Source organism: Silene latifolia, chromosome 5 (genome assembly GCF_048544455.1).
Source record: "Silene latifolia isolate original U9 population chromosome 5, ASM4854445v1, whole genome shotgun sequence".
NCBI lineage: Eukaryota > Viridiplantae > Streptophyta > Magnoliopsida > Caryophyllales > Caryophyllaceae > Silene > Silene latifolia.
Window position 1 is genome coordinate 6,670,751 of NC_133530.1, and position 141,644 is coordinate 6,812,394.

A 141,644-nucleotide genomic window follows, 5' to 3' on the forward strand; every position below is an offset into this window, starting at 1 on the left:
TTAAGTATATTATTCATTCGTTATCTATTTTCATATCGGGTAAATAACTTTTTACAAAAGGACAAATATTCCCCTTACACAAATTATAGAATAGTATGACATCATACTGTAAAACGGTCTATTTTTATTAGAAAACTTTTTATTTAATGCTAATAAATAATTTGTATTTTTAGACAATAAAATCGTCTTGTCGGCAAAACCGCTTCACAAAAACTACCATATCCCATATTATTCACTACTATCGTACGCTCTATTATTCACTACTATCGTACGCTCTATTATTCACTACTACGTACTCCGTAAGTCCGTATTATAAATTCTGATTTTGACATATAAACGGATAAACCTACCAAAACTTAAAAGCTAAACAAATGATACATAACCAAAAATATGTTTTAAGTAATTAACCATACCCAGCCAGTCAGCCACCTCCTCACTCATTTTACCCCCTCGTCCCATTTCATGTGGCTCTCTACCCCTATCTTAAAGCAGGGACGTCTCGAATAATTCGGAGGCCCCGTGCAAAATGAAAACGGAGGCCCTCAAAATTTGAGAAAATAAATAAAAATGGTTATGGCAAGGCTCGGACTCGGGTGGTTTGGGCAATTGAAACATGTTTTCACCAATGTGCTATCACACTTTTGTTAATATACATGGAGATTATTATGTATATATGACTAAAGTTTTCATACTTTATACGAACACAAGGCCCAAAAATTTGGAGGCCCAGTTCGCGCGCTCAGCCCGCACTTGGTCATAGCCGCCCCTGTCTTAAAGTTCCGTCGCACTCCTCATCAGTCACCTCTTATATTTTTAAGCTCATTTAAACCAATCTTTGTCATCATCATCTTTCTCCTTTTGTGTAGCTACCCATTCTCAAGTATCACCTTCACACTTTTCACCTCTTATTCCGATCTCTATCGGGTCTCCACCCTAACAGAAAAAATAAAGATAAATTTTCCTCTAATTTTTCGCCTATCGACAATTTACATCAATATATATATTCTTTAATCTTTAATGCCTTTTAGATTCGAATTTAATAAATTTAATGTCAATATTGGAGTTAATTGAAGAGTATAAGTAGAAGAAATTCATGTAAGTATGATCCAAAAATTATACTCTGGGTTCTTTTATTCGCTTGGTCCATTTCAATGTACATGTTTTTTTTTTTTCGATTTTTAAAATTTTGTAAATATGTTTTTTCCAAGATTTTTTCAGATCTAATATGCTTCTTATTTGACTATTTCTTATTTATTATATTTTAGTATATTCATTAAAGTGTTTTTTTATGTTTCTTTTAGAGAATTATTAGTAAATATTTTTTTTTTGCTTTTTTTCTCCAAATATCTCCACTTCTACATTCATTGTTACTCGTATTTTTTTCATTTTAAAAGATTTATCAATATTTTTTTTCGAAAACCTTCAAATCTACAATTTTTAAAAGATTCAGTAGTATAATTATAATTATAATTATTATGGTGATTTAATTTTTTAAATAGGTCGATGTATTCCGAATGATTAGATTTATTTCCGCAAAACAATTATACACATAATATTTTTAGATACCTGATATTTTTTTTATTAAGATATTATTTTTTAAGGAATTTATAATTATTTACTATTCTCCGTACTTCTTTTTTAAACATCATTTTTTTTAACATGAAACTATTTTTTTTTTATGTAACAGTTGACTTGTTGAAATTAAAAGCCAAGAAGATTATTTAAAATGGGTTGGAGAGTGATAACTGGTTTACAATTATTATCACTAATTATTGAATTGAGTAATTAAGAATTGACAATTGAATAATCAGAATAAAGTAGAAATTTATTAGAGAGGAGAGAGGGTAATTAAATAAGAGGTAAAACATGGGGGGACCCATACAAAGTTGAATTTTATCGGCCAATTAAAAGTCTTTAAAGAACCTAGCTTTTATACTAGGTAGATTGGATTGCTTTGTCAAAAATGCGCATGACTATGTAGAGTAAAAACCAAAGCAAATCAAAGCACAAGTTACATATCCTCTCAAAGATATACCTAAGTAACTGTTTTAAATCTTAAAACCGGTCAAACTAATATATGTTAGTAGTAAAGATAAAAATTTTAGCATTTTTAATATATGTTAGTAGTAAAGATAAAAATTTTAGCATTTTTTGGGTAACTTGTCATGTGATTTGATATATATTTAACCCGTCTTAAGATTTAAAACGGATATTTCGTCTTAAACAAGAATTTGTAAGTGCAAAGATATATGATTGATGACAAGTGAGTGAGTGACACCTTATACTCTCTCCGTCCCCAGTGCTTTACTGCTTTGTTTACCTATATCTTTGGTTTTAGTACAAAGATCAAAAAAGACAGGGGCCATTTGTGGTCATTATTACTGGGATGCACAAATCTCATTATTTAAGACGGACATTATTCATCTTAAACTTAAAACGAGTCAAATACATACCAAAAAGATGCTTTTTGGAGGAAAAAATGTGATAATTTTTATTCATTTAGTAAATAGGGGATTGCTAAGGATATACATATGCGATGTGCCACTTTTTAACATGTTATAAACGATTTTATTTTATGAATAACTAAGTTAATTAATTTGTGTAAAGTACGTGCTTTAACCAATTTACCCCAATATAGTAAAGTACGTGCTTTAACCAATTTACCCCAATATAGTAGTGGTGTTCATTGGTCTGAGACCGGACCAGACCGGATCAAACTCTCTGGATCGAAGACCAAATAAGGGTTAAAAGGTGAACCAAGGACCGGACCATATTAATATTGGTCCAGTCCGGCCTGGGCTAGAAAAATAGATGGATCAGATCGGACCGGATCAAATGGACCAAAGTGGACCAAAATGATGGTCACTGTCATGTTTTAGCCTATAAAATTAAACTCAAGAAGTTAATGACTATCAAAATAAGTAACAACATTATATTCTTATTAGATTCAAGTACATAATTACACATCTTATAATACGTGTTAGCAAAGTAGAAAATAAAACCAATAATATTATAATTTTACTCGCTCTTAGTCGCTCATTTCTTTCCCCTACCATTTTGCACAAGAAATAAGGAAATGATTTTGGACCACACAAAACACTCTAACCCACATGCAATTGAATTTGGACCACACAAACCTTTCCAAAAAAGGAAAGAGGGGAGAAAATCCGACTACCATAAAAAAGGAAAGAGAGAAGAAATGAGCGACTAGGAGGGAGTATATTCTTTTCTTATAAGTTCGGTCCATGGTCCATTTGTTTTGATCCAGGACCGGACGGAAGAACAAAGTAGAGTAAATAAGTGAATCACGCACCGGTCGAAATAAAATTCGGTCTAGCCTGTTTCGGACCAAATGGTCCAGTCCGATCTGGTCTTTAATCCGGACCACTGAGTGAACACCCAGCCCAAACCCGTCCGATCCGGCCATGATCAGCACAGAAACTCAGATGGATAGATAGGTACTCGGCACGAATTAAATTTTCCGAATCGCAACGAAATTGGGGATAATTTCCGCGCGCTTGATCGTTTTTTCAATGGCTCAAATCCCTAATTTAGACAATGCTACCATTGATCTTGCTTCTCTTAGGTAATTTCCTCCATTACTCAATCATACACTCTTGTTTCTGTATTCTTGCTCAATTTGTTTACTGAATTTTGACTTTATTGTGATCGTATTTTCGTTTTGTGTGTTCTTTAAATTGATGATGATTTTAGGGAACAATCGAAGAAGGAGCTCTTAAACATCTTGAAAAATGTGAGTTATTGCTTTAATTATGTTGTTTGTATGATTAATTTGTGTTTGACAATCGATTTATATTGATTTTATGGTTTTTGCGATTATTCAATTGCTGTAGATTCGTGGTAAAAAATGTCTGGTTATCGAGCCGAAGCTTAGTGGCTCGCTTTCACTGATTGTAGAGACTGCACTTCTTAAGGTAATCGTTTATTAAGAGTTTCGATTTAGTTTTAATTTAATTATGTTTGTTGTCTTGTTAATTTTCTATTGTACTTTTTCTGTGTGTGCCGATGCTTTTAATTCTTACTCGCGTTATTATTAATTGTTCGACTGTTTCTAGAAATAAGAGTATCTACGTATCTGTGCCATTATGTGGATGCTACTGGTTGGAGACGATTTCAGAGGATGATTCTAGTGAGCTAACCCCAATTCATTCTGGGATTAGGGTTCTGTTGTTATTGTAGTAGTAGTAGTAGTCGTAGTCGTTTGTGAGCTATATCGTAGAAAGTAGAAATTGAAATTAGCGGAGATGCATATATTTTAGTCGACATTCAGCAAATGGCAACTTATAAGGGGAAGGATTTTGGACTCGGAATCATACTTGGTCAATGCCTATGGTTTAACCATTACACAATGACTCAATATGTTTAAGAGTATCTGGTAATACTGAGTTTCGATTTTGCTGATAAAAATCAGCCAACTGGTTTGTTACTTGGTCTATATGTCATTTTATGTTTGGCTCTTTTACTTCCGCTGTTGATGAAATATACTGGCTCCTTGGACAGGAGCATGGAGCTGAATTGCGTCTTTTATCATCAGAACCTCTTGAAACTGAATGTACGAAGATTGTGTACCTTGTTTCTAGTAAGCTTGAGTTAATGAAGCATATATCCTTGCATCTTCATGACAATGCTTCAAAGGGATTACAAAGGGAATGTTTTCTTTACTTCATTCCGCGGCGTTCGGTCGCTTGTGAGCAGGTTATCTCTTGTTGTTTTGTTTGACTAGTTCTCAAATGCATCGGCCTCTTTGAATTTCGGATAGTTCCAAGCTATTATAAATAGGGGCAGGTTTGATGCAAGATAGAAAGGATATATTTTTTAGAAAATTCACAAAGCTGTAATAACGTCCAGTATTTTCTACTGATGGTTTGAATGCACAGACGATGTGGTGTTAGCCCACGGTATCTTTTAGTACATGGGTGTTAGTTTTCCATCAAGTCTAATTCTATTGCATTTCACGCAGTTCTGTTTAACGGTAATTCATTTTTTTTTTTTTTTGCGTTTTTAATTGTTATGATTGTCATGTCTTTATGTGCAGTTACTGAAAGAGAAAAAAGTACATGAATTTTTAACAATAGGGGAGTACCCATTATACATGATTCCACTTGACGAGGATGTAATATCGTTTGAACTTGACTTTGCATACAAGGTACTGGACTTAATTCGGTCAGTTAACTTTTGGTGTAAAATGGGTAATTTCTTAGTATTGTTATTGGTGACCTGGTCTAGGAATGCCTAGTTGATGCTGATACAAGTTCTCTCTGGCATGTTGCAAAAGCCATTCATAAGCTTGAGGTTTGTTTTCTATCAAATTAATTCCGTTTTGCATCTAATTATGTTATTCAAATTAGGAAAATGATTCTCCATGCATTGCTTATGATGATTCATGTTAGCGAAACATGCAGCTAGATATAGTTTAGGGTGCCAACTGAAATATTTTTGGCCTTTAAGACCATCCCCAAGCAAGGTCACCGACTGGGTCGTGATCGTGTTGGGTCACCTTAATTACCCCTTAAATTAGGATTAAGGGGATGATTTTGGTGACCTTGAGTAAGTGAAGGTCACCAGGTGACCTTGAGTTGAGAAGGTGGTGAATGTTGGTGACCCGGTAGGTGGCACTCCCTTATTGGTTGGAAACAAAAAAAGACAACCATCAAAACAAAGGACGAAAATCCTTGAAAGCTTTGCTGCTGCTGCACATCTCCATGTGTCCCAAAAAGATAAGAAAATAATAAAGATATAAAACAACAATTATATAGTAAAACACAATAAAAATAAAATATGAGCATATCCAAAATGATTTTATTTTTTAATTAGCTACAAAATGAACTTAGTTTTGACATAATTTGAGCAATTTTTTTTTTTCTAGATCTGGCGAAAATAAACCCAAATCGATCAACCTTCATAAAAAAAATGATCAACCTTCATCAATCTGGCGAAAATAATCACCTTCATTTGCAGAAATTGCCTTCATCAATAACTCAGAAAATAAACCCTAAATCTGCCGAAAATGATCGAAAAAATTAATCCCAAATCGAAAAAAATGATCTTTATTTGTAAATCGAAAATAAATCAAGGCGATTAAGGTTTATTTGTAAATCGAAAGTCGAAAATAGGTTTATATAAATTGAAAATCGAAAATAATCCCAAATCGAAAGTCGAAAAAAAAAAATGAAGGCGATTAATGTTTATTTGGTTGAACTTTGATTAATCGGAATGGTGATTTAAAGTTGATTTATGATGAATGGTGTGGTTTTGATTGATGAAATGAAGGAAGTTTGGATGAATGATTAAGAAAGAAATGAAGAATGAGGAACTATGGGAATGAACACAATGGAAAGTGATGAAATGAGTGGTTGGGAAAGGGATAAGACGATACCTTTATTTTGTTAGTTTTGTGACTTTTTTTTTTTTTTTTTTTTTTTTTTTTTATTAAGTTTTGGTTAAATTATTGTATGAGACGGTTTTATAATGTAAGACGATATATTTGTTTAGATCATAATAAAATAATTTTTTTGAAGTAACTAACGATTGCAAGATTATATGTCAATGTAGTTAAACTTTGAATGTTCGATTGGATATAACCGTCTATCAAAGTAATTGTTTTTTTACGTTTTTTTTATATTTAATACTGATTTAAAATTTATTTTTTATTTATTATCCGGATCATTTTTTTAATATTAAGATATTAACAAAATTAAATATAAAAAAATAATTTATTTATAATTTGTTAGTAATAATTGAAAAAGTAAGAGAGAGGTTTTGGTGGGTAGTGAATGTATTAAATGATTGGAAATGTTGGAGGGTGGAAAATGATTGGGTTGGTGACCTAGGTCGTGACCTTCTGCTTGGGAGGGTAAAAGCGGGTCAAGATTAATAAGGTGTGATTAAGAGAAAAATTTTTGGTGACCCGATTAACGCGACCTTCTGCTTGGGGATGGTCTAAGGCCAACACTCCGAAAATTGTTCAGTTATGTACTCTTTGCTTGCCCTTGATTTACATTTAAACTATTTTTGATGAAATTTGGACGCTTCAAATAAGGCTCAAACACATACTCCCTCCCATTCACAATAAACCTCCCATTTCATTTTGGCACAAATATTAAGGAAACACACTACCCCACCATATAATTAAATTTGAACCACACAAATACACTACCCCACCATACAATTAAATTTGGACCACACAAACACCTACCAAAAAAGGAAATAGGGAGGTTATTGTGAATAGACGGAAAAGGAAATAGGGAAGTTTATTTTGACTGGGAGGGAGTATATTAGATTCGTTTAGTGTCCTGAACCATTGTCAAGTACACCGACAACATATCACATTGCCTCAGGCCCTCAAAAGCTTTTTTCTATGACGAGGCAAGGGGGTTGGAACGTTGGAACAAGGATGTACATAACTCTTGCCTCTAAGTTTGAGTCATTATTAAAAATATGGGTGAGAAAACACAGAGAGGCTGCGAGAAACATAAATACGGAGTATATTTTTTTGAGCTATGTTACTTTAGGGATCTAATCAACAACTATAACATTAGTCTAATGTTTCAAAGGCTTCCTGGGTATAGTGTTCTATAGAGGGGTCAAAAGAGGACCTGATGTATCTAATGTATTCTTATGTTTAGTGAGACATTTTGCTACTTCCACATGGCCCCAATGAATATTTCACCAAATTGCGGTAATTATTCGTCATTTTACTGAAGAAGCCACCTGAGCCGACCTCCAGTTTTGTTGAGTATTACCACTTAGCCACTTACCAACGAAGCTAGTTGACATTAGTGCTTCAGTGCTTCACTATCTAAGAAAAGTAGACATTCTAGTTTTCCATTTTGCTTTATTTCATTTTATTTAAAAGCCAAAGTTTTATGTCATTGGTTCCATCGGAGACGAAAAAATTCATGTTCAATGACCTAGTTCTTTTTTACATTAGTTCAGTCATTGATATCTTGTGATTATAATGTTCTTACTCCTTTTTCTTAATTTTTTAATTTTTTTGGTGTTCATAGTCGTCGTTTGGTGTAATTCCAAATGTGCGGGCAAAGGGCAAGGCTTCACTTTGCGTAGCGGAGATTCTGGACAGGATGCAGCTTGAAGATCCTGTCAACACATCTGATGTAACTGATATTTAGTTTTTACTATATTGAGAGCAAGTTTTGGGTAAGACCATTCTACAGTTAAACATGGTAAGCAAGGTGACGTTTCAAGGATTTAGGGTGAATTTTCAATATGAAACTTTTCAAGTTCACCCAGACCTTTGTATCCTCACCACTTCTTACCGTAACATACCGTAGGATGTTAGTACTTAAAACTGTTCACTGTATCAAACTTATGCAACTGTTTTTGTGAAGTTATTTATGCATATTTTGCTGGTTGTCAATTTGCATGTTTCAGGCTGTGCCAGAGATAAGTACTCTGATCTTGCTAGATAGAGAGGTAAGCGTGTAAGTTTGTCAACCGCTTTTTTACTATTCTGACAAATCTCCACGAGTTGTATTTGTAGGTTAATACAAAGGTGGGTCTGCCCCCCATCCTACCAGTACATTCGGCTAACCTTAGGAGTATACCATTAGTAAAGGGCAAATGAAATTTAAGCCTTGTTTTTTCTGTTTTTTTGGATTTGAGCTGATATTCTTAGTTTAGGTTGTCCGGTCTGTTAACATGCAACATAGTGGTGGGCCACCAGTCTGGCTCACCACTACATTTGGCTAAGCTGAGGAGTATCTCATTGGTAAAGGGCAAATGAAATTCACGTGATGCTCTGTATCTTCTTATTTTTTGTGCTGTTGCTGTCTGTAAAATGCAAGACAGTTGATAGATAACGCTTTTGATGCAGGTGGACATGGTCACTCCTATGTGCTCTCAGTTAACATATGAAGGCTTGGTGGATGAGGTGAGAGGGCTATGAAGCAGGATTAGAAAACTGCAACCTTGATTTTTTTTTCATTTTTCAGTTTTGCATTTGAAAGACCACATATCAGAGGCTACAAGTATTTCACTGTTACAAATCATTATTGTTATAGCATGCGCTGTTGAAATGTATATGTATTGAAGTCTAAACCGGGTTGTGGTGTGGCTCATTTGGCTAGCTTGTTCTACCAAAATTTGGGATTTGATCTAAGGGCATTATTCTTCTGGGGTTGATAATGTCCTACCTAACCAGTTTGGAGAATCTTATCTAATAAAAAACCATAAAAGCTGAAAGTAAAAACATTCCCATGCAAATCAAAGATAAAAAGTTCCTTTTCTCTCCCCCAACGTCTTTTGTTTATTTGTTCCGTTTTTCCAATGGAGCCAAAGACACGATAACTCGTTGGTTTTGTATTATGATGGAATAAATCAAAATGGCGCACTAAAGTGGCCGCGTTTCTTGCCCTTGTGAAGTAGCGGTCCTTTGATGCGATTCTACGTACATCCGACCCCCTTACCCCGCAATTTGCGGGAGCCATTGAGGCACTGGGATAATGTTATTGTTATTGAAAGTCTTTAATTTATGTGAAATATTAAAGAAATGGTTGTGTTGATTGTGATATGTGATTATTCTCCATGATATTCTAACAATTTTGTTCTCTCTATCCTTTTACACCTGCAGTTTTTTCATGTGAATAGTGGGGCTGTGGAGCTTGATGCATCTATTATGGATGCCAAGGCGGAGGGGAAAAAGGTCAAAGTTCCACTGAATTCCAGGTAAAGCATAAAAAGTTGTTTAGAAGTTCTAGTTTCTGTTCCAGGAGACTGCTATTTGATCTGTCTCTGAACTTGGTAACCTCAAGATTCTAATCCACAAGTAGTTCCCATTTTCCGCTATTTTTGTACTGTTTGGTTAGTGCCTAAACCTAACTTGTCCCGGCTGTCAGTATTGTTTATAATTTTATGTAAGGGTTTTTGTTTATTACTATACATGTAGTTTTTTGTTAGGTTGTACTTAGCTTACACTATGGGTACTTGTTTGTTTGTTGCTGTCCATAGGCGTAGTTTGAAGTTCAGGGAAGGAAATCTTTAAAAATTAGTATTTCATCCCCTTTGGAGCTTGTCATTATTGTAGTGCCAAACTTGTTTAGTTTCTGCAATTTCTACGAAAGAAGTGAATGTTGTACCGTCCCTTTTGGTTTTAGCTACTGTTATATGTGGAGTTGTTGTGAAGGTTGGAATGTCAATCAATTACTTCATGTGTAAATTTTTCTTATTTATACAATCCACCCTCTTAGAAAATGCCCTTCTTTTATTTCCTTCTTGGTGAAAAGAGGAGAACAAAGCGAAAGGGTAAGTGAAAAAATTATGCTTTCATGGTGTGCATTTTAAAGTTGATTGCTGTAGATATCTATCTGGTGTTACTCTCTCAGAAATGACGACACTCCTTCGTCAAAGGAGTGTCTCCGACATGTAACCAGTGAGGCGTGACAAAAGATAGCTGTTGAGCTTACTGTTCATTTTTTCAAAGCCATTTGAAGAGCAATTGATTTAGGAAATTCCTTGGGTTCTAAGTGTTCTAACAAAACTGACTACTGATTGGATTCTAATTTACAGTTGTTGTGAATGTCATGATGGAAAAAATGCTATATAGCTATTAGCTAGTGTTATCAAGCGAGCAGTCCTTTTTTCTCTTTCCTTTGTCTATCTGCCTATTAAATGCTTGTTGCAATTGGTCATGCATCTAAGACAAATTTTATACTCCCTCCATCCCAGAATAATCTTCGTATTCTTCTTTTTGAGGTGTCCCAAAATAATTGTTTTTACATTCCTTTTTGAGCTTTATTTTTTCTCCTCTCTACTTCCCAATATAAATATCACCTTTTTTGTGTAAAACATAACTAAAAGATATTTTGGACAAAAAGAGTGGATTGTTCTGCTCAATGTCAGAATCTCTTGTATGTTAAAAACATAGAAGTGAGACAGATGAGTGCCCTATTCATTGCTAATCTTACCATGTATTTCCATATTGATTTTCCAGTGACAAGCTTTTTAAGGAGACTCGAGATCTAAATTTTGAAGTTGTTGTCCAGGTTGGCGTACTGTAGTACTCTCATTTGTTTTGTGGTCCTTTGGGAATGTTACTGATATAACTGTAACCCTTTTTTGTGCATGTGCAGGTCCTACGTCAAAAAGCTATGTCCATAAAACAAGATTATGCTGACATATCGGCAACTGTGAGTTGTCTATTTTTGAGATAGTCACGGATGTATTTGAAATAAATCTAATTAGTAGTATCAAATACTCCCCCCTTTCAAGTTATTTTCATACGTTTGTTCAAAATTTCTCTTATGGAAGGGACTTAAAAGGAGGGAGTATGTTATATCCATTGTATCAAATCAAGGCCACAACCGCTTTGTAAATGTTTTGAGGTTACCAAGACTGCATGTATGACGCAAAAACCACGATTTGCGGCCAATACTGTCTCGGGAGTAGCACTTGTATCATCACCATTGTTATATTATAATCTCTTGTCGCGAAATGACACTGAAAATCGTATCCTTGTTGTTGGAGTTTCACATCATTAATCGTGACTGTTATTTTTTACTTAGTTGTATTCTACTCTCTAACATAGCCGAACCTACTTTTTGATCAAGCCTTTAATTAATGCTTCAATGTTTTTAGTTTCTTGTTGGATTACATTGTAACTTGTAGCAATGACTTATTGTCCTTTCACGGCTTATTTCTCTTTCAAAAATCTGTATTTTCTATTGACGGGAAAAAAAAAATACTTGCAATTTGTGTAAAATAATATAATTATGTCTTAGAATATTCTAGAACGGTATAGTGTCAATTTTGGTAGTTATTTTATAGATGAAAGGTTTACTATCTGTTTTCATTCACTTCCTAAAATTTATTTTATGGGAAAGTCCGAGAAAACTATGGACCTTCCACCTTTCTGTTAACATCTTTTTCATTTAAATGGAAAAATTGAATATGTGATTGATGTTCCCAGTTGTATACTTGTATTTTGTCGCTTGGGGAATAGTTAGGTTGTGATAGCCTTGACACAAATAAGAGTTGCCAGAGGAGTTCTGATGTCTTCTTCTGTCTGTATCGATGCAGAATCAAAGTGTATCTGAACTGAAAGACTTTGTCAAAAAGCTTAATACACTGCCAGAGATGAATGTGAGTATTTTTTTTAATGTCCCAATTATTGAAAGAATGTATGTGTAGTATGCTTCAATGGTTCAGAGTTTTGACCTTTCTTTTGCTTGTCTAGAGGCACATAAGTCTTGCTCAACATCTGTCAACATATACATCAAAACCATCATTTCTCAGTCGTCTTGATATGGAACAAACCATTGTGGAGTCCGAAAGCTATGACATGTAAGTAGCACACATGATTTTTATTGATAGAGCTGGACATACTGTGCAATCATTTAAAAATTGCTTCTTTATGGTTAATAAATTAGCATTGGGAGATCTAGGAGTGTTGAGTTCGCAGACTATGGATTATATAGTGAGAGAAAGAATTAGGGTACAAAGGATGAGGGAAAAGTTGACTGGGTTGGTACTGATGAGTAACGATTGACAATGCTTGCACATTTAATAGTGAAGACTGTGGGGAATATGCCATTACCCCTGTAATGAGACTCGAGGCTGATGTTAAACTCTTTTCTTGTTTTCCCTTAGGTTTATTATCCATTTTCGAGTATATATGGTACAGTATTTTCCTAGGCACCTGACCACCTTTGCCACTAGTGTATCCTCCATGGGCTCCACTATAATTTCCTTTTCAATTTAGTTTTCTTTCATTTACCATGCGTCTCTGTTGCGTACTTGCTGTTTTTGGTACTCTCTTTGGATGGTGTAAAATCTATGGTGAATTATGGATTCAAGCGGCATCACTAAATGTCTATGCCTCACTCTACAGTATAGAGTGGAAGGCAGGAATTTGTGTTACCATGAATTTGATAGCTATGCTGCCTGCTTGTGCCACCTCTGTTTTGTTGGTTAGGTTGAGTCTACATTGATGTTTGTCTCTGCCAATTAGCTGCCTGAGTATGTCATTTACGAGTTGCAACTGTTGCTTGTTTTGACGCAGATGCTTTGAATATATTGAAGAAATGATCCACAAACAGGAATCTCTTTTTAATGTCCTTCGGCTTCTCATCTTATTTTCTGTTACAAATTCAGGATTGCCCAAGAAGCAATATGATTATTTGAGGTGGTTTTACACACTCATCTGATTTCTGTGTGCCTTCTTAGTTCACAGTTGTGGCTATGCCTTCCACTGTTTTTTTTCTTTGGTCCCTTTGTTCACGGAGTATCATTGATTTCTTGCTCGATGAAGGAGAGAGCTACTGCACAGCTATGGATTTGAGCACGTGGCAACACTTAATAATTTGGAAAAGGCTGGATTGTTTAGGAAACAGGTCATACTTAATTGCTAATCTGTTTCATTATTTTGTTAAGCTTTAATTTTTGCATTAAATCAATGGTAGCTTACTAATTACTATACACTGTTTGACTGTTTAGGAATTAAGAAGCAATTGGTTGACAGTTAAACGAGCTCTGAATCTTGTAGTTGAAAACGTTGATACAGCTGAGTATGTATGCTAATCTCTTCTGCTATTCTTTATGTCACTTGTCATCAATATGAATTTGCAATTAAATCTCCAGCATATAGTTAAGATTAGGTTATTAGCATTCTGCCACGAGCTTACCTTTTTTCCCTTGTAAACAGGCTTGTATATAAATAATTGTAATTGGGTAATATACTATACTCCTGTCATCACTTGAGAATTCCTGTCAAACCAAAGGCACCTAAATGTAGCCATAGAAGCACACTTCCTCATTATCTACTTTTGCTTTGGTCTCCTTACTTCTTCTGTTCTGCATATCAACCCTGTAAATGCTCCACAGGAGCACAACCCTGTTCAGTATGTCCACTTAGTAACCTCACAACCAATTGGGATCTATCATTTTGGTTTTTCGTCCATTTCTATGCAGATCCTGATAACTAGTGTGAAATCTGGGTTTAGTGTCAGTACATATGAACATTAGGTCTCTTGTTGTGTTCTTTTTGAACCCACTTGAATGTTTGATTTTCTGGCGCCTTTAAGATTCTAGCGGTTGTATGACCTGGATTAACAGAATCGTAAATCATGGAGTAGTCTCATTGATGTTCGCTGGTGTCTTTCATATGCATTGATATTACGTTTTTTTTGCGGTGCTTCTCTTGTGTTTTATCAGTATTTAATGCATTAATGTCGATCTGATCAATGCTTTTTATCTCTCGGTTTTTACAGTCCCAAAGATATTTCGTATGTCTTCTCAGGATATGCACCACTTAGTGTACGCCTTATTCAGCAAGCCATCAGATCAGGATGGTAAGGATATTCTTATTAAGTGCCCTGGAAGTTGTTTTTTCCCTTCTTCTACGACATTTTTTAAGGTGGTGTTCGCCACATTTATGGCGCAATGACATTTATGCATCGCAACGAACTATTGTGAGATGAAGTTTCAAACCGAGATTGCATACTATGGTGAAGGGCATTGAGCTCATAAAAAGTCTTTGACTAGGCAGTCATGGAATGATATGAATGAGTGCAATGACTCATTTCATTCGAGTGTTCTGTAAGCGGATGTCCTTCACATATATTTGAAGGGTTTATATGAATTCTATGAATGTTTGACTTGTTGTATGATTGATTTTGCAGGCGTCCCATCGAAGAAATCCTAAAATTACTACCTGGACCACACTTAGAAACAAAAAGAGTGAGCATCTGTCATGGCTTTGTGATACTTTTTGTGTTAATAATTACTCCATACTGTTCTTGTTCTTCAACATTTTATTCCTAGATATGATTTACTTCCTTTTTGATGTGCAGGGAGCATTATCACGGATTTCATCATACGAGTCATTATCGGGAGGATCAACTACTGTTGGCAGGCATGTGCTGATCGACTTGATTGAGAAACTTAAAATACCATGTTAAAAATTCTCGTGATGTTCACAACTTCACATGCAAACAAAACATATGGAAATGTTCCCTATTAGAGCCTTGTTGGATTTGTGGTAGATTTGGGCTATTTAGTAGCAGTGTACTTTGCACTTTGCAGCTAATGCTATAGTGGCCATAGCTTAACTATCACCACTCATAAGTTGGCAATTTTGTGTTGTTTGGTTTTAAATGTTTCAGAGCGGTTGTCGAAAGACGTTCTCTGGTATTGGTGGTGTTCATTGGTGGAGTGACATTTGCCGAGATATCTGCACTTCGCTTCCTCACTTCTCAGGTATTTATTGCAGTTACTGTCAATAGTACAATAACCTTACCCCAGTTCCCCAGTGGATTAGTAGGGAGTTGGGAATTTGTTTCCAGATGGCCCATTATGAATATTGCTTTGATAATTGCATTGAATGATTGTCATTTCACAATAAACAAAGCAACAAATTTAGTGAGTCATTTTTGTTTATTCCATCATAATCTAGAACCAAAATATAGCGAGTCTATAGCCCCCCAGCTGCGCATGTCTTTTGAGCGTCTTTGACCAAGTTACTGATGCTCTATTATATAATCTTATGAATGACGTGCGGCATTCCACTCAAAATGAAGCATGTTTCTGTAAGAAACACTGTTTGGAAAATTTTTAGTTTGCTTCACTATCATTGAAGCTTAAATAGTTTTCCATTTGACCTTTTTTCCTGGTAATATAGTTATACCATGTATGAAAGGGTTGATGCATGCATATAGGTCCTCTATTTCCAGTATCAACCACACGAATAATTGTTTTTATTATCTATTGTATAGCTTTTCTTCCAGCTAAGGGATAGCAATGGATCGGGTTTTGGAAAATCCAAACCCGATTCACTTACATGTTGGATCACCGATCCATATCCAAAAGTTTAAAATCCATACCTGATCCACTACATAATTTATATTCGAAAATTAATTATAGAAAAATTCATCTTATAAGACAAAAATTGAAATTTCAAGTTTAATACAGTACAACCTAAATTTTCAAAAAATAATTGGGTGGATCTGTAATGAATTTGGTTCAGGTTTTCCAATAGTTTGCATTATGGTTTTTTTAAATATAGTGGATCGGGTCTGGATTTTTTAATGTTCGGTTTGGATCAGATTTTTTTCCTTTGGGTTTCGGCCTCAATTGCCAGTCCTACTTCCAGCACCTTCATCTCTGGATCTTAAAAATGACAGCATCATTGTCTTAGTGTCTCAAACATGGTTGTTTCTAGTCTTCTAGATTTTCAGTTTCTAAATTCTCAATTTATAGATCTTTGATGCTCTTTAAATGCTACTCTTGTAGGATCTGGCGCATGATGTAATTATTGCGACCACAAAAGTAATTAACGGACAGACCTTGCTGGAACCATTCGTGGAATCACAAGTATGAGTCGTCCACAATACTGCAGTCACCGGCTAGAAGGATTCCTGTCGTAGCTGGATTTCAATGACGTTTTGTCCACGTTAATCCTACAAGTACAAGTTTACATGAAAGTGATTTTTCCTTATTTATTCGGGGTTTTCATTGCAAATGCCATGGTACAGCTACCGGCTTGTTCATTTGTCTTTTGAGGTTTTCGAGAATTTCTGAATGCTGTGATTTTGCCAATGGTCTTCCTGATTCTATAAAGTTATCAGAATAAGAAAAACTAAGCCTTGTAAATTATTTCATCTGTGGTTAACTTTGTAATTTTTTTTTTGTGAGCATTATCGTTTTTCATTCACTCTTCACCATCCGAAAAGTTATATAGCATGGAGCAACTCCCCATTCCTGAATTGCAGCCAGGCATCACAATTAAGAGATGATGGAATTTGGTTCGCTTCGGGTCAGTTGAAGCATTGTCTTTGTCTGCATTGCTTCCCCGGATATTTACTTGGAGATTTTGTGACCAAAGACCAAAGTGGGTTATGTTTCAATGAAAGAGAGAGAGAGTACTAATATTCATGAAAAATAATTGAGATGTTGATCCAATTTGTTCGTATTCGACTTTTAAATTCAAATTTCTTCTAAAGTAATTCTTGTATAAAATCGTTTTACATAAGTTTTATTATCAAACCAAGTGATATATTCTAAATAATCCCACTAAAATAAATTTCGCAACCCCACTTTTCAATGATGAGGGCACAATGCATGGGGATATGATTTTAAATGCTTAATTGTAAAATCATTTTACGGGAGATTAACCCGTGTACTAAATGGAGACCCAGACCCAAAATAAGGTGCTATCTTAATCATTTTGGGTCCCTGTTAATCAAACCAATTGAAGAACTTAAAAATAAAACTTTTGTATTTCAAAAAAAAAATAAAAAAAAATTGATTTTTATTTTTCGTTCTAAATCATCCTATTAAAATTACAATTTCCTTCATCCTTATGAACTATGATAATCTTATACTACCCATCCCGATATTTGGACACCTAGAAAAGAAAAGTTTTGACTTTTAAATCAAGTGAGTAATATTTTAACGAAACCCGGTAATGGTGTAGTTTAGTTGTTAAAACCAAGGTGGAGACCCTAATTCAAGCTTTTTCAGGAGCAATTTTGTGAAGTATTTATGGCATGAGTCCATGCCCTATAGACTTTGAGCTTGTCACTCTGCGGGGTTTGCAGGCTATCTCGTATACCCGAGGTTACGAGGGTTCACACAGCGCACCCAAGGTAATGGCTACGAGTTCCCACGTCACCCAAAAAAAAATAACGAAAAAACTTGTTTATAAATCTCTTAATTTGGCTCTTTTGGCCGAGGATAGGAAATCGGGGTCCATAACTTTCCAAACACCTTTGGAGGAAGACTTGACTAACCTTAGTAATGGAGTTCTCTTTCCTTTGATTCAGGGTTCTCTGAACTGCTCTCAGTCTCTTATTTATGTGGATGTTGCGTGGTCCAAAGAGCTTACTGCTGGTTTGGGTGGGTGTATCATGTTTGATAACGAGGTTGTGTCTGAATTCTGTATCAAAGGAAGTGCTAAGAATGCTGAGCAAGCAGAAGATTTGGCAATTAGAGAGGCCTTGAAATGGGCGCTCTCTCGCAATATCTTTCATGTTACCATTTTCTCTAATTGTCTACAGGTTCTTGCTCAAGTCCTGAAGTATTCTCAACTCAAACATTGGACTAGGAATGCAGTTGAAGACATCACTGAACTAACGACAAACTTTCATTGTGTTTCTTTTGCTTATGTTCCTAGAATTTGTAATAAGGCCGCTCATAGGTTAGCTAAGCGTGCTATTAAATTATAGAACCCGTTAACCCGATTGTCAACAAAAAAAAAAAATCTCGAAAAATCGAGCCAAAATCTTAAAAAGTGAAATAAAAAAAGTGTTTCGAAATTCTCTTGGACTTTTAGCCCCCCAAAGTCGGACATATGTGCATCGAATAAAAGTGCAGATTTGTAAGAAAAAAACAAGTACAAACGACTTTGACTTGAAAACTTAAACTCTGTCTCCCCTCAATCTGCAAAAAGTTCATGTAACTTTTCTTGATCTCTTCTCTCAATTTTGTTTATATTTTTGTGGGTTTCAATAATTTGAGCTAACATTTATGAACAGGTAGATAATATAAATATATAAAAATGATGGATGAAGAAACTCAAACATCTGGATATGTAAAGTTGACTAGAGCTCAAGTCTCTGCTGATGATCAAGATATTAAACCTGGTGAACTTAATCAAGCTATACCCACTTCTCAGGTTTCTTATTTTTTCATAATATTTCATCGTGTTATTCTCATTTTAATCAATCACTTAGAAGACGGTTTTACACAAACATAATGTAAAACGGATTCAAACATAACCATATATATTGGTGGATAAAAGTAGTTATTAAAATAACCTATTTTACAATAAAGTTGTCTGAGGTTGCCTTATACAAGTATTTGTGCTGTAATTATCAATTGACCGATAGAGCCCATGTCGCGATTTTGCTGATTTTATTTGAATTTGATGGGAATGTGTGATCTTTTGTGAATTTGGGAGTGTCATTTGTTTTTTTTTTTTTTTGGTGTAAAGGGAGCCACAAGGGCGATTTTGATGCGACAGGGTTCAAACTAAGTCGCGCATACCACCTCTCATGAGGTTACTAACTAAGCTAGTTGACATCTGCGTTTGGGAGTGTCATTTGTAATTGTTGTTTGATATGTTGTGCATTGTGTTAGCATTTAGGGGTTTGACTTAGATCATGTAGGTATATAACAAGGGCAAAAAATTTGATCATTTGTTTACCTTTTAGATATTTTAATCAAAGGTAGAAAGAAATGATTGGAACGGAGGGAGTATTCTATAAAGCTCGCGACTTTTTTCTTTAAACATTGAATGATCTCCTTATAAGGACCGTGCACACCCAAAAGTCGATCTACGACAATTTGATTGTAGACGAATTGGTAAAGAATATGCCAGTGTGGTAGGATTAAAGCTTTCCAGTATTTATGGCAGAAAGAATGATTACCTGGCTGTTGGCCATTGCTTTATACACGGTCTCCTAGACGGTACTTTGACCATTGTTTTTTCCTATCCATTTAGGGTTGGGACTTTTAGTGTCCTTAAACCAAAAATAATCCTGTGTGGATTCGATAGTATTTGGTCACATGAATGCGGTTATAATTGATTGACCCCTCAAATGAGTAGAATGGTTTGTTTGGAGTTGCATTCTGATTTGCTTTACAAATAGCAAAAATAATTACACCTGTTAAGATTTTGGTGCCACCATGATTGTTGATATCTCTAGTTCTATTGTTTTACAGATAGCAATAATGATTCTTTGATTGTTCTGCTTGCTCTTGATTGTGCAGTTGCATGTTCAGAAGTGTAATGAATGCGGACAGGTTTTACCTGAAAGCTATGAAGCTCCTGCTAACGAGCCTTGGTCCAGTGGAATCTTTGGTTGTACTGAAGATACCGAAAGTTGTGAGTTCTCATCACTGCTTCTCTTTTCCGATTTGTTGCTTACAGTCAGAACCGTTTAACGCTCCAAGATTACTTTTGATGCCGGTATTAGATTTTTGTTGAATTAGCAAACCCGCTCTTATTTTCCTATCAGGTTGGACTGGACTTTTTTGCCCTTGTGTCTTATTTGGACGGAATATTGAAAGATTGAGAGACGAAACCTCTTGGACTACACCATGTATTTGTCATGCAGTATGTGTGGAAGGTGGGATGGTACTTGCCGCTGCTACAGCTTTCACTTATGGCATCGACCCTAGAGCAACAGGTCTAATATGGGAAGGCCTATTTTTTGCTTGGTGGATGTGCGGGATCTATACTGGTCTTGCTCGACAAACGCTGCAAGGAAAATATCACCTAAAGGTTTAGTTATGACCTTTTATTGTTTTATATTGAGTCGTCTTTCTTTATATCCCGGTGAAATCCAGCCAGCAGTATTCCAGTTAAATTGTCTCGTAACTGTGCAGAACTCCCCCTGTGACCCGTGCCTAGTGCATTGCTTCATGCATTGGTGTGCCTTGTGCCAGGAGCATCGCGAGATGAAATCCCGTCTATCTGATGAGACTGACATGCCCATGACTGTCATCAATCCACCACCCGTTCAAGAAATGACTGGCAAGGATAATCCTTTAGAAGTGCAGGCGCTGTAGTTTCCATCGTGGCATCGTATCAGACTGTAGAAATTAACCCGAGGAATATATATTTGCGGAAAAAACTTCTTTAACTCGTTTTAGGTTAAAGAAGAAGGTTGTTTTACTTGTAAAATTGTAATGTTAATGCTGTAATATCAAATACTCCTCCGTCTCAATCATTTATTTACCTTTATATTTCTTTATCAGGGTATTTTAATCAAAGTTCAGTTCAACAAATGATTGGGACGGAGGGAGTATGTACAGTCGTGTACAGACGTACAATGTGAAAAGCCCCTTTTTTCTGACTGATGAAAATACTCTATGTTTGACACCTTTGTGCCTTTGTTGTAGTAGCTAATGTGAAATTAATTAGTCTTATTTTAAACGGGTATATCCGTCGAAAGTGTAGATGGGTCAAATATGTCACCAATCACCACTTACATATAAGACAAAGTGGTGACATTCTACTTGTTGTTTGTCTTATTATGAAAATGGTGTGATATTTGACTCATCTATACATTTTATTGTTTTCTCTATTGATTATTCTTTGCTTCAGGGCCTGGAAGTATACTCCGTATATACTACAGTATATGAGACGGTTTCATTAACCATATACTCCGTATTTCTAAATAAGCGATACAACAATCTTCGGGTTGATTGTCATGGTTTAGTTATCGTATATCTTTTTTAAAAGTTCAAATTTCGAACATAAGATGATCACCTTCATTTAAATGTCAAGTTTGACTATAAACTCAAAATTTTTATGTTGTCAAGATGATTAATATCCATATATATGATTTGTTTACATATAAAATCCCTTGTTTATTAACCAAATCATTCTAGTGAATATGAGAGTGTGTAGGAAATAATGCTATTTATGGCATCACTAGTTCAAATGTAAACCTTCTATTCAAAGCAATTGGAGTTTGAAACAAATGAAATAAGAAAACCAACAATGAGATCTTATAATAAAAGTGTAATTAACCTACCTTACATTTAAATTTCGAATATTCGAATTCAACTATTCTTGTCATCGACCTTGTTTAATAAACGATATATTAATGCATATACAACATATTTAATCCGTTTTAGTAGAATTGACTTGTTAAACTAATAGAAACATATACTCCGTAATTGGTAATAACAGATTTAAAACAGCTTATTTATTTGTCTTTAATCTACTATATTATCATAAGCGATTTAGATTCCTAAATTTTTTTCTTGACCCATTTATATTTTGTTTAATAATTCACGTATGCCATAATAATATCCTGATTATCAAACAGAGCCATAATTTTAAATCACTCTTATTTTTCTTTTATTTATAAAGAGCTTATGAATGCACAAAGTATAGTATCTTTGTCAAGTAGTATAATTAAAGTTAATTTTTCCGTTTTGATTCTTATATTATTAGCATATAAAAAAAACAATATGCTCCATATATGGTTTAGCTCATTTCAATGTAAAAGTAATCTTCATAGTTAAACTTGAGATATTATTTGAATGAAGTAAATAAAACATTAAAACGTCAATTTTATCTTATTTTTGGTAATATTATTACATAATTCCATGAGATTTACAAAGTTGTCTTCCCATACATGAAAGATCTTTTGCATTTAAAGTCTTCTCCCTATAAAATGACTAGTACTTAGCAATTCAAAACTTCATTCATATATTCATCAATTCATGTTAAGTAAATAAGATCAAATAAACTAATTACCAATTAATAAACACAATCATCGTCGATAATAATATAACCATGGTTTCGAAATTATCATCTTCATTAAGCAAAAATGGAGATCATAAGGGTATGAACAAGAAAATGAAAGGGGTGGCTATAGATGATAATGACTACACCAACCCTAAGGCTAAGTCACATTGTGCTTCAACTGATAAAAGCACAATTCTTGATCTTAAGCTTTCGAGTTTTACTCCAGAAGGATCATCTCAACCAAAAACCTCGACAGATGAACAAGCCTTAGATGAGAAGTCGTCTCCTAGAGTCTTCACATGCAACTATTGTAAAGGGGAGTTTTCGACTTCTCAGGCTTTAGGTGGTCATCAAAATGCTCATAAACAAGAGAGGGCACGAGATAAAATGACTCGTGCAATGGGTCTCGTCCCACCTAATTTTATGTATAATCGTTATTCTAGTAAGTACAATAATGTCTCACCTTATGGTAGTGTACCTTATTACAAGGGACCACCACTCGGGGTGGTCAAGACGAATTCCATGATCCACAAACCTACCTATTCTTGGCCGTTGGCTCATGGATATGGATATAGATATGGACCTGGTAATATTAAACTATATGAGTCGTTATTAAATTCTCAAGCATCTAATAATAAATCGGGATTGTCGAGTCATAATAATGTGGCTTCTTCGGCCTTCAACAACTCGAATAATCTTTCAAGATCTTTGCCTACAATTGGAGAAGAAGAGCAAGTTCAAAAAATTGGCAAACTTACTCTTAAGGATACTTCAATTAATGAGATAGATGCTCATAACTCAAGCAACATAGACCAAGTGAAGGTTGAGAACACCCAATGTCTTGATTTGTCCTTGAGGCTTTGACATGTCTTCCTTTACAGTAATCACAAAGACTTTGAAGAGACAGTTTCTCAATAAGTTATTATTCGTACCCTTTTAATTTAGCCTGTTTAATTGTTTGCATTATGTTATTATGTTCTTTTGTTATTTCACTTATTGAGAATTGGCTTCTTTTGTACATCAATCAATTTTAATTTGATTATTGTAATTTTCTATTTTTGATTTTAATGATTTAGTATGCAGGGCAAAATTTGAAGCTTAACCATTCTTACATGAGCATTTTTGTAACATTATTCAATTTAGTTCAGATTCGAGTATGAAAAAGTTATTCCGCTTAATTTGAACATGATTGCATCCTAAGAAAGTTATCAAACATTCAAAGAATACCATATAAAAATATCACAAATTCTTTTAAAAGTTGGTATAATCTGTAAAATCACAAGATAATTTTTGCAAATACCCTTTTGAAAAATCTTTTAAGAAATACCATAATTTTTTTGTGGTGTACAAATCAAACTCTCACATTGAAAAAATTAGAAGAGTATTGTTTTATTTACGAGGCACCTACCAATTCATTAGTACGATGTTTTTTGAAAAGAAGGTCAAACATAACACAAAGTCAGATACGAGTTTGGACCAAAGCAGACAATATCATACCAATAATGTTGGATGACGATGGTAGCTAGTGACTAGTGACAATCAGTGGCGTAACCACATACAAGCTAGTGGGGTCTTGAGACCTCACAGGCCACAACTTTCCAACAATTGATGTTTTTTATTTTCAAAATTAGTTTAATTTGAAAATTTTATGTCTTTACGACCCTGTAATAAAAGAAATAAACAACAATTACATTAAAATTGACCTTACACATAAACGCTTATGTATACGCCACTGGTGATAATCATAACATATATACGACAAAAATATACACCTTTTATATAACGTGTAAATTTATTATTTCAGCTGTCGGTACGATATACTCGTTGTCAACCCTAAAAAACAAGATAAAATACTGGCTAGCAGTTTGTACGTTAACTGCAAGAATTAAACTGTCAATCGGCAGTTTTTACTCAATTCAAAAACATGCAACCGCTCAATAAAAACACAAATTCTCGTCACATTTTTACAGTTTCTAACATTTGATCAACCACAAATATAATCTCTTGTTAAATTTAATAGTAATTATTTCACATCATAAAAAGAAAACAAATTAAAAACAAGAAGAAATGGCACCAAGAACAACATTCATTGTTGCATTCCAACAATCCGTCACCTCCAAGGCTTTGAGATCGTACCTTGCTGAGTTTATCTCCACTTTCATCTACGTCTTCGTCGCTGCTGGTTCTGCAATGTCCTCTAGTCAGTCTCTTTATTTTGCCATTCTTTTCTTTTTAATTTATCGTATGCACTTATAGTTAATACTTAATAACGGAGTCAGAAAAGACAATTTCATACTTGTTCACAATTCGAGTTAGTACGAATGTAGTGTAACGTGAAATTAACACCCTTAGAAATTAAAGCACCAACTTATTCATGTATTTCACATTTTCTTCGTTTCACGAGGGTTTACAAAAACTCGATTAATGGTTAACTAGTATAAATCCCGCGCTATTATCTTTTAAATGGGTTAAATAATTTGACAATGGACGAGTTTACATATTGTGTTACATAGTACGGTTGGTGTGATTTTATATGACTGACAAATTATAAAAACACCTGAGAATGTTACCTGATGACGCGCTATTATTTTTAAATGGTATTAGTCACTATTAACTCGTTTTATCAATCTATAGATCGCGAAGAGATAATCAATTTGAAAAAAATTAGTCAGTTCTGATTTCTGGTCTATGATTTATGCTCAATTGAAAATTTTAAAAACAATAAAAAGGTCAAAATCAAATCTCAAGGATAACATGTGAACAAACTTAAAAAGTTGGGTACCACGTGCAAAATGACAAAGTTTAAGGATACCACGTGAATTTTCCGTATTATAATTTGACATAATTCACGTGGGAATATCAAAATGCAGGGAAAATTCTACCGGACGCAAGATCCGACCCGTCTAGCCTAGTGGTTATAGCCTTGGCAAATGGATTTGGCTTGAGCTCTGCCGTGTATATTTCCGGCAACATTTCGGGTGGTCACGTTAACCCGGCTGTGACGTTCGCGAAGGTGGTCGGATGCCACATTCCTATTCCTACTGCCCTGTTCTATTGGATTTCCCAAATTATGGGTTCTGTAATGGCCTGTTTAGTACTCAAGATCACCACCGTTGACCATGTAAGTACTAATCCCCTATTTACTAAAACAATAGGTAGATCTCCAAATTTTTCCGCTTAAAATTTTAGCATTTACAATTGGGCTTATTATTATAGTTTATTTTATAGGTATATCTTGAACTATAAATGGATATAATCTTTTAATTGGATATATTCATAAAATTGAAATGCTTAGAATCTGGACAAATTTGATATGCAAAAGATTTTCCTATATACTAAAACATTAATAGATCTCTAAATCCTCATGTTTAAATTTCCCGCCTAGGTAATATTCTACTGATTTCCTAATTAATTAGTGTTCACTATCAATATTTACTAAACAATATTTATCTCTTAATTTATTTTCATAACATCAATCATTTTTAACTTTTACATAAATAAGGCTAATAAAATATCGTCTTGAAATTACATATGCAATTTTCTACTATTTTTAAAATGGAGGTAAACTGCATTAGTTTAATTAGTTGTCAAATAATATCTGTATCTAAAATAATGTGCATTTGCACGAGAGCTACACTAGTTCTAAACAATTATTTTTTATGGTGATGTATTTTGTGCTTTTACGATTCAATTTAGTCCAAATTCGAGACGGATTTGTATAAAAGTACTAATAAAACCGAACATGTATTTTGCTAAACGGTTTTCTTAAAATTGTATGAAGTGCGTTTTTTTAGGCTACTTTAATAGTTTATGTGTCATTAGTCACATGTTAGAAAAATCTTCTGTGGTTAGTTGTTGTGCCTTTTTAATATTGCCGAATGATGTTTTTTTGTAAATGTCACAGAATGTTGTGACCCATAAGATAGCAGCGGAAATGACCGGGTTCGGAGCAGCCATTTTGGAAGGTGTGGTGACATTCGGACTAGTTTACACAGTCTATGCTGCAAGTGACCCAAGATATGGTCAATTGGGCTCAATTGGGCCCATAGTAATTGGGCTTATTTCAGGAGCAAATGTGTTAGCAGTTGGACCATTTTCGGGTGGGTCAATGAATCCGGCATACTCATTTGGAGCGGCTGTAGTTGGTGGGAGTTTCAGGAATCAAGCGGTCTATTGGATTGGACCTCTATTCGGGGCAGCAACCGCGGGCCTTTTGTATGATAATGTGGTGTACCCTCCATTGGAGTCGGATCCTCCTTGCGAAGGAGGTCGAGTCTAGCTTGAATGTTTATTGTTAGTATGTACTAAATGATGGAATTGAATCATTGATCACTTTGTTTGTCTAATATTGTTAAGACTTACTTGCGGTTGTAAAATTCTAGGTCATTATATTGTTGAATGCTTATTGTAGGATAGTAGTTATTGTGTTAAGTATGTATAATTTGATTTGATGAATGTAACTTCTCAATCAATGTTAAATGGTGTGTGATATTAGTGATCATTGTGAAGTCTTGTATGGAGATATGGTATACCGTGTGATAAAAATCATTTAAGTCGAGTGTAATTTTAAGTTGCTAAAATAATAAATATATCAAATCAGGAAAATTTGACATCAATCAACTTCTAATTAAACGTATTTCTCTCATGTAATGCTTTAACGTATCTATAATCTAGATTAACTTAAACTACTACGGAGTATAATAATAATCTTATACTAGAATATTCTCATGAGTTGAAAGGTTATAATAGGGTCACTCGGATTGATTATGTGTAACTGTGTAAGGCTAAAGCGGATCGGATTATCTTTGGTTTCTGTTTTGGCATATCAGTATCATCCTTTGTCTTGACTTAGAATCATGTAAAGTCATCATTAAATATGCCAGCATTGGATAATAGGTCGAACCAGGTTTTGTACAAATCATTATCGAGATAGGTTATTGATATTAAACCTGGGTTGAATGAAATGACATGTATTGGTGAACCATATTAAAATCGTTTTGGTGTTTCTAAAGTTTAATTTGAAGCAGAAAGTGTAAGGTAAATGGACATAAATGAACTCAAGAAACCTTGCGGTGCTACTAAATAGAAGTTCTTTTTCACCAACACGTTTAATGTTCCTACATCGGAGTATATTTTTTATACTTTCAACTTCAAATTGAATTTAATCATTTCATATTTAAGTGCATTTTCTCTATTTAAAATAAACCATTACGAAATATTTATTTCAACTTCATATATCGTGCCGATCATATTTAAATTTAGCTAAAATTCAAAATGATAAATGCCATCGCTAAAAGCTAATCATCAATATAACACCAATTGATTTCAAATCTATTATGGTTCAACAAAATTTTCAAATTCGACCGAATTAACTGATCTTAAATCTACTACAGTTCAACAACGTTTTCAAATTCGACCGAATCAACTAATCTCAAATCTATTACGGTTCAACAAAATTTTCAGATTCGGCCGAATCGGATTTCAAGCCACATGAATTGTGACGTTGTGACTTGCCAAAAAGGCATGTAATAAAATCCGATCGACATAGTCGATACCGTATTAGGGCCAAGCATAAATCCTCTTTATCGTTCACCCCCAAATATTTTTCCATCCTCTCCTCAACCCCAAACCCTAATTTATCAAATCGCTTAATTTCTCCTGCTCAATTCTCCCCTAATTCCGCCATGGATGCTCAGCGAGCTCTCCTCGACGAACTCATGGGTGCAGGTACTTCTCAATTAATCTCATCATCTATTATTTTTTGTCTAATTTAATCGCTTAATTAGTTAATTAATTGAATCAATTCTCGAAGTTTATGTATAACTCGTGTCAATTATTCGATTTCAGCTCGAAATTTGACCGATGAAGAGAAGAAAGGGTATAGAGAGTTAAAGTGGGATGATAGAGAGGCTTGCGCGTGTTTTATGGTTCGATTTTGTCCTCATGATCTCTTCGTTAATACTCGCAGTGATCTTGGTGCGTTTTCTTTTTCTCGATTACGTCGTATTAGTTAATTTTCATATGTTTTGTTTTAATTGAATGGATTTTGTGTGATTGTAGTTGTATGAGCGAATGTAGTTTGATTTTAATGTTGTTGTTTTTTAGCTTGTTTTAGCTGAATGCTGGCTTTTTATTTGTAATATGTATATTCCGAAATTTATGGCGCTGTTTGTTGGGTGATCTTAGTCACTGTGGTGTGTAAGGGGGTCAGATGTACGCGGCCTTTCTCCTGTGCTATCAACACAGAGAGACTTTTTTCTGATGACCCAAATTGACAAACTGCGTTATTGCGTCCAGTGACTGCTATTTCACTTTCAAAAGAAGCGCAGCCAATTTGGCGAGCCATTTTTGCTTTATTCTATTATAATCTAGAACCAAATAATGACAAGGCTTTGGCTCCACTGGAAATGGAAAACTATCAATGAGTTCAGTGTGATAGTGTACTGAATTTAATTTGCAAGTCTATAGGACCGAATTTTAGTAGATTGTTTGGTCACTTCATTAATTGTGTCTTCGAATATTCCTGAGCATAGATATGAGGGAAAACCATGTGTTATAGGATCTTTTATTGTCTTATCAAGAGGACATTAGAGTTGAACATGAATTTGATAGTTTTGCTCGGGCGTATTAAATATCGAAAAATAAAATGTGGATATTTAAGGAAGGGCGGCACTGTAGAGTGCCTCAACTTAATCGGCGTAGACTGCTGAATCCCGATGGTAATTGGCGATTTTGAGCCATATGTGTTCTCTATACCGTCACTCTAGGTACATTTCTGGATATATTGATCATTGACATACATTGAATGTCTAATATCTGCTTGAATTGAAGCTAACATCTTGCGATCATTATAAGGGAATATATGTGATTAAAAATTAAGACTATCGGGTTAAATCGATTGTTGTTGATGTAGAGGTTTGATTTATTGGAGATAATTATTAGTTGACTAATGGTATTTGTAGTGGAATTACGGTTTATAGTCTTTTTTTTTTTAACTTCATCGAGGGTTGTTAGAACTGAATCTTGATGTTATATTTTAGATCCTGATCGATTTTTGCATTATTTTGACATATGCATCCTGTATCAGGTCCATGCCCAAGAGTTCATGACCAAAAGCTGAAAGAAAGGTGAGTTATCCAATTTTTTTCTATTGTTACTCTTTTTGAGAGAAATGTGAGTTAGATTGCTGTGGATGTGTATCCAACATAGTGTACCACTGGTCTTCAGTCAATTGGTATTTTGTCTCTAAATGTGCGACTCTTTTCCACATTTTGGATCTTTGTTTGTCACGTTTTTTGTTGTCTTTATATTAGCTACCTTCTTTATATGTGTGGTGTAGGATGAAATTGAATTAGGTAGTTACTTGGGTTCTTTGCTAATATGACATGGAGGTAACTGATGCTCATTGAGGTAACTGATTCAATGTTGATGACTGTTGACAAAAATCCTTAAGAGGAAGGGATTCTTCTTCAGTTTTAGATACCATGGTTTACTACATAGCCGTCTGGGAATGCGTACTGGTATTAAGGAATAATTTGTTTGACATGCCACATTCAGTTTTTGAATGTCTTTCTATAGTCATGAAGTCTTCTTGGAGCAAGTATTAGCCATACATTTTGTGCTAATCAGATATTTGATTTTTTAAAACCGCGTATCATTTACCAAGGCATCTAATTATATTGGTTAGGGAAGGATTGTCGTAGAATTTTGGGCTTTCTTGTGTTTGTTCGGTCAAAGTCAGGCATCTAGTTCTTTGTGAAAGAACCTTTATCTGAGCAGTTAATTTGTTTCATCCTACGCCCCATGGACTGGGTTGTTGGGTAGTTTAATTGTCACCCAAAGTTGCCTTTATGGCAGTAATTGCATCAGTTTGGCAACCATTTAGTCATTTCAGGGTCTAAATATAGTTCTGCTTCAGAAACAATTAATTGAGTGAAAGAAAATGTCTGAGGAGTTTTAGTGTGATGGATGTGTATGTTATATCCAGGAGTTTTAATATGATGGATGTTGTATGATACAAAATGTCTAGTTTGTTCAGTTGAAGATGTTTTTGCTTGTTTGTTCTGTCTCACAGCTGGCAAGTTTCAAGGAGAGTTTTTCTCTTGGAAGGGGGAGGGTTAGCTACAATTATTGTTAATTGCTTACTTTATGTAAAGTATCTCTAGTTCGCTACGGCTAATGCTGTCTAGTAGATTATCTTTCTTGAGTATTACATTATCTTTGAAGACCAGTTTTAATGTTTTCTTTGATTTGAATGTGCAGCTTTGAAAATTCTCCGAGGCATGATACTTTTGTTCCACGCTTTGAAGCTGAGCTTGCCCAGTTCTGTGAGAAATTGGTAAGCTATACCCTGTACAACACCTTCTTTATTCTTTTTCTTATGTAGTAATACTGCCTGTTGCTTTCCTACTCAGGTATCAGACCTGGACCGAAAAGTTAGGCGTGGGAGAGAGCGCCTTGATCAGGAGGTTGAACTTCCTCCACCTCCTCCAATCACGCCTGAAAAGGCTGAGCAACTCTCTGTGTTGGAGGAGAAGATAAAGATTTTGCTGGAACAAGTTGAATCACTGGGTGAAGTTGGAAAAGTTGATGAAGCAGAAGCATTAATGAGAAAGGTGCGGCTGTTTGTTCAGCTCATTTGTTTTGAGTAGTTTCTGGCATGTTCCCCTGATATCAGAAGCGACTGTAGCTCTTTTACTTGTAGCATAGGATGGCCATATTTTGCTGAGGAAATCTTTTATTTTGTTCGCCCCGTGTATTTTTGTAAACTACACTTTGTCAATTGACATGATAAAAAGCATCGGAGTAATTTTGCAGGTTGAGAGTCTTAATGCAGAGAAGACTGCTTTAATTCAACCACCACAGACTGCCTTATCAATGTTGACCCAGGAGAAAAAGATGGCACTGTGCGAAATTTGTGGCTCTTTTCTTATAGCCAATGATGCTTTGGAGAGGGCTCAATCCCATATTACAGGAAAGCAGCACATTGGATATGGCATGGTTCGTGATTTCCTTTCCGAATACAAGGTTAGACAGTGTGTTCCTCATTCGATAATCCTCTTACTACCAACAAATTGTTTTTAGTTGATTTGTAACTCTAGTGCACTTTCACTTCAACAGACAACTATGGAGAAAGCAAAGGAAGAGGAAAGATTAGCAAGGGAGAAAGAAGCAGAAGAACGTCGAAAGCAGAGAGAGAAAGAAAATGAGAGCAGAAGTAGAAGAAGTAGCTCTAATGATAGGGAGCGACATCGTGATCGGGAAAATAGCCGTGATCGAGAATGGAATGGTAAATATCGAGATGAGGGAAGGGGGGCAGACAGGAGATGGCATGGTGATAATCGTAATGGAAGGGATGGGGGGAGGAGTAGGTACTATGATCGTGATTCCCGAAGGAGTAGGTCACGTTCGCCTATTAGGCATGGCCGTCGAAGGTGATTAAGAGGTCCAGCAATGTAGTTTCCAGCACTAAATGGTTATGTAGATAACCATATCTTTAACCTAATGAGGTAGACACTTTAATATATCAGATGTTTATGTGTGTCTCATTGGGATGTTGCATTGGTGTCTTATTGGGAGTTGAACTTTTGTTTATTGTCCGACAGCTTTGCTTGAGACTGAAACTGTCTGTTATCATCTTATTAGAGGTCAGAAGGATTGAGGTAGGTAAAACTTCATTGTTGTAATCTGCAGTTTAGCTCAAATTTTGTTCTATTATATGCTTTTGGGTATGGCCACCAGTAACTTTCCTTAGGCTTGTGTTCTGTGGTCGTGACTCGTGAGGGTTAACTTCATGATGTTGTGGAACTTCTGAGCTGTGGCTTTCTTGTGACTGTTAGGTACTTTTAACTCATGGTTCTGGGTAATTGTCCGTTCCTATTTTTGCTCTCTCTGATATATTGGAGTTGCTGGTGATTGTCAATGCACCTGCATTAATATTACTCTCCCATTCATTTGGATTCACAACATTTTATGTTTTGGATTGTCCAAGTCAATCACTGTCATTCCCCTCTTTGTTCAATTTTGATTCTTAAAGACGAATCGTTTTATAACAACGTGGGATCCCCAGTACTTGCACTCTCCATCCACTTACATACCTTTACTTTTTCCCATTTCTGGAGTCTTCTGCCGTTTAAAAATGTAATGAAATCCAAATGAATGGAGGATGTATCTCTTTATGACATACTAGTAGTTAATAATTGACTTTGGATGATGGTGTCCTTTTTATTGATTTCGCTGAAGGAAACAAAAAAACTCCGTTGCTTATTTCCATGTTATAACTTTCTGCAAGTAGAAGAACGCGTACCAGGAACTGAATGTGAATTCTGCCCGGGTTTTAGCCTAGGTAATTTCCCTCCGTTATTTTTTCTTTGAGAAGCTGGTTTGTGTTTCCAAGTTATTCAACGAGGGTTGTTGCAGAGCATGAATGTTCACTTGCTTTTTAGTTGATAGAAGTTTGCAAAATTACAAATTGCAACTCATGGGGGAATGGAGCGAGCATCTGCAGAAGTCCTAAGGTAAAATATGCTCCATACCTGGGCTACAAATTGTTTAGGGTACTTCTTTGCAGGGTAAAAACAAGGTGGATAGCTGAAAATGTGTTTTCTAAATGGTATCCATTATCCGGAGAGTGATTTGCGGAGTTGCGCGTCTTTATTGTGTGCCTCGGCAGGTACATTCTTTAGAAATTGATTTTAGATAGCTCTAAGGTATTTCTACGTGGAAAAGTTCGTAGTTACTATCTAGTAATCTAGTATTCTAGTGTACCACGTCACTATGCACCCCAACTAACGTGAACTATCATTTTCAATCTCTCTTTGATTGTACTTTGTTATTTTATTTTTTTTGTCGATTCAGTTTGGCTGGGGTATATGAGGACATGGTATACTGGTTGTACCTAAAAATTTCACGAGTAAGTGACCCATTAGGGTAATTTCTATTGGATTGTGCATCATCGTAAAACCTGGACGGAGCATTGAGTAGTAGCCAAATAACATTTCTATGTTTCATGTTGATTGTAATGTGTAATAACCAAATACTGTGATGTGCCCATTAGGGTAACTTTTAATCATCATTCCGCTGGCTTTATAATTGGGGAAGCTGCACGGGGTGGAACTAGCGATTGGATCGTGTTAATTAGGTTCTTTTCTTTTAAATTAGTCAATTTGGGTGTTTGGAGATAAGGTCAGTTTGGGTTCGATCATTTTATGTTGGTTCAATTTGGGTTTGGTACTTTCGGAGTAGAATCAGGTTTGGACTGAGTTCATTTTAGTCAATCGTTGCAGTCGATTTGGGCCTAATAAAGACACAACTTGGTGCAACTAAGACTTGGCTATCTAGACACAACCTTGTGCTCCCTACCCTAAAGCTGCACTTTATTCATGGAGGAGTAGCCCACTTAGCAATCTCATTTGATCGTCAGACCCGTAAACCATAGCCCCACAGATATCCATTTGTAATCCCCGTACATCCTCGGCCTGTGGGCTATGGACCTCTTTTTTGTTTTCAGATTGTCAAATGTCAATAAACTATTAGGGTCAGACTTTTTTTTCATGGAATTTTGGTTTTACTGATAGTATAGTCTGTACATGCAATTTTATTCAGGTTAAACAGTGTGGATACAAGAGCTTGGAGTAATCCAATGTGTTGTTTGATTGCGTACTGAAAAAAAATTTGGAAATCTAATTTTTGTGAAGCGGTAAAAATGGCTGGTCGGTTTGTTTACCCCTTTAGAGTTTAGATATACAAAAGTTTTCATGTAAACCTACGTCCTAACTCCTACACGCAATCAAACAACTTTTCGTATATAGAATTCATTCCCTGCAATTAAACGGGCCCAAATAAAAGACTTTCCCAAATGTAATCAAAAGAAAAAAAAAAATCCAATCAAAAACGAAATCTATATTTTTCTTATTAGTTTCGTAATCTAAATATTAATTGTGGGATTGAACATGATTCCTAAAATCCCAATTCATACAATCATACAAACCTTTCTTGGGTATAAACCTTAATTTAAAATAATATACTCCTTACCTTATATAGATATAATTAAATACTACTCCCTCCTATTTTAAATAACTTTCCTTATTTTCTTTTTCGTCTATTCACAATATTCTCCCTATTTCCTTATTTGGCAAATTTATATACTTATTTTAATCATCTCAACCCCACAACAATACCCCACAATACTCATACTTTATCTTATTTTAATCAACTTACGCCACAACAATACTTATTTTAATCACTTTACCCCACAACAATACTTATTTTAATCACACAATACCTTCCCTCTCTCCAATCTCCTACTCCACTACAATATTTTACCATATTGTTCCGAGTGTACTTCCAGAGCAGATGTTTGTTACCACTCGTAGCTAGTAGAATGATGTCCTTGCTTGAATCCTCCTTGCGGTCTCCTGAAACGATGAACAAACTGAGGGCTCGGCTTTGGCCGAGCGTACTCACTCCGACGCTCAAGTCAGTGAACTTAGAGAGAAGTTGTTGTAACTTGGCTAAGAGTATATTGTAGAGAGATAAGGAAGATAATACCAGATGAATAGTGGTTATTAGGTCAATTTGTGGATCCTTTCCTCAATGAAGGTTGATGAGTATTTATAGGCATTCACCTTTTGTCACGTAGTGGCCAAGTGGCCAAGTGGCTATCGGTGAAAAAGGCAGTCGTACCCTCGGTAGATGGACTGTGGCGGGCTCGCCGAGGGTCTTGGATATGAGTACGCGGTTGTGTCCGGTTGGCTAGTTGTCGACCAGAGACCTAGGTGACAGTAGATGGGCCACGGCTAGGCCGTCTAAGTTGTTGACTTTCTTTGTGGATACCCTTGACCTTGCTCGATATGTTGACTTGGTCGGCGGTGCGAATATGCCCATCAATTTGCCCCAGGCGTAGTCTATGCATAGTGGTATGGGCTCAGATGTATGTTGAGCGTATATTCTGCGCAAGTATTTTTGCAAAATTTACGGTATCGGCTTCTTCGAAGCATCGGCGTGGTTCTTGTTAGGCCGTACCATATATCCCCCTTCCACATGGATGCGTAAAGGGTATCCGATGTGGGAAATAATATGATTTGGCCGAGACCAGTGAGAGTCTTGCGGTTATTTTTGATTGCCCCGTGCCGTGCTTCCGGCTTGGTCGATCATGTGGCGCGGAGAGAGCGGTGCCTAGGAATTTGTTGAGGGAGATGAACAGGCGAAGAGATGTGAATGGGCGTGTTGAATACGCTTGGTAACTGTAGCATTGATTTGACATTTAACTGTTGCGTCGATTGACATTCCGTGGTTGCATGTCTGACACGTGACACACCGTTTGATTGGTTGACGCGCTTCATGGTTGTGCCCTGATTGGTCCCTCTTCATGGGCTTTTCCTATAAATAGGCGATTATTAAAGTGATTTTGGCCATTACTTTCATTTCCTCAAATTTTCGAAAATTTTCTCCCAAAATCTTCATCTCTCTAAACTTTCAAGGGCTTTCTTTTCTTCCAATCTTCGGTCTTCGATCCGGCGAGTGTTTTTCTTTGAGGTAAACAAACATTCTTTTTATCTTGCTAATAATTTGTTGTGAACATGTCTTCTCGATCTTTGGACCTAGTGAACTGCGTCGGGGGCCCTAGGCCTCCTTCTCCCGAAGTTGACCCTCGATTTTGGAGGAATGGGAGGATGACGATTCCTATGGTGATTTTGGTGATGATTTTGGTGATGAAGTGGAAAGGCCTCGTCCTAACGAAGGGAGCGTATGTTATGGATCACGGCGACGCGCTGTAAGGTCCGTTCGACCGTGCTTGGACTCATAAGCTCGCCTTGATTGTTCGGGCGAGAAATTTTTCGAGGGCCATTTTTTCTTCGGTAGGGGATACAAAATTGTTATCCCCGAGGAGGGTCAGGCCGTCTGTTGCCCTCCACCGGGCCCACCAGGCGTGTATATGCGGCATTTGGAGTATGGGCTCGGTTTAGTTGAATGAGCACGTTATGGCCATTATTAGAGGCCATGAACGTTGCCGTTGCACAACCGCACCCGTTGGCTATGAGGACCATAATCGGCTTTGTCTAGCTCTGTCTCTTCAAGGGAGAGGCCCCTGACGGTGAATTTATTCCACGGCTTCACCATCTCAAACCATTTTACGCCGCGTCGGATGGTACAGTGTGGAGATGGAGCGGGTTATGTCTCTGTCAACAAACTTTCTTCTTGCAAGGATCGGCAAGGCGGTGGGTGTACGTTAAGGTCTTGGGATGACTATCCGCCGCCACCTTTTTCCAAAGACAAGAGTTAACTTGCGGTGTGAGACTCGGGCGGAGCACGATAGATGGGTTTCCGGAAGAAGCTCAAAATGGATGCCAGCGGTGTACATCTCCGGGAGGATGAGAGGTCGGCAATGAGGCTCTTTGAGGTGGACAAGAGTGGGGTGCCGAAAAGATGGATTCCCCGACGCGAGATCATCCTTCGGGATGAGCCACTCTGCATGTGTCGGCCTCATACCGGCCCTAGCACGGGGTGAGTGGGGTCGGTGTGAGGCCCATCGCCGTTCTTAATGCTCTTGCTCCTCGAATTTCGGTTTATTTCCTCTACTTAACTCTTGCTTTGTTTCTTTCGCAGACCACTTTGGATCGGGCTTGTCCGAGGATATTCTCAGGAGAATGGGGCCGCACAAAGATGGAACAGTTGCCAACTTGCATCCCAAGGCTCAAACCCACGACCGTAGGAAGTCGCCGAGTGATCTTATGGAGCGGTGAAGGGCTTGAGCGTGGAGGAGGCTCGGCGAAGGTTGTTAGCGGCGTTGTGCGTCGGACGCGGAAAACAATGTCTTCGGCGGCGAGGGCGTCGACGCTGGTTCCAACTCCCACCCCCCCTCCTAAAAAGGAGACGGCGGAGGTTGTTGATATTCCTTCTGAGGGGGACTCCGATGCGGAGGAATCTCCCCTTATCCAAAAGAGGAAGGAGGCGACCTCTACCGTTGTTGCGAGGAAGTGCCTCCTCCGCCAAGAAGGCGAAGCACGGTACCTATTCATTCCGTGGCTTAAATTTAGCCGAGTCATTGGGTGCTCCCGATGACGAGCTTCCCGACATGTCGATATACGTTGATACCGACGTCTTTATTAAATTTTTGTAGACCATGGCCGGCTTCGCTCTCGTTGGGCGGACGGGTGGAGGGTCCTGCGCGAGTTGGTGATCAAGGCGCCACCGTCAACCCTTCATCCCGGAGGGCATCCTTCTCCCACCCGCAGTGGTGGTCAAATTATTCCGCCGTCCCTTCATCTCGGAAGGCTTCCGTCTCCCAACTCATGAGGAAGGCACGAAGCTAATTAGGGAGCTTCGCAAGGTGGAACGTGGTTCCGCCGCTCGTCTCGTGGAGCGGGGAGAAGGCCGTGGCTCGAGCTATCCATGAGCGTAATGCCACTAAGCGGTGGGCTGCGTCGGCGAAGCCGGATCTCCTCAATGAGCGGAAGCTTAGGGGAGATCGAGAAGGCGCTCTTGGGTCGAGAGAAAACTCGGGGAGGACGCCGAAAAGGAGGTCCTTCTCGAGAGAGCCAAGGCCGAGGCTGCAGCCGAGGCCGCGAAGCCGCTTGGAGAAGTGTAACCATGTTCGGGCGTGCCGACCTCATCTCCCAGAGGAACGAATCCGAGGGCTGTTTAAGGCCCGGGCGGAGGTGATTCGGGGCAAAAAGGCCATCATCAAGCGAAGGAGGCGGACATTGAGATGCTCCAAATGTCATGCTCCCAATCACGTGCGTCGAATTAGGGACTTGGCCGAAGGAGCTGCTAGGGAAGTGATCGAGGAGCTTTTCCCTCTTGATGGTTCCTTTCAAGTGGGGCGGATATGACAAGTCGCTTGATGACAAGCTCGAGGCTAAGGAGAACGCCATGGTGGAGAAGGCCAAGGAGGCGGTGAGGGCGAAGATTGAGAAGGAGGCGGCCGCGGAGAAAGCGACTCTTCTTTGAGAGGGCTAAGGCGCCAAGGAGGAAGCCGAGAGAATGAGGGCGGCCGATGACGCCGAGGCCAAAGCCGAGGCCGCTAGGAAAATTTCTTTGGGTTGCCTATTGAAGAAGATGCGCTACCGCCATCGATGGTAAGCGCACCAGGCATAGGTTGCTTGATGAGAACAAGTTTACAAAGCAGAGACCGCTTGACTCCTCACACACCATCATGTCTTTGCTTGATGAGAACATGTTTCTGACAGATCTGTTTAAATTTGTTCGGGGCCGATCATTAATCCCTTCTTCCCGCCATCTTTTTGGTGCTTTAAATGACATAATTGTAGCTTTTGCTTTTCTCCTTGTACTCTGTACCGCTTTGGTAGGTTGTGTTTTGGTTTATCCCAATGGGGACTTTTGTCATCTCCGTTCTCTTTGCTCGTAAACCGTTATTATTAATAAGAGTTCGTTTCTTTTGCCTTCGGCATGGCCGAGGTCTTTACCTTATTTCTTTTGAGCGTCTCAACGGTATTTAGTGTTTCCACTTTGCCTCCGGCTTCGCCGAGGTCTTTTCTCGTTTTGTCCGAGTTGCCCTCTTACGTTATTAATTGAGCGTCCCTTTTTGTTTGAGCCTTGGTTTGGCCGAGCGAGTTTAGAGTGTGCATCTCATTTGTTTTTAACGCTTTTAAGGCATTTTGATTTGTTTATCAATCGCGGCGCGCCGCGATCGTCGATGTCGCTTTCGATGGAGATCGCCGCTCTTGTCGCACGACGATGAAGAGTCGGCGTCCGGATAGCGTGTTACGCGGCGTCTACCACTTTAAGTGATCGCCAAGCGTCTACTATTTGGGGTGATCGCCACAAAGACTACATTTCTTCATGGGGACCACCGCTCTTGTCATGATGTGTGAGTGGCGCCGGATAGCGTGTTACGCGGCGTCTACCACTTTAAGTGATCGCCAAGCGTCTACTATTTGGGGTGATCGCACACGCTACATTTCTTCATAACGATTGCCGCTCTTGTCGAATCGACAAGTATGAGACGGCGTCGGCCTCTTATAACGATCGCCGCTCTTGTCGAATCGACAGTATGAGACGGCGTCGGCTTATAACGACGCCCTGGCTCTTGTAATCGACAGATGAGACGGCGTCGGCTTCTTATAACGATCGCCGCTCTTGTCGAATCGACAGATGAGGCAGGCGTCGGCTTATAACGATCGCCGCTCTTGTCGAATCGACAAAGATGAGACAGCGTCGGCTTCTTATAACGACGCCGCTCTTGTCGAATCGACGTATGATGAGACGACGTCGGCCTCTTATAACGCTGCCGCTCTTGTCGAATCGACAGATGAGACGGCGTCGGCCTCTTATAACGATGCCGCTCTTGTCGAATCGACAGTATGAGACGGCGTCGGCTTCTTTCTTCCTGCCAGTGATTTATGGGGAAAATGGACATCTTCATGGGAGACTTGGTTGATTTTACATTTGATATTAACATGCGTCGGGGTGCCCACAGCCGTTTTGGGCACCTCCGGCGCTATACAAGGTCTATCAGTTTCCTAATGCCTCATTAGAGGCGCTGTTCCCCGTCGTAGTCGGTTGCATCCATAAGGTCGCCCTTCGGTTGTGAGGATGAGCTTTTCCCCTTCTCCGACTGCTTCGCCACTTTGAGGGATTGCATGTTGCATCCTCTGGCAGATATCTGGATGTTGACCACCTCGTCCTTCTCGTCTTTGGAGACGAGCTTATGCGCTTCCCCCGGTCCGAGACATACATTAGTGTCGGGGCCGGATGGACATCACTTTGCGTCGGCATCGCTTAGAGTAACTCGGCCCGTTAGGGCGTTGTAGGCGGATGAGCCGTTGATGACGACGAACTCGGCTAGGACATTCTTGGCCGCATTCCCCTCGTAGAACATCACCGAGGTGAGTCCGATTGAACCCGGGGTACCGGGCGGCCGGAGAAGTGTATAGTGGATGGGTGCGGGGGCTCAAGTCCTTGATTCTCGCCGAGGTGTGGAAGCACTCCTGAACATGATGTTCGTGTAGGCGCTGTGTCTACACGGACATCTCTTCACTAGGTGGTTGGATATGTCCAAGTTGACTACGAGTGGGTCATTTGTGAGGGGCGATGACTCCTCGTAGTCCTTCCCTCCAATAGTCATATCGGGAATCTTTGGAGGCGGTGGTCGTTGCGTTGGGCACAAAGTTGATGGCACGATACGGCTCGTTCGTGTGCCGTTTGTGCCCGTGAGCCGACCCACCGTTCTCGTTACCTCCGATGACTACATGGATAACTCCTATCCGTTGAAAAACGGATTTCTTATCTGGCCGTGGCGTCGGTCTTACGCCTTTGGCCACATACTTGTCGAGGCTCCCCTTAGGATTAGCTCTTCAATGGCATTCTTCGGATGCGTATAGATTGTCGATGAGGTGGCGCGCAGCCCGTGGTACTCGCAGATCGGTTCGAGTCACCGTCTCCTTTTGGCTTGGGAGGCCGTTCCACTCTCGGCCTCGCCGCAGGGCGAAGACCTTGGCGGCCGTGCGACGAGAGGGTTTTGTCATGGTAATGCCTTTGGTAAAACATTCCCGAACCGTCGCCGGCACGGCCGCTACTCTGTTCTGGGCAGATCTATCGATCGCCGTGACTGTTATTGTCACGGCGTTTATCATCGGATCGTGACTATTATTGTCACGGCGCCTCTCATCCGGCTATCATCCCGGCTTTTCCTCTCGAGGGCTCGGCCTCGTTGGGGCCTACCAGTCTTGTGGTAATCTTCCACCTTGATGGCACTGGTCGGCCATCTTCCTCGCGCGTCTAGGCCGGGCCCCGTGCTTGATGAGCTCGTCTTTTAAGTTTCCCTTTGGGAGGCCCTTCATCGGTCGGAAGCCGCTAGTTCGGGATTGATTTCCGAATCTGCTGGACCTTGCCGTCGAACCTCTTCATATAGCTTCGTAGAGACTCGCCCTCCTCCCGCTTGATAGTTAGGAGGTCCGATGTCTCCACGACCGTCCTTTTGTTACAAGAGTCTTGGGCTAAGAAGGCGTCCTTTAGGTCGGCAAAACAAGATACCGAACCGTCGGGAAGCCCCTTGTACCGTTTTGAGCCATCCCGTGCGAGTTGTTGGGAAAACTCGGCACCGGACCTCATCATTTTGCTCCCATACCGACATGTAAGACTCGAAAGCCTCGGCGTGGTCGGTTGGTCACTATCTCCTTTGTATGTGAACGCCGCAACTTCGGCTTGGTTGGCACGGCGGTGTCAGGACATAATCACCGAGGGGTGTTTGACCACGTGTCGGATGACACGCGGCGACCGACTCCTCGCATTCCTAGTAAACCTCTCTCCTCGTAGCGGGAAGGACTTCTTCTCGGCTCGGGCTTCTTCTCCGACTCTCCGAGTCGGGCCACTAGTTCTCCGGGGTGTGCCTCGTCGGTGGTGCGGCGGCGATGTCCTCTCCCGAGTGCGAGAAGGACTTACGTTTACCACGACCACTTTGGGCTCCTCCGGCGTCTTGGTAGGGTCTGCTTCTCCCAGTGCTCCGTTCAAGTTTCTTGGAGTCACGTTCTGGGCCCTGGTCTCCTGGATGGCTTCCGCCGCTCGTGTCGGCGTGCCTATGCGAGTTGTTGTACTCCCAATGAGGTCCGGGAGTGTCTTCGGTTTTGCTACGTCAACCACTGTCCCATGATGGTGACTGGTTGGCGGACGGTGTGTCCGGTATTATCGGCATTCGAATTCCGGTTGGACTACTCACGGTGGAGGGTTCACTACTCGAGAATGGTGAAATGTATCATCTTGGTGTAGCTCGGTTTCGTCGGTCACGACTACCTGTTGTTTCGACATCTTAGCTTTTTTGGGTGGGTTTTTTTTTGTGTTTTTGTTGTTTGGGAATGAATGTGACTAGCTTCTAGTTTGCCTTCCCCACAGACGGCGCCAATTGTTCCGAGTGTACTTCCAGAGCAGATGTTTGTTACCACTCGTAGCTAGTAGAATGATGTCCTTGCTTGAATCCTCCTTGCGGTCTCCTGAAACGATGAACAAGGCGAGGGCTCGGCTTTGGCCGAGCGTACTCACTCCGACGCAAGTCAGTGAACTTAGAGAGAAGTTGTTGTAACTTGGCTAAGAGTATATTGTAGAGAGATAAGGAAGATAATACCAGATGAATAGTGGTTATTAGGTCAATTTGTGGATCCTTTCCTCAATGAAGGTTGAGGAGTATTTATAGGCATTCACCTTTTGTCACGTAGTGGCCAAGTGGCTATCGGTGAAAAAGAGTCGTACCCTCGTAGATGGACTGTGGCGGGCTCGCCGAGGGTCTTGGATATGAGTACGCGATTTGTGTCCCGGTGGCTAGTTGTCCAGCCGAGACCTAGGTGAAGCCGATGGGCTTCATCGGCTAGACCGTCTAAGTTGTTGACTTTGCTGTGGATACCCTTGACCTTGCTCAATATGTTGACTTGGTCAGCGGTGCAGAATATGCCCCATCACATATAATACTCCCCTCCCTTAATTCCCGTGACCTCCATAAATGGGGAGGGTTATTAAGAATAGGAGGGAGTAGTATCATATCCATAATTTGTTTAATCACAAATCTTGTGCATCAGTCCGTCTCATTATAGACGGACACTATCCGTCTATAGCTATAGACGGATAGTGTCTCTTTCACAAATTAAAGTGGGCAGTGCAAGTGGGGTATCCATTTTTCACCCACTTGCACTACCCATTTTAATTTGTGAGATGACACTATCCGTCTATAGCGTCGTTATAGAATTTGTGCTTGTGCATATACCAAACACTCTTATCATGACATTATTATGGACAAATCTGGTTGGTTTAAAATGGAATATGCAGCGGTAGAATAATGGAATCATCACCAACTTCGATTTTGCTTTACTAGCAATGTACTACGAACAAATTACACAGATCAACACCACATGCAATTATATCCCCCAATTATAGTTTAATTTACCTTACAAAAGAAAGGACGTTACATCTGATGTATTACATTCGAGTACTTTTTACTCTAATATTTTTCCAATTACCAACATTTTTTTTTTTTTTTTTTTTTTTTTTTTTTTTTTTTTTTGACAGCAAATTACCAACATTTATACACAGCAATTAACCTTATTCTGGTGAGCGGATATCATTGAACAACCCAAATTAACCATCTCTGATAACTAGCCGTTGTGATGACCACCACACATACTCATTTAACCTCTGCAACTGGGAAAAGGGTTTAAGGTATGATTTTTTTGGGAATTTTAAGACTAAATGTATATTGCCTAAATGTCATTTGATTTGATATGTCATACGTACAGTCTATGTACGGCAAAAGAAGGTCATGTTATGTTACTAGGACGATTAACGACTTATGAATTTACTGACTGTGATCTTTTGGCTCGATTATTGTTTTCATTTAATGGCGTTCTGATATGATCTATATAATTGACCTTTTTTAGAATCTTAAATACAACTTTTAGGGTCGTATATATCATTTTTCTAAATTAAAAGATACATAGATGAATAGAGCGTAGGAAATAATACACGTGAGATAATCCATAATCATTGGAACATAAAATTGAACTCCCTTCATTCCCGTAATTTGTTGTCCTATTTTATTTTGAGGTGTCTAAGTTAATTTTTGTCCTTTCTATTTTAGAATTGCATTTGATAAGTAATTTGATCATTAACAGTCAATTAGTCCACTTGTCATCTAATAATTTGTTCATTACTCTTTACTTGTTATTTGTACTAAAATAAAAGGACGATAATTAACCGGAACGGAGAGACTACTCCGTAAAAGAGTTGGAAATAGCTAGTGGAAGGTAGTATGGTGGATTGGTGGTATCTTGGATTCTTGGTAGCTAGGATATGAGTAGTTTCAATATGAGTTTTAAATAAAATGGGCTTTTGACAAATTATCACAAATTATTGTGGTAGCCTGCTATGCCCATGAATTTGTAGGATATTGTAATGTTGTCCGGTTTAGAAATTCTCGACACTATATTATTGTAAACGGTCATAAGACTACGAGAGACTAACTAAACACTTATATACGAGTATCTCTTATACTCCGTATTTGATAACTTTTGTCTGATTCTATATTGAGTGCAAAATTGCGAGTTTACCCTTTATTATGATTTTCTTATTTGACGTTTTGAAGTTTTTAAAATAACACTTGCATTGTTTATTCTACATTTTGTAAATTTTGTAAATTACTTATGTAAAATATAGTATCGTATCATGATTTTTTAACTCGGTAAAAACCGTTAAAATAAATGAAAAAAATAAACAACAATTAATCAGGTATCGGACATGTAAAATTCCAAACTAACCGTAGATGCATTTGGTAACAAATGGGATATGCAACTGGAGAAAGGACAAATCATCATCAAACTCCAACCTATACACATGCTGTAATTGTATCTTTTCCCCTAAAAGAAGAGACAGTGTATCCATTTGATACTGTTTTTAATTAGGTTGCACAAGTAACTATATTCCTAAGAATTATGCCATAAGGTTCTTTTAAACCATAATTATTGGTTATTTCATTAACATTTAAGGGAATTTTAAGAGATAAAACTCGGTTCGTAGATAATGTGGTAATTGAGCGGATCTTACCTGAATTGAAATAAGCTGAATTACAAATGAAGAGTTATTGTTCATTTTTTTTACTTTGATGATTGACTGTGATGATTAATATCTCCAAAAATTTATAAAATATATTGTCAAATTTATCAATTTGATGTTTAAGCAATTATTTTCGTATCATCCAAAAGTTACAGCTATTTTAAAAAAATAGTTGGTTAGTTATTCATTGCTTCTCTAATCCGAATTCCGGTCATATATTTACATATTTGTATCGATATCTCAATCATTTATTTAAGTCATCTGTTTGCAAAAAAATACAACTCAATTCCATTGATATCCAAAAACACTAACAAAAAACCGGTCATTTACTTTTCAATTAGTCTTGCTGAAGACGGGTCGGAGCAAGTGACGGGTAATGCCACTCACAAAACGGATAGGGGGACAAGGTGGGGGCACCCCCATGTGCTTCCCTCTCTCCTCTATTTGGGTCATTTGTGAGAGGAAATGGTATCCGTCACTCCAAAGTGACGGATACGTGCCGTCTTCAATGAGATTTTGTGTTTACTTTTTTTTTTTCTTTGTGTCAAAATAAATGTCAACAAGTCGGAGCAAAAAATTATTGCTAAGGGTAATATAGTAATTTCAAAAATATGTCATAAAAGAAGTCACACTTTTACGGCCTTTATTTATAAGAAGCTCATACTACCAATTTCGAACATTCATTGTTTAGAAAACAACCTTCTAACAAAAAACAGAGGAAATATCATATAAACTTGTAAACACACTGAAGACTAGAAGAAAGTTTCAAGTAAAGCTCAAGTCTTTGCTTTGGTAATTCTTTTACTTTCTTACCATTTACTCTTCATATTCTCTTTTACATTCTTTTACGTTCATATCTTTATGTTCCCGCTGCATTATACATATTATACAAGCACATATTAGCGTTTATTTTGGAAAAGTCATTAGAGGTGGTATTCATAACTTGAGTGGTTGAGTGCAAATCCCGTCAGTATCAAATTTACGTTCATGGCTCCCTTTACACTAAAAAAAAATATTATAGAACGATATACTATGGATATAACTATTTAGATCATTTAGTTATTTGTTTCTGTTTCTTATGTGAATTTATTGCATGAAGAATGAACAGGTCGAATCTATGCAGCCTTACCCAGCGTTAAAATACAAAAAATTTGAGAATTAGAGTATAAAAGCGTTTTTGGGACTCCATTCATCAGCTTAAGCTCAATCAATTTAGTCTGTCATTTTGTTTTATTCCATCGTAATTCACTGTTTGGAAAAATGAAATGTGATCATATACTCCACTACATAATATTCATTGTTAGTTTCATGTAGTGTGGTGAAAATTGTACTCAATCATGGCTTCTTGTCTCTATGTTTACAGCTTGGCTACATTTGTTTCAATTCATCAATGTCTTTAATCCATGAAATACATCCTCTTGAAGTAAAGGATGAAAGGCCATTAGGAATTCGATATCTCGAAAACTCTTACAAAAAATCCCTCTCATTTCATACCTACCAAGCAATTGTCTTGATAGTAACATTCTTGTCTTACACAACTTACCATCTAACCCGAAAAACGACAAGCATAGTTAAAACTGCTCTTGACCCTCAATCACCCTCATCACCATCCCTATACTATCCTAATACTAGTAATGTTGGATGGGTACCCTTCAATGGGAGGAATGGGACGGAATTGCTCGGTTACTTAGATGTCGCTTTCCTAGCATTCTATGCACTAGGAATGTTCTTTTCAGGCCACATTGGTGATAGAATGAACTTAAGAGTATTTCTAACAATCGGAATGATGGGGTCTGGTTTATTTACCGCGTTATTTGGATTTGGTTACTGGTTCAATATCCATAATTTCTACTACTATTTGATCATCCAAATGTTTGCCGGGTTTATCCAATCCACCGGGTGGCCATCAGTAGTTGCTGTAATAGGCAACTGGTTCGGAAAAAGTGGCCGAGGTTTGATCATGGGGATTTGGAATGCTCATACTTCAGTTGGAAATATATCAGGTTCTTTGATTGCATCATCATTGTTGAAGTATGGTTGGGGATGGTCTATGTTTGTTCCGGGTCTTGCAATCGGGTTTGCAGGGTTGGTTGTGTTCTTTTTCTTGCCTGTTAGTCCTTTTTTGCCTTGTGAGACGCGTATTGGTGAAGATGACCCGAGTTCACCTAAGAAAGAAGTGTTGGAAGAATCATTTATGTACTCGGGTTTGGATGACGAATTAGATGAGGCGGAGGAGGCGGAGGCGTGTGCAGTCGGGTTTATAGAAGCTTGGAAGATTCCGGGTGTTGCTAATTATGCTCTTTGTTTGTTCTTTGCTAAGTTGGTTGCATATACCTTTCTATACTGGCTTCCCTTCTACATCAGTTATACAGGTACATTTTCGTACTAGAAACTGTACTCATCAGTGGCGGAGTCAGGATTTCCCGTTAGGGGGCGAAAAATTTCAGTGGGGGCGAACGAGTAATTTCATAAGGGAAATTTGAAAAATGTTTGAAAATCTAACTAGAAATTTTGAAATTTTCCATTTTCAGTTGGGGCGAGCGCCCCTGCTAGCCCCCCGCCCCCCCTCGCTCCACCACTAGTACTCATATATGACTGTCTCACATCTCGCTGTAAGGTTTTAATCAGACGGGTCAAACTTAGGAGGGGCAATCTCTTAAACAAGTGGTCAGGGGTTCGATTCCTGATTCTTGCGAATGAAAAAGTCAAACTTAGGAGGGGTCAACCCATTAAATTGCCTTCAGTACCCCGAAGAAGATTGTCCCAGCTGTCGGTAGGGGATACTCCTGGTCAACACCAAAAAAAAAAAAAAAACAGTCGTGTCTCGCTGTAACGTTTTGATCAGACAGGTCAATTTTTTAAGTTGGGTTCGAATTTGAACTTTCTAGTCGTAGCTATTAATGTGGTTAGTGTATTTTCAAACTAGTCATTTTTTAGTCGTGTGGTTTTGGATCGAGTCAAATTTTGTTAAAGTCGTAGATATCAGTTAAGAAAATCGTCAGTATCAGAACAGCCCGAAAATGTGTTCAGGTTTGGTTACGATTGTTTGGTCAGTTCAGCTTTACCATGTCTTTGCGGAAACTAATCATTCTTTTTTCCATGTGTACCTCAGAAATCGGAGGTAAATACTTAAATAGTGAGACAGCAGGGAATCTGTCAACATTCTTCGACATTGGAGGGGTTATCGGAGGAATCCTAGCAGGATTCTTCTCTGATAAACTTGATGCAAGGGCAATTACAGCAGCATCCTTCACATACTTCACAATCCCAGCATTATACTTGTACAGAAACTACGGATTCATTAATCTTTACTTAAATATCGCGCTAATGTTTATAGCAGGAATGTTCGTAAATGGACCATATGCCCTTATAACAACAGCAGTCTCAGCTGATCTAGGGACACATGAGTCCTTGAAGGGTAACTCTAGGGCACTTGCTACTGTAACTGCGATTATAGACGGGACGGGCTCAATTGGGGCCGCTGTTGGGCCTTTGCTTACAGGTTACATTTCAGGTATCAGTTGGGATGCTGTTTTTACTATGCTGATGACTGCAGCTTTGATTGCTGGTTTGCTTCTTACTAAGCTTGTGATTGAAGAGGTTCGTGCAAAGATTGATCGAACACGGAATTCAAGCGTACTGAGGGAGTATCTTGTTTGAAAAATGAAAAAACCAGGAAAATTTTAACCGATAAAGTTATTCGAAATTTTTTCGTTTTTTTTGGTAAAATGTAAGTATATTAATAACCAATAGAACCGTCCAATTACATCAACAACACAATAAGCAAACAGTGCTAGCTTAACCACTGCCTAACACGTACTCTATCAGTTGGCTTACATATGAATTCAACCCTGCTAAGTACCTCCTTTCTTACCTGTGATAATTATTCGAAATTTTAACTGTGTGGAGGATTCAACAAATGTATTCTTCTGACATTGGAGGTGTTTTATGTCCTGAACTCCTTGAATGTCAGACAATTAGGAAAAACATTGGTTAATTTTCAATCTCCATTAATTGTACACAAATTCTCATTTAAAACGGATATATCAATCAACAAACTGTTAATTGTATTAGGAAATGTGGTGGGAGAAGCTTGATGCTGTAAACTTGGGATGAAATATAATGTACAAAGTTAGTCCATGTTGTATTCCATATTTATCCCTATCAACAATCAAATATAGTTACAACTTACAAGAGACATTTAAGAATGGTTTGAATTATCCGATGACCAGATATACTAATCCAAATATCATATTACAAGTCGACAAATAATTACCATTTCATTTAACCAAGTCAGGCATTTTTTAAATCTTATTTGTATAATTATCAAATAATTTAATTAAAGATTGAACAAACAAATTAATTTCACAAACTTAAAACAATCTCTACATACAAGTTTACTTAGCGATTGCGGATCCACTCGTCATTAAAAAAAATTAAATTTTTTTTTTGGGGTAAAGTTTTGTTACTTAGCGATTGCGGTTCCACTCGTCATTAAAAAAAACAATGATAAACTACTATTACTACCTTTTTTTTTTTTTTTTTTTTTTTTTTTTTTTTTTTTTTTTTTTTGGTAACGAGGGAACCCGCAGCCGCTACCTTCTACAAGGGTAAGCCAGGTGTCGTGATAGCGCAAACCACGATACTGCGTGAAACCACCCGGGGTGATGGCTCAAGTCTACTAAAGCTAATATTCATAACACGGGGTCAAATACGGTCAACACAAAAATGATTATCTATTGAGATCCTGTTGGCATTAGGTAAACCTCGAGCATACGTGATTCGGACATTCAGAATCAAAATGTAACACACCGTTCATACTTGATTCCTAATAACAAATCCTCGAACGTCTCTCTCTTCTTCGTCAGCAATCTCATTCCTCTTTCCATACTTTATTACAGCAGAAACCTCGTCGAATTTAGGGTTCATCTCATAATTCAATCCATTCATAGGTAATTTATCTGATTATTTGTCCATTTATGATCGTTGTTGAATTTTCGACGATTGCTTGCTTTTTTATTTCATCTTGTAGTTGTTTTTTCATTGATTGTTGACTCGAATTTGTCAATTTGCTTAGGCTGTGTTCAAATTTAGGAAATTTATCATGTCAATCGTTCGAAATTAATCAATTAGGTTCTACTTCTTTGAATTTGTTGTTTAGCTTTGTTTAGCTTTTGCTGAAATTCAGGAAAAAAATTGTTTTGCCAATCACACAATCGTGCGAAATTGTTGTTTGTCGATAGTCTTAGTTAGGCAGGATTAAGAAGCTGATCATTTCAAGTTCCTTGATTTTGTTGTTTATTCATCAAAAGTCGATTTTTTGCTGATGAAAGAAATTTTGCCGAATATGAAAATATCGAATTTTAGCATGTACTGATTAAAGATTACTACAAGGTCATGCATACTGTATAATAATGTTGCTGTTTGTTAGTTGCCTAAATTTCGACTTTTTATGCAGGTGTTGTTTTGTCTGCAAGGAAGTAATTCAAATCATTGAAAGCTGGAGTTTTTCAGAGATAATAGTCAGCGGTATATATAGTTGATTTAGCGAGGCAATTGATTGTGGGGGAACAGAGGATCATGTGGATGTTTCGATGAGATTGGAAGGGTTATAAGTCGTGAAAAGAGTGTAGTTATTGGTAGCGATGGGAGTGAGCTATCTAGCTATTTCTGCGGTGTGTACAGTGGTCAGTTTCATAGGTTTGCAGTGTTGGACTGAGATATCGGTTGAGAAGTTCAAGTCAGATGGACTCATTGGAAGGGATACACTTCACTCGGAGAATGCTAGTCACATTTTTGAGCTACTTCTGCGTTCTCCTGCAACATTTACGTTGTTGGCAATTAGCGTGATCAATGCATTTTTGCTATTTAGTTTATGCCTTAAGGTAAACTAGTTCTATTTCAGTGCTTCCAAAAGTGTAATCTTTACTTTATTTCTGTAGTGCTGCAATGTTTCTAGATTTTCATTGTTGTGCCGGTGTGCCAGTGACGGGGGTGGGTCACCTGTACCGACAGCTGACTAGAGGTGGGTTGTGCAATGTGGTGGTGGAGGAGATAGTGGGTGGTTGGTTGGTTGGGTTAGTGGAAAAGGGAATGGGAAACCTTTGGGGGTTAGGCAAAAGATGTGGAGGATTTTAGGGGTAAGGAAGGGTGAATGGGAAAAGGGTATGATTAATCTTATGTCCCTTACCCTTCCTAACACCCCTAGGCCCTAACCAAACGCCCTGTAAAATATTTGTTTTAATAAACCAAACTTGACAATTTGTGTATATGTAATCACAGCACATGTATGGGAAAATTAAAGGTTAACGTTGAAATCAGTTAACCATCAAAGTTAAGTAGGACAATAACTTTGGGATGGAGGGATATATTCTCGAGCAGTTCAAAAGGTGTAGAGATAGGAAGCGGACATTTGACTGATGGGGTCGGGGATTGTTTTATGTTGGTTCTTCAAGCTTCTAAGGATGGTGGAATCTTATAGGTCTAATTTAATAGTTTTATGACTTCTATCCCATGCCCAAAGTGTCTAATTGCTAGATCACTTGCAGAAAGCAACAAACTTGGTTGCAATTTTTGACACATAAACCTTGTAGTAATTGCGTCCTCTTGAGACCATATTGCATATTAATGTTAGAGGAGTTCTAGCAAAATTTGTTATTGCCCTAGCCAGAGACATTAATATAAAGGGGCTTGTTTTAGACAAGACACCGTAGTTTGTGGCCCTCAGGATTGGAATTATATTAGTGACACTATAAAAAGTTGGAACTCATGGCCAGGCAGCAAACTTTCTCTGTCAAGTGTCAAGCACTCATCTCTCTTAAAGTCATACTTTTGGTGTTGGGCCTGCTGGCACTTTTGGGTCACTGTCTTCTTGTACTGGGGCATTTGGATTCTGAATTTTTAATGCAAAGAGGGGATTATCCAAGTGAAAGGAGAGTGGTGAAGCGGTTAAAAGCAATCAAAGCATGAAGTGAGAAAACTCGGGAAGTCTTTCAATATAAGTATGATTTGTGCTGAAGCGATGCATGGTTGGTGTGTCTCTCTATTCATGATCTTCGTCACCGTGTTATTTGGTGGGAAGAAAGCGTATGCTTTTTTGGCTGTTTATCAAATGAGTGCATTGTCAAATTAGTATTAAGAAGGTGGTTTATGAAAATCCAAACGGGCATGGAATTACGAAAGCATTGCTTAGATATAGGTCACTTGATATTAGTCTTCATGATGTGGAAACATGTGCTTATTTCATGTGACTGCCTTGATTATTTGTTTTAAGTATCTTATGGATTGATTATTTCTTATTTCTTCCAGACGATCTTTTTCGGAGAGCTATATGCATCTGAAACTAGGAAATTGGTGGAACGGCTTGTGAATTATGTTATTTACAAGGTAATGTTTGAGTATGCAACTAATTGCTAATAGGCATGGTCATATTGTGAACTCCCTCTGATTCAATTGAAGTCTTTAATTAGTGGTCTCTCATTGTTTTTCTTCTCCGCATCTTTGGAGTATGTGGCAGGAAGTGAGCTTGCGTCTTATTTCTTTTTCCATAAGAATGGAGACATGAAATGGTGTTTATGTAAGCACTAAACAAAAAGGACGCATGGTAAAAGGCCTAATAAGTGAGGGAGTGGCATCATTTCACACAGTCACCAACTCAGTATTCTTGTATTTATTGGGTAATAAATTTAACGGAGACCCTCAGATGATCTTTTCTTCCCAACATTGACCGTATGACCGTTGGACTGTGCTTGACAGTTATGTAGATTATAGTATTATACTCAGACACAGTCCAGTAAAGTAGTAAATTAAAGTGAAACGACTGAATGTGAAAGATCAACCATTCACAAACCAAGAGGGTTCTTACTCTCTTGGTGGAAGACTATTTAGTTCAACTAATCATGTCTGCGTTGTCTTTTAATGCATTTTAGCATTATAAATGTTTCTCTTCCTGAAGAGTCGGTTACTTCAGGTACTCAGAAATTGATGTATCTTCACTAAGTGCAATGATTATGTGTCCCTTCACATTCAGCGTAATGTTTAGTCACTTCTAGCCTCCCATGTTCATTTTCCCTGTCCATGTTGACAAGTGACCTTTTTCTGACCGTGGCATGGTAGTTTTGTTAGCTAAGTTTGGTATAAAGGATTTGATGGACAAGGATATTTGCAACAGACACAGCTACATGCTTGACCTTTGAACTCTTTTCTCTCAGACCTTGTTTGTCAAAATCTTGATCATTCTGCTTTTTTCTTTTCTTTTTTTCTTCGTTATAGGGGGTATTTCTTCCGCTAATAGTTATGCCAACGATACTTGAAGCCGGCCTGTGGTCTACGTGGTTGACTGTTCTTTGTTCCTTGAAGGTACTACATAATCATCTGCTGTTTGTAGGTAGCAGTTACTTTTATTTGTGTTTGACTTCGTTATCATCTCTTGTACAGATGTTTCAAGCATTGGCAAGAGATCGTCTGGAAAGATTGAATACATCTCCTTCTGCCACCCCCTGGAAATATTTTCGTGTATATTCTGCTCTATTGCTCGTTTTGGCCGTTGATTTTATATGGTAATCCTTGACATTCTATGTTTGATTGTGTTTGGTTATGTATAATCAATTTTCCTTTATCCATTGATAATAATGGAGTGATATGTTATGTTCTGTTGTTTTACTTCTTGTATACAAGGTTATCTCCAAATTCTAAAAGGAATGTGCCTATCTTGCACATTTGTTTGTCGCAAATGGCAGTGCGTAGCGGCCATGTGATGATTGAGTACCCTCGTTCTGACTATTGAATTAAATATAAGAATAAGAATTTGCCTCTAGATCCTTGATATTTTCTGTATAAGCTAGGATTTAAATAGACCCTTGGAAAGTATAGGCCTTTGATCTAGCCCAACAGTAACTTTATGGCTCATAAAAAAAAGATCAAAATTTTCTATACTTCCGATTTATAAGTCTTGTTGCCTGAGTATTGTTTGCTGGAAGTATCTCTCTTTCAGCTTATAGAACATAATTACCTGAGCTCAGACGCGCCCACAAATAGCGGGGTAAGTGGGGGTCATATGTGTTAACAAGTAGCGACTTATAATTCATTATGAAAAGCAATGCAACTAGTTTAGTGAGTCATTTTGCTTTATTCGTTATAGTCCGGAACCAAAGAGTATGGAGTCTTTGGCTCCATTGGGGATGGAAATCTTCTTCAAATGGGCTAAGCAAGCAAGGCATCTTCAGTATTATATAGTTATTAGGCTACAATAACGTGTGGAGTCACTTGTCTGAGTCGTTGCACCTTCAGTATTATAAAGTTGTCAGCCTACAATGAAGTGTGAAGTAACTTGTCTGAACCGTTGCTTTTAATTTGGCTGATATCATGTTGAAAGCTGTCTTCTCTTCTTTAAAGTGATTGGAATGAGGACTGGTGAAAGTTGCATTTATGGGGTTCTGAGCTTTAATCTTCATGTCTATTCCTAGGATATGGGTTTGTGCAACTGTAGCAGGACCACTAGTTTCCTCGACATATTGGTTGCTGTTCTTTGAGCCTCTCAGCATAGCTTTTGAGACACTCCAGGTGTGTTTTATTAACAGGTGTACTCCACCTCCAATTTATCGTTGAGCATACCACATTACCACCCTCGTAGATAAGTGTTCATTGTTTGATTGATTTTTTTCAGGCGATGGTATTACATGGATTTCAGTTAATGGATATGTGCTTCAACCATTCTGCTGTGGAGTCTTCTGATTGCCAAAGATCAAAACTTTTGGATTTGACGGCGGGTAACTTGTTTGGCTTCCTGTCAATAAACATTTGCCAATCTGGAATCTAGTCTCCTTACTCTCCTTTTAGTTTTTCTAATTCTTTTTAAATAGAGTTAAAGGAACCTTTAATCATGATGATATTTTTAGATGGTGGAGTGGAGGGTTAGTTCCTCTTTGACAAAAAAATGTAAATCAAACTAAATCCAGTATATGTTTTTGTGACGGCTTTGTATTCTGCATAACTGGAAGTCTGGAATTCTGGAAGTAAAGACAAAGGTAGAAGTATACTTTCGATGTTTCCTTTAATAATCTTGAAGGTAGTGTAACTTTCTATTCAAGATGCTCTATTTCAGGTGCCAATATTGGATTTATTCGTATACATTTGATGATTGTATGCAGACCCCTGGCTTGGAGTTTCGTTAGTCCTAGAATAGTTTCGGTTTGAATTGGATATATGATGAATGTTCAAAGTTCTTGTTTATTAGAAGCACCAACTTAGTGAAATTTCGCTGTGTGGTCTATTTGGTATTTTACGAATTGTATGTTCTGCCTTTACTTTAAAAACATTTTCTGTGTTTATCTTCATGAAAGATCTTATCTGTGAGTGCTTGTGCAGGTTCTTTGTTGGAATGGAAAAGCAATATTGTTCGAAATATGGGCTTTTTACTCGATTTGATGACACTCTTAATGGCACTTGGCCATTATGTGCTTATTTGGTGGTTCCATGGCATGACTTTCCAATTGGTGGATGCGATCCTGTTCCTGAATATTCGTGTATGTATTTGATTAGAAATTTAGCATGGTTTGTGATGATATTTTTAATGTTCGTGTATATCGTTCCTTAAAGATCTGTACGTAACATAATTAGCGTAACTTGTAACAATCCTCTGATTTGTTTCGTGCAGGCTCTTCTGAGTGCGGTGGTGAAGCGGATTAAAGGATTTATCAAATTGAAGATAGCTTTAGGTGCTCTTCATGAGGCACTTCCTGATGCCACATCAGAGGAGATACAAGCATATGACGATGAATGTGCCATCTGCAGGGCAAGTGATCTGCTTTTACTCCGTGCATGTCTTTTACTCATACCTCAGCTCTCTCATTTACTTGGTCTTTTTTTTTCCCTTTGTGTTTTTCTTCTTTGGTGGGTCTCTAGACCTCATCTTATCTCATTGCGTCAAACTAAGTTAAAGTCACCTGACGATGTTCCAAATACGAACAGGAACCAATGGCCAGGGCTAAAAGGTTACCTTGCAAGCACCTATTCCATCTTGATTGCTTAAGATCGTGGTATGTTAACTAATTATTGTACAATGATTAGCATTTGTCACCTTTTTTCGTCTCTTCTTTTATACTGAGAGTTGAGCGTTACCTTCTTCATATCAGGTTGGATCAAAGCCTTATGGAGATGTATTCTTGTCCTACTTGTCGAAAACCCTTATTTGTTGGTCAGCCTGAAAGAGAGGCAAACTCAAATACTAGGGCAATTTCAACTGATGAACAGCTTGCTCATCAGCTAAGTGCTGGACTTGATCTGTCGAATGCTGGGAGGCTTGGCGGATCTCTTCCCAACCAAAACCAAAATTCTGTGGGTGCTGATGCCTGGAGGTTTATATCCACGCTGTTTTTTATAAGCTTTTCTGTCTTCTAATTTAACTTTAAACATAATAATTAAGATTCTATAAAGGGCATTTTTTTCTGAAATTTGTTAACGTCTAGAGAAGCCGACATTGTCATTCTGGTCTTGTGAAAATTTGTTCCGTCTTTAATGTGAGAAAGATACATAGCCTCTTCCTCACTGAGTCACTTGTAGCGAACTAGAGAAATTAGCTCAGAAGTCAAGTCCCGGGAGGACCGCAACCTTATGTTCTTTATTAAGAAGATTAGGAATGTTTTCCCCAATATTGTACCCCATATTTTTGGACTCACTATAGCTTCCTTTTTAAGATGTTCATATCAATTCACTACTTTCACTTTATGTAAGAAATAACCCACTAAGCAATCTCAAATTGTGGGCCCTATTCTTACATATATTTCGTCCTCTAAACTGTGGTGCAAAAGTAGATATGCTGAAATGAACTAAATGGAGTGAGTATTATGAAGCTCGTTTAACTGTCTTCCCTGTGCGTTGATGGTGTAGAGGAACTGAAACGGACCCAAGATGGTTACGGCCTTGGCCAAGCCAGGATCTTGACGGAGCTGGCCCATCAACGGCCCTTAGATCTGTTGGTTTGGGAAGGGTCCAAATGATGATGCGACACCTGGCATCTGTTGGAGAGACCTACGCCCAGTCAGCACTGGAAGATACGTCATGGACCTTCTGGCCAGGAAACACCTCCCAGGCTACGACATCTGGCACTATGTTACCGCCTGCTGCACAGAGAGATCCTGCAACAACTGTGCACAGAAGGGCCGCCTCTAGTCCTGCAAATGACAGCATTGCAAATTTACTTGCCATGGCAGAGACAGTGAGAGAGGTGCTTCCTCACATCCCTGATGAAATTATTTTCCAGGTATAATGTCTCCCGACTTCAACTGTTCAGCATTTTTTCAATAGTTCCTTGCTATACTAGTACTATTTCTATTTTCTCTTTTTCTTTTTTCAGTGGATTCAAAGATTCCTTAATATTGGTATATTGAATTATGATGTTATAAAGCAAAATATCTCAGAAAATGGTTTCTCTTCTTTTTATTTTCAAGTACAGAATAGCAGTCACTCGATGAAATTATTGGGACAGTTTCGTTATGGATCATGTAGAAGTAGTCCCTCTGTGTTTTGTTAACACGAGTAAGGCTATATAAATCCAACCTCCTTACCCTGCCATAGGAGTGGAGCCCTGGAGGCACTTAGGTTATGTTGCTAACTGATTTATAATTCTTTGTGCACTTTTCATCATGGGTATCGGGAAACAACTTTCTTGAGTTGTTTAACACAGGGCTTTCCAAATCTTGTTATGGATCATGTAAAAAATCTTGTTGCGGGGCTTTCCAAATTATTATTATTCCTGGTCTCTGATCTATAAAATGAAATTTTATTATGAAATCATGTATCCTGATAATGAAACTTATGTATCATTCTTTATCCCTGCTGGGTACATCATATCTAAACAATGTGATTCTTTCTCAAAAATGACAGGACTTGCAGCAAACAAACTCTGTCGCTCTGACTGTTAATAACCTTCTTCAAATGTAAGACTAGATTCATGTTTCTCATAATAAGCTTTCGAAGCGCACATGCATTTTGGGTGGTCAAGGAGCAAATCAAACACAGGTTCTAAATGTAAGAAAGCTTTTGAGGTTGATGTCAATGAGGCCTGCTAAATTCTGCGTATAGAGAGACACGCACCTTCCTCATGACACAGTCACTTACTACCAACAGTCGTGTGTTATACCGTTGTATGTTTACAATCAAGTTATGAATCCTATTAGGAAGAGATGTAACTTGAAAAATGTGGCCATTCTTGCACAGCACGGTCTCAAATCAGCTTCTGTATATGCGGATATGCCTAGTTCTGTCGTGTACATGTAGATGTAGATGCCTGTTATTGGACTTCAATCTTAGTGTAATTGCCGACTGAGAGCTGCAGCAAATACACCAGTGGGTTCGCGGCAGTTTTTGTAATGAATATTGTAAGTTTTCATCATAGATGTACAAATGTATATGAAAGTTTACTTTGCTCTGATTTACCACTGGTTCTGCGGTGTTAGTCGCATTACTTCCATCTATTCATTCTGCATATGGTGTAACTGTATTTTGCATCCCGTGACATTTATCACCATCCAGCACAAGCAACTTACGTTGCTAATATTCCCGAAAGTGTTCATTAGACAGCAACTCTGAAAGCCCACTGTGTTCTATATTAAAAATCAGTTAAAGGGATATGTCCCAAGATGTAACGCAACATATTTTGGTCATGTCGTAGTCAGTAGATGATGAAGATGAACTGCGCGCAATTATGTTGCAGATACCTCACGACTTATCTCATCTCTCCTAGTTCATTACTAGGAATTTGTACTTTTATGTTTTATGATGTAATAAGTAAGGTTCAATGAGCCGTGGTATCGATGTGTAGGGCACTTTTTCCAAATTTGTAAAAAAAAAAAAAAAAAAAAAAAAAAAAAAAAAGCGTATATAAATTGTTATATATATTCCTAAAAATGACCGACGTTCATCCTTCTCTTAAAACATATATTGAAAACACCAAAAAAAAAATAAAGCTCAGGTGCGCAGTAGTCTTCATTTAAGAATCAGAGTTAAGTAGCGGACTAGCTACCATTTGCGCATATTATCATCACAGCTTGTTTGTGCACCAGCCGGGAATCGAACCCGGGTCTGTACCGTGGCAGGGTACTATTCTACCACTAGACCACTGGTGCTTGTTGTTTCATTTTGCTTTGCTTTTCCTTATTAAAGAATGACAGTCTGGCCTCATGTGTTCAGCTCTTTAGCCAAGTAACTCTGGCTGTTGCCCAATTGTTTTGAGACCTATTCCTTGGTATATTTGGCTATATGAATTATGAACCCAATGAAATGAATATGAGATGATAAATTGTTAGTAAATGGGATTGTGTTACGATTCAGATCACTTTAATAACAATAAAAGAAATAAATTTTTAGAAAGTATCTAACTTCATTCCTCCTTAAAATAAAACAAAAGATTAAACTAAACAAGTTAAAGTGGTATAAAGTACCAAATCTCTTCCACACCATCATGGATTCATGGTATCAGGGACGGATCTGCATGGGGGGTGTCGGGGCACCAACCTTCTCGTTAAGGAAAAAAATTAAACCTGCTCGATTTTGTAAAACACATTAATGACAGAACAATGTAATTAATACTCATCTAGTTGCCTTTAATCTAATGGTAAGTTGGTAACGCTCTAGCATTATTTCCTTGTGCCCAGGGTTCTAGTCTTGTTAGAGGCATTTCATTTATTTTTTAAGTAGTTGTGGTTTTTTAAATTATACTCGTACACAGTTTTAATCAAGAAGTATTTATTGAAAATGAAAAATTTTGCTAGACTTAATTTCTTCCACAGGCCACAACCAATTTTTTTAGTGTCGTTTTAAGGTTGATGTATTTGGTTATTTGATTAGTAAACGACTAGTTTATATCTCGTGCAAATGCACAGTATTTAGATTGTAATATATAGAAAAATGAGCATTATTAATAATTACACTTTTAAATTTACAGTTAAAGTCTACAATATTGATGTATTCTATTAATAATCTACATAGTATAAAAGTCAAGTTTTTTCTTGGCTTCTAATTGACTGTTGAATTTCTATATACGAACCCTCTCATATTTCCTATTCTATTTAATTACTCTCTCTCCCCCACCCAATTACCCTTTCAACAGAATTTCTTATTAAAAATTGTCATTTTTATATTTTATTAATTTTCTTAATAAAGATTCTGATTCCATGCTCAACTAGTCAACTGTCAATGGCGTCCAAGTAAAACAAAACCGGGTCAAAAGCCGAAAAAACATTATATACACTTCGGCACGTTTTACGGAACTTAATTAAAACATAAAAGTGGTAGGCTTTTGAGAAATCATGCTAACCAAAGATCAAAATTCAAAGATATAAAACTCTCACTCAAACAAAAGCGATAAGGTATTTTTTAAAACAGATATATCCGTTTTAAATATAGAATGTTAAATAACACTTTACTAGTTTTAAACCCGTGCAAAATTGCACGGGTATGGGGCCAAAATTAATGTTTTTTTATGTATATTTGTTTTTGCTCACTGTTGCATTGATTGACATTCAACTGTTGCAACGATTGACATTCCGTGGTTGCATGTCCGATGTAATACCCGCCCTTTTAGGGACCCTTTGACCGTCGTTGACCGACCTTGGGAGTGGAAGTAGTCTTAGGAAAGTGTGCCAAAACTTGTTTGGGCTGCGTGTTGAGAGTGGTACTCGATAGAGTAGAGGCTACTCGATCGAGTAGCTAGGGTACTCGATCGAGTAGGGGGCCACTCGATCGAGTAGGTTGGGTACTCGATCGAGTACCGTGTTTTCAGCGAGGGTTTTATATCGCGTTTTGTTAAATCCGCAAACCACTTCCGCCACTTTCCTCATATCCTTCAGTCGCCCCTTTCCCTTCCCTTCACCTCAAAACCTCCATGGATGCCTTTTGAAGATTCTTGAGCCTTAGGAGAGCGTCTCTTAAGTCGGGTAGCGGTCTTTTGCTGAGTTTCCCCCTTATAGGTATGTCATATTCATCATCCGTGCCTTTGTTTCTATAGTTAGGGTTTTGCTTGTAGTAATAGATGTTTGCATGATGGTAATAGGCTTTGCTTGTGCGCTGGATACTTTGTTTGTCGGCATGGATTGGTTGCGGTCGCGTAAAGGTAGGTTCGCCTACTCAGTTTCTGTAGATGGTCTAGTGTGTCGAATATTGTGGCTGTGTTGTGTTTGGTTGTCTGCTATAATTGTTGTACCGTGATGGTTGCGGTTGTTGTTGATGTTCTCGAGATGCGTTCTCGGCTGAGTGGGGTCACTTGCGGGAGTGGCTTCACGCCCTAGTTTCGCCCTTCGTGGAACCCGCCACGAAAGGGGATGTGCACATTAATGGGGACGGGGTTATCGCTCGTATGATGAGCGGGGCTTAGGTGGGAACGGTGCGGTCCCCACCGGCGTGGTCGGTTCAAGTTCGATGGACGATCGATGTGTGAGTTGATTGGATTGTGGTGATGGCGGTTGGAGTTGGTAGAGTTGTTTGTATTGTTGGATGTAGTTGCCATTGTCTTATCTTGTCTCAGTACTGACCTTGTTTGGTTGTTTGTTTGTTATGTGTCTGCCGTGATCCCTTATGGTGAGCATCGGTCTTAGCGGTGTTGATGTTGTGGATAGCCGGAGTCCGAGGCGAGGATGAGTCTTCACGAGATATGATGGTCATAGCGATTAGTCTTTGAGTTGTATCTTGTATGGTATTTTGGTTTGAATCACTTGTAATAAAGCTTAATAGTTCTTTTATTGACGTTTGATAACTACTTTTTCTGCACCGAGATGGTAACGCCTTATATGCTAAGGAAGGCCTAGTTAAGGCTCTCGGATATGGGGTGTTACAAAGTGGTATCGAGCGACGATTTTGGAACTGTAACAAATGAACATAATGAACGTAGAGAGTCTAATAAAATGAACCTGGTGTATGTGTAATGGGAGCCCCAGGTGATGCTAGATTTTGGGTGAGTAGGCGCCCTCATTTCAAAATCTTGGCCCCATGACGCTTAAGCCAGTCACATGGGGTGGGAATGTGGAGTCCGTGTGTCTATGTGTGTTATGTATGTTAATTGTACCGGAGCTACCTCCGGTTAAGTTTTGTTAGAATTAATAGCGGTGTGATAGTAATGTTTGGGCCGAGTATGGTAATTATTGCTAAGGTTATTGAAGCTCGTTGGATGAGTAGTGAGTTTATCTGATGGTTATGAGAAATGTGACGAAAATTTATGTAGCTTACATAATGGTAATTATAGTATAGTGAGTTATAATTCGAGATATAGAGTATGGTAATGCGTTGTTGCCTTATAGGATGGTCGAAATTTTTCCGCTGCGTAATATTTGATTCATGCAAGGTGAATTGCTTATGATAGAATGTAGGACATGATCGAATGAGTTGTTTAAAAGTATGCATTATGCGAGAGGTGATAGATTCATTTATTATGAAAATTATGCAATTACATGACAAATGAAAGAATGAACGAATGGTAAGTTAAGAGTTTCAATTTAGTAGTAATATATAAAGTAGGCTTAAATGTAATACGATGACGTGATTATGCTTACGGAAGGTTCGGTAGCAGGTAAACCGAGTAGAGTCATGGGTGTAGTGTACGTGAAATGAACTTCATTTGTTTGATAATGTGGTAGGCTTTGTTAATAATAGTAATGTGCGAACGAACTTGACAATGAGTGCCGAATTCCGGACTTAGTTGGAATCGACACGCGGTGTTGTTTTTGCAGGAATCTTCAAGTTACTTCGTACTTATGACCAAGTACTTAATCGTACTTGACCGAGTGCGAGTGCTTACTTGACCGAGTAGACCTCACTCGATCTAGTTAGGAGGCGATAACGTCGGGATTTGGAAATTTTCCCTGCAGATACTGACGATTTAGCCCCTACTCGATCGAGTAGGGTGGTACTCGATCGAGTACCCCTGGCACTCGATCGAGTAGGTTACTGTGCAGTAATTCCTACGGGATTTCTTAAAACCCTTCTTCTTTCTATTTCTTCTTCTTATTCCTCTATATTTCGACACCCCCATCCTAATCTACTCTCAAATCCCTTTCTCCCTCTCAAATCCTCTCTTTCCCTCGGGTTAGTAGTGATTCTTGGGGTCGATTTTCCTTGTTTAATTCGTTTCTTTACTTTACTAATCAATCAAGGTATGTTATTCTTCTTAATTTATGTGATTTGTTACTTTGAATGTGTTAAAATAGTGAAATAATCTGAAAATTTCGATTCACATGAGTAAGTTGTTGTTTTGATGGTTGAAATATGATTCACATGCCTCCTATTCGTGCTTGTTGGTGACTAATTGCTGTAGATTAGATTAGAAACTTACATAGTTGGAATCGAAATTTCTAGGGTTACCAAAATTGAAGTTGATTTTTGGTTGTTTTACAATGGTTAGATGGTAGAATTGAACCTTAAGCATTGTTTATATCATGTTGGAGGATAGATTTTGATGATTTTACCCTTAGAAATTCGCCTTAAAACTCCGTCTTAAAAGTGCCCCAAGTGGAAATTCGTGATTTATAATTGAAAATTTATGTTGCAATTCACATTATAAGTATAAGTTGAACCTCAGTATGATAGAAGGAACGATTGTTGATGAAATTATGCCAAAATTGTCTCAGCTGTAAAGACCGTCTGAAAAATTTAGTTGGGTTATTGAACATAATATGGAAGTGATGATGCTATGCTATGAAATTTCTTACTCTTTCTCTTGATTTAGTAACATGTGATTGGAAGTGTGTCTGGAATAACCTTAGAACCATGCTAGGGTATTCAAATTTGTCGAACATATGTAACCGCCATGATAATTTCCTTCACCACCGTGGCTTGTGAAGTAGTAATAATTTGACCTTGTATGTTAAAATTTTAGAAACCGTTGATAAACATGAGTACTTATCTTAATATTCAAGGTTAATAGCATGAGTTATGTGCTTCACATGTCAAAATTTGTTGGAAAATTGTGTGCTTAGCTGGGTATGTGAATTCAAATTACATGAAACAAGTGTTTGGATGTTTATACAAGTTGTTTGGACTTATGCCTAAAGCAGATGCCGAGACTGAACCTTGGGCTACGCCAAAGCAAACGAGGGAGGGGTAACCCACCTGAGTTAAGGGAAGGAAGTGGGCTGGTGGTACCCGCAGTCCCCGAATACCCTACAGTTGTTTTTGTTGACTTTAAGCAAAGGGAGCGTTTTGTAGCCTTACAAAAACGCAAATTGAGACCTACAAAGTGTATAGACACCAGTGTATTAGAGGAGTTAGAGATAGAGACGGATGTCCGTCACATATTCGAGACCTTGGGTTTTACGGGTTTGTATAGGCTGAGGAAGCATACTTACCCTTTTCTTACCTTGGAGTTCATGAGCTCTTTTAACTATGACCAGTGGGTCGTTGTCGAGTTTAGATTGATGAATACCGTTTCTGTTGACTATGGACTGTTTGCCTCTCACCTTGGGTTGGCCAAGCCTTCCAAGGACTCCTTTACCGACATCCCAGCTGAGTGCGGCGTCTGCCGCCTAATGCCTTGCTTGATTGGGAAGCAAGCTCCCACCTCTAGAAAAGACATCGATTAATGATGTTCAAGATATTACCTTGAGAGTCTTTCTCCGTTCTCTCTCGAACCTCCTCTATGACCGTAAGGATATCAGTAAATTGAACAACCATGAAGTATTGCTCTTGATGTCGTACCTCAACCCGGAGCGGGCCAGGAAAGTGGTCTTTAATGCTCCTTCTATAGTTTGTCGCTCTTGCCTTGATGGCTTCTTCCTCTTCCCGGCACGAGTTGTGGTGCCATTGCCACTCGGTTAGCTGAAAAGCTAACCTCCTTTGAGGCTTCTCCGGCGTACGTACCCCTAGCTACCCCAGTGCCTACCATGGATCGTGAATACTACCTCGACCTGAAATGGTTGAGAACCTTGGTCGACGGCAGCCCTAGCATGGAGGGTGCATGGGATGAGTTGGATGAAAATTCCAGCTCCTGAGCACCTCCCACCCACGGAGCCCTTGGAGCCGACAATAGTGACGGTGGACTCCGATGATGAGGAGGAGGAGGATGAGGACGTACCCCGCCGGCCGAGACCTACCTCATCGACGACGCCATTCTCACAGAGATGCCGGAGCCGACGAAGGGTGAGAATGCGGGAGTGCGGGTGGCGAGAGACCCCAGTGGTGAGGGGACCCCGTCGAGTGAGAGAGAGGGCCTCGGAGACTAGGTCTGACTGTAGCACCACAAAGAAGAAGCAGCCCTTTTCCATGCTACCCTTACCTCGACACCCCGGAGACGCGATCCAATTACCTGGCGGAGAGAGTGTCATCTACTTTGACACTCCGGAACATGCATGAGATGGCCTACGCGCGGGGATAGGGACGGAGGGACCGCATCCGGTGTGGTGGAGCGGAGTCGGGGACTACACAGGGGTTTTCCATTCCTACGGGGTGGATCAGTCGACATGGGGGGCACCTCAGACCTTCCCTTACGGTGGCTTGACCCCATGGTACGTGGGCCCGGGAGCAGGAGCAGGAGGTGATGCGGGAGTGGGTTCATCAGGTGCGGGCATGGCCGGAGGTGGTGGAGGTGATGATGAGGTGATGTTCGAGCAAAGAAGAAGAGCAGCGGGGAGGAGTGATACTCCTCGTCCTTATCGTTGTTGATAGTAGTTGATGTTAGATGGTGATATTGTTGTTAGACTTTGGTAGTTCTTTCCTTTTATTGTTGAAACTTAGTCGGATTTGTATGATTGGCCATAAGGCCGGAATTGCTACACTAACCTTTTGCAGGATTATTGAGAGTCGGGGCATCATCCCGACTCAATTTATGTGACAGTCATGTGTTATATGTTGGTTTACGACGGGTTATGAAAAAGTACTTGACCTGCAGGTACTCGACAGAGTACCCCACACTCTATCGAGTAGCTGCAGGAAGGGAAGTAAAGAGACATTCTGATCTCGGGCTACTCGATCGAGTAGCCAAGACACTCGATCGAGTAGCATGGCACTCGATCGAGTACCGCTAGTTACTCGATCGAGTAGCACCAGTTATTTACGGGGGTTTTTGGAAATTAAAAATGTTCAATTGTTTTATATTTGCGAGTTTAATGTTTAAAGTAGTTGTGAGTGCGTAGTAACACCTTTAAACCGTTAATTCATATGTTGCAAGTTGTAGTTGAACTTTTATAAGCATAGTGGTCACGATTAGTGAAGCGGTAATCATTTTCTTGTTACTTTAATATTGCATACGCCTCACTACGACCTACTTATCGAAGTTGTAACTCCGCCTATATTTGTGCATATCATTTTAACGTGTGTTGTCAACGGTAACTAGTTATTCCGGTGACTTGCGTATGATTTCTAAATTAACGAGCATGTATTTAGCGGGTAATGTCCACAACAAATAATATGGTTTCCTTTAATGTTAAGATACAATACGCGTTGACATTTGGGGTGATGAACTTCGGGGACGAAGTTTCTTTTTAGAGGGGAAGAGTAATGTCGCGAAATAAAAAGGCTGTTTTTGAATAATGCTTTGCTTGTTTCCAATGTTGTTGGTATTGTGTTTTGCTTTAGTTACAAAAATTTCTGGAATATAACGAATTACTTTAGTTATTTAAAGTGAAGGGGTTGTATGTTTCAAGAGACGGTCATGAAAAATAGTTATAATGTGATAAATCGTGCTCGAATCACGTTGCCAAGTAACATGGTGGCGTTGGTTGTACCATATGATAATTAATGTGAGACATGTCCTGATCGATAGTTTGATAGTTGATACTGTATATCGGTACCGTGTGTCGGGTGATTGTAGATGGTGATTCGCATGATGAGCTTGATGTTTCGTAGGTATATAGAGTAACGGTTAACGGTAATAGTGCTTGCATGGTAGTAGTAAAAGTCTTTAGAGATAAGTATAGACGGTGATGATGATGACATGGGGGGGGATGGTGTTTCCAGGGAGTAGTGGGTTGAGCGGGAGGATGAGTGAGGTGTTATTCTTGTGTCTCAAGCGGGAGTTGGGTGAGGTGAACTTCGGGGAAGAAGTTCTTTTTAAGGGGGGAAGACTGTAATACCCGCCCTTTTAGGGACCCTTTGACCGTCGTTGACCGACCTTGGGAGTGGAAGTAGTCTTAGGAAAGTGTGCCAAAACTTGTTTGGGCTGCGTGTTGAGAGTGGTACTCGATAGAGTAGAGGCTACTCGATCGAGTAGCTAGGTTACTCGATCGAGTAGGGCGCCACTCGATCGAGTAGGTTGGGTACTCGATCGAGTACCGTGTTTTCAGCGAGGGTTTTATATCGCGTTTTGTTAAATCCGCAAACCACTTCCGCCACTTTCCTCCTATCCTTGATCGCCCCTTTCCCTTCCCTTCACCTCAAAACCTCCATGGATGCCTTTTGAAGATTCTTGAGCCTTAGGAGATCGTCTCTTGAGTCGGGTAGCGGTCTTTTCTTTGAGTTTCCCCCTTATAGGTATGTCATATTCATCATCCGTGCCTTTGTTTCTATAGTTAGGGTTTTGCTTGTAGTAATAGATGTTTGCATGATGGTAATAGGCTTTGCTTGTGCGCTGGATACTTTGTTTGTCGGCATGGATTGGTTGCGGTCGCGTAAAGGTAGGTTCGCCTACTCAGTTTCTGTAGATGGTCTAGTGTGTCGAATATTGTGGCTGTGTTGTGTTTGGTTGTCTGCTATAATTGTTGTACCGTGATGGTTGTGGTTGTTGTTGATGTTCTCGAGATGCGTTCTCGGCTGAGTGGGGTCACTTGCGGGAGTGGCTTCACGCCCTAGTTTCGCCCTTCGTGGAACCCGCCACGAAAGGGGATGTGCACATTAATGGGACAGGGTTATCGCTCGTATGATGAGCGGGGCTTAGGTGGGAACGGCTGCGGTCCCCCACTGGCAGGGCTGGTTCAGTGGACAGTCAGTGACAGAGTTGATTGGATTGTGGTGATGGCGGTTGGAGTTGGTAGAGTTGTTTGTATTGTTGGATTTAGTTGCCATTGTCTTATCTTGTCTCAGTACTGACCTTGTTTGGTTGTTTGTTTGTTATGTGTCTGCCGTGATCCCTTATGGTGAGCAAATCGGTCTTAGCGGTGTTGATGTTGTGGATAGCCGGAGTCGGGCAGGATGAGTCTTCACGAGATATGATGGTCATAGCGATTAGTCTTTGAGTTGTATCTTGTATGGTATTTTGGTTTGAATCACTTGTAATAAAGCTTAATAGTTCTTTTATTGACGTTTGATAACTACTTTCCTCGGGTAACCGAGATGGTAACGCCCTTATATGCTAAGGAAGGCCTAGTTAAGGCTCCTCTGGATATGGGGGTGTTACATCCGACACGCGTCTGTTTGTTGATTGGCTGACGTTTCATGGGCTGTGCCCTGATTGGTCCTTCTTCATGGGCTTTCCTCTATAAATAGGGTACTTAGTCCCTGAAATTGGCCACCAATTTCATTCTCTCTAAAATTTTCTTCTCTTCAAATTTCCAAGGGCTTTTCTCTTTTCTAATCTTCAGTGTCGTTACTTCGGCTAGTGTTTTTCTTCAAGGTAAACAAACAAACTTTTCTCGATCTCTTATTTTGTTGAATAATTGTTGCTACCATGTCTTCTACTGAGGCCGGACCTAGTAACCGTGCGCGCGGGGATTCCTGTCGCGTCACGGATGAAGAGGAGGCATTGGCCGCCGTCCCGCTAAGGTCCGGGGTCCTAGGTCTCCTTCCCCCGAGGTCGACCAACAAGTTTTGGAGGACTGGGAGGACGATGATGATGATGATGACGACGGTGATGATCTTTGGTGATGATCTTTGAAAGGGCTCATCCGATGAGGGAGGCAAGACGTTATGGATCACGGCGAAGCCTGTAAGGTCCGCCTGGACCGTGTCTGGACCCATAAGTTCGCCGATTGTTCGGCGAGACATTTTTCGAGGGCCATTTCTACTTTGGAAGGGGGTACAAAATTATTATCCCCGAGGAGGGTCGGGCCATCTGTTGTCCTCCACCGGGTTGCACCGCGTATACATCCCAAGCACTTGGAGTACGGGCTCCGATTTCCGCATTTGAATGATTACGTCATGGCTATCATTAGAGCCATGAACGTCGCCGTGGCCCAACTGCACCCGTTGGCTATTAGGACCATAGTCGGCTTTGTCTGGCTCTGTCTCTTCAAGGGGGAGGTCCCAACGGTTAATTTATTCCGTCGGCTTCACCACCTTCGGCCGTCGTTTCCCGGTCGTGTCGGATGGTACAGCGTGCAAGTGGAGCCGGGTTACATCTCCGTTGATAAGCTTTCCTCCCGCAAGGACCTGGAAAGATCGATGGGTGTACGTTGAGGTGGGATGACTATCCGCCGCCCGGTTCTTCCAAAGACAAGTTAATTTGCGGTGCGAGCGAGGCGGAGCATGACGGATGGGTTAAACGGAAAAAGCTTAAGATGGACGCCGACAAGGTCCCTCTTAATGAGGATGAGAGGTCGACGATGAGGCTCTTTGAGACGGACAAGAGTGGGGTGTCGAAAAGATGGATCCCCGACGCGAGATCATCCTTCGGGATGAGCCGCTCTGCCATGTCGGCCTCATACCGGCCCTGGCGCAGGGTGAGTGGGGTCGGCGTGAGGCCCATCTCTGCTCTCAATGTTTCTGTTTCTTGAATTTTGACTTATTTCTTCTACTCACAACTTACTTTGTTTTCTTCGCAGACCACTTTGGACCGGACCTGTCTGAGGATATCCTTCGGAGGATGGGGCTGCACAAGGATAAGACCGTTGCTGATTTGCACCCTAAGGCTCTGGCCCGTGATCGCAGGACGTCGCCGAATGATCCGATGGATCGCGGTGAAAGGCCTGAATGTGGAGGCGGCCCAGGCGAGGGTTGCTAGTAACATGCCGCGCCGAACGCGGAAAACAAAATCTTCGGCGGTGACGGCATCGACATGCGTTCCACCTTCCATCCCTTCAGTCCAGAAGGAGACGGTGGAGATCGTTGACATTACCGATGGGGGGGACTCCGATGCGGAGGGATCTCCCCTTATCCGTAAAAGAAAAGAGCCCACCCCTGCTGCTGATACTTCTGCTGCTACTGCTGCAACTGCTGCTGGCGAGGAGATGCGTCCTCCGAGCAAGAAGGCCAAGCATGGTACAGATACATCCTGTGACTCAGGCTTAGCCGGTTATTTAGGCGTTCCTGATGACAGGCTTTCCGATACGTCCATGTATACTGACACGGATGTTTTAATTGACTTTTTGTAGATCAACCGTCGTCGGCGCCGTTCCCCCGTGCGGCAATTGGAGAAGCGACCGAGAAGGCGGGTGATAGAAATGTCGTCGTCGATCCCCTACCTCGAAGGTTTCCCCGCCGAGCTTGTGGCGGAGGGGATGAGAATAGGCAAGAGGTCGGCGAAATGGACTCGGCTAGCCGGCTCCCACATTATGGAGCAAGAGAGGACCATGGCCGAGGTCGCCCCACGGCTCGAGCGGCTAAGGCCGGAACTCGACGCGGCGAACAAGGAGGCTAAGAGGGCCAAGGCCGAGGCCGAGGAGGCGGTCCGTCCGAGAGAAAACTCGGGGAGGACGCCGAAAAGGAAGTCCTTGCTGAGAGAGCCAAGGCCGAGGCTGCGGCGGCTGAAGCTGCTAAGTTGCGGGAGATGCGTGACCTCGTTCAGAAGCACGCCGACCTTTACCTTACGCAGAGGAACAAATTTAGGGACTTGTTTCAGTGCCAGGGGAAGGTGGTCTGGAACAAGGATGCTATCATCGCCCAAAGGGAGGAGGACATTGAGAGACTCCAAACCGTTCTTCTCCCTAACATGTGCGCCCAATATCGGGACCTGGCCGAAGAGGCTGCCAGGGAAGTGATTGAGGAGCTCTTCCCTCTTGATGGCTCCTTTCCATGGGACAAATTTGACGAGCTGTTTGACGACAAGCTCGAAGCTAAGGAGGAAGCCGCGAAGGAAAAGGCCAAGGAGGAGGTAAGGGTGAAGAAGGAGGAAGGGGCGGCCGCGGAGAAGGCGGCCCTTGCTGAGGAGGCTAAGGCGGCCAGGGAGGAAGCCGAGAGGATGAAGGCGGGCCGAGGCTGGCGAGGAAGCGAGGCCGCCGAGACGACCACGGGTCGCCCATTAAGGACGATCTTTGCTAACGTCGGCGATGGCAAGCGAAGCAACAGGCATAGGGAGACGGGCGGTCGTCACCAGGCTCACCCGGCGTCTCGGATAGCTTTAGCTGTTCGGGGGCTAATTATTAAGCCTTTCCTCCCTGCCATCTTTTGGCGCTTGAATGATATGTCTGTAACCTTTTGCCTTTCTTTTCCTTGTATTTTGTACAACTTTGGTAGGTTGTGTTTTGGCTTATCCTTATGGGGACGGCCGCCGTCTGTATCTTCCTCACTTTGTAACCTGATCATTTTTAATAAGACTTTGCTTATTTTGCCTCTGGCTTGGCCGAGGTCTTTTCTTGTCTTCGTCTGAGTTGTCTTCTTACGTTATTAATTGAGCGCTTCTTTTGTTTCTACCTCGGTCTGGCCGAGGCAGTTAGAATGCGTATCTCAACTGTGTTTAACGTTCCTGAGGCATGCTGATCGCTTTTGCGAGTATCAACCGCGCCGGTAGTGACTGTCATGAAATCTGCTTCCTTATAGTGATTGCCGTGGCGTCTACCTCTTGGAGTGACTGCTGCGGCGTCTACCTCTTGGGGTGACTGCTGCGGCGTCTACCTCTTGGGGTGACTGCTGTGGCGTCTACCTCTTGGGGTGACTGCGACGGCGCCTACTTCTTGATGGTGACTGCCGTGGCGTCTACCACTTGGAGTGACTGTTGCGGCGTCTACCTCTTGGGGTGACTGCCGTAGCGTCTACTACTTGGGGTGACTGCGACGGCGCCTACTTCTTGATGGTGACTGCCGTGGCGTCTACCACTTGGAGTGACTGCTGCGGCGTCTACCTCTTGGGGTGACTGCCGTAGCGTCTACTACTTGGGGTGACTGCGACGGCGCCTGCTTCTTGACAGTGACTATGGGGGAAAATGAACACTTTGATGGAAAGCTTGGACGATTCATTAGATAAAAACGTGGGTCGGGGTGCCCACAGTTGTCTTGGGCACCTCCGCCGCTTATACAAAATTTTCCCGAAGTTGTCAGTGCCCTAATGGCCCATCAAAGGTGCACCCTCCATGTCTGTCAGCCGGTGTGTCTTGAGAGAGCGTCGGACCTGGGAACGTACTGTATCTGGAAGGACCCCAACTTGGCGGTGTCGGCTTTTACCCTTTCCAGGTATCTTACTATTCCGTCGTCTCGAGCCTCACACTCTCCCCTGATTTGGTTGGCCACCAACAGTGAGCATGTTTTCACCACGACGTGTTCCGCCCCGGCAGCCTTAGCTAACTCGACTCCCTTTATCACCGCCTCGTATTCGGATCCGTTGTCTGAGGCCGAGAAGGTAGATTTCAAGGCGTGTTTGAACACGTCCCCGTTTGGGCTGGTGATAAGGATGCCGGCTCCTGAGCTGTTTGCCGTAGGGGGCGCGTCAGTAGTTATTTCCCATACGCCGGGATGCGGCTCTTCTTGGTTGGTCGGGGTTCCTTTAACCATGCCGACGTCGGTATTCATCGGGTCGCCCTCCTGCTGCAAGGATGGGTTCTTCCCCTTCCCTGACTTCTTTGCCACTTTGAGGGACTGCATGTTGCACCCTCTGGCGGATATCTGAGTGTTGACCACCTCGTCCTTCTCGTCCTTGGAGACGAGCTTATGCGCTTCCCCCCGGTCCGAGATATACATCAGTGTCAGGGCCCGGATTGACATTCTTCGCATCGGCCTCGCTCGAGTGACGCGGCCTATGAGGACGTTGTAGGCGGACGAGCCGTCAATGACTACGAACTCGGATAGGACATTCTTCGCCGCATTCCCTTCGCCGAACATCACCTAGTTTGATCAACCCGGGGTACCGGCCGGCCCGGAGAAGCTATACAACGGATTGGTGCGGGGGCTCAAGTCTTCAACCTTCAGGACCGAGGTTGAAAGCACTCCCCGAACATGATGTTCGTGTAGGCGCCTGTGTCAATCAGGCACCTCTTAACAAGGTGGTTGGATATGTCCAAGTGGACTACAAGTGGGTCGCTGTGAGGGGCGATGACTCCCTCGTAGTCCTTCTTCCCAATAGTCATGTCGGGGATGTTGGAAGCGGGGACCGCTGTTTTGGGCACAAAGTTGATGGCCTGATACAGCTCGTTCAGGTGCCGTTTGTGCCCATGAGCGGACCCACCATTCTCGTTGCCCCCGATGACAACATGGATCACTCCTATCCGTTCAAAGACGGATTTCTTATTTGAACCGCCGGCCTCCGTCTTTTGGCCTTTGGCGACATACTTGCCGAGGCTCCCCTTCCGGATTAGCTCTTCAATGGCATTCTTCGGATGCGGCGAGTTGTCGATAAGGTGGCCGGTGTGGCCGTGGTACTCACGATCGCTCGTGTCACCGTCTCCCTTCGGCTTGGGGGGCCTTTCCCATTTCTGGCCCTCGCCTTTGCTCAGGGCGAAGACCTCGGCGGCAGATACAACCAGGGGGGTGTGATCATTGTACCGCCTTTGGTGGTACGTTCCCGAACTCCCCCCGGCGCCCGCCGAGCGCTGCTTCCTGGTGGATCTGTCAGACCGTGACCTATTATCGTCACGGCGTCTTTCATCCGGGTTGTCCTCCCGGTGGCTCTTCTTCTATGGGTGCCCAGCCTCGCTGTGGCCTACCCAGGTTTTGTGATAGTCTTCCACCTTGATTGCCTGGTCGGCCATCTTCCTAGCGGCGTCTAAGCCCAAACCGCCGCACTTGATGAGCTCGTTTTTTAAGTCCCCTCTTGGGAGGCCTTTCATCAGCGTGAAGGCTGCCAGCTCGCTGTTCAGCTCACGAATCTGCTGAACCTTGGCGTCGAACCTCTTAACATAGCTTCGGAGAGACTCGCCTCCCTCCTGCTTGATAGTCAGGAGGTCCGATGTCTCCACGGCCCTCCTTTTATTGCAAGAGTACTGGGCTAAGAAGGCGTCCCTTAGGTCGGCGTAACAGTATACCGAGCCGTCGGGCAGCCCCTTGTACCAACTCTGAGCCATCCCATGCAAGGTTGTTGGGAAGACTCGGCACCAGACTTCGTCGGGTTGCTCCCACACCGACATGTACGACTCAAAGGCCTCGGCATGATCGGTGGGGTCGCTATCCCCTTTGTATGTGAACGCCGGCAACTTTAGCTTGGTTGGCACGGCGGTTTCAAGGACGTAGGCATTGAGGGGCTGTCTGACCACGTGTCGAACGACACGCGGCGATCGGCTCCTCGCATTCCTAGTCCGGCTCCTCTCCCCGTGGCGGGAAGGGCTTCTTCTCCGACTCTGGTGAGTCGGGCTTCTTCTTCGACTCTGGTGAGTCGGGCTTCTTCTCCGACTCTAGCGAGTCGGACTTCTTTCACTCCTCTGGGGGGGTGCCTCGTCGGCGTTGCGGCGACGCCGTCCTCTCGCGAGTGCGGGAAGGACTGAGGTCTACCACTAGCGCTCTGGGCTCCCCCGGCGTCTTGACAGGTCCAGCTTCTTCCAGTGCTCCATTCAAATCTCTTGGAGTCACATTCTGGGCCCTGGTCTCCTGGACGGGTTCCGCCGCTCTTGTCGGTGTGACAGTGTGAGCCGGCGTACTACCAATTATGTCCGGAGAGTAGCTTTAGTTTATTGCGTCGACCACATGTCCCATGATGGTGACCTGGTTGGCGGGCAGCGGCGTATCTGGTATTATTGGCATCCCGTACTCCGGTTGAATTACCCGGCCAGTGGAGGGCTGCGCAACTCCAGAACTGTGGACGGTATTATCTTGGCAGAACTCGGTTTCGTCAGTTACAAATACCTCTTGTTGTTTTGACATCCTCTTAGCTTTTTGGGTGGGTTTTTGTTTTGTTTTTTTTTTTTTGTTTGGGAATGAATGCGACTAGCTTCTAGTATCTTTCCCCACAGACGGCGCTAATTGTTCCGGGTGTAATTCCAGAGCAGTTATACGTTACCACCCGTGCTTGTAGAATGACGTCTTTTGTTAACTCCTCCTTGCGGTCTCCTGAAACAATGAGCAAACTGAGGGCTCGGCTTTGGGCCGAGCGAACTCACTCCGACGCTCAAGTCAGTAAACTTAGAAAGATAAGTTGTTGTTACTTGGTGAAGTATATATTGTAGAGAGATAAGGAAGATATTACCAGATGAATAGTGATTCTTAGGTTAGATCCTCTACTCAATGAGAGTAGAGGAGTATTTATAGACTTTCACCTTTTGTCACGTAATGGCCAAGTGGCCAAGTGGCTAGCAGGTGGAAAGACTGACCTACCCCTCGGCCGAGGGACCCATGGCAGGCCGGCGGGCCCTGTTGACTCACCGCCGAGGGGTCTTGGATATGAGTTCGCGGATGTGTGCCCCGGCTGGCTGGTTGCCCCGGCCGGGACCCATCTGACAGGCCGAGGCCTCGTCGGTTAGGCTGTCTAAGCCGTTGACTTGCTGTGGATATCTTTGACCTTGCTCAATATGTTGACTGGTCAGCGGGTGCAGAATATGCCCCATCAACAAGAATCCGTTTGGTTGTCATATTGGAGTTCTATTCTCCTATGAATTTCCAATGACCATGGGGGGTAGGTAGTTAATTTCTCCCATAATGCAGGAGTTGGAAACTCCCCCATTTTTCAAAAAAATTGGATAACCAAACAACCTCCAAAAACCACAATTCATGGGATTTCAGAATTCTCATGAGTTTAGTGGACAACTAAACGAGGCCTAAAAATCTCCTAAAAGACATCTCTCTTAAGAATTTGTGTAACACCCCACGGTAATTGAAGAGGTCCAGTGATAGGCTTAAATGACTAGTGCTTAAAGTGATTGAAAGTACTACTCATAACAACAAAGTGCACTTTCTTTTATGGTCATCCATGCAAAACAACTCCACAGTTAAGCGTGCTTGGCTGGGAGTAGTCTTAGGATGGGTGACCTCTTGGGAAGGTTTCAGGGATGCGCATGAGTGAGGACAAAATGCGCTATAAAGGACCCGTGTTGATTGGTGGGCCATGTACACAACCTGGTGAGCTATCATAAGTAACCGATCCCGACCCGGTCTGGGCCGGGGTGCTACAAGTGGTATCAGAGCAACCCTGCGACCGTGTGGTGATCGGAGGCAGTTGTTATACGCTCTTGGAGGCAGTGGTTATACGCTCCATTGTGATCACACACCTAGCGGGGGAGGATTCTGGGTTAGCGGTTATGCTCCCAGGCGCAACGAGGACGTTGCGTTCTTCAAGTGGGGGTGACTGTAACACCCCACGGTAATTGAAGAGGTCCAGTGATAGGCTTAAACGAGTAAATGACTAGTGCTTAAAGGGAATGAAAGTACTACTCATATCAACAAAGTGCACTTTCTTTTATGGTCATCCATGCAAAACAACTCCACAGTTAAGCGTGCTTAGCTGGGAGTAGTCTTAGGATGGGTGACCTCCTGGGAAGGTTTTCGGGATGCGTATGAGTGAGGACAAAATGCGCTATAAAGGACCCGTGTTGATCTGTGGGCCATATACACAGCCTGGTGAGCTATCATAAGTAACCGCTCCCGACCCGGTTCTGGGCCGGGGTGCTACAATTTGTGTATACTTTTAATATCATCATTTATTTAACCCGTTTTATAATTTAAAACAAATATATTCGTTAGGATCTTATTTGTGTCTAAAGGTTTATCATTCAAAAAATTTAATAAATATGAAAAAAAAGTTGCGCATCAAAACTAGGGGTGTTCATTCGCGGTTCGGTTCACTGAACCTCTAATTTAATTCGGTTCGCACACGGTTCGGCTCGCCAAAACTCCGAACCTAAACCGCACCGTTAGAAACGGTTATAAACGATTCGGTTAACCACTTTAAACGGTTATTAGCGGTTCGGTTACCGGTTAACCTATAATCGTTCTATATTACTTTTTTTTTCAGTTTTCGTTAATTTTTGGGAAATTTTTCTAATAGTTTAATTAAATTTTTATTATATATTACACCCAACAATAAAGTTAATAAGCTAAACTTTAGCATTAATCAATTTAAGAAATTTTAAATTTGGATACACTAATAAAATTAAACGAACGAACAGTTTTTTATATAATATTTTAATTTTTTGCTTACTTTTTGTGAAACGGTTCGGTTCGCGGTTAACCGGTTATCTAAAATTGCGAACCTTAACCGAACCTTTTCCATAATAAAGTTAACGGTTCGGTTCAAAGAACCGCTTTGTCGAAACGGTTCGGTTAATCGAACCTTAAAAATGAACGGTTTTGCGGTTCGGTTATTGCGGTTCGGTTGATTCTGAACACCCTTAATCAAAACCATCCTCCTTACCCATAAAGACAATCTATCAAATAGAATATCGTCTTCCTGAAGACGTAAATTGTTAAATAATTATATATAGACTGATGGCAGAATCGGTCACACAATTACGTCAATATAGCTCACAGTTTCACACATTTAACCCAAAATATTATATTCATGAATTCTTAATTTAACACCTTGTTCATTAGACTAATAACTACCAACCGCTATGCTTAACCGTTGAAACGGACAAGCGGGACCCACACCAACATTCTTGAAAACGACAGACACGTGGCGATGTGACATTGGGTCCTATAGGGACACGTGGGACCATGTCAATCTGACGTGTCCACGTCTTAACGTCGGTATCACTGACAGCTGTTGCCTGTCGGTGACAGTTCAATATGATTAAATCCAAGGACTGAGAATGATCCACGTGGAGGATTGATAGCCGTTGATTTAAGTAGAAAGGCTAGTTTCGTTGGAACTCGGGAAACTGTCGGAGTGGGGGCCCACACACTGGCGACACGTCTGGGGTTAAAATGTTTAAATGGTCAAAGATTGATGTTCATGTTCCACAGCATATTTTGACCGTGACTTAATTGATGGCGGCACGTTATTTTCCAAACAATGGTTAAACTTTGATTTTGTTTGTTAGACCATCCCAGCAAAGATCACGCTAATTAGGTCACGGTCCGATTTTACTCTTAATTCCACCTTATTAACCTTGATTCATTTTCACCCTTCCAAGCAGAAGGTCGTGACCTAGGTCATCAACCCAATCATTGGAGTTGTCTTTTTTTGTATCCAACAAATCAGAAATTGACACATATTGGGTCATGGAAGAGGTCACAAGAATTAAGCAGAGGTCACAAATTGACCTCCAAATGTCACAAATTAACCTTTGTTCACAAATTAGCAATTTTGGTCACTAATTAAGTAGTTTAATTAAGTCACTAACCATGACCAAGCAAGGTCATGACCAAGCAATTGACCTTGCTTGGGAATGGTCTTAATAATCTTGTTCCGTGCTTCCGTCTCTCTTGCTTATAACCGTTTTTAACTTGTGACCTTTTATAAGTCACTATTTCTTCCTTCACAAAATCTCATTTGTGACGGCACGTATCCGTCACTTTGGAGTGACAGATACCATTTTTCCTCACAAATGACCCAAATATAGGAGAGAGGGAGGCACATGGGGGTGCCTCCACCTTGTCCCCCCTATCCGTTTTGTGAGTGACATTATTCGTCACTTGCTCCGACCCGTTTTCAGCAATACTAATTGTTCTTCCTTAGTAGTCCTTCCGCTTATGACCTACTCTTTATGAGAGATATGTTTAAAGAGACGAATTTTGTTCATCTTCAATGAAAATTTGTGAATCTTTTGTAATACGAGTTAGGTAAAGTTAGTACGAGTAGTATTATGTACTCTATGGTAAATTACTCCTTCCGTTCTAATGAATTGTTACGTATTCTATTTTGCACAAGATCAAGAAAAGTATATATACCTGAGATAAACCAATAAATTAAAGAAAGTATGATCTACTTGCACACTCTAACCCACTTGTTAAATACTTATCCAAAGTATAAACAGATAACAAATGACTATTACATCTCAAAACGAAAATATATAATAATTGACCGCTTCGGAGGGAGTATTATTTTGACAATTAGTCTCACTATAGACGGATATATCCGTCTAAAGCGAACGACGGGTCAAATATGCTTAAAGTGGTGACATTTTTGGGTCCCACCATGTAACTTATTACTTGTCTTATGCTTAAAGTGGGTATATATTTGGCCCGTTTAAAACTATAGACGAATATCTCCCGTCTATAATGAGAATTTGTGTTATTTTGGTTATTTGTTTATCTATGTTGTTGGCATAATGATCTAAGGAGAAATGAGATAACCATTTATGATGTTTATTAGAGATGTAAATGGGTAGGGGTGAACAAAAAGTGGCCCGGACCGACAAATCGGACCGACTCGGATTAGCCAGTTAGGTTCGGTCAAGTCCAGACCGGATAAATACCGATCTGGTATCCGGTTCTCAAAAAATATGGTAATCGGTCTCCGGTCTGCTCCATATTAAAAAAAAAAAACTCATTTTACCTTGTAAGTTGTAAAGTAGTACGAGTCCTGTCCAAACTCGGTAAAAAATGGACCTAAAGGGTTCCGCTCTGGTCTAGGTTCCATTCTAATCGGTCCGGTCCCAGGTCTTAGGTTAGGTGGTAAGCCGGTCCGCGGGTTTATCCGTCCGGTCGGGTCCATTTTGGACCAGTGAACACCCCTATAAATGGATCGTGTCAGGTTGTGCCTCATGCCGGTTCACCATACAAGGAGAAGAAAATGTCATGGATCGTGTCGTGCCTATGAATTGGAAATGACGGTTCAGACAGGACCCATAACGTGCCGATGTAAATCCCTCTACTTTAACAATATTTCTTCATATTTTGAGTCTTGCCTAGATAGGCACGATATTTTTTCTCAAATTTTGACCCAGACACGGTCCATGACGTACCGTGTCGTGATTTTGATTGATTATTACGGGTGGTAGGTTTATTTTTTCTTTTTGGAGAAACTCATTAAAATGTTTAACTCACTCTTTTTGGGTAGGACTTGAGAGTTATCTCGCATTATCTTATATCCTTTTTTTTTTTTTACGTATATCATTTTATAGTGAAATGGGGTCATAACGTTTTATTCAAGGGTGTTTGATTGACATCACTAGAATGAATTGGTATGAATTTGATCAATTCTAGAAGTTTGGTTGGAGTATTTTGGAATGAAGTTAAATACCCAATGGATTCTAACTCTATTCGAACCCCTTGGAATCTCATACCCACCTCTTCCCCGTGAATTTAATCTCCATACCTTTATGTTTATTTTTTCAACGAACCAAACAAGTTTAGAAAGGTATGGAGTTGGAGCCCATACTCCTATGCTTTCTCATTCCAATTCATTTCATTCCTAAGCAGTGAACCAAATGACCCCTCAATGTTTTATATAGGATACTGGGCTACACCGATGACAATAAGTGATGGACTGGAAATCGGAACGAAATTAAATTATGATCAAGAACTGGACCGGATATTTCTTGTTCAAGACGTGACCGGATCGGTTGGACCGAAATTTTTACGAAGTCTATAACAACAAATTAAAGCATATTTAACTATTTAAGCAACATTAAAGGAGAATTTTATATTTTATATAAGGAAATTATCTATGCGGTTGTTTTTGGTCTGGTCCGGACCGCAATCTATAATGCATAAGAAATTTTGACCAGAGTCCTATAACACCCCGGCCCAAACCGGGTCGGGAGCGGTTACTTAGATAACTCACCAAGCTTTGTACATGGCCCACAGATCAACACGAGTTCTTTATAGCGCATTTTGTCCTCACTCATGCGCATCCCGGGAACCTTCCCTGAAAGTCACCCATCCTAAGACTACTCCCAGCCAAACACGCTTAACTGTGGAGTTCTTTTGCATAGATGACCATAAAAGAAAGTGCACTTTGTTGATAAGAGTAATACTTTCTATTACTTTAAGCACTAGTCATTTAAGTTTATCACCGGACCTCTTCAATTAACGTGGGGTGTTACAATCACCCCCACTTGAAGAACGCAACGTCCTCGTTGCGCCTGAGAGCATAGCCGCTAACCAAGAATCCTCCCCCCACTAGATGGGTGATCACAATGGAGCGTATAACAACTGCCTCCCATCGCCACACGGTCGCAGGGTTGCTCTGATACCACTTGTAACACCGCCCAAACCGGGTCGGGAGCCGTTACTTATGATAGCTCACCAGGCTTTGTACATGACCCACAAATCAACACGTGTCCTTTATAGCGCATTTTGTCCTCACTGATGCGCATCCCGGGAACCTTCCCAGGAGGTCACCCATCCTAAGTCTACTCCCAACCAAGCACGCTTAATTGTGGAGTTCTTTTGCATGGATGATCATAAAAGAAAATGCACTTTGTTGATATGAGTAGTAATTTCTATCACTTTAAGCACTAGTCATTTAAGCTTATCACTGGACCTCTTCAATTAACGTGAGGTGTTACATTATCCCTCCAAATTTACCCATTTACGCTTAATAAAAATTAGGTGCTACTAATATTATTGAGGGATATATTGGTATTTAGAAATTAAAATCGGGTGAATTGCACAGTTTAACCAAACAAACCATCGGAATTTAATTTATAGGAAAAACAAACTCCTCCAAGGCAATCAAACACGTTTTTGTCATTTCATTTGAATTGCATAAGGGAATTGAAATCCGGTGAGTTGTAAACTACCAGAGGAGTTCAATTCCTATATGAACCAAACGAGCACTCAATTTAACTAATAACACAATAAATAACAAACTAATCAACTTTAATATGCTATGGAGCCGTATATTTTTAATTCAGATAAAGTAACATATCTGACAAAACCTCGCAAAAAGTGCTTAAAATGTACTCTATCTAATATATTGCATATAGTTGAAGTTCCGAGATCGGTTTTATACTCTACCCCTCCCCCTCCCCCCTCTCCCCCCGGTCCCTCTTTGAACTTGAAGTGTGAATGCAACTACAAGCCTTCCCGTTTCCGATGCCGATATTCCACTTTTGCAGCCTCCATATACCCGATGCTAATATTCCACTTTAGAATTGAAGGAAGTGGAATTCAAACCCGTGAGCTTCTGGTCACACTAGCTATGATAGACGGATACCATGTCAAGAAACCATATCAACCAAAAGCTTAGCTTAAGCTGATGGTTGGAGTCTCAAAATCGGTTTTATACTCTAACAATAAGTCTCTTTTAAGACGAATATATCGTCTTGAAATTAAAACGGGTTAAATACATATCACTTGTATAAATAAAGACAAGATTTTTTTTTTTTGCTATATTTAGGCTTATTGTTTTTATCTTATCTATAAAAGTTGTAGCTATTTTACCGTCTTAAACTTAAGACGGATAGTGTCTGTCTTAATTGAGAATTGAGTTTTGTAGGTAGGCACAAATATGATTATACATCCAGTTGTACCATAAGCATTGTACAACCAAGATATAAGAATCCGAGCTTATATGTATTCTTTCTTAGCTAATTCAAAGTTATACGGAGTATGTTTTTAATGTGTAAATGGATCAGCTCAATACTTTCTAATAAAACTCATATCCTTTAACATAAAGCTCAGATACTTTATCACAATACTCAGATTCTATGCCGTACAACATATACAACTGGTTGTATAGTTCATGTATTGGTAGATAGATTAGTCAATTAATCCCTTAATGAATTAATATTAGGTGGTTAGTTAAGAAAATTAAGGCACATTTCCAAATCTATTAAACAAACCAACTAAATTTCCATTTGTCAAAGAAAAGTTCATACTTCCAAGTTATTGACTTGGGGATCAAGGCTTCTTCTCCCACCCACTACAAAATTAAAAATTCAATTTCTATATAAACCCTTTGTAACTCCCCATTTTTCCCTTCTTTTTTTCCTCTCTCTTTCTTTTTTGGTTATTTTTTTGTTTTTTTCTTGGGAATTAATATTTCTGTACTTTCTCCTCTGTTCTCCTCGTTCATTGTGTTTGTCTTTCTCTAGGGTTCTCTCTGTTCTTCCCTTTTTATTTTCTACCACAACAAATTGCATTCATTGTTGCCATTTTTCTTCAAATAATCACAGGTTAGTCTTCAATTTTCTGTCTTTTTTTGCATTCTTTTGCAATTTTGTTAACATATTTGATGTGGGTTTTTTAATTTCTCACATGGGTTCCTCTAATTTTCCCATTATTCCGTCTCAATCATTTGTTTATCTTTGATTAAAATACGCTTCACTAAGAATTAAGGAAGATACAAATAAATGATTGAGACGAAAGTTACGCCTTAAAGATGCATTCTTTTTCTTCATTTTGCTTGTTTTATTGCTTATCATTGTTGATTAGACTCACATTATCACATTACAACACCAAAGTTATGTTCTTTATTGCATTTTCAGCAAGAAACGAGTTATGGGTTTTTCAATTTCTTGATTTATACATTTTTCTTTGATTTATTTTGCATCATTGAAGTGAATCTGCTCAAAGTTATGTTCTTTGTTCATTTGGATGTTTCAATTCAAGTCTTTGTTGTGCATTTTATTTGATTATTGTATCAATGAAATGTTGAATATCAATGTATTTTGATCTATAGTTGTGCTGATTTAAGAAGGTGGAATGATTTTATTAAATTAGTTATATAAAATGACAATAAAGCTAAAAAGTCTTGCAATTTTTACTATAAAATCCTCGTATGGTGCGACCACTTCAAAATTGATCATTTACCGGTAAAAAGTGATTACCTTTTATTATTATGAAATGACCACGGTTGATCGTAAAATGGTCATTTTTGTGAGTCACACCATGGACATGGACCGCACACAATGACTACTAAAAAAGTCTAAGAAAAGTGACAAAATAAGGTTTTTATATGGGCATTCTGGTTTGAGAAAGACTAGGTCTTTTATGTCAACTGTTAATGGAGAAAGATGAAAAGGAAACAGCTGCATTTTGCTTTTCATCTTTGTACAATTTTAATAATTATTCAGTAGGAAAAGGCCAACTTTTATGTCTGTTTATTTGGTCTTTTCTTAGTGTTGAAATTTCATTTTTATTGATTTGTCCTAATGTTGTAGTAACTCTATATAGCTAAACTATGATAGTGACATGGGCAATTTCCTTTATTGTATTTTGAAGACAAATGGTATCTTCTATTCTTGGTGTTGTACCAAAGATTGTTTTGTGGGACATTTTCTCTTCTAGCTTTCATACATTTGGGTTCAATTGTAGGTCCCTTACACTTCAATGGATAGCTAATTTTTGACCCCAAAGGTCATTGATCTTTCAAATTATTGAAAAAGCATGTCTTGAGTACTTCTTTCTAAGGCGTTGTCGCCCTCTCAAGTTCGGCCTCGACTCAACTTGCGTTATACATGGGTTGTAAGTTGAGAAGCGGGGAATAAAGTGGATGGACTTTTTGTTGGCTCTTGGGTTTTTAAGTTCAAGGCCAATAGAAAGTACTCCCTCTATTCAACTCCACTTTACAAGTTTCTTTTATCACGTTTGCCAACGCAGTTTTTACACGATAAATATCATTAGCGGCGTATTTGCAAAAATTATAAAAGTTAAATATGTTTAATGTACTCTTAAAAGACGAATCAAATAAGATTCCACATGAATATATTTTCACTTATGTATCGAGAGAAAATTGAAGTTGAATGTCCGCTTGTGAATAGTGCACAAAATAGAAAGTTGGCAAGTGGAGTTGAATGGAGGGAGTAATTTGTGAGTGAAGAAAGTCGTTCGCAGTGTGCCTTACGAAGGATAAGTTGAATACTAAGATATTTGCTTTAGTGTTTAAAGTTAAACTCATGTTAGTCCGGTCGTTAAGATATTTTAAAGTGTATCTTTTGTGTACTACTCCGTATCATATACCTTCTATTTTAGTTAATTAGCACGTCACTCGATTTTTTAGTTAGGTGAAAAATTCTATTGGTGGAATTAATTGAAATGAAGGGACCATTAATTAATACGGAGGGGACAAACACACACTGTGGGCTGTTGATACTTGAAAGTTGGAAGTGTATTTCCCAACCTTATATGGTTCTATGGGCCATTGGCTATACCACTGTTTGATATAATGGAATTGATTTAAGCTAAGTATTGTTTAAAAATAGCTACTAGTTTGCTTTCAATATTGCCTTAATTCGTATTGAATGCTAAGAAGAAACATTCGAGTAAATTCGTTGTCATGGGATGAATATGTAAAGTTCAGGGTTGAATCATTGTACTTTATTAGTTTCAATGAGTGGTTATGATACTTATTAAGTGACTTTTACTAGTAATCACGATTTTGGATGTAAGTGGGATATGCAAGTAGGATCACGCTTGAAATCGAGTTCTTTACTTGTTGAATTGACTCAAACTATAGGAGTCCTAAAGTCTTGTACAGTTGAAGTAGAAAAGTGTACTAATGTACTAATTTTAAGCATATTATGCATTATATAGTCTAGATTATGATAGAGTATCTGATGCCATTGGTCACGGTAGTGCACGATGATGAAAGCTTGTTTTTATGTTCTTGATTCCGCTTACGCTTCAGTTATATTAGTGTCCATGTTATTGTGCTTTGTTCTGTTTATTTTCTCAATATTAACTTGCCTCATATTTTGAGCATCTGGTGGTTTCTGGTGATGTCGACTTTTCTATATATGCAATTTGTGGGACTGTTCATTAATTTTTCGTGTTATCTCTGATGCAGGGACTTGCGCTTGTTATAAATTGATATAACCCTTCAGTAGCCATTTAGTGTCCCTGAAATGAGAAGGTAACTAGATTGATTCCCTCTGTATTCACCTGTCAGTGTCGCCAACATTTATTAGTTTAATTATTATCATTTATTTGCTAATCGACATACAAAATGTTCAGTTTCCAGGATTCTTGCGCTTGATGGATTGCTGTCCTCCTATCAGTGACAAGAAAACTCTAAACAAGTGGTTCTTCATAGACAAAACAGTTGGATAAACGCCTAAAGTTAGATTTATTTTTCTTTTTTGCTCGGAACCCAAACCAAAACGTTACTCTGACCACGAAGCTGGACCCTATGGACCTCAAAACTCCTGTCATTGCCGATCCTGCACCCATTAACAAGTCGAGATTAAGTATATATTCGAGTCTATTGCCATACTCTCCTCAACCTCAACGAGCAATCTTTGCTCCCGGGTTCCTGTTATCAATCCCTAGGAAGAAAACCGGAGTTTTAGAGGATGTTCGTACTGCTTCCTGGTTAGATGCCATGAGATCTTCATCACCTCCACCTAAGAAGCTGGCTTTTAGTGCCAATGCTGAGCTGTGTGAACTAGAATCTTCTGATGTGGACGTTGCTTATCATACTTGGATGGTAAACATCTCGTCTTTTCGGTTTAGTAATAAACTAATAATAGCTCTTAAGGCTACTAAATTGATTAATTACCCTTGGATTTCTTCATGTTGCAGCTTAATTATCCATCTGCACTGAACTCATTTGAGCAAATCGCTGAATTTGCCAACGGCAAAAGATTGGCTTTGTTTTTGGACTATGACGGAACTCTTTCACCCATTGTTGATAACCCTGACATGGCATTCATGTCCGAGGATGTTAGTTTTATTTTTCCTATGTTTATTTGGATACTTGAATAGTCCTTCCCTTTTATGTTAACACAAAAATTTACGAGACAGTTTTACATGTGAAACCAACCCAATTATACATATAATTTAACGAGTTATACACAGGTATATTGGTTGGTGTCACATGTGAGGCCATCTTATACCAGACTCAATGTCATCGTGATAATCCTTTGATCGACAGTACATGTGATGGCAACGTATGTTTTTCCTCAGATGCGTTCTGCTGTGAAAGATGTGGCTAAACATTTCCCAACAGCTATTATTAGTGGAAGAAGTCGTGATAAGGTGGATTTCTTGATGTTTCTCAATGTTTTTCTCTAGGATACACCGATATCAATTTTCAATGTTTTTTTCTCAAGGATACATATTATCATGTTAGAATAGTCTTCATCATCGTCTTCGTGTGCATGCAGGTTTATGAATTTGTAGGACTGACTGAACTGTATTATGCCGGCAGTCATGGGATGGACATTATGAGCCCTGTTAAGGGCTCCGCCTTTAATGGGCACCCTAACTGTATCAAGCTAACTGATAAGCAGGTATTTTTTTATTAAGCAATTATAAGACACACTTGCCGAAATACTGTCATAGTTGCAGTCTGCAGAATATTAAATTACAAAAGGGAGATGTAAATAAAAGAACACTGAAGTGATCCCTAATATCCTTTGTGTCATGTATTTGGACAGGGTAAGGAAGCTGTTCTCTTCCAGCCTGCGAGTGAGTTTTTACCTATGATCGACGAGGTAATGCACATACAGTTCTTTAGTCATCATATAAATCACCTCAAAATAGTACTGGTAATTTGAGTCATTTTTTCTTATAATAGTCATGATTCTAATGAGCAGGTTTTTACGTCACTTGTCGAGAGTACGGAGGACATCAAGGGCGCCACAGTGGAGAATAACAAGTTTTGTGTTTCTGTACATTATCGGAATGTAGATGAAAAGGTAATTAGTTTTTACATTTGAAGGCACGTTTGTACAGTTGTACTTGCCATTTAGATTATCACGCTCAGTCGAGAAAATGACTTAACAATTGTATGATCAGGATTGGAAGAGTGTTGGTCAACGCGTCCACGATGTGCTGAAAGAATACCCGCGTTTGAGACTAAGTCATGGTCGGAAAGTTCTAGAGGTGCGGCCTATTATTGACTGGAACAAAGGAAAAGCTGTCGAGTTTCTTCTGGATTCCCTTGGTAAATAATATTCCCTTGTAGCAATGTTATTTAGAGCCCTCTCTACATAGGTTTTTATTTGATATCCGAAACTCGTTGCAGGCCTGAGTGATAGTGATGATGTCCTCCCGATATATGTTGGCGATGACCGCACTGATGAGGACGCGTTTAAGGTGACTGCAAGCTCTTTATGAGTAACTCGTTTTGTTCTAGTCTATTGGATTTTATATGACCTGCAAAATTGACGAAATCTCAGGTATTAAGAGAGGGAAATAAAGGCTATGGTATTTTGGTGTCGTCTGTTCCAAAGGAAAGTAATGCCTTCTACTCTTTGAAAGAACCATCAGAGGTAAATAGTATTCCCTATTTTTCGTTCATCGTCTTACATTTATTTTTGGATCGCTTTTTTTTTTTTTTTTTTTTTTTTTCCCGTGTTGAAGCTTTACTTAGATAAGTAAATCTTTCGACTTGCCACAGGTTATGAAATTTCTAAAGGCGCTTGTGGCGTGGAAGTCCAGTTCGGCCTAAACTAACAGACAACTAGAAAAATATCATCTAACGATAATATTACTTCTACAAAAGTATACAGCTGATCAATATGGGAAAGATTATGCAAAAGATTTGCAAGATTTAAGATCAACAGTCGATCAATATCGACTTTAAATTGGTTGTAGAAATTGCACTTATTTTGTAAATCTGTTTTCATTTGTACAAGCAAGTCCTTTTGTTATATTTAGAAGCAGTAATTTAGTAGCTTAATCTAGGCATTAGTCATCTCCAATTCATTCATTTTTCGGTTGAATTTTTTTCCGTGACTTGAAAAAAAAAAGAAAAAAGTTGTGGTGGTCGAGTCGTGTTATAGGCTCATTTTGGTAGCAAGCTGGTGTGACTTGTGTCAATCTTTGCTTAGCACTTGAGCAGTATGTTGTGCATGGAATAATACTCTGTAATTCTATACTTCAATATAATACTGGTATTGTAGTTTTTTCGTCGGGAAATTCTTTGTATCGTTTCTCATGTTAAGAATAGGTACATTTCGCACGAGATTAAGAACCTTTATTTTGAGACCATCTAAGCGATTTTGTCTAGCGGGGTTACTCAGGCTGCTGTGTTGCTTTCATTTGCAATCCGGAAGATGGATGATACACTTAACGGATTCTATGACATTCGATCAAATGTGACCACCATAGCGAGAGTGAATGTAGACGATAATTTCCGGCTGATTTAATCAATTGTATGAATTTTTCAGTAGTGTGAAGTATGAACAACTGTATGAGTTGTGAATAGTATTGTCAACTTGGGTGAAAATGTAGAATGAGACTTAGACAAAGGGAGGGTGGAGAAGAAAACACTAGGCTATATTATATACTCCCTCTTATTCTAAATACAATGTAGAATGAGACTTAGATAAGTAAAACTTGGATATAAAATATGAGGAACCATCTTGGGTACGTATATTATATACTCCCTCTTATTCTAAATAACCCTCTCTATATAAGGGGGACACAAGAATTAAGGAAGGGAGTATTATATGGTAAAGTATTTGTGTTGGGTAGGAGATTGGAGAGAGGGAATGTATTGTGTGATTAAAATAAGTATTGTTGTGGGGTAAGGTAATTAAAATAAGAGAAAGTATGAGTATTGTAGGGTATTGTTGTGGGGTAAGGTGATTAAAATAAATATAAAAGTTTGACAAATAAGGAAATAAGGAGAGTATTATGAATTGACAAAAAAGGAAATAAGGAGGGTTATTTAGAATAGGAGAGAGTATTTTGTTTAAAGTAATAACAAAATTTCATTTTTATACTCCCTCCTATTCACTATATTCTTCCATATTTCCTTATACGGATTATTCGGGTTTTCTTCCCTATTTTCTTTTTTGGGTTGTTTTGTGTGGTCCAAATTAAATTGCATGTGGGGTAGTGTGTTTTGTGTGGTCCAAATTCACTTTCTTATTTCTTGTGCAAAAAGGAAAGGGGAAGAGGGGTCGTTTGGTTCAAGAAGGTGGAATGGAATGGATTAGAATCTCATACCATGGAGGTATGGATTGAGATCCCCATACCACTCTAAATTTGTTTGGTATGTTTATTTTTACATTATGGGGGAATGGAGTTGGAAACTTGGGGTGAAAACTTAGGTATGAGATTCTAGGGGGTTGGAATGGAATTAGAATCCATCAGAATGGAATTAGAATCCATCAGGTATCTAACTCCATTCCAAAACAAGCCAACCAAACACTAGATTTGTCCAAATCCATTCCTATCCATTCCAAACCCCTCAACCAAACACCCCTAGTGAATAGGAGGGAGTAAGATATTACTCTCTCTGTCCCGGTCATTTGTTGTCCTTTTCCATATTGAGGTGTCTTAGTCATTTGTTGTTCTTTTTATTTTAAGAATGAACTTGATGAGTAATTTGATCATTCTCATTCAATTTGTTCCACTTGTCATTTAGTTATTGACCCTTTCTTCTTTCCTTAATCTTTATGCCAAAATCAAAGAAAAATAATTGACCAGGACGGAGGGAGTATTAAAGATCATGCACTTTAAGGGCCTTTTAAGGGCCTTTTATATTATGGGAACCCTTTCCTAAAAGCAACTCTTGGAACCCCCTCTTAGACGGTCTTGTTCAGAGCATCTTCAATGGTAAACTAGTTGATACTAGCTTACCTTTGCCACATCATTTTTTTGAGCTACAATCATTTCAAGCTACAACTTACTCCAACGGTGAAGCCGATTTCCCACTAGCTTGATGTGACCCACCTAACACACTCTCCTATTTTTTTATTCAATTTTTAATTTCTAAATATAAAATTAAAACATTATAAATGAGACCACTATTTTCCTATTGGTTATGTTCATTTTGTGGGTCCATTTAAGCAAGTAGCTTTATGGAGCTACTAGCTCAATTTTTTTTGAGCAAAGCTTTAATCTATTTGGACTACTCCAATAGTTGAGCTATTAGCTTGCAATTTCTTAAAATTACAAGCAAGTTTTTTTTCTCAACCATTAAAGATGCTCTCATAATAATGTAAATGAATGACGTCTGATAATAAAGTCGTCATAGAATCCTAGAATCAATTAATGAGGACAGTTAAGTTGTTTATTGGTTATAACTGCTTGTGTAAAGTCAGGAAGTTTGTTACTCTTATAGTCATGACTCTTATCTACTCAACATTTTCATACTTGTACACAAAAGCCTCATATCAGTATATCAACAACACATTTTCCTCTTATTTATCTTGATTATTGACATGCATGCATCGGAGATAGCTAGGTTCAAATTCTATTTATCAGGGGCCGAAATATCAAATCTTATCTACATTTCTAATCAGAGTATTTTTGTTTAAAAAAAAAAAGTTACCGTGTATTCTTTTTCCCCCAAAAAATTCTCATCGGCGCTAACATGGTCAGCCTAAGCGTAGCTTCATCCCTACTGCATGCATGCGTATTGTGTAATACTCGTTTCTACAATGAACCTACGCAACCTAATTCTAACTTTATTGTAAAACTGTCTACTATCGTTTACACTAATAATCCAGCTAATCACTTTTGATTAGTGCTTAGCCTCCAATTAAGTAAATAATGCTATAACTAGTAAAAAAAAACATCATCCATATTGATGAATGCTGATGGTATGAAATCACTATCTTTTTCACCAAATTCTTACCTACCATAGTGAATTAGTGATAACATTATCTGGCAGGTATAGGTTTATCTTTTCATAGTTGAATTTTACTACTTGTAATTTTTTGGTCTAAATCATCCGGTAATCCGAACCACATTGGGCCGACTAATCCAGATTTCAGGGCGTGTCCAAGGATTACGGTATTTAAACCCCTCCCAATCGCAGTTGTGGGGGATCGATCCACAGACCTCCCTACCAAGCGCAACCCCATGCTACCACTGCGCCAACCAACGATTGATATTTTACTACTTGTAATAATTAATTACATAATTCCAAGCCTTATTTCAAAGGAATTACTGACTCATTTAACACGCACAATGACCTTTTGTCAGGGCACCAATGGCGCTATTTGATGCTTGATTTATGGGGAATTATTGCTTCCCAATTCTATAGTACTAGAACAATTGTGCTTCTATGTATACGTTCTATAATTAATGAAAAAGACGGTTTTGCACAAATTTATTGTAAAACATGATTTTTTTTTTACCACTTTTACTCACTAATCTGGTTCTATTTGAGTCCATTTCACATCTGTATTAGTGTAAAACCGCCTAACACAAGAGTAACTCAATACGGTTTGCTTTATTTATGCTATAAGATCGAGTTAATCTTACTTGGGACAATATTTACCCTAAAACGAACCTAAATACTACTGAGTACTATATAGTAGAGACAAACTTCATCTAGACAACAGTCTCTAGACACTTTATACCATAGAGTATTTATCAAAGGATATCTATTTAACCTTTTATTTTAATAGTAAAAATGCATATGTTATGTCTTAAAATAATACGGGATATATATCCTTTGTCTAGAAATGTTGACATTTATACCGAAATTGTCTTAGATTAGTGGTTAAGATGGATGTATAATGAATAATATGTTTCAGATTCGACTCCGGTGCAGCTCACACCCAAATATTGTATGGACAAGGAGACAACTATTGTTATTAAATATTACAATTTATTATTATTATTATTATTATTATTATTATCGAGATAAGTAAAAGGAATTTCAAAGTCGAGGACCATTCTTCCATGAGCATCGGTTAGTTCAAAATCAATCTCAATGGTATGAAAATTCTAAAAAGATATCATTGATGTTTGGAGGCATGAAAATGAAAGTTGTAAGTTAAATAAATTTAGGATTAGTTTTTTTGATTGATGTGCCTTGAACTCGAGATCTACACTAAAGAATAAATAATGCTCTCTATAAATTTAATATTTTTGCGTTCGAAAATTCTTAAAGAAAGAAAGGTAATCATATTAATATACCTCCAATCAAGGACATTTGATGTAAACAATATTTCACAAGAAAAAAATGACTTAGTCTCCCTTAAACAGAGACATATTCATTTTAATCTAAACTTGGTTAATTGTTAAGTATTACCTTATTTAAACAGGTGAAATAAAGTTTTTATTATTTCCTAAACTGAGGGGTCGAGGACCGTCTTTGGTAGAAAAAAAAACCACACTTTAATCAATTGAAACAAAATCTAGTATAGATTGTGGCTTAAATTGAGCAGATCATCGGTTACATTTTCGTGTTTCATTTATAGAGAAGTAATGAGAGATCAGATGAGACACCAAAATAAGTAAAAAAATTCGAATTCTAAATTTAGACTCAGCAAATCTAAAATCTCAACTCTCACGTTTTCATTTTGATAAAACTTGAAAGCATAAATATCTCACTAAGACCGTTATATGCATTGTACAGTGTACACCCATTTTTATATATTCTACAATTCAATTAAATAATAATCCACTCCATTTGCAATATATAGATTGTACATCAGAGGTAGTACATCTGAATTTTGTTCTTTCTGAGTTTTATGATAATTTTTTTAAGTTTTATTTAAAAATATATGAGTTTTTAGAATAAAATTTTTGAGCTCATTCATTTAAACATTAAGTGAAAAAATATAACATTGCTCAAAAAAGAATTTGTGTACTTATAAATTCAATTAATTTTGAGTTTTGCCATCAAAAAATTATTGTAGGCCTTATAAATTTTAAATGCTCAAAAAACATACATATAAACTCAAAAACTAGAAGGATATGATGTATTATATCCGATGCATAATCTTTTTTCTCCTCCACTTGTCTCCAAAACACGTTTTGTTTTTCAATTTATGCATATTTAAACAAAATTCTTTTACTTTTCAATATTATTCACCGTCTAAAAATTATTTTGTATTTATTACCGTTTCTAACATACTACACGTCTACACGTATGGTGACACATCTTCTATTATTTGATAAGAGTAATTTTGATATATAAAGGAAGCTACAAAGCAATATATTATCGACGAAATTTAAACTCAAATAACGGAACCACCACTAGTAACTTTATTTAAGCTCTGTTTGGTAAAACTAACTGAAAAGTTAACTGAAATATGAAAAGGAACTGATAAGGTAGCTGAAAATTAGGAACTAATAAGGTAGTTGATTATATAAAAAAATGTTTTGACAAACTAACTGAAAAAAGTAACTGATTTTGATAAAATGACGTAAAAGGATATGATAATTATTTAATACTATAGATTTAAGGGGTAGAAAAGGAAAATCAAATCAAATCGAGTACCTGAAATCTCAAATGCTACTCTATGTAGCATTTCATTTTAGGTAGCTTATTTGATTAAATAAACTAATTGTCAAACGCTTTCAAAAAAATAAGGCATCTGAAATTTTGGTCAAATAAGCTACTTTGACTAAGTCAGGTACTTGAAATGCATCGCCAAAAAGAGCCTTAGCCATTTTATTGTAGTCTTATTTTATTAATACTCCGTATTAACTATTGATTACTCCGTATTATAGAGTTGGCAAAGTTGACCCGATCGAAAAATTGACCGACTTATCCGAAAACCAACCATATAGAACCCGGAAATTTGCTGAATCAAAACCAACCCAAAACTTAACCGATACACCAATAAAACCTAAAATATTAGACTCGAACCGAGTTGTGACTCAACCTGAACCGATCTGAAACTCGAACCACGCTAGTGCGTTACACAGTCGCACTGTACAGTGTATTTGTTCTATCACACACACAGAGAGACACAGCGACAGAAATCAAGCATATAGACGTTAGAAATTGCACACAAAACAAAACAAGTCAAGAAAATGATAGCAACACGACACAATTACACAAAGCCGTTTTCTTTACTTTGCCTTTCCATTTTCCCTCTCAAAAACACACACACACACGACACTCTCAGCTGCTGTACCTGTACTACCCTTTTCACATCTCTTTCTAATTTCTCAAATTTCATCATGTAAAACTTTCCTGTTTCAAAAAAAGTTGCTAACTTTGAACCCATTTCCTTAAATACTAACAACAAATCTTCTTATATTTCTAAGTTTTCAGTTAAAACAATGGGTTTTTGTTGGATTAACAAGATGTTATTAATGTTGTATTTTGTTGCTATTCTTGGTTTGTTCATTAATCCTTGTTTTGGTGATGACCCTTCTCAGCACTTTTATTTCACTTACTCTTACAAAACCCTTTCTCCTTTGGGTATTCCTCAACAGGTACTTTTTCTACCTCTCCGTCTCCATCATTTGTTTACCTTTTTTATTCCGAGTATCTTTTTTCACCTCATTTATGTTTTTCTGCTGTTTTAGGCTGTCTCCATAGTTAAAATTTTCAAACTTTTTTCGAGTCTAGCTTATTGCATTACTTGTTCGCCCCCTTAAATACAAATCCTGGATCCGTCACTGGTTTTGGTCATGTTTTTGTAGTAAAGTTGGGATCTTTTTAGTTTGTTATGCTTATTGGGGTTTATCAAGGTTTTACTCTTTTGGGTTTGTTTAAAAATCTGACAGTAATGTAGGTTTTTTGCTCATTTGGGTTTACCAAGGTTTCCGCTGAATAATGAAAAATTTGAGATTTTTAGTTAAAGTTTTCGATTATTTAGTTTACCTTTGCCCCTGACAACAAATCCTGGTTCCGTCACTGCTCTTGTGGGTTTTGTTTTACAATTTGTCAGTAATGTAGGTTTATTAATCATTTAAGTATATTAGTTACTATATTTGGAGAAATTTAATTTTAAATGTTGGTATTAGTTGAGCTGACCACTAGAGTCAATTCAGACAATAAATTTGGTATTGAGGTAGTATAATGTAATCTAATGTCACAATCTATGTTACTCCAACTCGGCTGCAAGTGTCGGAGTGTTAGATACGGCTGTTTTGTGAAAAAGTCTGTATTTGAGCTGAAATTAAGTGTCGAAATGTCGAGCTCTGTCGGACACTCTAGGTGTTGAACACACAACAAGATTGTTTTTAAAGGGAAATATTTGATTCTGGTTATTTAGGTTTGATATTCTATTGTTTTTAATATTCTAATCTTCCCCTTTCGCGGTTTTGCTGGAGAAGTCAAGGGTTTATCTCTGGCGTGTTAATTAGGAGCATTGTTTTGTATTAGAAGTTGGCTGTAGCTGTAACTTACTGTAAGAATTGAAGCATTGGTTTGTATTCTTGCTTGCATAGTTGCATCTTTATGTGGTTTGGTAATTAAAGAAGTTTGAGTGCGTGTTTAATGTGACAGTAACTCATCTAATCTAAGCTGTGAAGACTGTGCTGTAATGTGAGTATAATAGACTTGATGGGTCTGAAATTTTTCGTTGTTTTGGCAGGTTATCGTGGTCAATGATCAGTTTCCAGGACCTTTGATCGAAGTTACGACCAATGTCAATGTTTTTGTTCATGTCAAAAACAAATTGGATGAAGAACTTTTGATTAATTGGTAATATTTTGTTTAACTTGCTTGTATTACTTCAGATATGGTTCAAAGCATAGGTTTCTGATCTCTAGGGATGAAATAAAGTAAAGCAAATCTTATTCATGCTTGATCCGAGGCTAACATACTTGCGACAGGAATGGGCTTCACTTGCAAGATGATCCCTGGCAAGATGGTGTGCAAGGAACGACTTGTGCCATCCCTCCGAAATGGAATTTCACATATCAATTTCAGGCGAAAGACCAAATTGGCAGCTTTTTTTACCACCCTACTACCAAGTTTCAAAGAGCTTCTGGTGGGTTTGGTCCGATTATACTTAATAACAGGACCATTATCCCTCTGCCATTCCCTAAACCAGATGCAAATGTTATTCTCGTGATTGGCGATTGGTATAACCGAGACCACAAGGTAATTCCTTTACTATCAAAAGATGAATGGAACCTTTGATCCCTTAAATTCGGACTCTAAATAATTAGTATATGCTAATGGATTAGGCTTTGAGAGCGGATTTAGATTCCGGCAGGGAATTGGGACTGCCTGATGGAGTTCTTATCAATGGAAACGGACCCTTTCAGTATAATACCACTCTTGTTCCTGATGGTATTGACTACAATACTGTTAAAGTTGAACCAGGTATTTTCCTCGATGCTTAATCTTCTTGCCCTCTTTATGTACGCGGGGGTCACCCCCTTGTGTCATTTTGCATCACCCCCTGAGGAAAGCTATCTCTTTCACACATGTCCATTTCGGTATTTTCTTTACATTGTAGCATGCCACTATGCCAGTGTTAACAACTTGCTTTGAATATGAATATAATGCAGGGAGAACATATCGATTCCGTGTGCACAATGTTGGGATCTCAACTAGCTTAAACTTTAGAATACAAAATCACACTCTAAATCTAGTTGAAACTGAAGGATACTATACATCACAGGCGAACTACTCAAGCATGGATATTCATGTTGGGCAGTCCTATTCATTTCTTGTTACTATGGATCAGGATGCTAGTACAGACTACTACATAGTGGCTAGTGCTAGGTTTATAAATGAATCTGGGTGGGAAAGAGTCACCGGTGTAGCTATCTTACAGTATACGAATTCACGAGGAAAGGCTACCGGGCCTCTCCCTGATCCACCAAATGATTCATTTGACAGGACATGGTCTTTGAATCAGGCACTGTCTGTCAGGTTTGTCTACATTCCAATTCTGGTTCCATCGCCGAAGTTTGTTTTCCATCTTAAATGGATTGCCTTGTTTACAGTTACATTCTGATTTACTAAAGGATGGTTTTCAAATTTTCTTTAGTTTTGACCTAGAGTGTATATGTAGCTCTCCACCAATGGTGGATATGTGGTTTCCGAGATATGTAAAACAAGTTTTCCTAGGCGCTTTTTACCCAATTTTGTTGAAAATCTACTCCTATGTCTCCAGTCTCCACATATAGTTTGAAATTTGGTTTTTGATAGGCTTTTTATATAGCCAAATGCAAGTGGGTAAGAAATCTCTCATTTCGCCGGGAACTCGGGAAGTAATCTATAGAACATGTAGATAGCATACATAGGGAAGAGGGAGTGTATTTTTGGGCGTGCCATGTTTAATTCATAGTTTAGATAAAGACTGGCTCTGTGATGCATTTTAGAATGTTCATGTGAAGTGTGTCTGAAGGTGCTAGTACTATGACCATGTGCAGGCAAAACGGATCGGCAAGTGGAGCTCGTCCAAACCCACAAGGGTCTTTTCACTATGGGAGTATAAATGTGACCGACACATACATTCTCCAGACTTTGCCACCAGCAACAATCAAGGGAAAACGCCGTGCAACTCTAAATGGAATTTCCTTTGTAAATCCAAGTACTCCCATCCTCATTGCAGACTTCAAAAATGTGAAGGGTGCTTACAAGCGAGATTTCCCCGGTGTGCCCATGGCAGGACGAGCACCTCGTATGGATACCTCTGTCATTGATGGTACATTTAAGGGATTTGCTGAAATTGTATTTCAGAACAATGATACCGTGATGCAAAGTTTTCACCTTGATGGATTTTCGTTTTATGTTGTTGGGTATGTCTCACACAACAGTGTTTTTCTTCATACTTTTGGTAAAAGAAATGTACACTCTAAAACTATTTGATTTGTCGATCACTGCAGGATGGGTCTTGGGGTCTGGAGTAATGACAACAGGGGAAGCTATAACAAGTGGGATGCAATTTATCGCTGCACAGTACAGGTTTGTATCTCATTCCTACAATGTGTAGTATAGCAGGAATGCCATGAATTCCTCGTCTTTTCGACTCAGTATGTTAGTCAATTTGCTAGGCTGAGATTGAGGGTTGTAAGATTATTGCGAGTATGTAGTGTCTTGAACTCTTGATATTAAAATTAAACTCGACTAAATAAGACTTTCATAACTTGAATCTTGGAAAGTTCAGAACTAATTTTTTTTTTTTTAGCTTCATGCTGTTTACATTTTCCCAAGTAAATTGTTCTCCGTATATGTTATTGTGTGCAGGTTTTTCCTGGGGGGTGGACAGCCGTCTACGCTTATCTGGACAACCCAGGAGTATGGAATATCAGAACCGAGAACCTTGACAGATGGTACTTAGGCCAAGAAACTTACATTAGGCTTGTCAACTCAGAAGACAAAAACTCACTATTCGCGGCCCCTGATAATGTCATGTACTGTGGTTCTCTTGCCGGCTTGCAACCGTAAGTTTAATCTCCAAAATATTATCCTTGCTCTTTCATGGTAACCCTTCTTAATATACTGTTGTACTGAAGATTTGTTTTTTTACACCAGAAAGCAAAATTCTGCAACACTGACAAACAAGAACATAAAGTTTCTCGGTGCATTGCTGATACTGCTCGTTGTTCTCATCGACTTGTTCTGAAGCGATTACAAACATGTTGGAGCTCTTTATTATTTGTCCACTTTTGTTTTCCACTTTTAGTAAGTTAGAGTAGCTTATGGTAGCGATTTATGGGGTGAAATTAGTGTAACTGTAAAAACAGCCCCTTGTTGAGGGATTTGCGGCGTTGTTGATTTAGTGTAGACTAGATGAAGCAATTATGAAACGGAAAAGACATCTGTACTTACCGAGGTAAATGATTGATCTAATTTGGCAAAAGGCCTCGAGTTTGATTTCAGAGGAATGAAGCATTGTCAAAACTCGAGTGAGACTGTCGCCTCTGTGATTCCTATTTGTTTCAATTCAGACTGCGCAAAGCCGCAAACCAAGAAGTTCATTCATATCTTGGTATACATTGATGCAAAACCAAGTATAAATGAAATCTTTAGATTCAATATTAATTAGGATTATTAAGATTAGATTACACCCGACTGTTTCCTTGTCTGGGACTCGAAACTGTCTATTGTTTATCGTTGGCGGCCGTCTTCTTGTTCTTATAGCCAAATACACATTACCAAAGTGGTTGATGTTATTGTCATTTGCTAATTACACAAGCTTACTCATTTAGGTTCGATGCGTTTAAGTAGGAAGCTTTCACCCGAAATTTTGCCTCGTCTGGCTAATAACCTTTGTTATATCTGATTTTTATGAAATGAATTAATCCGCCTTTGCATTTCCAAAAAATAAAATATGGCTGGACTTCAGAATCTTAGTATAAATGAAATCTTGTTAAATGAAAAAACCGAGTCATTTTTTTCACCCGAAATAAAAAGGAAAAACAAGCTCAGGGTGCGCAGATGTCTTCGTTTAAGAATCAGAGGTAGGTAGCGGACAAGCTACCATTTGCGCATAATATCATCACAGCTTGGGTATGCACCAGCCGGGAATCGAACCCGGGTCTGTACCGTGGCAGGGTACTATTCTACCACTAGACCACTGGTGCTTGTTGTTTTATTATGCTTTTCTTTATGTATTAATCAGTCCGGCTGCATGTGTTCAGCTCTTTACTCCACTAACGTTAAATGTTGCCCGATTGTACGACCGACACCTATTCCTTGGTATATTTGGCTGTATGAGTTATGTGAACCCCCAATGAAATGAATATGAGATGATAAGTTGTTACTTGTTATCAATTTACCTATTTATTTAATTTTTATTTCATTTATTTAATAGATTGTCTCTTTGTTTTTCTTACAATTATTATACTTTGTAGTTATTTTACCACAATTTTTTTTATCTCCCCTTAGTTCACAGAATATTCTTCTTCTCTCAAATAAATTCTTGAAATTAATTAGATAATTAATTACAAAAATTTCCTTATATAAATATTACAACAATTCTATTTTTCATTTTTATCCAAAAAGTTGGTAGGTAAAGTATGCATATATAACCAAATGAATTATTTAACTTTTTTATTCTTATTATGTTTTAAATTAATTAATAGTTAGAATCTTATTTAGTTATTATTTTTGTGTTTGAATCGAAATTGCAGGAAGATGACATACTTACATATCAATAACATTGCATAAAATCTGGAAATAATGATTATGGAACTTCTTTGCAATTTTCTTTTAACTTGAATTTTTTTTTTTGTTGGGGTTTTCATTTTTTAATTATTATTATGATGTATGCGCAATATCAAGTTGTAGTATGAATTTCTAGTTATTGATGACATGTTACATTATATATTCTAACCATTGGAATATTAATTGACATTTTTTTTTAAAATTGTACTAAATTGTCTTACACCTTTGTGCAATTTATTTTGTTGCCTTGATTAGGTATCCTACCAACATATCTCCAAGATAATAAGTAAGAAGACAAACAAGCCGAATAACGCATTCATGAATAATACCGCAAAAACAAAAGAACAAAAACAATCAAACCGTGATTCTCACGGGTCACAAAACTAGTTTTATTTAAAATACATTTCAGTACATTATCAATTCTCTTGATTAACTGTTAGGTACAATTTTTTTCACCAAAACAAAATACAATGACAAGAAATACTATTTATAAATAATAATTTATTAAAAAAAACTCTATATACGGTACATTTATTACACGAGGTTTAAACTAGTTCAATATTATTTAGGATTACACGCGACTGTTTCCTTGTCCGGGACTCAAAATTATCTAATGTCTGTCGTCGGCGATCCTCTTCTTGTTCTTATAACCAAATACACATTACCAAAGTGGTTGATCACTTTCATCTTTTAGCTTAGTATTCAAATTGTTCGACTTCCGTAGTTAGTCCCCTAAGATAAAGCTATCCGTGTTCAACATTAAAAATAAGATAATTATCATCTCATTTAAGCATTTGAGATAAATATTTTGATTTTTCCTATGCATTTTGCTTTTGTTGAAGACATAATATTTAACCCGTTTTAAGCTTAAAACGGATACACTTATCTTAAATAAAAATTTGTCTGACTTACAAGTAAAAAACAAGCTCAGGTGCGCAGAAATCTTCGTTTAAGAATCGGAGATAGGTAGCGGACAAGCTACCATTTGCGCACATTATCATCACAGCTTGTGTATGCACCAGCCGGGAATGGAACCCGGGTCTGTACCGTGGCAGGGTACTATTCTACCACTAGACCACTGGTGCTTGTTGTTTTAATATGCTTTTTTTTAGTTATTAATCCAGTCCGTTCGCATGTGTTCAGCTCTTTACTGTTTACTCCACTAACGTTAGCTGTTGCCCGATTGTTCTGTCACCTATCTTATATATATATATATAAAACTGGGTTGAAACGTTGTGAATGCGCAACGTGTCAACCCAGCCTTAAATACACGTATTAATTACAGCTGAAATTAAATACAATCATATTAAATGCTGTATAAATCTCAGTAAAGTATTAATTATAGTTTAATAATTTTTATTATAAAATTTTATTAAATAATTACGGTGATTTGATTCTAATTTACTAAAAAGTTATTTTGATAAAAATTCTAAAATGTAAATAATTACGTTCGTTGTGAAAAATGCTTTCAATTGAGTATAATTTTCATTATATTTATTGAAATATTTATTTTGATATGTAGAGATGATTAAAGTGAGTGTCTCACAATGTTTTACATTTACGTAAAAAAATATTTTGAGAAAGTTATAAAAGTTAGACTAATAAATTCCTTATTAAAAATATATTTGGAAGAGGCATTGTATATATTAAAAACACAACTTTAAAAAAACTACTAAGAGATAAGGTTTTTTAGTCTGAGAATGAAAAAAATTATATTGGACAAATTGAATACATATGAGATTTTGGATAGGTTTCAATAGTGTGATAACGAGTATGTGTACGAGTGTGTATGTACATAGTGATCGCGAGTGCATTTGAATAATCAAAACAAAAGTAATGATTATTAAGTAATATACGAGTAGTATTATAAATGACATGAAAAAGTAGAAAATACGTTACATTTTTTTAATATCTTTAATTAAATATGAATAAATCAAATTATGAAATATTGATTATGACTAACCAAATACTCCGTATTACTTTTAGTTAAATATTTTATATGTTATCTTTTTGAAAAACATCAAAAAATAATACTACCTCCTATTTCATATGTTGTTCCACTTTTTCTAATATATGTGAGTAGTATTTTATTGAAAAGGGAACAACATATGAAATAGGAGGGAGTATTTGAGATAGTTCAACCTATTATATTTACAGGTAATAAACTCTTAAACATCATTATATATAATTGTTTAAAAAAATAAAAGGCGCAAATTTCTCATAGATATGTTTGACACATATCACATGCAAGACACAATCAAAATATTTGAATAAGTTGAGTTTGAACTCTATATGTTTGATAGATAAACGTCATATGTTATACATAAAAAATTAAAAATTACATAAAATTATGTTCACATCATTTTGAATAAATATTAATTGATTTGAGACATAAAGTATCGTGAAATGATATAATTTGAGAAATTATTGTTGAGTGTTGTATTATTTGAATAAATTTTATTTTGATTAATATGATAATTTATTTATAAAACGTTGATCATGCATAATTAATTATCACTTATTAATTTTAATTAAAACTCTTATGTATTTTATTTTAGGGTAATTTGATAACTTATACCTTAAATAAGTCACTTTTTCAAATCTTATACCTAAGATAACTTTCTTTAAAATCTTATAACTAAAATAACATTTTCTTCCAAACTTGATACCAAATCTAAAAAAAACCTTGAGTTGACAATCTTACACTTACTAATTAAACATTATCATCCTTTGTCTCACCTATTAACACACACATCCACGATTACCACCACTAAAAACCATCAAATTAGTAAAGGCAAAATCGTTAATTTAAAGATTTTTTTAAGATTTGGTATCAAGTTTAGAAGAAAATGTTATTTTAGGTATAAGATTTTAAAGAAAATTATCTTAGGTATAAGATTTGAAAAGGTGAGTTATTCAAGGTATAAGTTATCAAATTACCCTTTATTTTAAAAGATTGAAGTTAAACCTAAAAATATTAAATTTGAGAAAAAAAATTATTTATAAGAGAAAATATTGAAGGTCATATATGAATTATATAATTTTTCTTCAATTATAATCATAAAATATTAAAACAGGCCGCGCGAAGCGCGGGATACTACCTAGTTCCTTTGTATATTTGGCTATATGAATTATGAAACCAATGAAATGAATATGAAATGATAAGCAGATAAGCTGTTACTAAATATGATATTTGTTACGATTCAGACCACTTTAATAACAATAGAAGAAATAAATTTTCATAAAGTTTCTAACTTCATTCCCTCAACATAGAATAGAAGATTAAACTAAACAAGTTTAAGTGATATGAAGTACCAAATATCTTAGGCCCTGTTCTTTTGGACTGAAACTTATCTGATCTGAACTGAACTGAACTTATAGGAACTGAACTGAACTTAACTTATAGGATCTGAACTGAACTTATTGGATCTCGAATCGAATCGAACTTATAGGATTCGAATCGAACTTATAGGATCGAATCGAACTTATAGGATCTCGAATCGAATCGAATCGAACTTATAGGATCTCGAATCGAACTTAAATTAAGTGAGGTATAGGATCTCGAATCGAACTTATAGGATCGAATCGAATCGAATCGAACTTATAGGATTCGAATCGAACTTATAAGATCTCGAATCGAATCGAACTTATAGGATTCGAATCGAATCGAATCGAACTTATAGGATCGAATCGAACTTATAAGATCTCGAATCGAATCGAACTTATAGGATTCGAATCGAATCGAACTTATAGGATCTGAAGTGAACTTATATTAAGTGACTTTAAGTCCAAAAGAACAGGGCCTTAGTACCTCTATGGTATCATGGACGGATCTACATGGGGGCCGTGGGGGCATCTACGGATCTACCTCCTCGTCAAGAAAAAAATAAGTAGAGTTATCTACTCGCTTAGTTTAAAAATGAACATTAATTAGAGAACAATGTAACAAATAACCATCTAATTGCCTTTGGTTTAGTGGTAAGACTCTTGGAATATTTCATTTATGCCTAGGGTTTGAATCATGTTGAGTGCATTTTATTTATTGTTCTATTAATTGTAACGGGGTACGTTGAAAACTACTCCTATTGAAATCAAAAACTTTTTCAAAGTAGTCTAAATAGCCATTTACTTGTGTAGTGATTTTTAAAAGGGTAATGATAAAGGGCTGTATTTAATAACTAAATTACTTCCCAAAATGAAATTAAATTAGGAATTTATGACACAATTACGCATAAATTGATGTTATTAATGCTTGATTTAAGATTTTCTTTTCTTTTTTGGTACATTAAATATTTATCATTTTTCTTTTTAAAATTATACTCGTACACAAGTTTTAATTGTGGACAATAGGAGTATAATTCATATTACTTATAGTATATGTGAACATATAATTATGATTTTTTCTTATAAGAAAATAAGTAAAATTAACCGTATATTTACTTTTCAAAAAAAAAAAATAAAATTTGTTCTTATTACTTATAGTACGTATATGGGAACCTTCGTCCAGTTTACTCAATTAGTTTTATTGGTTAATTCTCTTTGCGGTTTGTCTTCAATGTAAGTTTTTCTCTTCCCCGAGTGAAAAGTTATTTATATTTTAAGATGTCTTATAAAAAAAATTGCCCCGAATATGTAAAATTTATAAAAAAAATTGCCTGATACAAATGTTTTCTTTAATTGTAAATTTGTAATGATAATTTAGTTACATTTCCATATAGATGTCTCGACTTTCAATCATTTCAATCCAGGCCAATTATGATTTATGACATTATACAATTATACCGCTAAGTTATAGAAAAAACTATTTCGTTTATTATAAGACCGTCTCACCCGTCACAAAAACTACATGTTTCAATTTCCGGATGTAACAAAAGCGCAAAACTGTCTAACACCATATCATTAAGTTAACCCCTCCAAAAACCCTAAACCCCCAATTCAAACTCCTTTTCCCCCCAATTCAATTCAATTCAATTCATAGAACCCGAAAAAATGTTCTTCCTAAGCAAATTAGAGCACAAATTACGGGTACCTCCGCACAAATTAGACCTCCCTATTGAAGAATCAATCACAGACGAACTTCAATCCATCTTCTTAGACAAGGTTTCACCTCTCCGTTCTTTCCTTAATCGAATTTCATTGTTATTTCTTTTATAATTGAGTTAATTGCGAAATTAATTACTTGTAAATGTTGCAGATAATTTCAAAATTGGGTCTTTGTGTATCGGTTTACGACATCTTATCGATTGATGGCGGCTTCGTCTTACCCGATAATGGTGCTCCTACTTATACAGTGAGTTTTTATTCAGTAGTGTACTGTAATTGTTCTGAAATACCCGTTTTTCGCGAACTTACGATTAAGACGGCTTTACACAAGAATTTGTCATTTGATAGGGAAAATGTGGTGCCAATACGATTAAGACGGCTTTACACAAGATTTTTAATTTGTCGTCTTCGGCTAGATGTGTTAGAACTTAGTATACATTAGGGATTATTGGTATGTTAACTTGACATTAGGGAAAATAATGGAGAAGTGGTGTTTCTCAAAATGATTATTACGAAAATATACTCCGTCCGTCCCAATCATTTGTTTAACTTCTATTAAAATGCCCCTTAAAAAGAATATAAAAGGTAAACAAATGACCAAAACGGAATGGAGGGAGTAATGGGACATTTTGAATATTGCTTTAATGCAGTATCATCTCATCTTCTACTCTGGTTATTAGTTCTACCAATAGCGGATTCTTGCAGAACCATAAAAGAGAAGGGTGTCGAAAGTCATTCTTCCTAAAATTTTGTATCTTTTTTTGTATTAAAGAACAGTAATTTGTCCTTTGTGTTGTTTCATTTGTTTTATTGCAGGTGGTTTTTCGCATGATTATGTTCCGACCATACATTGGAGAAATTATAGAAGGAAAACTCTTAGAGTCAGACACAAAGGGTGTCCGCTGTATGTATTTGCAATTGTTTTGTTCATTGTTCCACATTCTTGTCTTCTGTTTTTCTCAATTGGAGGAAGGCATTGTAATTGCTTGTTTGATTACCAATCCCTTTCCCGGGAAAAAAAGGCCGCTAGATCTTTGATGTTTAAAGTAGAATTGTAGTAGAACAACTCAATCCACGATACTCTTTTTGCCCGCTTATCGTGCAGCAAACTTAAATTGCTTGTTTTACGATGTTAAAAAAGTACGCGCTTTATTGGCTATCCTTATTCCTTAGAACTCCGCCTTTACCTCCTTTCCTTTGTCAATGTTTCCTCTTGTTTACTGTATTTAATACTTCCTCCGTAATATAATGGTGTTCCTATTAGACTTGTTACGGAGAAAGTTCAGAACTTTGATTGTAAATTTCTCACACGATATACTAAGAAACTATAACATGATACTAAAATATTTAGTTTGCTATCAAAATTTCTTTCACAAAATTACACTTGTGATTTTTAATGTAGAAGACATGGTCAGAATGTCATCTTGAAGACCATATAAAGGTTATTGGCAAGGACATTGTACTATAGAGGGAGTACTATTTCTATACTTGATTGAGACCCTTTGTTGTAGAGGATTACATTTACAGCACCTTTAAAATTCCCCTGATTGGAGATTAAATACTTTCATTGCTGACTCCCTCGAAGAGTACTTAATTTTGCTCCGTCGGAAATGATTGCATTTAATGGTGACCCTTTCTAATTGCAGTGTCGCTAGGATTTTTTGAGGACATATATGTACCTTCATACGCTCTACAACAACCTGCACACCTGGTACCTGATCCAGAGAGACCGTAAGCAACTACTATGATCTGGTTTAAATTTGGTGCTAATGATATACAAAATTGAAGGTGACCTTTTTACCTCAGTTGTCTGATAACCTTTCTGGGAATTGCAGCAAGGAGAAATTTTGGACGTGGATGCATGAGGATGAGGAAGATTTTCGTGTTGAGGGAGACGAGGTTAGGAGTGCTTACTTATCTGTCTTTATTAATATTACACTCATTGGTTTGATTTGTTTTTTCACTTCATTTGCAGATACGCTTTCGAGTTACTTCTGTTGACTATCCAACTATTCCTTTAGAGCAAGATGAAGGTTCCAAGCCTTTCGCTCCAATGGTGGTTATTGTAAGTTCTTTCATTTTATAAGCACCAATATAACATGGGTTGAATCTGGATATAGACTAATTGCTGCATTTATGTTTTGTTTCACTCGATATTGATATTAAAAATCGTTTTTTTATTCTGAGATCGACCAAAAAGAAAATGTAGGCAATATAAGTTCGATGGAAGGAAGTACAAGTTTGTTGTCCAAACTAATGATAAATTGTCTTTGTATTCCCTTTGCCAGGGAGAAATGAACATGGAGGGTTTAGGTCCTGCAAGTTGGTGGGTATGATGCGTAGCTGGGGTTTGGCCCTTCGAAAAAAATTCATGCATAGTTAGTTATTGATGAGCGGATGTCTGCTGTTTTGAAGGCTTAACTTATTTGAAGATACTACTAGTAGCTTACTAACCGGAGGAATTTCTTTACATATCTGGATTTGCACCTCTTTTCACCCAAGGTATTGTAACCTTCAACATTGATGAGCGGAAAGTTAGATGTACATACATTCACGGATAGTTGGGATTCCCAAAAGTTGCGGGATGAAATATTTTGATTCTTATTATGACGATGGTCATTTTGTTGGGCGAAAATGAAAATTCTAGTGTGATGCTAAAAAAATGTGCACAGATCCTTAATTTCGGGTTAACTGTCAGATGAGAAGGAGAATACATTGGGTATTTTGAATCTTACTGTGTCACGAATTACTTTGTGCCACCAATTCCGTGGTACTTTCAACCTTCTTCTAGTGTCGCTTCTTATGTCGACGTGACACTAAAGAATTTTAGCTATGTAATCCATATCCGATCCATGACTATGACACTTCTCGAATGATGAAAGGTTTATGCATATCCAAGCATTCCCCTTATTGAAGGGTGTACTAAATTTAGCTAAAATCCAAGTTCCTAGATTACACGGTTTATGCAGATTCAAAGCGTCTTGCTTGTGACGGGCTAATCCCGTCACAAGCTGAAGACCTCTCACAAAAAGTGAGAGGGGACAAGGTGGGGCACCCCTCATGTACCTCCCCACTCACCTCTCATGGGTATTTTGTGAGACGAAATAGTATCCGTCAAAAGCTTGTGACGGATATCGCCGTCTTTAATGAGATTTTGTGATGCAGATTAGAGAGAGTTAGATTTTCATTAACACAATAAAATTAGTCTTTTCTCTCTTTTTCTTAGAAAATATTCGTGATTCGTGAGACTAATACAGAGGTCGGAGTACGACACAAGTGAAGGGTAATTTAAACGTGTTTGCAGAATTTTCTAATCTAGTTTTTCTTACCGTAACTATTATTAAACGTATGAAAAAGACTCGAAAGAAGAGAGTAATGGGCTAAATTGGTTCGATAGTAAAATGAATATTCGAATAGTATAATTAAAAAATATATTTCCCCATCACTAATAATAAATGAGCCAGGCAATGGGCAATTGCTGCATTGTCGGATTCAGACGTAAGAGCTCGGAAATTCAAATCGCCTTTTTCCAAAGCATTTCATCGAAAATTCATAGAAGAGGAAACCGTCTTATTCTAGAATTTGTGTTCATTGAAATATATTGCTTCAAACATTAAGACATTTTCACATGTCGAATACATCCGAATATTTCACCTCATCGTTATACTTTGAAAATGACACTTGATCGAACCTTAACGAAACTAAAACTGTTCGACTCATTTGACAGGTCTATTATATATATACTCGAGTACACGACTTTTAACCCGAACCAACAAGAAACCGATTAAATTTTTCAAGGTGAGTACTTATTAGCAAACTGATTAACCAAAGCAAGAGCATTACTAGTACACTGCATTACACCCATAAACTGTGCCTTAATACCGGACTTAATCCTCCAATTTAAGGCATTACTCTCATCAACACAAGTACATAAATCAGTAATAGCAGCACTAGCCCAAGTCTGCACATTACTCATATGCCATTTAACATCCCAGGACCGTGCTCGACCCGATATCTGAAACTCATGGATCGATCTCCCGAGCCGGTCCACGGTATCCCCAATTTGTTCCATACAGTCTTGGACCACCCCAACTTCTTTGGGCTTTAGTACTCTAGTATGGCTAAATTGGGCCATGTACGCCTTAGCGTAACGGGCCTTGCCTAAGCTCACTACTAGTGCAGTTTGGGCCAATTGACGTGGGCTTTTTCGGATTGTAGTGGCATAGTTAGAGAGTGACTGGACACATAGTAAAGGGTAGGTTGTTGACCTACATTTGGACTTGATGAAATTATTCGTCATTGTAGTAGTGGTAGTAGTAGTAGTTGTTGCTGTAGCGATTTTCGTCGTTACAGCGAATGTGGTGAGGAGGAGGAGGATTGGAAGTGTGTGGTAAACCATTTTTTATTTTTATTTTTGATGTTGTGAGTGAATTGTTAAGTAGATTGGAGTTTATGTAAATAGGAAGAGTTAGAAGGTAGGTGTATTTATAATGGAAGAGTAAAGACTAGGGAGAGTTTTATGGGAAATGAAATAGAGGGGGAGGTGTTCACTTCACATGGGTTGTTTTCCACAAAGTTTTTGTTAAGACGAGAGTATCCATCTTAAACTCAAAACTGAGCCAATAACATGGATAAGACAAAATTAAAATGTCTATTTATAAGCAAAAAACTTGTTCTATTTATGTAAATTTGATATTATTTGACTGTTTTAATCTTAAGACGGATTTATCCGTTTTGAACTTTGGGATGGAGGCCCATGTGAGTTGGATTTGCATTTAATTCCACTGTGTAGTGTCAGTATACTTTGTTTTGGGCCAATGTTTATCAAGAATTCAAGATCGATTGCTATTCATTTCACAATTCTATATATACAAATTCTCATTTGTGACGGACAATATCCGTAATAAGCTTGTGATGGATCAAATAAAACTCACTTGAGTAGATAAAGACAAGTCATTTGTGATTCCTTAGGTACTGTTGCTTTTGTCTTATCTACCCAAGTAGGTGATACTTGACCCGTCACAAGAAAGACTTATTGATCTATATAATAACATAAAAAGCATGTTGAGTGCCTCTTGAAGTGCCACGTGTCACGCCTTAAGTCTATGCCACCTTGCATACATATTAGCCAAAAAAAAGATATATTACTTTATTAATTAATAGGAATGATAACCACAATGTTAGAAAGCAAATATTAATGGGAAATGCTAAATACAACTCAAATACCTTCTAATTTAGGTATTGATTTAGAAATTAAGAACTAAATTACACATTAACTAATACAATTAATACATATACTAGTTTAGATCCCGCATAATAAATGCGCGGTATTTATAGAGTTCTTATTTTTGTATTACTAAATCATAATAAATTAATACCTCATTAATTTTTTATATTTATGTACAAAAAAATAATTCATATCTCACGTAATTATATTTTTATATGAGGAAAAAAATTAAGCTGTAAAATTATTCAAGAAAATTGAGTAATATTGAACTGTAAAATAATAGTGGTATCTCATTAATTGTTTATTTTTCTCGTTTTATTTTGTTTCGATCAAAAAAAAAAAAATTAAAACTGAAAATTAATCAAAGTAAATTGAGTAATGTGCTTAAATATTTTTTTTTTTTTAAAAAAGTTTTTTTTGTACCACAAAACTAATGGTTTATAGTTTTATATTGTGTATACTTTAATCTATATATATGTATAAAAGAGAGTTTTTTCGAGCGATCTGAGAACGTCCACATCATCAAAAATAAATTTAGGAAAGTATAATTTTTGATGTAAAAAATAAAGTGGAGAATCTTTTAATTATTATAATATGTATATTTCCTAAATTATATTCAATTGATATTTCCAATTTTTATTTCAAACTTTTACATTTCATTTGTCAAAAAAAATATCGTTGAAAAAATTATGAAAATAATATAATTAGCTTTGTGTTAAAAAAAATGCTATCATTAGAGTATAAATTTCATATTATTTGCACATATTAAAGATGGTGTACTTCTTAATATGAAAAATTGTGTGCTTTTTAGTATGTTTTGTTCCACATTGAAAAATAAGTAGGTGTGGTGAACATACTACCGCCCCGTTTGGTAAACAATATATTAGGTGAAATTAGTAGATTCCGGCTTAAATAGTAGTTTGACCAATCATTCTACTAATTTTACGTGTTTGGTTAATAGCATATTCAGATAGCATATTGGCCGGAATCTACTATTTTTTAATATGCTGCTAATAGCAGCATATTGTAATAGCATATTGAGTTTATACATGGAAATGGTAGATTTGTCATATAATCTGCTAGTTACCAAACACGCTTTCTTAATTCTGCTAATTTCATATAATGGTCAAATTTGCTACTAAAATCCGTCAACCGTATTCTGCTAACGCTATCTGCTATCATTAATCTGCTTCTGCCGTTTTCCAAACAAGGCCTACATATAAATAGTAGAATTGTCCTACATTGAAAAATTAGTATAAGGTGATGTGCTCCTATGATTATAAATAGGATGCATATTTGGAATTTATGTATCCATCCAAAAATTTTTGAGTCTCATAAATATTGTCTTAAAGAGCTCTTAAGATTTTCTATCATTATCTACGATATGATATAAAAAATAAAGTGGAAATCGTTGGGAACTACCCGGGAAAGAGTTAAGAACATGAACAAGAAAATCAAAAAATAACTAAAGGTTTTACTAATGATAGTCTCCTGACACAATACAAAACTAAAGAGTTTACTAATGGCCGTCTTCTGAATGCAGTAATAGAGCGTTAATGAGTATTATTTTTTAATTGTTATTTTATTGTCACGCCATCAAACTTAACGTCCATTTAACAGCCTTTAAATTAGAGGGTACCATGGGCAAAAAAATGGAACCTCAAGGGTACCATGGGCAGATTTTTAAAAGTAGGGGTAACATGGAAAATCTAACAAAACTAAGGGGTACTACGGAAAATTTCCGTATCTCATTTATTTTAATTTTTTTTTTTGAAGAAAAACAACGTACAAATATTAATGGAGAGTACTTGATCATATTATTAAATTTAAATATAAATATTAGATATAATGAGTAGCAATTGTCTGTATTCGGTATTCGGGACCTGGTTGGATGTCGAACTAAATGCAAAAAAGATGGTGTATTTCTGAGTATGTTATTTGTCCCACATTGAAAAACAATATAGGTTTGATGAATATATACTACGTATAAATAGTAGAATTGTCCCACATCAGAAAAATAATCCAAGTTTGGTGAATATATTACTTATAAATAGTAGAATTGTCCCACATGTAAAGATTAATATAAGGTGGGGTAATTATATCATTATAAATAAGAGTTAACCCACGTCTATATTAATCATTTTTTTTTTGAAAAGAGATATTTTAATAATATGTAAACAAATTATTAGACATAGAATGTAAACATTAAACCCTTATAACGTTTTTTTTTTTTGCATTATAAATAAGTTAATTAACCCGTTGCAACGCACGGGCATTCAAACTAGTTAAAATATTATAGTTTAGTATTTAGTGAAAATTATATATTTTGATGAAGATTAATTTTAATGAAAAGAAATATATAATAAAATACATTATAATTATTAATTTCCTAATTTAGTGAATACAATTAAATTATCAATAGTTTCCTTAATTAAAAAGATGCTTTTTGGAGGGAAACTTGTGAGTTCACCTATTCATTTAGTAAATAGGGGATTAAGAATTTATTTCCTCTTTTGGTTTCTTAAATACAACCCACTGTGTTGTATTTATTATTACCCTTAATTTACTCATTTCACCCCCATAAAAATACTTATTTTAATCAGTCCACTATAATAATATCTCACAATACCTTCTCTCTCTCTCCAATTAACTCACCACAACGCAATGCTTTAGCTTATTTAATTCGGATTTCCTTAATTCCCGTGCCACCCTTAAATATGGACAGTCATCCGGAATAGGAGGGAACTTATCTCATAAAGCAATGGACCTATGATTGTATTCCCTCTTTCCCAATAAATAGTTTACACTTGTTTATTTTGTGAGGGAGAATAAAACAAGTGTAAACTATTGATTGGAACGAAGAGACTGAAACGGAGGGAGTACATGTAACGGATTGTAATAATAGTGTGTCAAAACATTATTGTGTAATCTAAGCCTTCATGTAATTTTGCACTGCATGTACACTGTACACTCCTTGCTTAATTATACGGAGTAACTTATTTTGGAAAATAAATTATGGGATTTATTTAGAGACACCGCGGATTTTAGTTCATTATGGGTAGAACACCTTAAAGAGAAGCCCGACGGGGGAGACACCCTAGTAACACATTTCTACTACACAATAACACACCAGTTGTGGTGATCATACTTGATGCAATGCCAAACAACAAAGTGACGGATAACAGCTTACTGAGATCTTCCATGGTACCGAAATAGTGCCATTAACACCAAGAAGTCGCTACCAACGATATTAACATCAGTTAAACACCCAAATTAATCGCCATGTATACCCTCAACTGCTCAATGCACAAAATATACAAGATGCTTTCCCAATTTTACATTTGATACTGCCTGAGATGGTATAGCATCGCAGTATCATACTGTACAACTTTGAAGCTGTCGTGATTTATAAATCTACGAACCTAAACCTCTGTCATTCATCATCTTCCTCACTCTCTCTGAATCGTTTAATCTACCCAAGTTGTCATATATCCTTATTAGCAGTTCAAAGTTGAACTCATTATCAGGCTCCAACTCGAAAAGCTTCTGAGCAGCAAGCTCGCCGATCTCTGCATTAACATGAAGGAAACAAGCATATAACAATGCTCCCCATACACTTGGACCAGCTTCAAACTCCATTTTACTCGATATAATGTCGTAAGCTTGAGTAATTAAACCTGCCCTTCCGTAAAGATTTACCATACAAGCATAATGCTCCATGCTTGGGGTAATTCCATACTTTTCCCTCATTAACGAGAAAAACGACTCCCCTTCTTTCACTAATCCTAGGTGCGCACAAGCGGAAAGTAGGGTTACAAATGTAATAGTATCCGGTGTTGAACCATTACTTTCCATTTGCTCGAAATAAGTTAAAACTCGAGTGTCATTCCTATGAGCAGAAATGATCGAATTCCACGAGATAATATCCTTTTCAGGCATGTAAGAAAACAACCAACGTGATTGACGTAAAAGGCCGTTGCTCGAGTAGAAGACAATCAAAGAGTTCGTAATTGGCAAGCTCCATTCTAGCCCTTGTCGAAGAACCCATCCATGTAATTGACATCCAATTCTTAATGATGAAATCCTAGGGATAATTGTCGATATGGTAACTTCATCCGGCTGAAATCCCGCTTCAACCATTTCGCGGAAAATACTTGTTGCCTTACCTATAAGTCCATGATGAATGTAACCCATTATCATGGAATTCCACGAAACCAAGTCTTTAGACCTAATTTTGTCGAAAACCTTCTTAGCTTTAACAATGTCACCACATTTAGCATACATATCCACAAGAGAATTCAACACAAACCCATCATCATAAAATCCACAACGAACGACATGTCGATGAATTTCCTCCCCAACACTAACCGAACCAATACCACTACACGCGGCCAAAGCGCGAGGAAAAGTGTGTCTATCAGGCTCTACACCCTCTTCCTCCATCTGAAAATAAATAGCAAGTGCATCTTCATACATTTCCAAGTCAGTATACCCTGAAATAAGAGAATTCCAAACAAAAGCCGATACTTCTCGTTCAGGCATTTCATCAAACAGTTGGTGTGCATCCTCAACTCGACCATTCGCCGCATATAACCTAACTAATTTCGACACTACACCAACATTCCTAGCTAAAATCTTAGGTGGGATTATTCTATGAATGCGAATTCCGTGATCAATGGCATTCAATTTGAAGCAAGTTTCGAGAAGTGAAGAAAATGTTTGAGTGTCGACATTGATGCCCTTTTTAAGTGAAGCTTCTTCAAGATCATGAACAACTGCATCAAGGGCTTGTAATTTAGTTTGGTTTAATGGGGTTTGAGGGATTAAAATTGGGTTTATGTATGAAGAATTTTTGTTTTTGTTTGGATTAATTTGATGAAGATAACGTTGTAATTTCTTTTGTTTTTGGGATTTGCTAAGCTTGTTGGAGATGTAGGAGTTGAGGTTTGAAATGGTTGGTGTGATTGCCAACATTTTGTCAAACAATAGGAATTGAGATAACTAAGCAAACATTTTAATGTCATTTTTCATTTGATTGTGGGGTGTGGTTTGAAATGGGATGTTAATGGATCGGGTTTGGATTGAAACTTACATTTGTCATCTATTCGTCATTCGTGAAACTTAGCATCCGACATTCATTCATTCATTCATCATTCGTGAACGAAACGGGTTGAGCGGGCCATTTAGGTGGATATGGTTCATCTGTCATTACCATCCACCCATCATCTGTTTTACCCGTTTTTCGTTCCTCATCCATTTAAGTCGGGTTCTCATCCGTTCTTAGAATCGGGTTGATAGAGTTTTGAATTTTGATCTAGTGTCTCACAAATACTATCCTACAACCAGTTGTATAGTAGCACTGTACAACCGCCTCAAAGTTGTTGAACTCTTACACAAAATTGTTGAGTTATTTTACGAAGTTATTGAGCTTAACAAATATTTTGTTAAACTCAATAACTTTGTATCATAGCTCGCTCAACTATATTGAATAAGTTGTATATACAACTAGTTGTATAATACATTAACTGGTGTCTCACAAATATCATATCATGTCAAAAGTAACCCGATTTAAATGATCGACCAAAATTGACCCGTTCAGACCGAAATGAACATGAAAAGTACAACATAAAGTCGATAAGAATTCACATAATCTTAATTTGCAATGATGATCAAATTGAGTAATTTAAAACTAAAGTATTCATATAAGTATCACCCGAACTAAATCATAATGGTCCAACCCCATTTGATTTGAACCAAATTGACGCAACCCGACCTAACCTAACCTAACCTGAACTGAACAAACAAATACCTGAAACCCAAATAAAAATTACACAGTAATAGACTAACAGATGGGTCCTTTACAATTTATATTGCCCTAAAGTTTTGTGCATTAAGAAACCAAAATTCTTGATTTTGATCATTATCCTCCTTTAGGAATTGAACAAGTCGAGTGCAGCGAGTCAATATAAAGAGTAAACTTGTATGAGCACGTTTTAATGTACCAATTTCGAGTTCTCGTCTTCGATTGTCCAATTGTTGAACAATGTTTGTACACTTGAACCAAAATTCTTCGACGGTCATCTTAGTACATTCATCAGCTACTCGTAACAATTTCTCCAATGTTTCTCTCCATTCCGGGTTAGATTCTTTCGTCTTCTCAACCAAATCACCCAAATCACGACTAAATTTCGCTAAATCATCATTAACGTATCCTTTTGATTCGTTGAATTTTTCCTTTATCACTTTTGTCACGTCTTTTGAATGTTTGGCGTGTGTTGTAATTCTCTGTTACAAAATAGTTCACGGCTTTAGGTGATTTGAAACCATTAATAAAATTATTGAGAAATTTTATCCACCAATTTTTATACTTTTTATGTGACTTGCAATACTCCTTCTGTTCATGTCATTTATTGTCCTTTTTTAATTTGGGTGTCTAAATCATTGTTATCTTTTCTATTTTAAGAATAAAAACTTGATAACACTTTGATTATTTACACTCAATTTGATCCACTTGTCATCTAGTAATTGTCCCCTCCTCTTTTCTTGGTCTTTGTGTCAAAACCAAAGGACAATAATAGACCGGGATGGTGAGTGTTATAACGGAAGCAAGAAAGAACAAATAATAAAAGAACAATAAAGAGACAAACGCACAGATTTACGTGGTTCACTAACGATGTGTTAGCTACGTTCACAGCGCAGAAGGGAGAGAGTTTTATTGATATGTGATGAATTTTCAGATTACAGATTCAAACGGTATGATAAGTATGACTGCTATGTAGAGGCTTAGAGAGTTTATATAATACTCTATCTAAGACCTAATACAGAATGACCTAATAAAGGCCCAAGACAGAGACAGACCTAGCCCAATAACAGATACAGAATCAAGACACAAACCCAACCGTGAGAGTAATGGCTAGTAAGAGGTTACGATTACAAAAGTAAATTTCATAAGTGATAAACTAAAATTACCTCGTTAAATGACATCGAATGTTTGGGATTCATCAGTTTCCTACCTATAAACAAACAACACAATTGTTTCTTCTGTTATAATTAAGTAGATCGACGACAATTAAAGTGACTGCATGAGTTGAATCAACGTGCATGAGTTGAATTGAATCAGGATAGTCAATCCGTTCAGCAATTGAGTAATCCAATGAAAAGAAAAAGACAAAAAAAAAAAAAAAAAAAAAAAGGAAAAATCAACGTGCATGCACCACTGCATCAAAAATTCAAGTAATTCAAGTATTCGACACAAGTGACCCGAAATTCCAGTGTAGCACATGAGGCATTAGCAAAGCTATTATACTACGAGAAGAAAGCTCCGTCTGCTGGTTACAATTCATGTAACCGATTTAGCACGGATTGATTAAAAACGTGACAATTTCAAAAAAATATCTATCAATATACGAGTGATATGAAATTATGAATGTTATATTGGATGTTGAACAGTTAACTATTACACATATATATTATGAGAAAAAAAAAACATAAATTAAGGTGTTTCACGATCAAATTCAAATAAGGACAATATATTTATGTTAGGGAGCGAGTAAAACTTTGCATGGTTGATGGTCCTCGAAAAATTCGAGACAAGTACGCTAGCTAGATGAAAATAAAAATAGTTTGGGGGTAGCTAAGCAGTCAAAAATAATAAAATTGTTACCATAATTATGAACTTGAGTTTCTTCCATCATATTAATCAAGCGTTCATTTGACATAGGCGATATTGTTGAGGAGGAAGTGGTGGCCCGAGTAGATGACAAAGGGCTCATGGTGATCGATTGTGGTGGTAGACTGGTAGAAGACGTTGTTTTAATTTAGACCTTGTGGTTTAGGGTTATACTTGACTCTCTGAATTATATGAAATAATAATCGATAGAGAAGTCGTTGGAGGTATGTATTTGATTGGAATAATAATAATAATAATAATATTTAAAAAAAATTAAATTCGTTTTTTAGATATATCATATTTATTTTATTTGAATTATTAGACGTAAGATAACTTCATCTTTGTCAACGTCCTCCAGGCTCCAGTTATGTGACAGTGCATAAGATTGCTAACTCTTTGTAATTTGCGTTTGTTAGAACTCCTAGTTAACATTAACCGCAAAAATAATTTTACAATTGTTAACGTAAAATCAGTTACGAGTATTGTATTTTTATTTATTCCCTAATTAATTCCATTGACATGACTTCCACAAATTACCATATTTGGATGATAAGGCATCATAGTTTTCAACGCAGCGCACTAGCTAATATTGGTCGCAAAAATAAGAGCTACTACACTACTACGCATTATAAAATACAATTTTCATATCGGAAATATTGTAGTCCATAGTGTAACATCATTAATATTGTAGATCTGAACTAGTTTAATTAATAAAGTCATGAGAAGTATGACCACAGGGTTTAAATCTAGTTTGCATAAATGTGTGATTCCCTTTAATTCTTTAAACTAAGAAAAATAAATTAATATCATTATATTATTGGCTATTGTCTTCATAAAATAACACAACATATTCGTAAGTCAAACATGCTAAACCCCTCCAATATGCTGAAATTTGGCCAATATGTCATTTACCAAACAGAGCCAATTATGTGGATAAGGCCGTTGTACGTACTTTGTATATGACTTAGGCGCTGTTTGGTAAACGGCATATTGACCAATTTTTGACATATTCAAGGGTTTTAGCATATTTGACCAATCAATATGCTAATTTTAGTTTTTGGTAAATAAAACAACATATTTGGGGTCATGGTGTTTTACAATATGCTGCTTACCCCAACATATTGGTTAACATATTGTAAAATAGGAAATTTTTCTCCATTTTGCAAATAAAACTAACAATCTACTAATCGTAATCTGTCAATTACCAAACACTCAAATTAATTATGCTAATTATAATATGCTAGTCAAACCTTCTGATAAAATCTGCCATTTATAATCTATTTTTACAATCTGCTTATGCTGAAATTAATCCGCAGTTTACCAAACAGGGCCTTAGCTTTTTTTCTGACAGCCGTCCACTTGCAGGCGTTAATTTCTTTTCTAATTTCTTTGTAAGACTGCTATTTGACCATTTATTTGAGGCCGGGAGACCATCACGTGAAGTTAGGGGCATGCAGCCATTGGTGCCTCCTAAACTAATGATAGTTTGAAGTTTACTAAATTATTTAAGATTACAATATTATTGTATTAGTTCGCCTGCCTCTAAATTTCTTAATTATATTTCCGTCTCATAGCTTAATTATCCCCCATCTCCGTCTCTATTTGAAGAGCCAATTACTTATTTTCAGTCTTGAGTTCAGATGAAAACATTTACGCAGTAGCGGAGCCAGAATTTACGATTATTAGGAGGGCGAAATCCTATCACAAGTTGTTTCGATTATTAGCAAACGTGAACTATGTAACGAAACAAGAACAACATTTCGTATCAATGAAAAATGCGAAAAATTATAATTCTAATCAAATTACTACAAGACATATTAAAATTTTCAAGACTTATTAAGTAGAAAAAACACGATTATATCATTCGTTGCTATCAAGAAAATCTTTAAATTTTCCGACGTCTTAAAATCAATGTCCTTCACCGTCGCAAATCTCACTAACCTTCTTCCACGCATGTAAATGGCCATTACGTCGGTAAAACCCAGTAACATTAGCCAAAATAGAGAAACATTTTTTCTTACAAATTTTAGCATCATTTGTATCTACATATAATGCAGCCTCACACCCATTTCGTCGTCCCCAACAAATCGACGATACTTGGAATGTCTCCACAGTATTAGGCGAAATTATTCTGATATCGCCTGTTGGTTCACAACTCACAGTAATCGGCTTATTGTCTTTGTTGGTCACGACAATGGACGGGAAATTTTGAGCAAACGTATAATTTATGCACCATAATGAGATTATTAGGGTTATGGTTGATGTGAGGATTAAGGGAAGAGTTTTCATTTTTAATTTTGATTATGCTGTTTGCTAATTAATTTGGTTTGTACTGAACAAAGGTAATTTTCTTGACATTATATAGAGTTTAATAACATTAAATTACGTGTAACATTACAGATTGTAACGTACATTTATAACATTAGTTTGTTGACGAGATTTATTGATTGATATGTTACATATGTACAGTATAACATAACACAATAGTTTCAACTTATCCTTGGATTATCTTTGCATCAGATTTAATGCCCGTGCGATGAATGAGTATTTAATCGAGTCTTCATAACTTAACATTTTGTGTTATATTTAAGGTCATCGTAACATAACATTTTGAGTTATATTATCATCCTCTGTTGAGAGCTAGGTAGCACCAAAACGGACACGGACACGTGACACGACATCCCATGAAATTTAAGATACGGGACACGTTATATAAATTTAATAAAATATATATTTTATAATTATAAACCTTCGATTTTATTTTTATAAAAGTATGAGATATTAAATTTAAATAAGTGAAGTTAAAATTTGCCCCTGATTATAACTCATTAAATTTAAATAAGTGAAGTAATCTTGCAACCCGGTTGTGTGTTACCGAGGTGGCGGAACATAACCGCTATTTGGGTCTTCCCACGGTGATCGGGAGATCAAAAAAGTGCCTTACGGATATATTGCGAGATAAACTTAGTAAGAGGCTAAGCGGTTGGCGAGGGAAAATGTTGTCTAGGGCTGGTAAGGAGGTTCTTATAAAGGCAGTGGCCAATTCACTCCCTACCTATGTGATGAGTATCTTTAAAATTCCCGTCAATTTCTGCGATGAGCTTCGATCTTTGATTTCTCGCTTCTGGTGGGGGCATGAGGAAGGTAAGAGGGGCATTAGTTGGGTTGCTTGGAGGCGCTTGTGTTTACCAAAGGGCATGGGGGGTTTGGGTTTTCGTGATTTCCACTTGTTCAATCTGGCGTTACTAGGGAAGCAAGTCTGGCGTTTGACTACTGAGACTGAAGGGTTGTGGGCTAGGATTATGCGTGCTCGCTACTATCCTAATGGTGTGTTCTCATCTGCTTGTCTGGGGTACAACCCGAGTTATACTTGGAGGGGTTTTATCGAGGCCCGAGCTGCTGTGGAGAGTGGGTTACGGAGGAGAATTGGGGATGGGCTCACGACACAGATATGGACGGAGGCTTGGATACCGGGGACTCCATCTGGGCGGGTACTTTCCCCTTGTAGTCCTGGGCGTGAACACTTAGTGGTAGCAGATTTGTTGGATGGCCACGGGTGGAGGGAGGACATGCTTACTGCTCTGTTCTTGCCTTTCGAAAGGGAGAGGATTCGTGGGGTCCGGCTTAGCGCGAATAGGCCCAGGGATGATTGGTATTGGAGTAGGGAGAAGGATGGTGTATATTCGGTCAAGTCGGCATATAGGGCGTTGGCAGGGGAGAAGGACATGCTAGAATGGGGAGGAGCGTCGTATTGGGAACGTGAGAAATGGTTATGGAATAGGCTGTGGAATGTCCCGGTGTGGCCCCGAGTGAAGCTTTTCTTCTGGCAGCTGTGCAGCGAAGCTTTGGCGACTAGAGCGAATATCGCTTCTCGAGTTCGAGGTGAGGTCTCTCTCTGTTCTTTACGTTCCTTTTCTTATGAAACAAGTACCCATTTGTTTAGAGATTGTTGTATAGCTAAAAGGGTGTGGGAGGGTCTTGGTCTTGACATGGAGGAGGATGAAGGAGGGGGAATTAGGGATTGGGTGGAAGCGAGGTGGAGAGAGTATGGGTTGCGGGAGCAAGCTAGATTTATGGTGGGGTGTTGGGCGTTGTGGGAGCATAGAAATAAGGTTGTCTTTGATTTGCGTGAGACGGACCCGCATGGTGTCATCAAGAGGGCGTTGGATGTCTTGGACGAGATTGATGGAGGTGGTGTGGCTAATGGGAAAGGGCGGGGTGGAGGTGAACACGGGGTGGTCAAGGAAAGCAGCACAGGATGGAAGGCGCCACAGGAGGGGTTTGTAAAGGTCAATGTCGATGCCGGTGTTAAGGAGGGAGAGGGAGTGAGCTTGGGGGTGGTGTGTAGGGACGGATGTGGCCGTGTTTTGTGGGGTTTTTCTTGTGTGCAGGAACATGTATGGGAGGTGCAGATGGCGGAAGCAGTGGCGGTCCTTGAAGGGGTGCAAGAAGCGGCAAGGAAAGGGCATTCGCGGATCATAGTGGAAAGTGACTGTTTACAAGTTATTGAAGCGTTGAGACGGAAGTCGAAAGGAAGGAGTGTGTTGTTCTTAGTTTTAGAGGATATTTTACATGTTTGCAATTGTTTTGAGTCCGTTATTTGGTCTTATACGAGTCGAGCAAACATTAGTGTAGCTCATGCTTTAGCCCATTGTGGACAGCGGGCCGCCCACGGGGGCGCTTGGTGAAGGTCGAAACAAGCGTTTGCATTTTGTATGGAGTCGCCACCAATTTTTATGGGAAATTGGAACCGTTCGAATACCTTGCGTCATGTCAAGACACAAAGTAGTGACATGAACACTAAGCAATCGTTACCCTTAGCATTCTATGTCTAGAATGACTCTCGTGGATGCCAATGAACACGGGTGCTCACGGAGATCTGGAGTAAGGGGTGAGGGTACGTATTAGGAAGCTCTTTTGATCGAACACCTAATCCCGCCCGCCTCGATAGCGGCCTCTACTAATGATTAGGGAAGTTATTCGTACTTGATATATCGTCGGCTATATGCATGCAATGCAACATCCATTAGATTAATCCTAGCATGTGAGAATTTAACTAAATCGGTTGACACGTAATTAGCAAACAATTTGGGTCGAAGTAGGATTTAATGTTCATTTACGTGTGAAGACATACAAGCAATAAAAGAAATACAATAATTATAAATTACAATAATGAAAATTACATTAATTACATTGGATTAGGCGATTTATGTCGAAAATACCTTTAAAACGGATAATTTGATAAAAAGGAATAAAAGGATAAAATAAAGCAATTAACGAACAGGAATTAGCGATATTACGGATAATAGTCAAATAATTACGTAAACTAATTAAACTAGGTCAAAACAGAAACGGAGTTCAGGGACAGAACTCATCCTGGAACAGGCGCAGCAGAGTTGCGTCTTTTGGAATAGGCGCAGCAGACGCTGCGTCTGTTCCAAGGGTGAGTTCTGGCTGTGAAGCCGGAACTGCAAACCGTTAATGTTAATTGTTAATTTTAGGGATTGATTTGATAATTGACTCGGATGAAGGTGATTTAATGTATTAATTAACATATGAATGATGGCCGTGAAAGCAGTAAAACATGGGTAAGACGGAATCAAACGGATTAATTATGTGAAGGGACGATGTTAATGAATGAGATTAATTAGTGACAAACAAACTAAACATTTAATCAGACTACACATGATGAATGAACAATGAATATGGATGCAAATATATCAATGACGAATCTCAGAAACCCAATATGAACAAATTGAACTTCTAAAATCCGGGTTTGAATATTGATGACGAAAACCCGTAAATATCGATTATTTAGGATCTAAGTCGGATTAACAATGAATAAAACATATTAATGATGATGATTAATTATATACATGTGAAATTATTAATGATGATGTGAACGAATCAACGGAAAACAATTGAAAGCAAATATAAACGAAAGACGAATTACATAGGACGAAGAAGAAGAAAAGAAGCAGGAACTGCGGCAGCCTCACGAAGAGGCGCAGCAGGAACTGCGCTCCTTCGAAGAGGCGCAACAGTTGCTGCGTCTTTTCTTGACGTCTCTCATCGGAAATCCCAAAAACAGGTTTTAAAGCACGGTTTTAGAAATCGGTTTTAATGGTATATTCGACATAAATCTTACAATGGTGATTATACAATAAATAAATAAAAGAGGATTATACACCCTCAGACTTACATGTTGACGGAACGAGATGAACTAAGATATCGACTAGTGAATGCTCGACGCGAATGCAAGGAAAGAGTGCCCTCGTAAGAGGAAAACGATTGATTAATTAAATTGATTGATTGTGTAGTTGGTCAAATTGGTCGGTCATGCAACGGAGAGGCTGGTACCCGGAAAGATCCGAGCTTACGTGGTCGGAAGTCCAAGCACGTAGGCGCCAATTAGTAAGAACGAAGTCTAGAATGCAAAGGGAGAAGAGAAGGGCGGACACTCGCGTGAGAAATATGAGGAACGAAAGCTCCTATTTATACTAATCACGCGACGGAATTATGGTAAGACTAGGATACGGAAAGAAAGATCCGGAAATAACCGACTTAGGTTAAAACACGGAAACTTGGACAAAAAGAAAACCTTGAGGAAAAGGCGCAGCAGAGCTGCGTCTCTTGGAAGAGGCGCAAAGACTTGCTACGTCCTTTCCGGGTAGGTTCCTGCGCGTAGAAAACGCGTTTGACAGCCTGTCGTATTTTAGGCATAACTTTTTCTACAAGACTCGTATTTAGGTGATTTAGGTGGCGTTGGAAAGCTAAGAGAAAGATCTAGAACTTTCTGTGAAATAGGCTTGACCCAAAAAACTCGTTATGACCTCGTAAAACGGGCCTAAAGCTCGGGTTGTCATTTAACTAAATGAAATGCACATTTTGTAATGTAAACTTTTAGTTTAGCCTAATGAAGTGACATGAGACTCAAAATGAGATATAATCTCAACATTTTATGACATCCTAACCTTAGGTAGACAAGCACATTGCTTTGACTCGGGGTTTGACGGTTTTAGGAAATGAAGACGGTTTTTGACCCGGACTCCAAATGTACTCTAATTACTGCCAAAACGACCGTATCGGCGCGTAGATGACAACTATGAGGTCGACATTAATATTTGAGCAATCACTTGACGATAATCTTACGAATTGTCACAAATCGTTCCGCGTACCAAGCATGCGGCCCAATCATCACCGGGTGGTTGGCGGGAGGTGTAGAAATGAGGTATCTACAGAGCCCCCACTTTGACTGAGGCTTGGACAAGGCGAAAGTCAAAGTATAGCCATCAGGTCAATCGAAGATTACAACCTGACGACTATGGCGACGCGAGGCGGCTCAAGGGGTCTGAGCCAAGGACCTGTCGTCGGGAACATTTTAGAGTCTGTCGACTATCGGGGAGGGTCGTTTAAAGTCCATTAGACTACGTAAGAAAGCTCGCCAACCATAAGAAGAGACCATACCTGAGACTTCTTCCTCGAGATGCTTCCGGAGGTGCATAGGAGCTAAGGGTAAGCGTAGGAGCTAAGGGTAAGACCTAAAAGATATATAAAGATTTGTGCTAGGGTATGGGGCCCTAAAGGAAAGCATTGACGGGAAGGAGGCCTAAAGTAAGTTCAACTTAAGGGGTAAACCGAGGTTTGGGTGTAGAAACTCTAAGGAAAAGTGATCCTAAAGGATTATGATCCTAAGGGAAAAGGTGATCCTAAGGAATATGATCCTAAAAGGAAAAGGTGATTCTAAAGGAATATGATCCTAAAAGGTAAAAGTGTATGAACTCTAGGGAGTTTGGGAACTTAAAAGAAGCTAGGTGTGTGAACCTGAGTATATGAAACTAAAAGGACGGTTGGTATGGGAACTTAAAGGCTTATGAACCTAAGAGGAATCGGGATCCTAGGGTTAAGTTTAGGAACTTACTGGGTTACTAATTCTTGTTTTAAACGCGTGCGCTTAAGCTTTCTATGGTATGAGAACTCCAAAAGGATTTATGGGTTTATGAACCTAAAGATGTTGGTGTGGGAGCTTAAAGGCTTATGAACCTATGGGAAGCCATTTTGGGATCTAAGAATCTAGGGAGTAAGAATCCTAACTTTGGGTTTACGAACCTAAGGAAGGAGGCTTTGGTTTGAGAACTTTCGGAGAACGACACCTTTGTCGAACTCTATGAGGAAACAATATTATTGAGGATAGCAGGACGTCGGTAAAAACTGCTGGGGAATCTGCTTGCGTCGGTCTCAAGCGAACTCTGGCAAAAACTTGAGGTTGAATCTGCTTGCGTCGGTCTCAAGCGAACTCTTGTTGGGGAATATATTGACGATTAGGAACATCTTGATCGTCATGGGAGAAATCTTGAGTGAGCAATACTGCAAAATATCTTTTTGCTTATTTGGGACAAATATTTTGACGACTAGGAACATCTTGATCGTCATGGAAGAAATCTTGAGTGAGCAATCGCAAAATACTACTCTTACTGGATATAAGGATTTGAGCAATCTTTGCAAAATATCATTGCTACTGGGTATAAAGATTTGAGCAATATCGCAAAATATCTTGCTATTTGGATAGGGGTGTGTCGAAACATCGTCAGGTAAAACCCGCTTGTTGTTGCAAGCGAAGTCTTGATAAAGTGCTGCTTCTGATACTCACCTGCATGGTTAGTAGCCACACAAGAATGCAATCTAGTATGCAAATAGAACATAAACACATATGCACGTAAGCAATTATCACATGGACCTCGAATGAGGAAACACATAGGTTTTGCAAAAGGCGTTTCTTTATAAAAGTTGTTTAAAACTTGTGTAAAGGAAATTTGTCGGTTATAATGCGATATGCATATTCAATGGGCTTTAGACATAGGACTTGTCATGACACAGACCTTATATGGACGTGACGCGAAATGTAGACTTAGGTTTGACTGACGCGACACTAACTTAGGTTTGACGCGACACAGGGATAACTTTGACAGACTTTGCTTAAGCATGCGCAACTCCCAGCCAAGTGTGGGTGACAATGCGTATCAGTTCCAAGGCATAAGAATTGCAAGAATGATGAAGGCATATAAAAGCAAGGCATGAGTCATGGATCATCTGTCTACTAGGACTACTTTCGCCACCGTTTGCTGTAAAAGAGACCCCTCTTGAGGCACGATAACTTGGAGAATTGATCTAAGACCTTTGTCATTGTCCGGATCGAGCACTAGCTAGACTTAGAGGAATAAAAGAAGGGTGACATCTCGGAAGAGAAGCCCCCAGGATGAGAGGATGACTCTGGACTTTGGTGAAAAAGGAGGCTGGGCGACAATAAGGAGCCCCCAGTATAGAGGTGTTGGTTGTAGAAGGGATGTTAATTTGAAAATTGGGATGGTTGATAATTGAGGTTGAAAGTTGGGATGGTTGATAATTGAGGTTAAAAGTTGGGATGGTTGTGTCCTTGAGGACTGCCTACGTATTCACGTGAAGTGAAATCAAACCAGATCGTAGTTCAAGTGTGTGCCTAAGCTAAGTTGTCAGGACCTTAAAGTGCAGGGGTCACAAGGGTATATTCCTCTGGTGACTCGAAGAATCGATTTGAGATAACTCCCTCTCATCATAGACCAAAGAGGTATAACTAATTTGTAAAATTTCCTTGTTATGTGAGCACACTTAGTGGACCCTAAGGATGAATATGGGTATGTCCCATTCTACGTAGCAAAGTATTGAAGACTCCGTGTATGGGTCAAGGTGAAACTGGATTGGATATTTGGAATGTGGAGCTCGGTAATAAGAGGCTTTGATGAACAAATCTCTGGAGCTTGATTTTGTGGTGTTAAGGCTTTATGGGGTTACGGCTTGTAATATGCCTTGGAAATGGAGTCTCTTGGCTTGATGTAGCCTGAGCACGTAAAGGTAGGTTAAAATGACGTGGGTTCAAGTTTCCATGTCTTGGCCCTAAAGGATGGGTATATTTGACGAGCTTGAGAGGATTCTCAAAATTCCTAGCTATCTCCCTGTAACGGTCTCGAGAAGGACTTAGGGTGTGTGATGGGCTAAATGAGGGTGCTAGCTGACCATCTTGATTGGCATCTTGATTCCATATAGACTTCAGCAGTATTCCGTACAATATTGTTCTTGATTCAGACTCAGATTCTTGGTCTATAATATATCTCGGCTTTTGCTCAGATTCTTGATTCGTTTTTTTTTTTTGAGGATAACGTTGTCTTTGGATATTGACTTGACTCGCTTGATTGAGCCTCTTCTTTCGACTCTTTCGTCTTGGATATTGATCTCGGGTATTTCTCTTGATTGAGCCTTTTGTCTTTGATCATGGCTCGTATCGTCTTGGATTTGGGTCAGACTAGCACCTTTAGTGTGAAACGGGTTGGTCTTTAGTAACACGGGTTGTTTATTGTGGGGAATGGGCTTGCCTTCCGTCATGGATTGTCAACAAGAGAGACGGTCTGGATTCGTCCTAAAATCTCTTGAGATATGCTCGTCCTAAACTAAGGTTATATTGTGGTTTCTATTGCCAGACATGGAATAGGTAAGAAAAGAACACGGAGTTTCAGGTCCTCTACAACTTGGAATGGAACATCATCTAAGTGTACTCACATCGACTTGGAATGCCTTGTTGTTGTCATTTTAAAATGTCTCAAATCAATTCTTGTTGTCACAGGAAATGGGTAGAGGAAGAGACAGGATAGAATATGCGGATTGAAAAGTGTACTTTTATTGAAATGGATAAAGAATGTATTTAACATAGACTCGAGAAGACATGTGACTCGTGGGACAGCCCCCAGGTTGTCACTAGAAACGGAAATGGACACAAAGAAAGTTACTAGAACAAATATGAGATAGAAAGCCTAAAACTCGGACTCGGACTCGGACTTTGACTCGATCCTAGAACTAGACTCGTAATCATCGGCCCACGCTTGAACATTTTCTCTTCCAGCAACGGGCTTCGACATCCGACTTTGAGCATTCACCCATTTGAGCACCTCGTCCTCATCATTGGGAACATTGGAAGGATAACAGTCAAGAAGAGTTTCTTGATAAGTGGTATATCCATGAGGATTGTCCAAGCTACCTTGTGGGTTAAAGGTTGAGAGGGACAACCTCCCGCTTTCGATCATATCCTGAATGACATGTTTTAATTTGTAACATTTCTCTGTATCATGCCCTTTGCCTCTATGGTATTTGCAGTAGGAATTCCCATCCCAGAACTTGGATTTCTTTTCGGGTTCGGGAGTAGGTCCTATAGACTTCAACATTCGTTGTTCCATGAGTCTCTGAAGGACATCGGTGTATGTAATACCAATGTTGGTAAATTCCCTAGGAGGTGTGCCTCTATTTTCGGAAGCCTTTGTAAATGACCTTGGAGGGTTGTTAGGTTTCTTTGATGAAGGCTCCATGAGGTTGCCTTTGTAGATTCCGATTCTTGGATGAGAAGAACCAGGAACAGGTCGCTCACTTATTGCTTTCTCCTCGAGACCATGAGGTTGAGGGTTTGTCTGGACATTCTTTATCTTGAAAGGTTGGGCATCAAGCTTCTTACCCATTTCAGCAAACTGGTTCTCTATGTTGGAAAGTCGAGAGTTTAGGATATCAATGGCTCCTTCTATTTTGGAAAATTTATTGTTGAAGGCAATGGAAAGCATGAGCATTCCATTTTGGATATCGTCGTCTTCAAGCACGTTGATTTCTTTGTCATCACGAGGATCGAGGAGATGAGAACAATCCAGGAATGATTCTTCATCATGTTTAGTGATATTGGACCCAAGAGGGTCGGTCTTCTTGGATTGGCCGACAGAAGGTGGCTTAGGAAGCTTGCCCTCTTCGATCATATCTTGGATGGTGTGTTTCAAGAGAAAACACTCTTCGATATCATGACCTCTACCTTGGTGATATAAGCAGTATTTGTTGCCCTTCCAGAGGTTCATCTGTTTCTCTAAAGGTGGATCCGGAGTCGGCCCTATTGGATGTAGCTTGCCTTGGGCATAAAGTCTCTTCAAAGCATCGGCATAAGACATGCCTAAATCGGTAAGCACCCTTTGATGCCTCCCAGGTTTCCTTTCAGCTGTTTTTGGCTTTCTAGGACGATGGTTATTGCAAGAGGTAAGCTTCGGATGACCTAGACTAGAGGTTTCTCTAGATGGCGTGTTCTTTTCCACCATTCCATTTTCAAGGGTGAGGACGCGAATGCTCAAATTTCCCACTGTAGCTTGAACTCGTAGGACCATGGCATAAACGTCTTGGAGGGACATGGCGATTGTGGCCTGATCTGCTTCGTGACTTTGTTGATTGACAGAACTTGCCGGATTCCTACTCGACAGAAATGATGCGCATTACAACTTGATTTGACATGGGATCACGCATACTAGAGCAACAAACAGAGGATACACGACGAGACGAGATGGCTAGACTCTTGACTTGTGAATCCAGGAAATGTCGTGAGTGACCTCTCGTGTTTGGATTCACGGTGTTTGACCTTGATTTTAGACTCGAGTGTTGACTCTGACAGAGTGACCCTAATATGATTGGCTTTATTGACGGGATTGATGACACATGTTGATTCTAGTTTGTGTGTTTAAGACAGACTTGACTCGAGGTTCGGGTATGTGTGTTCCGAACGTGTCACTAAGAGAACTCAGGAGACGGATTTTGGAATGACTCGATGTGTTAGCCTCGAGTGCGTGAGTCGAGGTGTGGAAATGTTTAGATCCTAACTGAATTGGGGTAGGGGGTCCAAAATGACGGCGTGACGCCTTAGGACTTGACTTGAGTTTGAAGAGACCCAAAATGTAAAGAGAGACGGGTTTATGACTCGACGGAGTTCCGACTAGGACATAGTCGGTTTGAACTCTGACTCTAACTTAGCCCAATTGAATTTACATATTTACATTTACAAGGTTTGAAAATACTATGGTAAAAAAATTTCTTTTTTTTTTTTTTTTTTTGGACTTTTTTCTTTTTTTTCGGACTCTTTTTTTTCTTTTGGACTTTTTGTTTTTCGTTTTTTTTTCGTTGGATTCTTTTTTTTTTTTTTTTACACGGATTTTGAAATGGGTTTGAGGCCCGAAGTTTGACTCGACAAACGGACAGAGTTTTGACTCATTTTGCGTTATTTTGAAAATGTTTACATTTTGAAAAGGATTTTATTTTACAAAATTTTGTCATGGTTTTGTTTAGAAATGGTGATCACGTAAGGTACAAACATTTATACAAGCATTATAACGGGATGCTGAGTGCATTTAAAAGGGTTTTGGTTTAAAGGGTGGGTTGCCATACCGAACCATCAAACCCGAAGTCTGTGGAGAGGCTCGTGCCAAACAAGAGTAAGGCCGATTCCTAGTCCATTTCCTCAAGTATTGAAGGCCCTTGATACAAACAAGAGTAAGCATCATGGTATGGATGACGTCAATCGCTATCCATCCTTAGGCCCAAATAAGAATTAGGACCGTTTAGACGGGACGATTGGTCGAATGGGTTGGGTTGGGCCTAGGAAGGCCGAATAAAACGGTCTAGGAAGACCGAGTTATGAAAACCGACAATTGTCTTGTACAAATTATTCCCTAACCTTGTTCAAGTTTCACCCTAGCTACACGTAAGTGTATTATCCCCCGTGAGTCGCCAAACCGTGGACAGCGGGCCGCCCCACGGGGCGCTTGGTGAAGGTCGAAACAAGCGTTTGCATTTTGTATGGAGTCGCCACCAATTTTTATGGGAAATTGGAACCGTTCGAATACCTTGCGTCATGTCAAGACACAAAGTAGTGACATGAACACTAAGCAATCGTTACCCTTAGCATTCTATGTCTAGAATGACTCTCGTGGATGCCAATGAACACGGGTGCTCACGGAGATCTGGAGTAAGGGGTGAGGGTACGTATTAGGAAGCTCTTTTGATCGAACACCTAATCCCGCCCGCCTCGATAGCGGCCTCTACTAATGATTAGGGAAGTTATTCGTACTTGATATATCGTCGGCTATATGCATGCAATGCAACATCCATTAGATTAATCCTAGCATGTGAGAATTTAACTAAATCGGTTGACACGTAATTAGCAAACAATTTGGGTCGAAGTAGGATTTAATGTTCATTTACGTGTGAAGACATACAAGCAATAAAAGAAATACAATAATTATAAATTACAATAATGAAAATTACATTAATTACATTGGATTAGGCGATTTATGTCGAAAATACCTTTAAAACGGATAATTTGATAAAAAGGAATAAAAGAATAAAATAAAGCAATTAACGAACAGGAATTAGCGATATTACGGATAATAGTCAAATAATTACGTAAACTAATTAAACTAGGCCAAAACAGAAACGGAGTTCAGGGACGATTTAACTCATCCTCGAACAAAGCGCATAGAGTTGCGTCTTTTGGAATAGCGCAGCAGATTTGCGTCTGCATTCCAAGGGTGAGTTCATTTGTGAAGCCGAATCGCAAAACCGTTAATGTTAATTGTTAATTTTAGGGATTGATTTGATAATTGACTCGGATGAAGGTGATTTAATGTATTAATTAACATATGAATTATGGCCGTGAAAGCAGTAAAACATGGGTAAGACGGAATCAAACGGATTAATTATGTGAAGGGACGATGTTAATGAATGAGATTAATTAGTGACAAACAAACTAAACATTTAATCAGACTACACATGATGAATGAACAATGAATATGGATGCAAATATATCAATGACGAATCTCAGAAACCCAATATGAACAAATTGAACTTCTAAAATCCGGGTTTGAATATTGATGACGAAAACCCGTAAATATCGATTATTTAGGATCTAAGTCGGATTAACAATGAATAAAACATATTAATGATGATGATTAATTATATACATGTGAAATTATTAATGATGATGTGAACGAATCAACGGAAAACAATTGAAAGCAAATATAAACGAAAGACGAATTACATAGGACGAAGAAGAAGAAAAGAAGCAGGAACTGCGGCAGCCTCACGAAGAGGCGCAGCAGGAACTGCGCTCCTTCGAAGAGGCGCAACAGTTGCTGCGTCTTTTCTTGACGTCTGTCTACTGGAAATCCGCAAAAACAGGTTTTAAAGCACGGTTTTAGAAATCGGTTTTAATGGTATATTCGACATAAATCTTACAATGGTGATTATACAATAAATAAATAAAAGAGGATTATACACCCTCAGACTTACATGTTGACGGAACGAGATGAACTAAGATATCGACTAGTGAATGCTCGACGCGAATGCAAGGAAAGAGTGCCCTCGTAAGAGGAAAACGATTGATTAATTAAATTGATTGATTGTGTAGTTGGTCAAATTGGTCGGTCATGCAACGGAGAGGCTGGTACCCGGAAAGATCCGAGCTTACGTGGTCGGAAGTCCAAGCACGTAGGCGCCAATTAGTAAGAACGAAGTCTAGAATGCAAAGGGAGAAGAGAAGGGCGGACACTCGCGTGAGAAATATGAGGAACGAAAGCTTCTATTTATACTAATCACGCGACGGAATTATGGTAAGACTAGGATACGGAAAGAAAGATCCGGAAATAACCGACTTAGGTTAAAACACGGAAACTTGGACAAAAAGAAAACCTTGAGGAAAAGGCGCAGCAGAGCTGCGTCTCTTGGAAGAGGCGCAGCACTTGATGCGTCCTTTCCCGGGTAGGTTCCTCTGCGCGTAGAAAACGCGTTTGACAGCCTGTCGTATTTTAGGCATAACTTTTTCTACAAGACTCGTATTTAGGTGATTTCGGTGGCGTTGGAAAGCTAAGAGAAATATCTAGAACTTTCTGTGAAATAGGCTTGACCCAAAAAACTTGTTATGACCTCGTAAAACGGGCCTAAAGCTCGGGTTGTCATTTAACTAAATGAAATGCACATTTTGTAATGTAAACTTTTAGTTTAGCCTAATGAAGTGACATGAGACTCAAAATGAGATATAATCTCAACATTTTATGACATCCTAACCTTAGGTAGACAAGCACATTGCTTTGACTCGGGATTTGACGGTTTTAGGAAATGAAGACGGTTTTTGACCCGGACTCCAAATGTACTCTAATTACTGCCAAAACGACCGTATCGGCGCATAGATGACAACTATGAGGTCGACATTAATATTTGAGCAATCACTTGACGATAATCTTACGAATTGTCACAAATCGTTCCGCGTACCAAGCATGCGGCCCAATCATCACCGGGTGGTTGGCGGGAGGTGTAGAAATGAGGTATCTACACCCATGTTAGTCCTAGAGTCGTGGGAAGAGTTATGTGGTCGGATGTTCTACCACCGATCGCGAACAATGCTGTTTCGTTTGATTTATCGTTAATATAGTAAAGCCTACGGGCTTTCTCCTCAAAAAAAAAATGCATCTTCTAATTAATCTCTTTGACTGCTCATTTCTCTTTTAAAGAACATCATTCACACAATAAAAGATGTCCAAATATCATGGGCACGCGTCGGACACGGCCCAAATACCATAGACACGTGTCGGACACGTGCCCGAATAAATGTAGAAAGTTAGACACGGCTTTATAGGTATCCGACACGTTTTGGCGTGTGTCCGAGGAGTGTCGGACACGGGGCGGCTAATTAGGAAAAGTGTCCGTGCTACCTAGGTTGAGAGGCATGATACGTGAGAATGTGAGATTGATTAACTGTCCAAGAGATATAGGTTGATGGAAAAATTACAAAAGAACAATGTCTTAAATAAGATTGTCTAAAACTTAAGACGGGCTTGTCGTAATAAGATTTACTTGATATTAGTTGAAATGACTAAGTTGTAAGTATAGAGTTTATATGATCGAATGATTTTATTAGCAATTGTAATTACAATATTTATAGGAGAGTTACAAGAGATGCAACCTAGATATAAAGTTTGTAGCATATTATAAGCCATAAATAAAAGATTGTATAACTGGTTGTATAGTCCAATATATGTATGGGGTAGGATAAAGTAAGAAAGAGAAAAACTTGATAGTTAATTGATGCGGGAAAAAATGAGTAAAATTTGGTGATGGTAGAAAAGTGAGGTGGATATGTAACTAAGATAGAGAAATGATGAAAAAAAGTAAAGTGATGGAAAATATGTGACGATGGATGCGAATGGTCTAAATATTGTAAGAAAATCCCCTTTACTATAAAAGCTAAATCATTTGAAAGCTTCTTATTAGTGCCGTGATTTAAGGGGAAAAAATTTCATTTTCTAGAGCTGACCCCACCACAAAGTTGCCTTAGATTTATTTAACATCATTTCATTCAATTATTATTTCTTAATATTACGTCTAATTATTGTACTAACTAACAAATTTCGTATTTGTATATTATATAAAAATCAACCTGTCATATTTTTTGCACGGTATTAAAACTAGCATCTGTCAAAGTAGAAATCATGGAACCACCAAAATAAAATACGGATAATATAAATGAGATGGAGAGAAAAAGTGCAGTAAAATGCCGAGGAGGAAGGCAGGAAACGGAAAGAATTGACATCATACAGCCAGGGTTTGTCGGTTTAATGAACCGTTCCTATCCCCCTGACCTGTCTTGTGATCACAATGTTATCCTTGGCAAGAAGAGATGTATGACAGAAACAACACAAAATCTCATTGAAGACGGCAATATCCCTGGTTATTGTTGGAAATGATGCCTTGAAAAGGCAATATAAAGCAAAAGAATTCTTGTGTTTGTCCCACATCGGTGGGAAACACATTTATTCACTTCTTTATATTAGTCCCTCCACTTAGTTGGTTAACTTAGTGAACCAAAGGTGTTTTTGTTGAGAGACTTAGGCTTGTGGGTTTGGGTCCAAATACACACCCGCGCGCGATGGCCTTGCCCGGCTGTGTTTTTGGCTCTCTAACTGCCTCTATTTACTATAAATAGAGCATCAGTTCAACATCAAAAAACACACATTCACTCCTCTCAAATGTTTCCACTCTTCTAAAACGTTTCTGGGTACGGTTCTTATATTCGTTCCAAAGCTTCCGGTCTTGAGTGGACCAAAGGGGCTTTTGTTGAGAGACTTGGGCTTGTGGGTTTGGGTCCAAACACAGCACGCGAACCGGCCCGGCTCCGTTTTACCTTTTTGCTCTTGTGTGTATTTGGGTTGTCCAAGTGCAGTGAACGTGTCTAACAGTCAGTCAATATGACTGTTAGTGGGAGAGAGTCTCCCGTTTTTTCTCTATTGTTGGCTGCGTTTTTGGCTCTCTAACTGCCTCTATTTACTAAATAGAGCATCAGTTCAACATCAAAAAACACACATTCACTCTCTTCTTTCAAATGTTTCCTCTCTTCTAAAACGTTTGTGGGTACGGTTCTTATATTCGTTCCAAAGCTTCCGGTCTTGAGTGGGCAAGCTTGGTTGCTGCAGTGTCAAACCTTGGGAAATTACCGGCGCCTGCTGATCGCCACCACGGTCGTGCCGAGATAGTTTTCAAGGCAGAGGCCTTCATACCTCGTCGCTGCAAATCGGTTCTGTTTCTGTTCTTATTCTTTCATTGTTACTGCACTCTTTCAGAATAACAGTTATATATAGCTAGACGTTTTGATCTGACCCTGTTGCTCATAGGCATTAGCAACAGGTTCTAAAAGGCTACACATGAAAGAACAAAGAAGGCAAGTAAAAACAGAATACGAAGAATAAAACTAACAGATAAGCAATGAAAATCGAAAGAAAGGTTATAAAAGGCTTCAACCAAGCTCACAAATCGCAATACAGAACAAGACTCGTGGATAAGGTAAGGTTCAAAGGATAAAGGCATATACGAAAAAAAAACTAGTCTCACATAATCAAATTTTATGGCTGTCTCGGCATGAGAGTGACACCGGGACCTAGCAACAACTCTCAAGGCTATTAACCATAACAGACAATGTAATAATGGAAGGAGAAGATTGCTTCACAAATCAGCCTCATCACTGTCTTTTTATTCCACCTTTATCAATGGTATATATCCATAATACATCGGTGGGATATTTCAAATACAAAAATCGACAAGCACTAAACTGTAAGTATGCCTAAAATGGAAAATGAACAAGCAAAGAAACTAAACAACACAGCCTTGTCCATCCCACCTTTGAGCATTTTTAACTCAAGTTTCACATCAAGTTATAACAAAAACGAAAAATGGGAGGCAAAAAGAAGAATAGAACACCTCTCAGAACGAGTGTGATCTACATTACTGATTTAGCCGCCTCAATAACCGCCTCAGCTGTAATTCCGTACTCCTGGTATATCTTTCCTGCAGGTGCACTGGCTCCAAATTTGTCAATACCAATGGCCTTACCCTTGGATCCGACGATCTTTCCCCATCCGAATGTTGAGGCTGCCTCAATGCTAACCCTAGCGGTTACAGCCTCGGGGAGAACACTCTCCTTGTACTCATCAGACTGTAAGTCGAACAATTCCCAAGAAACAAAGGACACAACTCTGACTGTCTTTCCTTCTTTTCTGAGCTCATCACCGGCTTTAGCTGCAATTTCTAGCTCGGAACCAGTACCGATCAGAATAACATCAGGTTTGTTACCTGAAGAGTTGTCGGAAATTGTGTACCCTCCCTTTGCAACTCCTTCAATGGATGTTCCGGGAAGTTGAGGAAGCTTTTGCCGGGAAAGAGCCAGGATTGATGGGGTCTTTCTCTTCTCAACTGCAACCTTGTAACAACCAGCTGTCTCGTTTCCATCAGCTGGGCGGAGCATTAGGATGTTGGGCATGGCTCGGAAACTGGCTAGATGTTCAATGGGTTGATGGGTAGGCCCGTCCTCTCCAAGCCCAATGGAATCGTGGGTCATCACGTAGATGACTCCAGCCTCAGATAAGGCTGAAATTCTAATTGCTCCTCTCATGTAATCTGTGAAGACAAAGAAGGTAGCACAGTATGGGACGAATCCTGGGCTGTGAAGAGCAATGCCATTACAGATGGCTCCCATCCCGTGTTCTCTGACACCAAAACGGAGATTTCTTTCTTCGGGTGTGGCCTTTTGGAAGTCTCCATACATCTTCAACAGGGTCATGTTTGAAGATGCAAGATCTGCACTTCCTCCAATAAGTCCTGGAATAACCTTCGCGAGAGCATTCAAGTTCGCCTGGGATAGGTTTCTGGTAGCATCACCTGGGTTCTCAGGTGTGTAAGTCTGCAATAGTTCAGAGTTAGTTGACCCAGTTAGCGCCAAAATACATGAACCGTAAAAAAACCACAGGTTCTTCGGACATTCTCAAAATACCTAGCCCCTTAGGTAGATGGAAATTCTCGTGGGAATTTATAATTCGTGGTTGACCAAACAACTTTTAGGAAATTCCCATGAAAGTCGAAAAATAATACCATCTCTTAACATTGGAGAAAGAAATAGTAAACTAAACAATCACTTATGTAAAATCAGACGAGGCTTAGAGGGAAGAGAGAATTGGGTAAATTCTTACAGGTAGTGCTTTCTCCCAACCAGCGGGAAATTCACCAGTAATGATGGAATTCAACTCTGCTGCTTCTTCAGGGTACTTCTTTTGGTATTCTGCATACTTGGCGTTCCAATCAGCTTCAAGGGAAGCCCCCTCGGGAGTGTGACGGCTCCAGTGCCTTCATAGTCCAAAATCACAAATCAATAACTAAAAGGCCAAATACTCGATTAGACAATTCATGGAACAAAGAGAGAAAATCTCGATTTTTGTTGCTTACTTCTTTACATCCTCTGGAACATGGAAAGGCTCATATGGCCAACCAAGATTCTGCCTTGTTGCGTCAACTTCCTTGGCACCCAATGCACTTCCGTGAACACTGTAAGAGTTTGCCTTGTTGGGGGAACCAAAACCAATTGTGGTGGTGACCTGAATATAGTAATAACATTTCAACATTATCAGTATATACCCTTGATGAGGACCAGTCTGCTTCAATACGACTGACTAAAAGAAGTTAAATACGGAGACATGATTAGTATCAAAGCCTAAAAATTAGACCTTGATCAGAGTAGGTTTGTCTGTGACTGACTTAGCCTCCTTGATTGCAGCACGAATCTCGTCGTACCCTGTGTTACCATTCTTAACCCAGATAACGTGCCATCCAAGGGCCTCAAACCGCTTATCAACATTCTCAGTGAATGCTATCTCAGTGTCTCCATCAATAGAGATGTGGTTGTCATCATAAAGGGCAATCAATTTTCCAAGACCCCAGTGACCAGCAAGGGAGCATGCTTCTTGCGAAATTCCTTCCATTTGGCAACCATCTCCGAGGATGCAATATCTGAAAAGGATCACATCGATGTTATGATATCGTTATACTAACACACATTACATTAATTCTCATATGAGACACTGGCCCATAGTACGAGTTAATTATCTCTTGAATCTTAATTTCCGTTTTTAGTGGTTAATGGGTATATTAATGTGAGATCGTCTCTCATAAGACTGATTGCACACATTTGGTTAAACAAGGCTATTCAAAATCCCCGGGGGAATGGAGTCATGCGATCTTACGTGTAATGGTCGACAATTTCAGCATCAGGCTTGTTGAATCTTGCAGCCAAATGCTTCTCAGCAAGAGCCAGACCTACAGCATTTGCAATACCCTGACCGAGAGGTCCTGAAAAGAATGACATAAAACGCGATTATTAGAATCCATTGCACATATAATAGTATACTGAGTCTTGTATGAGACCGTCTCCAACTTAAGACCAGCTCAAATACTTATGTATGGTTCTTGTATAGTAACAGTCCGCAATAAAATGAAGGGAAATGAAATGCTAGAACAACAAAAGAAACCCACCGGTAGTAACTTCAATTCCAGCAGTCTCAAAGTTCTCGGGATGTCCGGGTGATCTGCTTCCCCATTGTCGGAAAGACTTGAGGTCATCTTCCTGTTCACCAAAATGCAGGTCTCACTTTCAAATTACAAGTCTCGATTACACAAAATTCATATCGACTACCATAAGGACAGAATCATGAATCAAGACTTAAAATACAAGTAATTATACAGCTGATCATTGTCTAACAAATTACAGCTACACATATTTCAGTCATAACTACAACAATCAACTTGAACACTGATTATAATTCAATTAACCTAATCACATATTCATCTGCAATTATCAGTTAGTAATCAATCAGAAATCAGAACTACTTCAAGCTAAAGAATTATCAATTTTCCGAGATCTCATAGAAATACTCCTTCCGTCTCAATCATTTATTTACTTTTCAATCAAGATACTCCATAATACTTAGATTCAGCTAATTGCAGCACCTCAGAAATGAGAGTTTATTTCGAGATGACCCAATGATTGATTGTGAATTGGTGCGCTTTTTTGTATATTGAAGTAAATCTCGATGTAATTCTCGATGCAATTTTCATTTTGGGTCATCTCGAAATATTTTACTCCAATATACAAAAAAGCACGACCAATTCACATTATTTAATCATAATGGAGAACCAAAGAATAACGAGTCTTACCAGCACACTGTCGTAACCAGCAAGATGAAGAAGAGCATACTGAAGCATACAACCATGACCAGCAGACAAAACAAACCGATCCCTATTAAACCAATACGGATTTTTCGGGTTATACCTCATAACCTCATCATACAAAATATGACCCATGGGCGCACACCCCATAGGTAAACCCGGGTGACCCGAATTCGCCTTCTCAACCGCATCAATCGCCAAAAACCGTATCGTATTCACCGACTTAGACACAACCTCATCCGTCGTCTCCGCCGTCTCCACACTCTCCACCGCCGTCGCCTTCACCACCACCGCAGCGCGTGACCCCACGCGCTTTCTCCACGCGCCACCACTTCGCAACGCGCCACCGTGCTTGACACCCGTCAACGGTAGCAACAGCGACGGGGTGGCGGCGGTAGCGGTGGTGGTAGCGGGGAGTTTTGGGTGGGAGATTAGGGACTGGCGAGACAGTGTGAAAGAAGATGAGGCCGCCATTATCGATCCTTGATGATTTTGATATCAATTTTTTTTTTTTTAGAGTCGGATTTTATTATTAAATAATTAAAGTTAGTTGGCGGAGCGGAGAGTTTGGTATCGGGATAAGAAGAGAGTGTTGTTGGAGTGATATAAGAGGATGAGGGTGTGGGACCCAAAAATCTTGTTATGAAACATGGATGTCCGCTAAGTGGAAGATCGGGTTTGGACCGTTGGATCGGGTGTCGGGGTTGATCTTGGCCGTTGGTTGTGGGTAGGAAATGGTAGGCTTTCAAACTTTGGTTTCGAGGAATATATTAATGAATATGAATATGAATATGAATATGCTTCTATGGAAATAGTATCTTGTCCAACTTTATGATCACAATGGTTAGCAAAACAAATGATAATATCTACAGGAAGTCTATGTGGGTAGATAAGACAAAACAGTTTGCTACTCCCTAGGCATTTTGCTTTTGTTTTATCTACCCCACATGGGTAGTACT

At 38.5% G+C, this 141,644-nt stretch overlaps 12 protein-coding genes, 1 long non-coding RNA gene and 3 other non-coding genes across 18 annotated transcripts; 10 read left to right on the forward strand and 6 right to left on the reverse strand.

The window, feature by feature from the left end:
• The first annotated feature begins 3,381 nt into the window (after window positions 1-3,381).
• LOC141656546 (vacuolar protein-sorting-associated protein 33 homolog) lies at window positions 3,382-16,609 on the forward strand. Its single transcript, XM_074463485.1, has 22 exons — window positions 3,382-3,586; window positions 3,715-3,754; window positions 3,855-3,935; window positions 4,522-4,716; window positions 5,057-5,167; window positions 5,248-5,313; window positions 8,028-8,135; window positions 8,413-8,454; window positions 8,855-8,911; window positions 9,611-9,705; window positions 10,970-11,021; window positions 11,109-11,165; window positions 12,055-12,117; window positions 12,212-12,318; window positions 13,037-13,159; window positions 13,286-13,367; window positions 13,471-13,541; window positions 14,244-14,324; window positions 14,655-14,712; window positions 14,826-14,887; window positions 15,138-15,231; window positions 16,264-16,609. Exons 1-22 carry the CDS (start codon window positions 3,534-3,536, stop codon window positions 16,348-16,350), a joined length of 1,785 nt encoding a protein of 594 aa, XP_074319586.1. The 5' UTR covers window positions 3,382-3,533; the 3' UTR covers window positions 16,351-16,609.
• A 1,897-nt stretch (window positions 16,610-18,506) lies between these two features.
• On the forward strand, window positions 18,507-20,857 carry LOC141655843 (cell number regulator 6-like). The gene is made up of 4 exons (XM_074462870.1): window positions 18,507-18,646; window positions 19,744-19,858; window positions 19,992-20,257; window positions 20,362-20,857. The coding sequence occupies exons 1-4, from the start codon at window positions 18,530-18,532 to the stop codon at window positions 20,542-20,544; spliced, it is 681 nt and encodes a 226-aa protein (XP_074318971.1). The 5' UTR covers window positions 18,507-18,529; the 3' UTR covers window positions 20,545-20,857.
• A 3,346-nt stretch (window positions 20,858-24,203) lies between these two features.
• On the forward strand, window positions 24,204-26,782 carry LOC141655844 (putative aquaporin TIP5-1). Its single transcript, XM_074462871.1, has 4 exons — window positions 24,204-24,437; window positions 25,108-25,358; window positions 26,142-26,693; window positions 26,733-26,782. The coding sequence occupies exons 1-3, from the start codon at window positions 24,305-24,307 to the stop codon at window positions 26,514-26,516; spliced, it is 759 nt and encodes a 252-aa protein (XP_074318972.1). The 5' UTR covers window positions 24,204-24,304; the 3' UTR covers window positions 26,517-26,693; window positions 26,733-26,782.
• A 980-nt stretch (window positions 26,783-27,762) lies between these two features.
• Window positions 27,763-32,149, forward strand: LOC141656549 (uncharacterized). Of its 2 annotated transcripts, XR_012548525.1 has the most exons (8): window positions 27,763-27,964; window positions 28,085-28,213; window positions 29,325-29,364; window positions 30,500-30,575; window positions 30,652-30,852; window positions 31,055-31,264; window positions 31,358-31,746; window positions 31,843-32,149. XR_012548525.1 is itself a non-coding variant. In XM_074463489.1 (7 exons), exons 1-7 carry the CDS (start codon window positions 27,922-27,924, stop codon window positions 31,673-31,675), a joined length of 1,017 nt encoding a protein of 338 aa, XP_074319590.1. In that variant the 5' UTR covers window positions 27,799-27,921; the 3' UTR covers window positions 31,676-32,149. The 2 variants fall into 2 exon arrangements, 1 of the variants encoding a protein (XP_074319590.1); XM_074463489.1 differs by having other exon boundaries at window positions 27,799-27,964; window positions 31,358-32,149.
• Window positions 32,150-32,477: 328 nt separating this feature from the next.
• LOC141656550 (uncharacterized) lies at window positions 32,478-33,942 on the forward strand. The gene is made up of 3 exons (XR_012548526.1): window positions 32,478-32,582; window positions 32,683-32,909; window positions 33,510-33,942. It is a non-coding gene; the product is annotated as an uncharacterized LOC141656550 (long non-coding RNA).
• Window positions 33,943-36,578: 2,636 nt separating this feature from the next.
• On the forward strand, window positions 36,579-48,467 carry LOC141654737 (putative glycerol-3-phosphate transporter 1). Its single transcript, XM_074461854.1, has 5 exons — window positions 36,579-36,638; window positions 36,845-37,245; window positions 37,359-37,410; window positions 46,155-47,163; window positions 47,904-48,467. Exons 1-5 carry the CDS (start codon window positions 36,579-36,581, stop codon window positions 48,449-48,451), a joined length of 2,070 nt encoding a protein of 689 aa, XP_074317955.1. The 3' UTR covers window positions 48,452-48,467.
• Window positions 48,468-49,469: 1,002 nt separating this feature from the next.
• On the forward strand, window positions 49,470-58,220 carry LOC141656547 (E3 ubiquitin protein ligase RIN2-like). Its single transcript, XM_074463486.1, has 13 exons — window positions 49,470-49,743; window positions 50,250-50,676; window positions 52,100-52,177; window positions 53,063-53,149; window positions 53,228-53,349; window positions 54,256-54,352; window positions 54,456-54,558; window positions 55,157-55,314; window positions 55,446-55,583; window positions 55,760-55,827; window positions 55,924-56,145; window positions 56,678-57,050; window positions 57,674-58,220. The coding sequence occupies exons 2-13, from the start codon at window positions 50,437-50,439 to the stop codon at window positions 57,728-57,730; spliced, it is 1,743 nt and encodes a 580-aa protein (XP_074319587.1). The 5' UTR covers window positions 49,470-49,743; window positions 50,250-50,436; the 3' UTR covers window positions 57,731-58,220.
• A 623-nt stretch (window positions 58,221-58,843) lies between these two features.
• On the reverse strand, window positions 58,844-58,914 carry TRNAG-GCC (transfer RNA glycine (anticodon GCC)). The gene has a single exon. It is a non-coding gene; the product is annotated as a tRNA-Gly (tRNA).
• A 23,667-nt stretch (window positions 58,915-82,581) lies between these two features.
• LOC141656548 (putative trehalose-phosphate phosphatase F) lies at window positions 82,582-88,467 on the forward strand. Of its 2 annotated transcripts, none has more exons than XM_074463487.1 (12): window positions 82,582-82,778; window positions 85,391-85,456; window positions 85,558-86,029; window positions 86,125-86,265; window positions 86,509-86,580; window positions 86,709-86,834; window positions 86,982-87,038; window positions 87,141-87,242; window positions 87,343-87,490; window positions 87,572-87,642; window positions 87,726-87,818; window positions 87,947-88,467. In XM_074463487.1, exons 3-12 carry the CDS (start codon window positions 85,733-85,735, stop codon window positions 87,995-87,997), a joined length of 1,158 nt encoding a protein of 385 aa, XP_074319588.1. In that variant the 5' UTR covers window positions 82,582-82,778; window positions 85,391-85,456; window positions 85,558-85,732; the 3' UTR covers window positions 87,998-88,467. The 2 variants fall into 2 exon arrangements, with proteins under 2 accessions (XP_074319588.1, XP_074319589.1); XM_074463488.1 differs by lacking the exon at window positions 82,582-82,778 and adding an exon at window positions 84,010-84,146 and having other exon boundaries at window positions 84,409-85,456.
• A 5,919-nt stretch (window positions 88,468-94,386) lies between these two features.
• Window positions 94,387-99,084, forward strand: LOC141656554 (monocopper oxidase-like protein SKS1). Its single transcript, XM_074463493.1, has 9 exons — window positions 94,387-94,686; window positions 95,793-95,902; window positions 96,034-96,304; window positions 96,391-96,529; window positions 96,718-97,084; window positions 97,588-97,956; window positions 98,044-98,122; window positions 98,405-98,601; window positions 98,693-99,084. The coding sequence occupies exons 1-9, from the start codon at window positions 94,531-94,533 to the stop codon at window positions 98,781-98,783; spliced, it is 1,779 nt and encodes a 592-aa protein (XP_074319594.1). The 5' UTR covers window positions 94,387-94,530; the 3' UTR covers window positions 98,784-99,084.
• Window positions 99,085-99,673: 589 nt separating this feature from the next.
• TRNAG-GCC (transfer RNA glycine (anticodon GCC)) lies at window positions 99,674-99,744 on the reverse strand. Its single transcript has one exon. It is a non-coding gene; the product is annotated as a tRNA-Gly (tRNA).
• A 1,597-nt stretch (window positions 99,745-101,341) lies between these two features.
• Window positions 101,342-101,412, reverse strand: TRNAG-GCC (transfer RNA glycine (anticodon GCC)). Its single transcript has one exon. It is a non-coding gene; the product is annotated as a tRNA-Gly (tRNA).
• A 3,813-nt stretch (window positions 101,413-105,225) lies between these two features.
• LOC141656551 (uncharacterized) lies at window positions 105,226-108,005 on the forward strand. Its single transcript, XM_074463490.1, has 7 exons — window positions 105,226-105,427; window positions 105,522-105,617; window positions 106,187-106,274; window positions 107,017-107,101; window positions 107,206-107,269; window positions 107,346-107,435; window positions 107,659-108,005. Exons 1-7 carry the CDS (start codon window positions 105,317-105,319, stop codon window positions 107,704-107,706), a joined length of 582 nt encoding a protein of 193 aa, XP_074319591.1. The 5' UTR covers window positions 105,226-105,316; the 3' UTR covers window positions 107,707-108,005.
• Window positions 108,006-108,925: 920 nt separating this feature from the next.
• LOC141656552 (21 kDa protein-like) lies at window positions 108,926-109,780 on the reverse strand. Its single transcript, XM_074463491.1, has one exon. It carries the CDS (start codon window positions 109,767-109,769, stop codon window positions 109,164-109,166), a length of 606 nt encoding a protein of 201 aa, XP_074319592.1. The 5' UTR covers window positions 109,770-109,780; the 3' UTR covers window positions 108,926-109,163.
• A 3,735-nt stretch (window positions 109,781-113,515) lies between these two features.
• LOC141656553 (pentatricopeptide repeat-containing protein At4g25270, chloroplastic) lies at window positions 113,516-115,650 on the reverse strand. The gene has a single exon (XM_074463492.1). The coding sequence runs from the start codon at window positions 115,569-115,571 to the stop codon at window positions 114,012-114,014; it is 1,560 nt and encodes a 519-aa protein (XP_074319593.1). The 5' UTR covers window positions 115,572-115,650; the 3' UTR covers window positions 113,516-114,011.
• Window positions 115,651-137,135: 21,485 nt separating this feature from the next.
• On the reverse strand, window positions 137,136-141,516 carry LOC141656555 (transketolase, chloroplastic). Its single transcript, XM_074463494.1, has 7 exons — window positions 140,674-141,516; window positions 139,993-140,083; window positions 139,704-139,809; window positions 139,188-139,470; window positions 138,910-139,058; window positions 138,657-138,810; window positions 137,136-138,370 (listed from the first exon to the last, which is right to left on the reverse strand). The coding sequence occupies exons 1-7, from the start codon at window positions 141,157-141,159 to the stop codon at window positions 137,411-137,413; spliced, it is 2,229 nt and encodes a 742-aa protein (XP_074319595.1). The 5' UTR covers window positions 141,160-141,516; the 3' UTR covers window positions 137,136-137,410.
• Window positions 141,517-141,644: the final 128 nt, after the last annotated feature.

Bases quoted from the DNA above. Each gene is read 5' to 3' on its own strand.
- LOC141656546 (XM_074463485.1), top strand. From the start codon at position 3,534: ATGGCTCAAATCCCTAATTTAGACAATGCTACCATTGATCTTGCTTCT. The intron at 5,314-8,027 runs GTTTGTTTTCTA...TGGTGTTCATAG, and splicing joins AAGCCATTCATAAGCTTGAG to TCGTCGTTTGGTGTAATTCC. The intron at 14,325-14,654 runs GTAAGGATATTC...TTGATTTTGCAG, and splicing joins CAAGCCATCAGATCAGGATG to GCGTCCCATCGAAGAAATCC.
- LOC141655843 (XM_074462870.1), top strand. From the start codon at position 18,530: ATGATGGATGAAGAAACTCAAACATCTGGATATGTAAAGTTGACTAGA. The intron at 18,647-19,743 runs GTTTCTTATTTT...TTGATTGTGCAG, and splicing joins AAGCTATACCCACTTCTCAG to TTGCATGTTCAGAAGTGTAA. The intron at 20,258-20,361 runs GTTTAGTTATGA...GTAACTGTGCAG, and splicing joins AAGGAAAATATCACCTAAAG to AACTCCCCCTGTGACCCGTG.
- LOC141655844 (XM_074462871.1), top strand. From the start codon at position 24,305: ATGGCACCAAGAACAACATTCATTGTTGCATTCCAACAATCCGTCACC. The intron at 24,438-25,107 runs GTCAGTCTCTTT...ATCAAAATGCAG, and splicing joins TGGTTCTGCAATGTCCTCTA to GGAAAATTCTACCGGACGCA. The intron at 25,359-26,141 runs GTAAGTACTAAT...TAAATGTCACAG, and splicing joins AGATCACCACCGTTGACCAT to AATGTTGTGACCCATAAGAT.
- LOC141656549 (XM_074463489.1), top strand. From the start codon at position 27,922: ATGGATGCTCAGCGAGCTCTCCTCGACGAACTCATGGGTGCAG. The intron at 27,965-28,084 runs GTACTTCTCAAT...ATTCGATTTCAG, and splicing joins CGACGAACTCATGGGTGCAG to CTCGAAATTTGACCGATGAA. The intron at 31,265-31,357 runs GTTAGACAGTGT...TCACTTCAACAG, and splicing joins ATTTCCTTTCCGAATACAAG to ACAACTATGGAGAAAGCAAA.
- LOC141654737 (XM_074461854.1), top strand. From the start codon at position 36,579: ATGGATGCCAGCGGTGTACATCTCCGGGAGGATGAGAGGTCGGCAATG. The intron at 37,246-37,358 runs GTACCTATTCAT...AAATTTTTGTAG, and splicing joins CGCCAAGAAGGCGAAGCACG to ACCATGGCCGGCTTCGCTCT. The intron at 37,411-46,154 runs GTTGGTGATCAA...CTATGTTTACAG, and splicing joins GGGTGGAGGGTCCTGCGCGA to CTTGGCTACATTTGTTTCAA.
- LOC141656547 (XM_074463486.1), top strand. From the start codon at position 50,437: ATGGGAGTGAGCTATCTAGCTATTTCTGCGGTGTGTACAGTGGTCAGT. The intron at 55,584-55,759 runs GCAAGTGATCTG...AAATACGAACAG, and splicing joins ATGAATGTGCCATCTGCAGG to GAACCAATGGCCAGGGCTAA. The intron at 56,146-56,677 runs GTTTATATCCAC...TTGATGGTGTAG, and splicing joins GTGGGTGCTGATGCCTGGAG to AGGAACTGAAACGGACCCAA.
- LOC141656548 (XM_074463487.1), top strand. From the start codon at position 85,733: ATGGACCTCAAAACTCCTGTCATTGCCGATCCTGCACCCATTAACAAG. The intron at 86,581-86,708 runs GTGGATTTCTTG...GTGTGCATGCAG, and splicing joins GTGGAAGAAGTCGTGATAAG to GTTTATGAATTTGTAGGACT. The intron at 87,243-87,342 runs GTAATTAGTTTT...TTGTATGATCAG, and splicing joins ATCGGAATGTAGATGAAAAG to GATTGGAAGAGTGTTGGTCA.
- LOC141656554 (XM_074463493.1), top strand. From the start codon at position 94,531: ATGGGTTTTTGTTGGATTAACAAGATGTTATTAATGTTGTATTTTGTT. The intron at 95,903-96,033 runs GTAATATTTTGT...TACTTGCGACAG, and splicing joins GAAGAACTTTTGATTAATTG to GAATGGGCTTCACTTGCAAG. The intron at 98,602-98,692 runs GTAAGTTTAATC...TTTTTACACCAG, and splicing joins TCTCTTGCCGGCTTGCAACC to AAAGCAAAATTCTGCAACAC.
- LOC141656551 (XM_074463490.1), top strand. From the start codon at position 105,317: ATGTTCTTCCTAAGCAAATTAGAGCACAAATTACGGGTACCTCCGCAC. The intron at 105,428-105,521 runs GTTTCACCTCTC...TAAATGTTGCAG, and splicing joins AATCCATCTTCTTAGACAAG to ATAATTTCAAAATTGGGTCT. The intron at 107,270-107,345 runs GTTAGGAGTGCT...CTTCATTTGCAG, and splicing joins TTCGTGTTGAGGGAGACGAG to ATACGCTTTCGAGTTACTTC.
- LOC141656552 (XM_074463491.1), bottom strand. From the start codon at position 109,769: ATGGTTTACCACACACTTCCAATCCTCCTCCTCCTCACCACATTCGCT.
- LOC141656553 (XM_074463492.1), bottom strand. From the start codon at position 115,571: ATGTTGGCAATCACACCAACCATTTCAAACCTCAACTCCTACATCTCC.
- LOC141656555 (XM_074463494.1), bottom strand. From the start codon at position 141,159: ATGGCGGCCTCATCTTCTTTCACACTGTCTCGCCAGTCCCTAATCTCC. The intron at 139,810-139,992 runs GTGGGTTTCTTT...CATTCTTTTCAG, and splicing joins TGGAATTGAAGTTACTACCG to GACCTCTCGGTCAGGGTATT. The intron at 138,371-138,656 runs GTAAGAATTTAC...GAACTATTGCAG, and splicing joins GTTGGGAGAAAGCACTACCT to ACTTACACACCTGAGAACCC.